At 44.1% G+C, this 121,896-nt stretch overlaps 2 protein-coding genes across 5 annotated transcripts in view; both read left to right on the top strand.

Moving 5' to 3' along the window:
* The first annotated feature begins 406 nt into the window (after window positions 1-406).
* fnip1 (folliculin interacting protein 1) lies at window positions 407-60,617 on the top strand. 4 transcript variants are annotated; one of them, XM_080749902.1, is made up of 19 exons: window positions 407-615; window positions 21,248-21,380; window positions 26,501-26,653; window positions 28,613-28,713; window positions 29,653-29,727; window positions 30,330-30,421; window positions 31,400-31,483; window positions 34,930-35,001; window positions 37,449-37,584; window positions 39,950-40,151; window positions 41,219-41,304; window positions 47,594-47,740; window positions 50,445-50,614; window positions 53,628-53,829; window positions 54,572-56,149; window positions 56,362-56,527; window positions 57,289-57,489; window positions 57,748-57,863; window positions 58,113-60,617. In XM_080749902.1, the coding sequence occupies exons 1-19, from the start codon at window positions 527-529 to the stop codon at window positions 58,189-58,191; spliced, it is 3,882 nt and encodes a 1,293-aa protein (XP_080606028.1). In that variant the 5' UTR covers window positions 407-526; the 3' UTR covers window positions 58,192-60,617. The 4 variants fall into 4 exon arrangements, with proteins under 4 accessions (XP_080606028.1, XP_080606029.1, XP_080606031.1 ...); XM_080749903.1 differs by lacking the exon at window positions 31,400-31,483; XM_080749904.1 differs by lacking the exon at window positions 407-615 and having other exon boundaries at window positions 21,319-21,380; window positions 26,512-26,653.
* Window positions 60,618-65,142: 4,525 nt separating this feature from the next.
* rapgef6 (Rap guanine nucleotide exchange factor (GEF) 6) overlaps window positions 65,143-121,896 on the top strand; it is a 236,609-nt gene continuing 179,855 nt past the window's right edge. Inside the window, 3 exon segments of the mRNA XM_080748853.1 lie at window positions 65,143-65,306; window positions 112,764-112,834; window positions 117,556-117,612. Coding sequence (XP_080604979.1) covers window positions 65,226-65,306; window positions 112,764-112,834; window positions 117,556-117,612 — 209 coding nt within the window. The 5' untranslated portion in view covers window positions 65,143-65,225.

The raw sequence follows: 121,896 nt of genomic DNA, 5'->3' as shown, positions 1-121,896 counted from the left end.
TTTTTTTTTAACTCATATAAATTAAATCGGGAAAATCAATATTATGTTCTAATATATCCACCCAGAATGTTATAATTCTCAAACAAAAACATCAACAACAGCCAATCCACTGACCACGTGGTTCCCCGGGCCAAAAATACCACCCAATCGGTTATTTAGCTGGAGCAGCAGCGGCCGAGGGACCAATCATAAAACAGCAGCGGCCGACGGACCAATCCCAAAACAGCAGTGGGCTTGGTTTCCAAGGGGACGGGCCAATCATAAAACAGCAGTGGGCTTGGTTTCCAAGGGGACGGGCCAATCATAAAACAGCAGTGGGCTTGGTTTCCAGGCAGCTTTGCATATGGTGGTTGGTGGACGTACGGTGTGTGACTAATGCTGTCATATGACTGCACGGTGACACCAATGGAGACAGTTACAAGGAACAACGTTTAGCTCCTTCTTTCTGGGATTATTTCGGTTGAGAAGAAGACGACAGAGGTGACTTTTCTGTACCGGATTTGTCCCGGTTTGGTACAGAGAAAAGATGCCTCCGACTCTTTTTCAGAAACTTTTCAATAAAAGAAACGCCTTCTCGCCGCCGCCGAGATGTAGCAGAGAGGACCCTGCGTTCAGGTACGTGTGTGTGTGTGTGTGTGTGTGTGTGTGCAACAATATGCAGTGGTGTAAAGTACATTACTCAAGTACTGTATTTAAGTGCAATTGTATGGTATATTTGTACTTCTATTCCTCTACATCTCGGATCCTAATATTGTACTTTTACTACACTACAATTATTTGAAAATTGAAGGTTATTTTGTAGATTTTGATTATCACTACATAATACTATATTATTACATTGCAGTATTGATATGTGAGAAGAGAATACTTTTTCCACCACCACTGTCTGGTACAACACTGTGTGTGCGTGTGCGTGTATGTGTATGTATGTGTGCGTGCTATCTCTGCTGCTCATCATGGCTGCTGCTGATGGCAGTTTATCTTTCCACAGTCTTTTCATATTTTTCCATATTTCTCACATTATCAGTGCTGCTGCGCTGCTGCGGGACAGAGAAATAATGTCCGTTTGTTTTGGGGTTTGGCTGGAGTTGTTTATTAGCATGCTAATGTGGCTAGCAGACACTGCTAGCAATTGCTGCACAGTCAGTCAGTGCACACGCCGTCCCTTTGTGGAACTCCCAGCCTGCCTCGTGACCCCCTTTAGAGAATATTGATACTGTTATATTGATATGTTATATTTATTAGAATAATACGGTATTTTACGGCAATATATAGTATACTGTATATTATATATTGTACTGTAAAATATGATGTATGTAATCATTAATAATATTTACAGTAATACACTGCTTAGCTCGTAAACAAAGAGGATGATCATCGCGCATGCTAACGTTACTCCTGGGGTTGCAGTAAACGTAGTGTTATTATTATATTATTAGGTCTATGTATTATATATAGCATGATATTGATAAGTTGTTGCAAAAAGTACACCAGTCAGTGTGTCTGATGTCTGCATGCATGCATACAGTGTAGTTCTGCACTGACACTGTCTGGGGGACAGTATGTGCTCTCTCTCTCTCTCTCTGTGTGTGTGTGTGTGTGTGTGTGTGTGTGTGTGTGTGTGTGTGTGTGTGTGTGGGGTACACATACACACATGACTATGACTGTGTCACTCCTGTAGTCTGAGGCATAATAATGATATTATAACCCTGAGAGTGTACAAACGAACCAAATCAGGGATCAATCAATGCTGCTGGCCCATTTGGTCCCATTAGATTTGTACGCTCTCTGAGTTTATAAATGGATCAATAAACACAGGACTTTACTGTGCAACGAGTCCGACCAGACCAATATTGGGACCATACACAGGCACAGAGGTCCTGTTCTGTTTGATAAGCACCATTTTCAGCTTGTGAAGAAGTGGTGCAAATGAATAGCTGCTGCCACTGGTCATGGATAAACAAGTGTAATTCCTGCACTGGTTTATTTATTTTCAAGGATGGAGATATGGCAGATACCCAGTACACAAGTTGTGTTGGCATGGCATCCTCATCCAGATTTTAGAAACCAGCCTGCTGGCTGTGTTTTTACTTAGCTCAGTAAAGTATGTCTTGTTCTTTTGCATGGCATGGAACAACCATTAAGTGGAACCTGTTGACCTTACCCTGCTCTGAGATGATAGTGTGGATATATTTACCGGCTCTGTCCTTTGGGTTATAGTGTAGGTTCCACACACACTGTGCCAGAGTCACGATCCGAGAGACATGAACTGTGTGTGCGTGGTTGGTTGGTTCACTGACCTGAGTGCGGAGTCAGACAGGCAGGTGGCAGGTTTCTGTTAGCCTATAACTGTGGTCTGTTCGCTTCATGTCTGATACAAGGCGTCTGTTCATTAGGCTCTCCTCCTCACAGATCACCCTGAAGGGAAGGGGGAAATTAAGGTGGGGTGAGGACAGACATCACAGAATCCTGATTTAGAAGGACTTGCAGGACGAGAATGAAGGAAGAGAGGAGAGCAGCACATCAAACATCAAAATCCTTAATTGAATGGCTTGGAATGCAGGAGGGCATGGGGGAGAGAAGGAGGACGTTTAGGTGTGTGGGTGTGTGTGTGGGGGGGGGGGGGGATAGGGAATGGAAGAAAAAGATCAAAGTAAGAAATGGCTACATTATTCTGAACCATATCGTTTGAAGAGGTTTTGTGTGGAGGTGAAGCCGTATCCTAAGAACTACTAACTTGTTGTTTGACAGCTGGTCTCTGTCAGGTGAAAAGAAGCGGCCTTGACGTCAGAGGAGGAGACATGGTTGTCTGTGCTCTACCTAGGACCAACTAGACTGCACTCTGTCGAGGTGCCAACTTGTGCTTTGTGCACTCACTTTCCGAAGAAAACAACTCACTTTCCGAAGAAAACAACCAGCAGAACGCGTAAGTAGGGTGATGAGGGCTGTATGTGGGTGGTAAAGTTGGCACTCTGTCGAGGTTCCAACTTGCACCTTGTTATTTATATCAGGTCGCACTTGTTGGGGTGACGTCACAGAGAACACTGTTCCCGCATTGGCTGAAGGCCCTGCATTTGTACTGTCAGCCGGAAAAACAGACAGCCGGATACAGACAGCACTGAACAGTGAACACAGTACTTCCACGCGTTGCTGGCGCAAGTAACTATGGGAGTTAGCTTTGGCAAGGTACTGGAATATTCAGGGAATCAGGAGTTGGAATAAGAAAAAATCAAACCTCGGTTCGAAGTGGAGCTGTGTGTGTGTGTGTGTGTGTGTGTGTGTGTGTGTGTGTGTGTGTGTGTGTGTGTGTGTGTGTGTGTGTGTGTGTGTGTGTGTGTGTGTGTGTGTGTGTGTGTGTGTGTGTGTGTGTGTGTGTGTGTGTGTGTGTGTGTGTGTGTGTGTGTGTGTGTGTGCGCACAACAGCGCCCCTCCTTTAACTTGTGTGGCCACTCAAGGTATTGCCAGGCTACAGACATACCCAGCCAGCCAGCCAGCCACAGACATACCTGTCTATTGGGAGCGCTTTCACCGCTCCAAAAAACTAACTTGCACCAATTCCAAATTAAATATGCAGAATCCTTGGCATCGCATGTATCATAAAGGTCAATCTTTTTGGTGTTGCACAACCCTGTTGCCCTGCAGAACTCGGCCCACCATCCCACTGACATCACTGCACTGTCCCTGTCAGAATACCACTGACATCACTGCACTGTCCCTGTCAGAATACCACTGACAGCGCTGCACTGTCCCTGTCAGAATACCACTGACAGCGCTGCACTGTCCCTGTCAGAATACCACTGACATCACTGCACTGTCCCTGTCAGAATACCACTGACATCACTGCACTGTCCCTGTCAGAATACCACTGACAGCGCTGCACTGTCCCTGTCAGAATACCACTGACATCACTGCACTGTCCCTGTCAGAATACCACTGACATCACTGCACTGTCCCTGTCAGAATACCACTGACATCGCTGCACTGTCCCTGTTAGAAGGAATACCACTGACATCGCTGCACTGTCCCTGTCAGAATACCACTGACATCGCTGCACTGTCCCTGTCAGAATACCACTGACATCGCTGCACTGTCCCTGTCAGAATACCACTGACAGCGCTGCACTGTCCCTGTCAGAATACCACTGACAGCGCTGCACTGTCCCTGTCAGAATACCACTGACAGCGCTGTACTGTGACTGTCAGAATACCACTGACAGCGCTGCACTGTCCCTGTGACTGTCAGAATATCACTGACAGCGCTGTACTGTCCCTGTCAGAATACCACTGACAGTGCTGCACTGTCCCTGTCAGACAGCGCTGTACTGTCCCTGTCTAGCCTCGCGTAGCCAGGCTTACTCATCTGCGAAGAGAAAAGCCTGGTGACAATAGAAGGCAGAAGACGTTCTGGGAGGTGGGGCTGAATTTTCCCGGAAGCTGTATTTTTTTCACAGTGCGGTGTTCCTGCAAACGTATTCCCTGCACGAAAAAATCTGGTCTACGTCTCCTGCTCCGTCGGTTGCGCTCGCAATAAACAATATACAAACAAAAACATTGATTCAAGCAATGTTACACAATATTAAGAGCTACAATCTATTTTAGTTTTTCCGCTGGGGAATGTAAACAGATCCGCATCGCATGACGTAACGTCTGTTAAACGCAGCACTTCCGCTAGAAATCGTGGAACACACCGGAAGGCATATTGTCTACAGGGTGGTCCCTGTCAGAATACCACTGACAGCGCTGTACTGTCCCTGTCAGAATACCACTGACAGCGCTGCACTGTCCCCGTGACTGACAGAATACCACTGACAGCGCTGCACTGTCCCTGTGACTGTCAGAATATCACTGACAGTGCTGTACTGTCCCTGTCAGAATACCACTGACGGCGCTGCACTGTCCCTGTCAGAATACCACTGACAGCGCTGTACTGTCCCTGTCAGAATACCACTGACAGCGCTGCACTGTCCCTGTCAGAATACCACTGACAGCGCTGCACTGTCCCTGTCAGAATACCACTGACAGCGCTGCACTGTCCCTGTCAGAATACCACTGACAGCGCTGTACTGTCCCTGTCAGAATACCACTGACAGCGCTGCACTGTCCCTGTGATGTCAGAATACCACTGACAGCGCTGCACTGTCCCTGTGACTGTCAGAATACCACTGACAGCGCTGCACTGTCCCTGTGACTGTCAGAATACCACTGACAGCGCTGCACTGTTCCTGTGACTGTCAGAATACCACTGACAGCGCTGCACTGTCCCTGTGACTGTCAGAATACCACTGACAGCGCTGCACTGTTCCTGTGACTGTCAGAATACCACTGACAGCGCTGCACTGTTCCTGTGACTGTCAGAATACCACTGACAGCGCTGCACTGTTCCTGTGACTGTCAGAATACCACTGACAGCGCTGCACTGTCCCTGTCAGAATACCACGGAGGGCAGCAGGCTGGCTGACCCTGTGAGGAAAGCCTAAAGAGCCTCTCCTATTTCCCTGGCTGCAGCGCGTGACCAGGGGAGCGGCATACTGTACATATCGCTGAGAGCTTCCGGCTCACTGCCAGCCAGGACCCAGGCACCGGCCTGAGCCCCAGCCAAAGGCTTTGTCTCTCCTCGGGCCGCGCCGCCGCCAGGCCCGCCACCCCGGTGGTCCCTGACATGCCCGGCCCGCATGCCGGACCGGCCCACTCCATATACAGCTTAATATACTTGACGAGTAATTGCCACAAAAATAATTGCGATTAACTTGCGATTTAATCTTGTTTTTGGCATTGAACATTGGAACATTTTATTCAAATTTACATTTCTGTTTGGCTTTTTTAAGGGTTCGTAAACAAAAAGTGGACTGGCATAGTGGGAATAACTGCAGTTCTGGAACAGTGACAGCCTGCTAGTAAAGCAAAGGTCATATTACATTATATTAAGTAATCGTCTGGAGGTGATTACTAAATGTATTAATTGTGTTTAAATTATTGAACGCAATAATACGTTATTAACAGGAGGTGATGATTCTAAGCGCTTGGCCAAAATGAATCCCCAATCCCTTCAACTTTCATTTTTCATGGTGGTGTTAGTTCTTCAGTGATCATGGCTCATGAGGCTCTTTGACAGTGGTCTTTTATTGATTATATCATTTTGTGGAGATTTAATGAAGGCGTGTGTGCAAGCCTGCTTTTCACAGGGCGTCCAGAGCTCTGTTGACAGTGGCTGTCATCAAGTTCCTTTCATGGCTATTTCAAGTGGCCACCTGTAGGCTTCTTAGAACTGCAGGGTCATGGTAAAGATAAACTGTAGTTAGTTTTGTGTCTTCTTAGAACTGCACGGTCATGGTAAAGATATACTTTAGTTAGTGTTGTGTCAAAGGATGACATGTGTGTATGAGAGATTATAGGATGTACAATACTGTGGGCCCTATTATGATCCAGGTCTTATGCCTTATGTCTTAACTTCTTTACCTTTTTTTCACTATTTTGAAAAACATTTTTAAATACTTCAAATGCTGATCTACATCTGCACGTTGTGAACTTGCAGATCAGCTATTTGAAATATGTAAAAATGTTTTTAATTTTTTTTTTAAATAAGTTAAGGCATAAGGCATAAGACCTGGATCATAATAGGGCCCTGTATGTTTTAACTGAGTCAGACCCAAAGCAGATGTCTAGTGTCTGACTCTTAAGTCTATTTATTGTATTTTATCTATATTCTTATCTCTACGCGTACCTGTACCTATCCTGTGTTTTGACGCTTACTGTGTTGCTACGACACCTGGATTTCCCCACGCAGAGTCGGGGAATCAATAAAGATCTAACTGATCTCATTTTAAAGAGACAGACACACTGTACACAGTACACACACACACACACACACACACACACACACACACACACACACACACACACACACACACACACACACACACAGCAGCCCCCCTCTGTCATATTTACAGTAGATCGGCAACATAATGATATTATTTTTTTAAAGTCCACTTTTAATAATTATGAACAGCAAAATGTCAGCGACAACATGCACAGCAGCAGCAATCAAAGAGCTATGTATTGGATGTTATCCTTGCTGGTAAGTGGTAATTAACACCAGGGTAATTTAGCTAGCACCGTCATGCACTATCTCCAGATAAACCTTGAGCAGCTCTCCTTTGATTGTATGCCATGCCCAGCGTGTTATGAAAAGTGAAAACCTCTCGCTGGGTTCTGTAGTTATTCAACATCTGGTCGGTCGGGTACACCATACGTTTGATTGATTGGAGATTTCATTAGAAGTTTGCATAGAAAAAGGTACAGTTTCATGATGGTACAGTTCACTGGTACAAGGTCTACTAAAAGGAGATCCTAGAAAAGCACTTGGCTTATTTACACAGGAAACCATTGAAGTATTGTGGGAACATTAAAATCAGTTCTTCCGTTTTTGTGCACAAACTGTCATCAGGTATTAGCTGATGATAGTTATTATGGAGGGTACTAATGTTGAACCTTTCCAAGTTGCTTTGTTTGACGTATTGTACTGTGGTGCACTGCATTGTAGTTGCATGATTCTTAGTTGGTAGTACTTTTGTAGACTTCCGACAACTCAAAGCACTTTACAAAGTGCCTCACATTCACCCCTCACACATGCTCACAGGTGGCGCAGGGCCACAGTACACCTGACCAGCACCAATCATGGAGTTGAATCCACTGCAATGCATCCGGTTTGGCCGATACGAACAACAATTGGCTTTGTTCAGGGAGAAAATCCAGACGGGGACGGTGATCGACGGTGATCTTTGTTGGTGCGCTAGCTACAACTACAGCTGGACAGGGTCAGGGAGGGTGATCTTTGTCGGTCAAAGCGACAGCTACAGACTGTAGCGGCACCTGTCAGTGGGGTGTTGAACGGGACGAGTAGGGAGTGAGGGCTCCTCACCGGGAGGTTAGCTGGTGGGGTACAGGTACAGTGGCAGCACAGAAATATGTGGTGAGGTGAGGGAGGGTTGGTTTATTGGTTAGCAAGCATGTTGACTAAATTGGGAGCAACAACAGATAATTATAATGACAAAAATAATTGGGTGCACTGGTGTAGGCTGCCTTGCAAGGCACTAGCCTGCTTGTCCGTTCGGTGTCTTGCGCCAGGACACTTTGGCACAAAGCCAGGAGGAGGAGCCAGGGATTAACCAAGAACCTTCCGGTTCCCAGCTGCCAAGATGCATCAATTTTCTTTTGGGAGCATATTTATGTTGAGAGCCGAGCAACTGCCTACAAGCTACAGGCCCGCAGTGTCATTGAGTGTGCCTCACTCTTACTTGACAATATTGACAATATTCAGAGGAAGGCCCTCAATAGTGCAGCCTTTATGACACATGCTTACAGACCTAAAGTGATAATTTCCTCTGCTAGGATCCTGAAATCAAACACCTCATTGCATCTCCCATGTCACCCGTTTAGTCTTGTTTCAGCCTCTAAACATGCTGCCATGTGGGTGGGTGGGTGGGTGGGGTAGGGGGGGATTGATGGGGATTGAGGAGATAAAGACACAGAAGACTAGAACATGGGGTCAGATGCTTAGATTTGACCCTTGAATCAGTTTCTTTGTTCGGTCGGTCGGAAGTGAAGTTGACTTACAAAATCCTCTTTTCTTTTTTGCTTCCCACTTTTATAATGCCAAATTCTTGAACTTAAAAGTTCGCAACAAAACGTAACGCTTCCTATAACGGCTGAATTGGAAGTGAACTGAGGCCAACTGTGGTTTTCACATTCCAGCTCACACACACACGGCTCATTCACACTCACAGCACATCTCTACATTCAGGATTCTTCGTCATGCATATCATCACCGACTAGCCTACTTTCCACCTCGCCTTTCCTCTCATGTGATTCTGATTCAGAGGGACTTGTGACACATGTATTGTCGCTGAGCACGCACACACACACACACACACACACACACACACACACACACAAACACAAACAAACAGAACTTATGACTCAACAGCAGTTGGTTTGTTCTATAGCCCTGGGCTGGGCGTTATATCAATATCATGATTAGACTACTGCACAAGTGTACATGGTCTCTGGGATTTTGTTTGATTGTAGTATGCATTCATTAATTGTTTTAAAGGCTGTTTTTATTTAACTCTAGCTGTTCTATTATTTGCCTGTTACCAACTTAGTTATTATATAGGCATTACCGACGAGTATTTATCATAATATCAAGGTAATTATTCATTTGGGCTGGTAAGGCATAGAGGATTTCAAAAACGACTCTTCAGAGACACCATCAAGACGGTGGCTATATCATTACTGGGCTGCAAACCTGCAAATGATCAAAAAATGGTGCCGCTCCCCTGACATAAATTGGTGTAATATGGAAGCCTATTCCTGCACTACATCCTCTCTTCCTGCACTACTTTTTGCCCCTTTACCAACACGCTACTCTCAATATACCGATAACCTTTTAAAAACTCTTTAAAAATCTGGAACCAATTCAGACAACATTTCGATTTGAAATCTCCCTCGGTTCTCACCCCTATCTGTAAGAATCACTTGTTTCTAGTTTCTACCCTCCACCCCCGATTCAACCTACACCATAAGGAAAGAGAAGGGCCTAGTCTCCCTTAGCAACTTATACACTAATGGACTGTTTAGATCACTGGGAGACACTGATCTGCATTTGATTTACAAAATGTTAGCTTTTTCAGACTTCAACTACGCAATTTTGCAAACACTCACTTCGCTTCCTTCCCTATAGCTTACCTGCAAAAACTAAATTATATTAGAATCTACCCATTTATAGTTCTCTTATCTCTTCTAAAATATCCACACTCTCCGAGCTGAGACATACATGGGAGAGGGAACTCGGGACAGAGCTAGATGAGGACTGGTCGAGCGAAGCGCTAACTAGGAGGATAAACTCATCTTGTGCATGCGCCTGTATGTGCTTCATCCAATTTAAAGTGGTCCACACACACAGGACACATTACACTAAGGCCAAATTGGGTAGAACGTTCCCAGACACTAACGACTCCTGTAACAGGTGTCGTCGCTCGCCTGCAGCAGACCATACACATACTTTCTAGGGTACTCTTGCCCAAAACCTGCTTCTTTTTGGAAACATTTCTTTGATACTCTTTCTGTAGTTTTTGGCTTTTCGGTGCCTCTGTGTCCCCTAGTCGCTATTTTCGGTGTGTCTCCTGAGGTGGGCAGACTCGGTAGATGCGATCTCCTCTCTCATAGTGAGATGTCGCATTTTGCTTCATTGGAAAAGCCCTAGCCCCCCCGGCCACGACATCCTGGTTAAAAGACCTGTCATCCTTCATCTACCTAGAAAAGTTCCACATTAGAAAAATCTAATGTGGAAGAGGCTGTTTAAACAACTTTTTTTAGAACTCATTCCCACTGGGCCATATAAACAGATATTCATAATCTGTTTATCTGGCCCAGTGGGAATGGGCCTTAAACAGGAATAAAAAAATCCCAAATATTGTACATTCAGGAGTAGACAATCTACGGCCAGTAATGTGGTAAAACAGAACGTTCGTCCTGGATGTAAGAGGCACGAGACACAGTCGGTGATTGCACACCGACAGACTGGAAGGCCTGAGGCTGTACTGTCTGTCATCCTCCTCCACTCACAGTCATGTGAGGTTTGGAATGCAGAAGTTGTCCTCTTACCTGTAATCACGGCAATGCGGTGGACAGTCAGTCACAGATGCAGTCAGGTGCTCTCTCAGCCTATGTGGGCAAGCCTGTTTTTTTCCCCTTCCCTTGTTTACTATAATTAGTCATAGTAAAGCTATTGTTAGCTAGAGGAGTATAAAGGTTATGTGAGTGGGTCTAATATTGCATAATTAATGGATGATGGGAGTCATAGGGCATTAAATGTTTTTGAATTGATTAAATGTTTTTGAAAGCACGCAAGTAGGGTGATCGGTGCTGTTTGTATGTGGAACCATTTAGCCAATGAGGGAGCAGCTTTGGCAAAATTAGCCAATGAGGGAGCAGGGCCTTTGAATTCAACCTGTCTGTATGTGGCACCAATTAGCCAATGAATGAGCAGGGCGTTTAGCCAATGAGGGAGCAGCGTTTTCTGTGAAGTCACCAGCAACCAACAAGTGTGACCTGATATAAGGTCGCACTTGCTGTCTGTATGTATGTGACTGACTCTGCTCTCTCATTGGCTAATTTTTGCCACATACAGACCGCACCAATCACCTACTTGTGCACCAGCAGAGCGCACAAGTAGGCCATATTTGGCAATGAGTGCACAGACTTAAGTTGGCACCTCGACAGAGCGCAGTCTAGTTTACATTGTATTCATTCACAACATTGGCTGAGAGGATTCTCAAACTCGGTGATGCCGGCACTACTGGAAGTTTTCTAGTAACCGTGTCCTGTGTGTGCCGTGCCATCTGTCCTTGTATCCATGTGAATCGAGGTGTGGTTGAGTGGCAGGTGTTTTCTTTCACCCGGCAGAAAAGTGTGATCCAGCCACGCTCGACAGGCCTTACCAGGGAGTGTCAGTGTTCCCAGTGTGAGTGGGGTCTCGTTTTCTGCCCGTGTAGCATTATTGTCTCTTATCCACAACTTTCCAACGTCCCATCGTGCATTGCGCAGAAGGTGTGCGGCAGTTCCGGCGTCATAGCCGAGTGCGATCCTACAAGCTCACAACGGTTGCATCTGCGACGTGCGCTTGTATGTCAGCTGTTCTCCGGATGTGTGCCACACATAATGCTACAGTAAATTCTCGCGTAAACGGGTGGATAAGGTGTTTTTACCTTTCAAAAGCAGGCAATCCTTTGAGACTGCAATGTTTGATAGTATATTTCTAACTATTAATTTACCTAACGTCTGTCTATCTGACCGTCTGTCTGCATGCTGACATCATAGTAAACAGTGTCGCCCTTGCCACCATGGTAACAGTGCCCAACTGACATCAACAAAGCCCTACTGACATCACTGACTGACATCACAGTTTACAGTTTACATCACTACAGTGCCCAAATTTGGAGATGACATCACAGACTGGCCTGGACACGGAACACCATATATCGGCATAAAAGAGTGCCAGCCAGACAGATGAATACAACGGTTATTGCACAACTGGACATCGATGGTGACTATTCTGCCCAACGGGGCAGAATTGGGTTCTCCAACATTACTTCTGAGACTCCTATATTTAATCCCTCATCGCACACACCTGGGCACAGGACTAGTATATTACATAGACAGGAAATGGGGAGGGAGACGGGGAGTCACACGTCGTCACGATCGGTACTCGAACCTGCGACAGCTGCCCCAGACTGGGCACGTTCTCTTCTTTTTAACAGGAGATCCTTGGTGTCCAGCAGACGTTTTTTTCGTCTTTGAAAAAAAAGGTACTCGATGGTCGTCATGGTTTTAGTCTACAAAAGTAACACTGACTAGAGTTTAGCTGAAATAATTATTAATCAGATTATGTAATAATTGTTACATGGCTAGTGATGAGGCATTGGGTGAGTGCTTGGTTTGTAGGGGATGGAAGTGCACGGGATATGATAGCATTTATCTGTGGTTGCCGTGGTGTGCAGTCAGCGGGCAGCGCAGATTGCGTGGAGACGTCTTTCCATCCCTTCAATAAAAAAGAATAAAAACACTCACCTGTCCTGGCTTTATTTAGATTGTTGTGACTACTGTATCCTGGAGGCTGCGTGTGAAATGAGCTTGTAACATATCTCTCACCCCGTCCCGTCGCTCTCCACTGCACGCGCTCTGTTGTGGCTAAGAAAATACAAAATAAACAATGCTATGGTGTGACTGGAAGCCCAGTAACTGAAACACACTTAATGCAGATGCACACACGGACATGCACGCACGCACACTGTCGCACACTGTACACTTGGCACATGTGTTGCACTGGCAGTTCACTGATGCGACTATCATTAAGAAGGAACTACATTGATGTTGTTCCTGATGTGAGTCTAAAGCCCCTTTTCCACTACAAGGCGGAACCAGAACTTTCCAGAACCTGAACCTATTTTTTTTGGTTCTGGTTTTGTTTCCATAGCACACAGGCCGGTTTCAGACAAGGTTCTGCCTGGGAACCTGCTCTTGATGTAGTAGTAGTACTAAGCTTGAGTTCTGGGAACCTACGTATGGGCGGGGCCAGCAGTGCTGCTGCTCTTTTTTTGGGACCTTCCTGCTTGGATCTGGTTATATGGAAGCGTAAGCTGAACTTCACAGGTTCTTGAAAGTTCTTAGTTCTGGAAAGTTCTGGTTCTGGTTCTGGTTCGACCCTGTAGTGGAGAAGGGGCTTATCTGACTTGTGACTCATGACGTCTATTACAGCACCTTAATCAATTAACCACAGATGGGTAAACTATCATTTCAGTACATGCTGGCGGCTATTTGCGGCACCATAGTTTATTGCAGTGCATCAAAGGAGGGGGAAAAAAAAAATCTCATTTTCACATTGGTTACTAGTTTTGGCAATATACAGAAGATGTTTTTTTTTTTTTTTTCAAGTTATCAACTGATGAGTCAGACTGATGCAGTGCTGCTCAGAATTGTAGATTGTACAATAGAAATGATCAATAGAAACTACGGTGTTTTCCAAAGAGGGGAAGAATTTATGAAAAGGAAAAGAAAGACCTTCTGTTAATAGTCGAACAGTAACAAATTAATAGAGGTAGAAGACTGGTACTAGCAGCCAGGACACGGGGTCTGCTATCGACCGTAATTTAAATTCTGTGCACGTCGTGGCGTCCAACCTGTCTTGGAAGTGGCCTCCTGCCCCGTTTGAGTCTGAGCTGTCTGTTGTCCCAGGAGGAGCAGAGGGAGACCAGCCCTGGTCAGCCTCTCACGCTGACACACACACACACACACACACACACACACACACACACACACACACACACACACACACACACACACACACACACACAGCAGTGCTCCAACCGATCACCTGACAGTCTCATGTTGTTGTGTGAATTTAGTTCACCGCTATTCTTAGCCCCTGCTTTGGCAGAGAGAAAGACAGGAGAGAGAGGGAGAGAGAGAGAGAGAGAGAGAGAGGGAGAGAGAGAGGGCGAGGGACAGAGAAGCCCGGGGAAAGACTGGCAGAAGCACACAATGATGCCCAGGTAGGAGCCGGTAATATTTAACCACGGTGTGTGTGTGTGCATATGTGTATGTGTGTGTGCGCGTGTGCTTACAAGTGGGCATGACGGACGGTGCTTGCTTAAAGGGGGATTGATGGTGCTACTTAGAGGCGGGTATTAGGGCTGACGTTGGCTTTGTCATTTAATTTAGGCTAACTTTGTGTTTTCACAATTCTGGACCAAACTAGCGATAAGGCTAAAGTGTGTGTTTGTCTGTGAGGACGGGTTTGAATGGAGCACGTTGGTGGTTTTTCTGCACAAGGTGATGCTGGCTGTAGTCACACATTGATCAAGTCTTTAGTGTTAAGTTATGTAATATGGATTAGAGCGTACGTGTGGATTAGAAGGCTTGTTACGCAGGGCACTTTCAGTTTTTTCATTAGACAACCTTGTCTATGTCTCTATTTAGCTAACAATTTAACTGTTCGACAAAGACGAAAGAAGCGGTTTAGACCAAAACAAAGGCATGTTTTAACAAGATTTCCTATAGTGAAAGAGCCTTTTGTTAAAGGACAAGGTGAACATAATTAATACCTCAATTTGTTAGCATCCTCCTCGTTCTTGTATGTAATGAAGTCACTGCTACTCTGGCTTTCCGTCTATTAGGCGTTCTCTTCAAGGAAACGTGTGTGCGGTTCTTTAGAGGTACATTGGGAGTGGTTTCGCAGTACACAGTGGAGGTCAAAGCAGTACAAGTAACAGTCATGAAGTCATGTGCTGCTTTTATGAATGACTCTCCCCTCGACACTGTGGCGGTCCACATGACACTTCCTCCTCTTCTCCTCTTCTCGCCAACGTTCTTCTTTCAGTGTGTCTTTCTATATCAGCTCCAGGTTTTAGTTCTCTTTATATTTTGTCAACTCGTTTTCAACTCGGATGTTGTTTCTTTTTCTTTTCTTTTTTTTTCCTAGTTTTGTTACTCTTTCGTTTATCTGCCATTTTTGGACCCATCCCTGATATTTGGACATTTTGTCTTTCATTTAGATTTTTAATTAATTATTGTCTCCGAGACATAATTTCTTCCCTGTCCGTCCGTGTGTCTGTCTGTGAGCAGCTAATCTCCGGCACATACATACGTTGTTCGATGGCGTGAAACTTTGCATGCACACTCTCTGAAGGCCAAGGAAGAACCTCTGCCCCAATGTTTTTCCACATCTGCCTGTTATAGCGCCACCAGGAGGCCGATGTTTCCAAAACACATTACTCCTACAGATTTTGTCGAAACATCACAGCAATCTCTGTACACATTATCTATTGTCATGTGATCAAGACGGATCAGTCAGATTTTTTTATATTCCATCCTGATTGGCTAAGATTGGCTTCCAAAGTTTGCAGGAGTGGCCTGCATTTTGTTTTGAACAAAACAAAATACCTCAAATCATGGATTCCAAACATTGTGTGGGCTGGGAAGAACAGCCAAAAGTTGGTCTCCCACGGGGCAGACCCAGGTTCGATTCCAGTGTAAGACACGAAAAGTACAGATTGCAGCTTCCATTTTAACTTTTTGTTGCTGTTTCTCGATGGGGTTTCTCTCTGTCATCTCCTCTTTCCCTCCTCTTTCTCTCCTCTCCTCTCTCTTCTTCTCATGTAACGTTAATTGTCGGTCTGTGTTACAAAGTCCCATAACTGCTCCACTCTTATCTGACCTGTGGAGCAGCACCATGACTTCACAGTCTGTCTCGAGCATTTCATCCGTACTGTACCCACTCAAAACCTGTCGGTGTTTTCATAGAATAGACTAGGGAAGGGGAACCCTACATTAGGGCAACATTGTGGTACAGCTACAGTATATTATGATATGTGATTACTATTGTCTGAGATTTTGGATATCATACCATCGTGATATACCCACTTCATTATTATATAAACATGACTGAAGATTATTTATCAAAAATCTCATTGTTTAAATATCTGTGAAAGAACTCATCCCAGGAATATCATCACAATATTGATATCAAGGTATTTGGATAATATTATGATTCGATTTAATCTGTACCGCCAGGTGCCTAGGCCTCACCTAAATGACAGACTTCATTCACACTTCAGATCAACTTTATTATCCCATATAGTGGAACATTGGTGATCCAGACATAAAAACTCCATAAAATCCACAGTAAAACAATACACCACTATGCTAGATTAGACTAGTCTAGACATCAGCATAGACAGATGAGACGTATTGAGATAAACATTGAGTAAAACAATAAAATCAAATAAACTTTAGTTAACAGCACAGAATATACCTTACTTACAGTACTTCTTTGTCATCCAACGAATAGCAAAACTAGACAATATACAAAGTCACAACGACGCCACATCACAACAGAACACATTGTGAGGTTGTACGTCAACCTTTTTCATAATTTATTGAAAGGTTTTGCCTATAATCATATACCCAAAATACGACGTCGGTTTTAACGTGATAATCAAGTTAGGCTCTAGGATTGTTTCCTGCTGGTAAGAAAAACTACAGTGATGGATTTGAGTTGAGTGGAACTGGGATGGGACGATACGCAATATTATCGTTTATCATGATAAAAAACACTCATGATAATCGTATCGTGGAGATTTAATTTATCGTGATATTGTCCTCCGTCATGCATTGGGATCAATTCACCTTTTATTTGCCGGGCTGCATATCTGGTACACTTAAACCCTTGATACATTTTTTTTTTCACTCTCAAATGTCTTTGGCAAAAAATAGCCGATCTACAAGCTCACAACACGTCGCGATGCGACGCGTTGTGAGTTGTAGATCTGCTATTTTTTGGCAGATGTTCCGCCCCAAGCGAATGGATTTTGATTATCGTGATAATATCGTAAATTTGTTTTGTCACAATAATCGTGATATGACATTTTCATATTGTCCCAACACTAGAGTAGAACCTCATGATGAGTTTGTGTCCTGGTGTGAAACTATTTTATCAATCCGCCCAACACTGAACAGTAGCCGTTAGAGGCAGCCAGAGCGGTTGTAAATTCCTCACGTAATTGTTTCTATGGCGTTGATACCAGGTCATGCTGAAACACTTGAGAAAGGTCTTCTCGATACATAAGTCAAGTGGTATGCAGGGCTCTGGTCCGTTCTGTACAATGTAATTTGATCTCATTACTGAGTACTGTATGTGGGCCAGTGCATTACATCATGCAGTGCATTCAGTGATGGAGGTCAGTAATATGGGCTGGGTCCCCTACTGGGATCGGTGCCCGGAGGGGGGACAGTTTCCCCCTTCTTTAGTGGACACACGTACGCATTAAAACCTCCCCCAGTTTCAGTTCAAACTTAAGTGGCACCAGGGAATATTCCTGACATTTGCATTGGCAGATTGAATCCTCCTGAGAGACGAGCTGGTCTTTCAAGACCCAGCCTGCAGCCTATAGGCTCTGTCTGTGTTAAACAAACGCTCTTTGTGTTCTAGCAACAAACAAAAAAAATCACTGCCTGCCCCAAAGCCAAAGTCACTGATGCCTGGCCTAGGCTAGGTCCATTAGGACCTATGGGGAGCTGTCTAAACATGTGAGTAGGCTGTACGTTTGACTATTGTCTGGAAGAGGCATTCCTTGCTAAGGTTCTAAAATACCAACTTCTCAAAAATGAGATTGAACAACTTGGGTACAACTGTAAGACTAGTCGCAAGGGGTTTGCAGACGGCAGGAATTCCCAAGCCAAAAGCCAAAGCATTGGTAAAATTATTCTCAATATCCGTGATAATAGGCAGCCGCCACATATGGAGGAGACGCTGCTTCTTGTATCCAATCCATAGACTAAGACTAGACATACAGTATCAAAGACATTCTGAACTTGATGAGTGCATCTACCAGTATTTTGTGTTCAAGATGTTTTCTTGTCAAATGTGAACATAAATAAATTATTAAGTGTGTGTGTGTGTGTGTGTGTGTGTGTGTGTGTGTGTGTGTGTGTGTGTGTGTGTGTGTGTGTGTGTGTGTGTGTGTGTGTGTGTGTGTGTGTGTGTGTGTGTGTGTGTGTGTTTAAAAAGATGTTTATATTCTTCAGTCACTGCCTTGTAAGAGTGGGCGATATGGCCAAACATCACGGTATTGCTAACGGTTTATATTACAATCTAATATTTGTCTCTGAGAAATTCGGACTGAAGAGATATCCTGCCACTCGAGTGAAATGTGCTGCTGTACTGTCCATTCTATTTTCTTATGATTTTGTGTCTGCATGTGAATGATGTTGATTGAACCTCTGGGTTTTCAATCATAATAGGACACAGAGGTTGTAGTTTATAGCTTCTAGGAATGTGTTTGGTAAATGCTAGGTCACATAGTACTGTACATGCTTACACAAGCATGCCATCACACATACTGGTGTTCCCTGCACTGTTAAGCTTAAGTAACGCATAAAACTCAAATGCTGTCTGTATGTGTGTGTGTGTGTGTGTGTGTGTGAGCGAGAGTGCAGTATACTTAGCTGTTCTCGTCGCATGCCAGGCCCCTAACCCTTTGCCTATAAACACTGGCCTTATGTGAGGCTCCTGCGCCCTCCCTCCCCCCAATAAATTGCTATATTTAGGGGTTCATTCAGTGTCCATCTGCATGGCCCGTCTGCCCCCCAGACTAGAGAGAAATCCTCTGTCGGTCGTCCCCACTCCCCAGTGTCTTTTTCTAAGCTTCTAATAACTCAAGCAGGGAGTCTTGTTTTCCCCAAATGCATGGCAGTGTGCCAGAGCCCTGCGAAAGAAGTGGTTCCACGGCAGCAGCAGGTATTTATTTAGCTAATCCTTGTCGTTTGATGCCCCTTTTTCCTAGAAGACGTTCCGTGATTAATATGTGACATTGTGACAACGCCCTGCGGTAACTCCCTCCTGCCAATCAGAAGTGAGCTGGCACAGAATAGGTTGCTCAGAAAATGACCCATGCAGGTAGAGCTAAGGACTGCTATTAGAACAAAAAAACAAAAAAACAAATTACCGATCTATCTCCATCTACTTACTTAGGTTTACTTTTAGCCGAACTCTGTTTACAAGTCGAAAGGTCCTGGACATTGTGATCTGTCCTGCTGTCTAGTGTCTAATGACTGCATTTGGCACTCTAGCTAGCAATCTGGTGGATAAAACGGTCCAAAGAGAAGTTTAGTGGCTGGTTGGCGGTTGCTTGCCATCTGAACACACTCAACACAGTGCAGAGCTTCTCCCATGCTATTGACCAATTTTTACCAATGCTATTGATCTCACCTAACATCTCATCGCTGTCAGGTGGAAACCTTCGCCTTTTTGTTATTATTTCATAAATTATTTAAAATAGTGAAAATATCTACAAGCACAGCACACAATGCGAGGCGTTGTGTGCTTGTAGATCTGCTATTTTCACTACTTTTCACTACTTTATAACACCCGCATTACAGGGCTTATCACTTTCAACCTGATGGCTATATGTTGGGTATGTCATTATAGGCAATAATCTTACAATATTATTACAATATATTCTTCTTTTAAGTAGTGAAAATAGCAGATCTACAAGCTCACACAAGAGCTTGTACATCAGCTATTTTTGCTACCTTTTCTCCTAACACCGTCATACAACAGTCATACAACGTAGTTGAAAAATATGGGTAAATACAAGGTTTCTGCCCGACAGCAACCATATAATACTTTTCATTTGATAGTCATTCTGCAGCACTAGGGCTGTAAACACTCAACAGTCCCTTTCTGTGTCCCCCAACTAGTCATTTTGTGTCTTGTTGTTTTAATTGTTCCACACGGCTAGTTCTGCCTTTGCTAGTAATAGCCACCCGTCACAGTGGTGGTGAGTGGGCAGTGCACTGATCCTGGGTGCCTCCCCAGTGGCTGTGGTATGAGCAAGAGGAACGCCAGCCACGACACGACTGTTGGCACTGCCATGCTTACCGCTGCTGCGAGCTTATTACAAGCTTATTACAACCGTACCCCTCACACCCTTATGCTTATGTTCCTGTGTGTCCCTCATTCCATTTAGACACCCACAACGTTGGCACTGACGCTACAACACAATACCGAGGGCTTTTAATAGCGCTATCCTATGTCTCACTGGTGTATTGCACTAATATAAACAACAATAACACCTGAAATCGAATAGTACTACAAGTCAGGTCAAAAAACAAAGCAAGATTTCGTCTGTATTGGAGAAACAACTGGATGTTAGTTTAGGGATGGGACGATATGAAAGTTTCATGTCATGATTATTGTGACAAAAGAAATTGCGATTTACGATATTATTGCAATAATCAAAATCCATTATCCTGGGGCGGAACATTTGCCAAAAAATAACAGATCTACAAGCTCACAACGTGTCAACACGTTTTGAGCTTGTAGTTCAGCTATTTTTTTATTATTTTTTATAAGTAACTTTTACCAATTATAGAGGGTTTAAGTGGTACCGGATATGCAGCTCGGCAAATAAAAGGTGTATTGATCACAGTGCATGACGGAGAACGATATCACGATAAATTAAATCTCCACGATACAATTATCATGAGTGTTTTTTTTTTCACGATAAACGATAATATCGCTTATCGTCCCATCCCTATGTCAGTTGTCTTGTCCATTGTCCAATGGTTGTGGTTGTTTATTGTTGAGTGTAAAAGTTACAGGTTGGATTGTTCTGTGCTTTGTGCACTTCTTAAAAATACTCGAATAACTGGAAGTGGTATGTTGCATTCCTGTTTGGTGTTTTGTTACTGGAATCATATTTTCTGCAACTAGTATCGACTACTAGCGAGTGAAGTATGCAGAAATGCAGCGATTTGGAGAATATTCTAGTAGTGGCTTTAATGTATCCTTACTGCAGGTGTAAAGGGCTGTAACTGTTGATTATTTATCGACTACTTTTTCAATTTTGCCAGAAAAACGTTTTTTCTTTGCGGATTTTGGATTTCCAAAAAGCAACGAAAAAAACGCAGCAGTGTGCAACCAGCTTAACGTTTCTTTCTGCTCCTTTCTTTCCCCTTTGTTTCTACCTCTCTGTCGGTGTCTTGAGTTGACTTCTCACAACTTTTGCACAAATGTACTAATGTCATCTCTCTCTGTCTCTCTCTCTCTCTCTCTCTCTCTCTCTCTCTCCATCACCTTTCCACCGGACCTCCATCTCTCTCTGGTCCATCCCTCCATCCACCTTGTGTAGCTGGCCTACGCCCCAGCTGGATGCCAGTCAGATCCGCTTGATCGTATACCAAGACTGCGAGCGACGGGGCCGGAATGTCCTCTTCGACTCCAACGCCAACAAAAAGAGGGGCGCCGAGGAAACCCCCATAACGGTGAGTCGTGTTATCCTCTTCTCAATGTTCGTGACCCCCCGCCTGGTTTATTAGATGGCAGCAGAGAGCGACAAGCCAAGCCAAGTTCACTGGCTCAGTGTGGCTGCAGTCTTTGCTGAGTGCACTGTAGAGAGGGGTTTCAACTCCCGGCTCGCCCAACGTACGTACCTGTCGAAGTGTCCCTGAGCAAGACGCTTAACCCCTAACACAGGGGTTTTCAACAGGGAGTCCGGGACCCCTAGGGAGTCCTCAGAGTTTCTAGAGGGGGTCCTTCAAATCTTTTTGTGATAGAAACCTTTTTTCTCCTTTTTTATATTAACCACTTGAACCCTAACGTCCATATTCGGAGAACTTTAGCCAAAAATAGCAGATCTACAAGCTCACAACACCTCACAGCGCCTCGCAGCTTGTAGATCGGCTATTTTTGGCAAAGACGTTTGGTGTGGAGGGGGAAAAGAGCAGAATAAGTACAGAGTGAAAGTTTATTAAGTATTGACGGTTCAAGCGGTTAAATACAGTATCTGAAAACACAAATTGACATGAATCCAAAATACACTGATGATTGTGCTGTCAAACGATGAAACTATATGGAATCTGTGAAAAGGTCGTGGGGGTCCCTACTTCATCTCTCTCTCAACTAAGGGGTCCCTGGCCTGAAAACGTTGAAGACCCCTGCCCTAACAGCTCCTTCCCCTGCACTCTTGGTAGCCATCTGACAAAATAAATGTCCCCTCCCCCCGGATACCAGGAAACCCTCTGTTATGCAGTTGTTCTGCACTGCAACACACATAGAACGCATTAATTGATACAAGCACTGTACTGTATGTAATATAGAAAAACTCGAACATGGAACGCGATTTGGAAAGATGTAGGGGGAGCGAAGAGGAGAGGAAACGATCAAATGTGATAGAAGATCACGAGGCTGCGGGTTCGAGTGCATGGGTTCAAGTGTTCACACTGTTCCCATGTGGGTCTCGAGATCCACATGATTCATTATTATTTTATTTTTTTTCCTTTTCTGTTGCATCACCTATTTTTTTTCTCCTTTCTTTTCTTTTTTGCTTGAGTGTATGTACTGTAGGTGAGTGAGGACCCTGACCGGTTTGTTCTGGAGCTCTTATCTCCAATAATAATAGCATCAGCTGACAGCACATGTGGAAGCAGCATTCTTTCACCCTCACATGACGAGCATGTCATTCTCTGTGTGTGTGTGTGTGTCTGACTCTTTATTGGTAGATCATGTCTCCTGATGCATGGTTTTAAAACGCTTCAGGTGGACCATAATGGAAACTGTAAAGGTGCAATTCTGCGAAATTGCAAGTGTGGTTGCACTGACGCAAGTCGTGAGGAATCCACTGAGAAATTAATTCCGTCTTACCATTTATATTATATATTGTGATGTCATGTGAAGCATGTCAACAGTGTGAAGCGTGAAAAGGCTTCTCTTTTCTGTTGTGCAAAGGTTAATACTTTGCTGGCAATACAATAGTGTTTTGCCTATAACAACCACTCTAATTAGCCCTCAAGCTTTTCTGTGTTCATCCTTTTGATGGATCTATCTATCTACAAATAATATGTTCATGTACAGTAACAGTAAAAAAGTCAATTGATCCCAGTATACTGTGCAGCAATAGCCAATCTGCAAGTGTTGCGGCATGATGTGAGCTTGGAGATCTAGCCTGGCTTGGCCAGACTATATACTAAATGCATCTGACTAACTGCAGTATATACATCCCCTCCTTGTTTTAACATGGGTGGATTGTCTAGCTGAGCTAGGCTATTGGAGATCTGCTTATTGGCACGTGACACTGGGCCGCAACTAAGTATTTAAATCAGGCTTAATACACTGTGTTGTCCGAACCGTTGTCAATCCTGCAGCTTCCTGCCAGTTCATCTCTCTCTCTCTCTGACACACTCTGTACATCTCTGCTAATGTGCTGTCTCTGCTCTGCCTGTTCTCTCTTTACCTCTCACTGTCTGTCTGTCTGTCTGTCTGTCTGTCTGTCTGTCTGTCTGTCTGTCTGTCTGTCTGTCTGTCTGTCTGTCTGTCTGTCTGTCTGTCTGTCTGTCTGTCTGTCTGTCTGTCTGTCTGTCTGTCTGTCTGTCTGTCTGTCTGTCTGTCTGTCTGTCTGTCTGTCTGTCTGTCTGTCTGTCTGTCTGTCTCTTTCTTTCTCTCACTCCTCTCTCTTTGTCCATGAATTGAATACCAAGGACTTACAACGTAAAAAAGTCTGTAAGGACTTATTTGGGATGTTCCTTTTACGCAGGGTGTTTAACTGTACTTAAGTACATTTCTATTGTATTGACTAGACTTGTACTGTTCTCCGTTTTTGTCTAATAACATTTTCAATCAATCAATCTTTCTCTCTCCTCTTACTGTCTCTGTCATTAATCAGCCTGTCTCTGACTATATTCTCTCTCTCTCTCTCTCTCTCTCTCTCTCTCTCTCTCTCTCTCTCTCTCTCTCTCTCTCTCTCTCTCTCTCTCTCTCTCTCTCTCTGCTTTTGCCCTCATTGCCATGCCACAACTTCTTCTGGTGTCCATCTTTTCATCTTCACCCCCTCCCCCCGCACACTCTCTCTCTCCCTCCCTCTCTCTCACACATACACAAACGCACACATGCACTCACTCACGTCCGCACAGGGTGGAAAATAGAAGCTGTGTTTCTGTTAAAACCTTAGTGCTCATAAACATGTAGATTTATCTTCCGCATTAGACCCAGGGGCCACATATAGAAATGCAATATGAGGGGCTTTGCAGCGTGTGTGTGTGTGTGTGTGTGTGTGTGTGTGTGTGTGTGTGTGTGTGTGTGTGTGTGTGTGTGTGTGTGTGTGTGTGTGTGTGTGTGTGTGTGTGTGTGTGTGTGTGTGTGTGTGTGTGTGTGTGTGTGTGTGTGTGTGTGTGTGTGTGTGTGTGTGTGTGTGTGTGTGACTGTGTGTATGGGTCATTGCCAGTGCATTCAGCACATTCTGCATGGTTTAGGGCTTAGCCAGCTACTGTGACTTCTATCACATGACGGCTCTCTTTCTCTCTCTTCCCCCCCTCCCCTCTAACCCGGAGAGATTTTGTTTCGCCTTTTGAGAGCGAACGAGCAAGCAGGGAGGCAGTGGGAGAGAGAGAGAGAGAGAGAGAGGCGAAAAGTAGCCAAAGAAGAGAAGCGCTGCAATAAAAGAATAGAGCGATGAATGAGAAAAAGAGATGGTGAGGACAAGAGGGGAGGAACAGAGAGATGGAGGGTTCGGTGGTGAAAAGAGAGAGGGAAGTTGGAGTAGCGGAGGGAGGGAGGGAGTGATTGCAGTGCTGTGCTGTTAGCTCACGAGTTCCAGGGGAAGTCATATGACTGACAGTCACATGCTCCTGCCCTTTTGTATATACGACACTGTAGCAGGCTTTGGCCGCAGTGCAGTGGATACACACACACACACACACACACACACACACACACACACACACACACACACACACACACACACACACATTCTCTCACTGTCTCTCCATCTTTCTGTCTCCCCTCCACCCTTCTCGACCCTCACACACACACACACACACACACACACACACACACACACACACACACACACTGACAGTTGTTTGATGTGGGCCATTACCAAAAGCCCAGCTAAGCTCGCCAAACGCACATCCCCCTCCCCACCCCACCCCTCCCCTCTCCTCTCCAAATGCATTCCATTTCAATCTGGTGCCAAGTTAAGAAAGCACATGACACATGGGCTTGATTGAGAGTTCACTGCTCTTAGTTGGCTGTTTACCGACGTGCCTCTGGGCTGGGTTCTATTTGCTCTGGCAAAAAAACTAAAAAAGGTTCTCAAAAGGCAGGTCAGACTGGAGACGATAACAATGTCACATTCGCTCCTATTTCATAACAGTAGAATATTATTGTGTGTGAGAGTGGCGATACGGCTGCTGGTCTCCAGGATTGTCTTGACTTTGTATCTCGATGAAATGCCAGAATGTTATGTCACACCTAAGGTAAAAAACAGAAGGGCATAGGTCTGCACCCTGTTTATAAATATAGTCACAGTGTGTGTTGCTGCCATGTCCTGTTCATTTGAACTTGCAAGTTGGAATTTTAAAGTGAAATTTGGGGGTTGCCAGTGTGCATATATAGTACATTCTGTATATATACAGTACATGGTTGCACTGGCGCGAGTCGCAAGGAATCCACTGGTGGGAACGGAATTCCATCTTACCATTTATATTAGATATTGTGAAGTGAAGCATGACCAATCCTGTCTGATTGGACATGCTATTGTCCAATCAGAAAAGGGACAGAAACGTTCCATTGAATTCAATGGACCTTGGGGGTTTTGGAGTTGTAGAAAAGGTTACAGAAAACATCTGTTGAACTCAATGGACTTTTGGGATTACATAAAAGTTAAATGGAAACTGGTTTACTGTGGGTGACAGAAAAAGGTTAACAGAAAACAGGTTTACTTTAGGTAAAGCTCACACAAGCTCACACAAGCTTGTGAGCTTGTAGATTGGCTATTTCTGGCAAAGAGATTTGATAGAGAGTGTATCAAGTACTGTATCAAGTACGTATATTATAAGTACGTTTTACCAATAGAGGGTTTAAGTGGTACTGAATATGCAGCTCTGCAAATAAAAGGTGAATTGATCCCAGTGCATGAAAGAGGACGATTTCAGGATAAGTTACCTTAATTGCTGGGCTATAAGCCGCACCTGAATATAAGCCGCACCAGCTACATTTAGAACAAAAAACTAATTTTTACATATATAAGCCGCACCTGACTAGGTGACAGGTGTCCTTCCTGCTTCCCGCTAGAGCGCCCCTGGTGGCTGTTAGCTGTACAAATCTATATATAAATCCTTGTTAAAGACCATTGTAAAACTAGCTAACTGGCCGTTTGCTGTAAAAATCTTTATATAAGCCGCACCGTTGTATAAGCCGCAGGGTTCAAAACATGGGAAAAAAGCCGTGGCTTATAGTCCGGCAATTACGGTAAATCTCCACAATATGATTATCGTGTTTTTTATCACGATAAATGATAATATCGCTTATCGTCCCATCCCTAGACATAACCTTGTTGAGTAGCAGTGGTTTAACGTGCCTCTCTGTGTGTTTCATGGCTGCTGTTCAGAGGATGTGCAGCGAGGGCCAGGTGAAGATGTTTGGGAAGTGCTGCCAGCTGCGTCCTACAGGGGGCAGTAGCAGCTCCCTGGACAGTTTCTCCTCCTCCTCCTGCACCTCCGAGTCGCGGGAAAGCAATAAGGAGCCGGGCCTCCGCTTCCAGGTACTGCTATGAATGTTGTGGAATGAATGCCCTGCCGACAGGCATGTAAAACCCTCCTTCTAAACCGCTCTGAAACGGGGGTCTTCAACGTTTTCAGGCCAAGGACCCCTTAGTTGAGAGAGAGATGGAGCAGGGACCCCCACAATGTGTTCATAGTTTCATTGTTTGACAGCACGATCAACAGTGTATTTTGGATTCATGTTAAGGTGTGTTGGCAGATATTTAACTACTTGAACGGTCAATACTTAATAAACTTGACCTTTCACTGTACTTAGTCTGCTCTTTTCCCCCTCCAAAGCTCTTTGCTGAAAATAGCTGCGAGGCGTTGTGAGCTTGTAGATCGGCAATTTTTGGTAAGTTCTCAGAATATGAATGCTAGGGTTCAAGTGGTTAATATAAGAAAGGGGAAAAAAACAAGTTCCTATCACACAATGATTTGGAGGACCCCCTGTAGTAACTCTGGGGACCCCCTAGGGGTCCCGGACCCCCTGTTGAAGACCCCTGCTCTAAAAGAGCACTTACAGGTGTCTACAAATTGTAACAGCCCCCCCCCCCCAACTGTTTAGTGTACATATCATATCGTACATATTGTTTGTCTTTAAAAGTCTGGATGAATTGAATACACAGGACCTTAATGGAAACGAGCCCTGAAGGCTTACCTTGGTTATACTTTTAGCATTCTTTTGTTTAAATCTGTTATTCAATAGTAATAATATAACAACGCATGGATTAATGTTTTAAGTCACTACGGCTGATTTCTGTCATTTCGATTCCATAGAAGTCACAATGTCTTCTATGAATGCATGTTGCGCAACAAAAGTAGATGCTTATTTTAATATGAATAGAGAAGTGGTCAAATTAGCAATTTCTGAAGAAGCTGAAGCATCTATGACGTGTCGAGGTGCTCCTTTCTCACATTTTCTCAAATGGCACATTAGGACATAATGAGATTTTATTTTATTTTAATTTAATGCTAAGGTAACCCCCACTGACTGTATATATGTGCGGGGAGCCACACGTACCTGATATATGCATTAAACACAAAGGGCTCTATTATGATCCAGGTCTTATGCCTTATGCCTTAACTTCTTTGCCTTTTTTTTACTATTTTGAAAAACATTTTTAAATACTTCAAATGCTGATCTACATCTGCACGTTGTGAACTTGCAGGTCATCTATTTGAAATAATAAAAAAAAATATGTCTATATAGTAAAAAAAGGCAAAGAAGTTAAGGCATAAGGCATAAGACCTGGATCATAATAGAGCCCACAGTGTCATGCATGCACACAATGCACATGTACTGTGGAGTCAGACCAATGTGTGTTGGGCGTTTACAAGCTCACAACATTGTGAGCTTGTAGACCGTCAATTTTTGAACATTTTGGAATAAGACTTTGTTCAGTTTTCTTATGGTGCTGAGTAACAACAGGTTGTCTCAAAACACGTTACATACTGTATAGAGCAGTAAACCCAATTGTCCTCTCACTCAAAGCAAGCGTTTGTTTTACCTCATTGGACTTGCTTTTAAGTCAAATGTGAAATAGATTTTTTTTAATCAAATATGAAAGTTTTAAAATTGATTAGAAAATGTTGCTTTTTTGGGGTTGCAAAATATCAGTCAAAAATATTGGTTAGCTGTGGTAGGATTCGGAATTAGGATCAGACCAAATGGGCCGATCGTCTGTACTACAGGGATCTGAGGGCGAGAGACAGAATGTCTCTGTTGCAGGTCTATGGGTGCGTAGCTTTGTTCTGACGTGCATTACTCTGACGTTGTGTTTGTCCAACTCTCCCCATTACTAACACTATCTCTAACTTTAAGCCTAACCGCATACATAGCCACATAGCCAGAGTAATTCGACGTCGGACTGACATATTCCTCCCCAGGTCTATTGACCTTCACAGTTCACACGGCAGGCAGTTTCTCTCTGACATCAACGTGAACGTGTTTGTTCCAGGGTTCGAGGTGCTCGTCAGACGTGGCCATGCTGGGGGAGATGATGTTTGGATCAGTGGCAATGAGTTACAAAGGCTCCACTCTGAAGATCCACCAAATTAGGTAAGAGTGTGTAGAGGGAATACTTCACTGGCACTCTCACTGATCCATTGGTTTTGCAGAAGGCCGACAAGCTGTTAACCCCAGCGTCCCTATTAAATAGAGAGAGAGAGATTAGAGAATTTTACAGAAATGTTTCAAGATCTTTTTCAAACCTTTTTCAAAAATGGCAGATCTACAAGCTCAAAATGTCAATCATGAGCTTGTGGATCAGCTGTTTTTGAACACCCAAATATTAAAATAGGGTTTAACCCATTCAATCCAGGAAAGCATCAGTGTTATTTTAGATTTTGGCTAGCAACATCATATGTTTTTCAGAAGAAAGAAAAGGGGTCCTGGGACCCCCAGTTGTCCTTGAGTACCCACCAAAGTGTGTTAAAATAGCAACACAATGATTCTAACCACCTTATCCATTTATACATTCAAAAATAGCAGATTTACAAGTTTGCAGAACACTTCAGAAATATCTTGAAAGTGTTCAACCAAATACATATCATTTTGGTGGTCCTTGGCACGTAAAAGGTTTGATGACTACTGATTTAGTATCGGCCTCAGGTCTAAAGGCTCATTCCCACCAAGATAAAGAGAAAAAATATCGTTCTCAACTGAAGTGAATGGTTGTGTACCCACTCCCATCCACTTCAATTGAGAAAGGTATTTTTTATCTTTATCTTGTCCGGTGGGAATGATAGGGTTTTAAGTGCATGCCGGTTCGTGGTGTCAAACTACTGCGTTGCACCGGGGCGAGGAGTTCAAGTGAGGTGATGAACCACGGAGATGAAATTAAAGATAGGATAAGAGTGGAGGAGAAGACGGTGTCAGCTCTCAAACATGCGTACTACATGCACGTATCATGCTGCACGCACACACACACACACACGCACACGCACAGATGCCATGCTGATCTTTGCCCTGTCTGTGTGTGTTCTATCCTCCTATCAGGTCTCCACCTCAGCTGATGCTGAGTAAGGTCTTTACAGCCAGGACTGGAGGTAGTGTCTACGGCAGCCTCAACACGTAAGCAGAGCTCCAGAAACGCGCGCGCGCACGCACACACACACACACACACACACACACACACACACACACACACACACACACACACACACACACACACACACACACACACACACACACACACACACACACACACACACACACACACACACACACACACACACACACACACACACACACACACACACACACACTGCTCCAGCAGAGCACAGTGGCTTGTCTTTATAACTGTGTCCGGGTCATGACCCATAAGTGGGTCACAGCAGGGGGGCAGGAGGGCCAAAATATTTAGGCTTGACACACATTTCTTTTTTTTTTAATAATGTATAAGATTTCACAGTTGGGTTCACGGTCTGAAAAGGGTTGAACTCGTTGCTCTGGTACACACACACACACACACACACACACACACACACACACACACACACACACACACACACCTCTCTTTTGTTTCTCTCACTCTCTCTCTTTTTACTTCCTACTGATTTGCACTCTCTCCGGTCTTTATGGAAGTCTCTGTCTACCTCTTAATAACATCCCATGTATTTTGCCCCCCCCCCCCTCTCTCTCTGTCTCTCTCTCTCTCTGTGTCTCTCTGGCAGGTTACAGGACAGCCTAGAGTTCATTGGACAGGATCCCAACACCCTTCGTCCCGATCAGAACACCGGGGGCAACGGTCTCCTTGGGAACATAGGTAACCACAACAACAATACAGCAATGCATCCGCGTTTTCCTTTAGAATCGTACCAGTGCTCCATTTCATTCCCCTTTAGTTTAGAATGCAGTTCGAACCTCGGCGAGATTGCGACCGTTGTTAGTTCCCTAGCTCCCTTTCTCTGCATCTTAACCTTTTCATGTGAAACCGGCTTGAAAGAATCTGCCAGCAGCTCTGCCTTGCAATCCTCGTCCATTGAATCTCACAAAAAGGTATAGGAACCTGACCGGTTACACATCTCCATTCAGAAACATTGCCATTCAGAAGATTGACTCCCATTATTCTAAATGGAGGTGTCGCCTAAACCTAACCTAAACCCAACCCTAACCTCAGTGGGGGTATTTCTGAATGGGGGTGTGTCTAAGTGGGGGTGTTTCTGAATGGAGGTCTGCCCGCAACCTGACCACCGGTCATGAGAGGGCCGACAGGCTGTATGTTAACCTGCGCCATCACCCGCTGTTCTCCGCCTGGAACTCCTTTTGACTGGGTGCACAGCACATAACGGGTGGAGATAAGCAAATGTCACGTGAAGACGAGTTGAGTTGTCTTCGGACAACCGAAGCAATGAAAGTATAGAAAGTAGATACTAACATTAACCCTACGAGCTGCTGGCAGATTTAAACCCCCCCTCCCCCCCTTTTGCTCAGCTGTCATCCTCACTGAGAAGACAATGGTTTAGTCACTCAAATCAAAAAGGGTAAAAGCTCTCTTCTGTTACTTGTTTGTCTTTCTGTGAGCGATTCCAGCCATAAGTGTCTTGTCTGTCTCTGTGACTGACCAATTTTGCTCAGTGCAACTTGGGTACGTGTTGACGGTTTAAAGTGCCCCCAGTAACTCGGGTGCTGGCACCCCCTTTGCTTCACTAACCATGGTTCATGTCTTTTATTTTTGTTTGTTTCTTCCATCTCCCTCTCTCCATTCCTTTCCCCCGTGTTTTTTTTTTTTTGTGCTGCGCAGGATTCTCCCAGCTCTGCAGCCCTCGACGGGCCTTCTCTGAACAGGGCCCTCTGCGTCTCATCAAGAGTGCCTCTTTCTTTTCAGGTTGGCTCAAAAAAAAAAACTGGCCTTGACTTGTGTGCGTGCATGCCATGCGCGCATGGAAGTTTTAGCTCTGGTAGTAAGTAACGGTGGTAGTAATGGCTGTGTAGACCATGACTATACATCCAGCTGCATGCATGTTTTTGGCCGTAGTGGTATTTAGTACTAGTGGTGGTGTGTGTAATAGCTGTGGTTTGTGACTTCACTGCATGTCTGCACCCTGGGTCAATCGTAGTCGTTGCATGTGTGCAGCCTGGGTCAAGTAGTCTCAGTATTTCACTCGGCTCTGGTCTGCAAGTATAGCATGAACACGGGCACAGGACACGTGTGGACCTTGTCACTGGTATTGGTTGCTTGCTTACTTTATGTTGCTCACTTGCACCTTTTCTCTGTTCTTCACTGACTTGCTAACAACTCGTCATAACCCCACAATGCCAGGACAACGTTTTGAGGCAACATTATCAACATTAGCACCATGTTTCTTGTAATTCAACAAGGTGTTTTGGTGGACACTTGTCATTTGTAGAATAATTGGCCCCAGTTGGAAGATGTTTGCTAACCCACCTAACACATCTTAAACCAGGGTTCCCCAATAGACGTAGCCATTTGCGGCCCGGGGGGCTACTGTCAGGCCCCCACCAGCCCCAGTAATAATGGTGGTATAAGAGCAGCAACAACACTAGTATATCGTCGTTGTCAAGTGGAAACCTTGTATCTCCAATTGTGTACGTTCTTTCGCAAAGTAAAGTCCTGCTTCATCATTCAAGGCCGTCTCACAAAAGTAGTGAAAACAGCAGATCTACAAGCACACAACGCCTCGCGGTGCGAGGTGTTGTGTGCTTGTAGATCGGCTGTTTTCACTAGTTTAAATCATTTTTAAAATGATAGATGCAAAACGAACGGTTTTGGACATACAAGATTTTCACCCGACAACGACGATATCTGAACTGTCACTGTAGTAGCGGGAACGCCACCGTCGCCTCCTGCAATGCTGTGGCCCTCGGCTTGGTACCCTAGACATGATTCGGCCCTTGAGGAAAACTAATTGGGGAACCTTGTCTTAAACACTTTCTTTCAACCTGGCAAAATGTCATTATAGGTAGACATTTTCAAAATTGATCACAAATAGCCAAGATAACACATCTGTAAGCTCATAATATGACATAGATCTTGATTTTGTCGTACAACAAAATATATATTATGCATCAAGTGGTTGGTTTCCGCAAAAGGTTGTCATTGCATCATCGCCCAACCAATACAGACATTATTTTCATAATATAGACGCATTATTTTGTTCATTTAAAATATTGTGTGGTATTATTTGTTCAACCTGTCGTGGTGCATTCCAGTGGTGTTGAGGACATTTTCTGCAAGTCAAGCTGTTCCTCAAAATCATACTGTATGCACAATTGCACAACACTAAATACAGTACAGCACGCACTCTGTGTTCAAATGGCTTAGCCGTGCTCTTGTTGTACAATGGTAAGTTGATCAGAGGGCTTATTTGCCAAAAATATGCTTTTAATATATCTCGTCTATTTATTTGTTCGCGACCCCTTTACCCTCATCTGAGTGTTGATGCGTAGGGGCACCTGACAACGCACAAACAGACCCACTGATATCAATATATCACTGTCTGCGGTACGAGGTTAAGTCTTAAGCCTGCGGCAGCTGGTATAAAGCCTGCAAGCATGAGGCAACACAATGACAAGACATTACAACATGCTGTCAGGTTGCATCAAACAGCCGCCAGGACAAGTTGTTAGCTTCCTGTTTTTGTTTTTGTTTGAACCACTTTCAACATGGTGTCACTAACTTTTCTTTGTATTATATATTCAAAAAAAAAGATCTAGAAGCTCACAATGTGTCACATTGTGACAAGCTTGTTGGAATCTTTTCTAAACTAGGCTTAAATGGTTAATGTAATCTAACCACAGTTAGGGTGCTACCTTTCTAGCTGCTTTTGAAAAGCACAAACACACACTTTCCCATACATTACACTCTCTACACGCTCTATCTAGAGAGGTGGGTGGGCCTGTTCTTGGCTCTGGAAAACCATATGCAATGGAAACGGCCCTGTGTGTGCCCACACAATGGCTGGCCCGAGAGGATTCTCACTTTCATTTCATCCCCGGGTTAAATATAGCGGTTCCCAAATCCTGCCACTACTACATGGAGTTGTAGTTTGATAAAACATTACACTGTAATGTTGCATCGAACAGCCGGCAGGACAGATTGTTATGCTTTTGTCCTGGGGACCCTTCCTGTTTTCGTTATTTGTTTTAAGTTATGTTTTTGGGTGGTGGGCAGGCGGCGCTTGTATAGATTTGTTTTTCAAAAACATAATTGTCTACCATGCAATCAGTTAAGCCAAGGCTCCACTGCAGCTTTGGGGTGTCGCGTCAGCGTCAACGCAGGGAATTTTCCCCTTTTAATTAATGAAGGGTTCTCCATTGCCGACGTTGCGCTGCGTTCGGTGCCGGCGTCGGACGCCCAATTTGCCCCGGTTCATTTTTTGACGCCGTCCGACGCCGGCACGACGCCGTCTTTCTAGTCGAGCCCTGGCGTTAGGAACCATTTGGGCTGATAAGAAAAACAAATGCCGTGGCACATGCCAAATGCCACTTTTGGAGCTCGCCCTCTCTCAAAATACATTTCTAGTGATCAGGCCATCATCTGACATGAAGACAACAGAGCATAAGGTACAATACAGTATAAAGTAAAAACAATCAATGTGATGTCGTTATCGTTGTGTAGAAGAGGGCAGCGATGGGCGGCATTAGATGTTTTTAGGTAGAGACAACCGGCACACAATCACATCTATCACACCTACTGCATGGTGGTCCTTCCTTCATCCCTCGTCCTGTCTGTCATCACACCTGCCACTACGGCACTCACGAATAGTGATTTTTAGTATTCGAATTATTCGACCTCAAAGTATTCGAATAGTCGAATATTCGACAGGACTGTCCAAACTGTCAAATATTAAGCAAGCAAGAGGCGAACATTGTGAAAATAGCATGCTCACAGCATGCTCACAACGCCTCGCGTTGCGAGGCGTTGTGAGCATGTAGATCTGCTATTTTCACAATATTTACCTGTGGAACCGAGCCACATTAAATGTAATACCTACAATTCCAAGTGCTTGTCAGGATGGGGGTCCCCAGTTCAAATATGTTTATTCAAATATGTTTATTTTGGGTGTCACAACCTAAAAAGGTTTGAGAACCCCTGGTATAGAGCATCAACAAATTCATCCACCAGGGGCATTGACATAAAAAGCAAAAAAAAAAAGCGAATATTCGACTTCGGTGAACAATGTCGAATAGTGACTTTGATATTCGAATATTCGAATATTTGGTGAATGCCCTACCTGCCACCCCTCTTTTGTTTCCTCAAATCACCTAGTCTTTTCTTTTGTCCCACCTGCTGTGTGTCCGTCCCTCCAGGTCACAGTAACCCTATGGACATGCCGGGCCGAGGGCTGTACGATGAGCGGGACAGTGGCATCGCTAGGTCAGGTGAGTTAAGGAGACTTAAGGAGGTCCTTTAGGCCTGGATTGGCCACACACACATACACATACATGCACAAACACACAAGCATATCAGCTAAAACCCAATACATTAATTTGATGGTCTGATACCGATATTGCAATTTTGGTGTTGATAATCGTGCATCCCTAATTATTTGTCCCTCTCGTATAGTGTTGCGATCAACCGTGTTATGCCAAGAAATGCTATGAGAGCTTTAGATTGAGGTGGAGGTCTTATACACATTTTCCACACGCAGCTCAATGTGTCCTTGGTTCAAACAAAGCCAATTAAGTTGCCTCACATATTTTAAGCCCCCCCCCCCCACTCTCTCAAGTTAATTGCGTTCCACATAAATAATGCAAGTAATTGGTTTAGATGGAAATACTTCCAGGGTCAGCACGGTCGACCCCTTGTGTCTGTCCAGCTTAACTTCCTGTTCAAGGGCGGCGTTGAGTTGTTACACAAGCCCCCTTTTGTTTTTTCTCCCCATGCGTGGCACTGAGCCAAGACTTTCCTACTTCAGACTGAAATGCACACACACGCACACACACACACGCACACACACACACAAGCACACACACGCAGACAGACAATTTTCCATACATTACACTCTGTACCCTCTCTGGTCTATCATGAGAGGAGGGCGGGGGTCCTTTTAGCTCTGGAAAACCCTATGCAATGGAAACTGCCCTCAGTGCCCTGTGCCCTCCCCCGTACGTACGCCATGGCTGGCGCGAGAGGAATCTCACTTTCTCGTCCCCGGGTCACATACATGTTGCACATGCCGTTAAATATAGCAGTTCCCAAATCCTGCCACTACTACATGGAAGTTCTAATTTGAGCCTCCTCTCCTCCTCCTCCTCTGCTCAGTCCACTACTCTACTGCAGTTGTATAGGCCTGTGATTACATAATCGTCTGATCCAGGGGTAGGCAACCTTGATTATCAAAAGAGACAAGAATTAATTATAAAACCTGTCTGGAGCCACAAAATACGTTTGCTTATTTGTGCTTTTTCTGGAAAAGTCTTTCAATTTTACTTTTGTTTTATTGTTTGCTAATTTCTCAAAGCAGGTCAACTATACCAGTAAAGCCAGCAGCGTTGGTGGTGAAAGCAAACAATTATATTGTATTAGGCATTAATACATTCTTTCTATTAACTGGTGTATAGGCGACACTTTTTTCCTTTACATGCTAATCGCAATTATTTGAGATAATCGCAGTTATTTTGCATTATCGTCATAATCGTTTCCATGTTGACAAAAGTTCATAACTATGACAGCCCTACAGTTGCACTGTAGTACTACTATTCTATCTAACACACACACACACACACACACACACACACACACACACACACACACACACACACACACACACCCACACACCTCAGATACAAAAAACACTTAAAGGTTTGTGGTCAGGGATGGTCTACAACGTGTGTGTGTGTGTGTGTGTGTGTGTGTGTGTGTGTGTGTGTGTGTGTGTGTGTGTGTGTGTGTGTGTGTGTGTGTGTGTGTGTGTGTGTGTGTGTGTGTGTGTGTGTGTGTGTGTGTGTGTGTGTGTGTGTGTGTGTGTGTGTGTGTGTGTGTGTGTGTGTGTGTGTGTGTGTGTGTGTGTGTACAGATCTAGATTGGCAGTAATGTTCTGTGTGGTGTTGAGCTGTAGCAGTAGAGCTGTAGTCTTCAACGACAGCAGCATGTGACCGTTAGCTAGATAGCTGATATTGGATCCCATATTAAAGCCTGTGCCAATAGAGCCTGTGAGTTGAGAGAGAGGGGTGTGTGTGTGTGTGTGTGTGTTGTAGGGATGGGACAATATGAAAATATCATGTCACGATTATTGTGTCCAGAATAATAGCGATTTACGATATTATCGCGATAATCAAAATATCCCTAAAATCCATTATTCTGGGGCAGAACATTGCCAAAAATAGCAGATCTACAAGCTCACAATGATTCGCAATGCGTTGTGAGCTTGAGTAGATCGGCAAGAGATTTGGTAGAAAGTGAAATAAAAGACAACGTTATTTACAGGTCCGTTTTACCAATTATACAGGGAAGACAATTGCACAATAAATTAAATCTCCACGATACGATTATAATATACGATAATAACTATTATCGTCCCATCCCTAGTGTAGACATAAATAAATTGTTAAAACTGTGTGTATGGGATGAAGTCCCATGTTTCCTCCTGTTCTGCAGTCGCTGGATGAGTTGGTGTGTGTGTGTGTGTGTGTGTGTGTGTACGCTGGATACCATTCTCAGTGAGTAACCCTCCACACCTGCTGTCTGACGCACTCTTGTTCTTCTCTCTCCCCTGTCACCCCCCCCCCCCCCCCTCTTCCCTTCTCCTCTCTCCCCTCCTTTGTCCCTCTGTCTTTCCCCCTCATCCCTATCTCCCGCACTGCATCTCTCCATGTCATCTCTGCAGCCTCTCTGAGCAGCTTGCTGATCACTCCATTCCCGTCTCCTGGTTCCTCGCTGACCAGCAGCTGTGCCTCCAGCTACCAGCGCCGCTGGCTTCGAAGTCAGACCACCAGCCTGGAGAACGGGGTCTTCCCCCGATGGTGAGACACGTACTACACACACACACACACACACTGTCATTCTTCCCTTTCAGTCATGTTACCGTCCCCTCTTGTCATCCCCTCCCCTGTGCAGGGCCTCTCTCTCTCTCTCTCTCTCTCTCTCTCTCTCTCTGCCAGGCCCCTTTTCAAAGTTTATCCTCCCGAGGACTTCCTCGGATTCCGAAAGGCAGCTGGGCATGTGACACACACCGGTGCTATGTCTAAATCCACGGTGCTTTAAGAGCAGACAGGATGCATGTGTCTGGTAAACGCAGCTAGCAGCCATCAGCCTCAGAATAGACCCGTCAGTCTCCCTGACAATGGCTTGCAGCTCTCTAACTTCCAGCCTCACCCATTATGATCTCTGCTTCACCATACTATACTATATGAGCCAATAGGTCCTAAATGCAGCTGTGCAGGAGGCAGTATGGCTTAATAACGATACTGCACTATTGTTTTTCAACTGTGGAATCTTTCAACCTGCCATGCCTATTTTGGTTCATGTTATTACAGGCATTGAGCAAAAAATAAATAAAGAATAGCAGATCTATAATGGCTTAACCGTTTTAGTGCCAGCCCCTAGAGGGCGCCAAAGAATGCCAGGGTTTGTCCCATAGGCGAGCGTATTAGCATCCGGGGACTCACGTTGCAGTGACGCGCGTGCTCACGTTCGTGCACGTCATGGAAAGGTCCCGGATGAAAATGGCTACAGAATAGCTATTAGCATTTTGTCATTTAAAAGATCATTTTTAGGCGATTTCGCCGTAAATAAACCTCGCGCCACATCCCTAAAAACACAATCCAGAGATATGGGCCTCCAAAGATGTGGTTTTTCATTGGATTCGGCGGCGATTCGCGGCAACGTTCGCGGCTAACGGCCGGCCGGGGGGCTCCCGGATTTCGATCACTGGCTTGAAAATTTAGGCCCAGGCTTCAGAAGGCCTCGGATCATTTTATTCATTTCATTAAAAAAGCGCCGAACATGTTCGGGATAGGCACACTGGACTACGTTCCGGAAGCGGCGCTGAACATTCAGTGAACATTGGGGGGCTCAAAAATGTATTTTAAACCATTTTTAATGGAATATATCGTCGGACCATGTAAAATGGCTAGCTGGCTAGCGTAGGACGAGCCAGGACCACCCACGACTCTACAAGCAGCTCAGGGTAAGTCAATTAATAAAAAAAAAAATTGTATTGGATTGAAATAAAGCCGAACATGTTCGGGATAGGCACAGAATGAGTTAAGTGGTTAATCCTCTGGCGTCTGGCATTTTCAGAACCTGATGCAGGACAGGATGTGGTGTGGAGTACAGCAATTCAGGAGAACCCGAATTGGTGTTGGCTAGTCCAGTGGTTAATGAGAAAGAAGTAGTCGCCAGCACTCAAGGAATATCCTTTTTGCATGATTTTATTTACCTCAATGGATGGACAGTATACGGACGCGTTTCAGCCCTTAGGCCTTCCTCAGCGTTGCCAACCATTGAGAACCAGTGGTTCTCAATCTTTTCTGGCTGTGACCCCCCAAAACTAATATTAACCCTTTTTGTGCCTATCCCGAACAAGTTCGGCTTTATTTCAATCCAATACAATATTTTATTTGCTATTTTACTTAGCAAATAAATATAATATTTTACTTAGTAAGTAAAATAATAAATATTTTACTTACTATACTGTCGGCGGCGCAACGTATTCCGGGGTGCCTATCCCGAAGTAGTCCGGGATATTTAATAAAATGAATTATTTAATCGGAGGCCTCAACGAAGCCCCGGTCTAAACGTCCATCCATGGTCCGGGCCAACACTCGGCCATACACGGGCCGTAGTCGCGCTAACGGCTGCATCGCACCGCCCACTCCAATAATAAATCACATCTTTAGACAGGATTTTCTCCGGATTGTGTTCCCAGACCCAAAGAGAAAGTTTTATTGCGACTGAAATAGCTTTAGATCGGGCTTCTAAAGGGGTTAGCATTTTGGCTACGTGTCAGCTAGCTTCCTCCTCTCGTCCCACATAGCATTGGCTGGAGTGAAATCCCAAGGCACTTGGGACAGTGTCGACGGAAGCTAGAGCGACTCTAGCGGCCACTTGTGGCCCGGGGCACTGTATGAGTTAACATATTTGAATTGGGTAGTGGTGACCCCCAACCTGACAAGCACTTGGAATTGTAGGAGTTGAGACTTTTCTTTACTCGATTCCACTGATAAATACTGTGAAAATAGCCTGCTCGACCCCAGGATAATGGATTTTGATTATGGCGATAATATTGTAAATCACAATTTCTTTTGTCACAATAATCATGATAGGACATTTTCATATCATCCCATCCCTAACCCCCCCCCCCCCCCCCCCCCCCACCCTTCCCAGGTCTGTGGAGGAGAGCTTCAACATGTCAGACGAGAGCGGGGGTCCCAGTCTGGGCGTCGCCCGCAAGAAGAAGATCGCCATCGGGGTGATCTTCCTGCTCTCCCCCGACCCCGAGGAGAACAGCCGCTTCCAGGAGTTCTTCTTCTCACACTTCCCTCTCTTCGAGAGCCACATGAACAAGCTCAAGAGCGCCATCGAACAGGTGCGTGTCTGTGTGTGTGTGTGGGGGGGTGGGGGGGGGGGGGTGTTGAAGGGTGTGCTGTCTACATACTGTATACACACTGTGGAGCATGCATGCAACAACGTGGATCTAGCTCCTGCATGCTAATTAATTTTCTATGTAGCATTTAAGAGCTAAATGCCTCTGCCTCTTGTGTCGAATAATGATTGCAATGTGTTGAGCGAGCACCTGTGTGTGTGTGTGTGTGTGTGTGTGTGTGTGTGTGTGTGTGTGTGTGTGTGTGTGTGTGTGTGTGTGTGTGTGTGTGTGTGTGTGTGTGTGTGTGTGTGTGTGTGTGTGTGTGTGTGTGTGTGTGTGTGTGTGTGTGTGTGTGTGTGTGTGTGTGTGTGTGTGTGTGTGTGTGTGAGTGACACCAGAACCAGAACCTTTTATTAAAGAAACTTTTAAAAGCATGTTAAAAACAAACTTCCATTCATTTCCATCAGCAGCACCTTGTTCTGCCTCTTTCCTCATTGCTCCTTTCTGGGGTCATCTTCACGGTACTGGGGCGGCCATACTTAGCTTAGGGGGCAAAGAGGCCATCTGGTGAATCAGAAGGCCGCTCAGCATCATACAGTACATGTTGATGTGTCCGTGAGCAAGACACCTGACCCCTAACGACTCCCCCGAGAGTGTTCATCATAAGCACCTGAACAGCCATCAGCTGGGTAAAGCTGAAACTGAATTTCCCCTGTGGGAATCATTAAAAGCTCCTTTCTATTATCGCCTGGGACGGACGCCTCCGTCTCTGATGTCCACTTAGCGGTTGAGAAGACGTATGCCGCTGCTGTCGGTAACGAGAGGAGCCGCTGTCAGACAGATTGAGTGGTCAATGACCATACCTTGTATTCCTGTGGTTCTGTTTACTGGTGTCTGGCAGTGGCTGCCCGGGGCCTTCTCTGGACCACTGCCCGGTGCCCTCCCACTCCTCCTCCGCACATTCCTGGCCCCGTCCACTCTCCCTCAGGCATGTGTTTGTATGTGTGCACTGCAGCCTCAGTGGTGGGGTTTTCTAAAAATATTTGCTGCGTGTGTGTGTCATTCCCAAGGCCATGAAGATGAGCCGGCGGTCAGCTGATGCCAGCCAGAGGGCCTTGGCTTACAGCCGCATGGTGGACGGACTCAACGAGTTCAGGTAGGCCACGCTCCACTCCTGCACGCACGCACGTACACACACACACACGTATACACACACACACACACACACACACACACACACACACACACACACACACACACACACACACACACACACACACACACACACATACAAACACTCTCTCACACTCAATCAGTTTTAAAATGTGTTTAAAATGTAGCAGCTCTGTTTATACAGTATGTGCAGTATCTCTCTAATGAAACTTTTCATACTGTTTTCCCGCGAGGCTAAACAAACAAACTTCTATTATACACACAAAAACATAATTTGGCTTTTGTCCAAAGCCAGGCCACTGCCAGCTATTTGTGAACTGAAAGAAGATCGCTGCCATTCATTGGGATGAGCGGCTGCCAAACTGTCACTCATTCACTCACTGTCAGTTGTTAAAATGCTACTCTTCATGCAGTCACTATGTGCACTATGAGGTACAACACTATCATTCTCTCATTGCGGGCTCACCGAATCCCGATTTCAACCCTGCGTGCTGACACACTAAATCCAGGTGCTATATTTATGTCCTATGTACCTTCTATATAAATCTGATTGGAAACTTGCGTGGCAAGCAAGCAGTCACAAGGGCAGGGGGTTCATTTTCCCGGGTGCCAGTCATCGCCGTCGAGGAGTTTTGATTTATTTACGATGGCTCATAATTTCTTTTCCTGGAGCGAATGATACTGCAATGTCAAGGGAAAAAAAATGGCTGTTTGTCAGTGTTGGGTAACCTTACTTTAAAAAGTAACTTGTTACGTTACAGGATTACCGCCTTTAAAAAGTGTTCCGTTACCTGCAGTAATGCTTTCGAGGTCGACGTGACCGGACGCCGTCAGGCCAATATATTTCCCACACGCATGCGCAGGAACGGCACAGAGTTATAGGCTATACGAGTGATGACGTGCCATAACCTATCTAATCAAATGGCTGTTACTTGCATAACAAGTTTACCAGGTTTATCAGTGAGTGGTGGCCTTGCGCATCCCCCAGATTCACAAGCCCAATAAATGACCGTCCCCCTTGAAAAGAAAACACCAAAGCACCACTGGTTACCTGTAACATAAGTTGTTCGATAATTTTTGCGTTACCGACAATTAAAACCCAGTGCAGCCCACCCGGAGTGTTGTGGGCTAATTTACATTGATGTTGATCTCCTCTCCAATAAATCCAAAAATAGTATGTTGGTGGTGATAATTCAATCTTACGCCTTATTTATGCTTAGTTGCTCGCCGGACGTGTTTTGCACTGAAAATGGCCGATCCACAAACTCACAACGCATCGCTCTATGGCGCGTTGTGAGCTGGTAGATCGTCTATTTTCGAGCAAGACATGATATGTGTAACCATTAACCGAGTATAAATCAGGCTTTTATCATCGTCGTAAAGTCAGGCTAAAAAAAAAACGGCAGTGGAGGTTACCACTATGGGTCAGGGTTTCTCTGCCCCATCCCGTGGGAGGTGAGGGGGATATGGTAGAAGGACGCTCAGAGAGGGCAGGGACACGAGGTGACACGAGGGTTCTGTAATTCTGCTCCCAGTGACTGAGGTGTCACAGTAGTCAATGATTGATGAGAGACACACGCACACGCATATACGCTCTTTGTCACTGGCATATGACATATTAATCCTCTGACCTTCCTTACAAATTCACATAGTGTTGGTTATAATCCGAAACCTAATCAAGGTTACTAATGACATGTAGAGTTCCCTTAAGGACTGAGGAAAAAATCCAATTCGGTATTTCTAGTGAGGAAGGTAGGTTAAAGAAAACACCGTAGCATTTAGAATTACAAATAAACAAATGTTGTAAAAAGAAATATAAGGGGGGGGAAAAAATGACATTTTCCTGACATGTGTATGTCAACTGTAAGATGACGGAGCATCAGAACCATGTGATGCCACCATGGGGCACCAAATTGGTGGCTGTGGAGGTCTACCCCACACACTGCATGTGGTATTATTGGATGTCTTCTTCAGATGACAACACAGTTTAATTGTCACTCAAATGAGATGTGAGAACATAATGTCCACTGCAGAGGGCAAATACTTCCATCCAGTTCTCAGGAGGATACATCGAGTGAGGGAACACAGCCCTGAAATATATCCTAGGAGTCCCTGGTTTAACCCATTAACTCATTGAGTGCCAATCCCGAACTAGTTCGGCTTTATTATCGCATCCCACAGTGCCGATCCCGAACTAGTTCGGCTTTTTAATAAAAAATCAAAAAAAAAATTTTTTTTTTTGTCCTCTGCTTACAGAGGACGATATTTGCCGATATTTGCTGATATTTACCATCCACTCCAATGCAATCCAGGATCTTTAGAGCTCATTTTCTCTGTTTTTTCTCCCATGCATTAGGTGTGCAAGGTTTAATCATGGCTAAGTTGACGAAAATCTAAATCTAAAATGCTTGGTAGCCAATAGCTAACTTCAAGCTAACTTCATCCTCTTCCTGTACATGCTCAAAGGAAAGTGTTCTGGCAAGTCATGGCTCCAGGGCTTGGGCATGCATTACCAGCATATCTCCATTATTCTCTGGTCACTGGGCGCCCTCTAGTGGTGATAGGCTGGCATTAAATGAGTTAAGACCTGAGACTGATTCTACAAATGCCTTCTAAATCGGTAGTTCCCAAACCTTTTTGTGCCGAGGACCCCCAAATCGAGGGAGCCTGTCGACGCTGGTGAATGTTAACCTCTATGCCTAAACCTAACCCTAAGCCTAACCTCAGTAACCGTGACGTGGGTGAATAGCTAACCTGCCGACTCACTTAGTCGAAATGATGGGACGTAGGAATAGCGAGATATCCCCCGAATTGATTTGCATTTGGCCGTGGACCCACCCATCTGAAAATCTTTTGTCCCAGGGAGGGACCCCCAGAAGAGAAGATGTATGTGTTGGAAAAAAAATCTAAATGATGTGACGCACTGTGAGCTTGTAGATCTGCTATTTTTGAACAGCCAACGCTAAAATCTAAAATGACACGGAGGCTTTCCTGGTTTCAAGAGGAATGGAGTGTGGTCGAGGGGTCTTTCCATGTGTGAGGTGCAAGGTTGGCTCAAGTTTCGTGCACACATCTTTGTGTGAGTTGTTATGCAAGTGAACGCATGCGACACGTGAAAGGTGCATGCATGTGTGCATGCACTGTGCAAATATGCGTGTGGCCGCCGTCTGCCATGCTGCTTGTGACAGGGCCCTCGCCACACGCGCTGGCCGGGCTGCTCCCCATCTAAGGTACTCACTCCCATTGCGGCAGTCAGTCATATGCTCACTGGCAACCGGCCACAGCAACCCTAGCTTCTGGAGTGGCAACCCTATCTGCCTCAGACACTGGCTGTTAGCACCAGAATAGTAAATAATATGCGGATGCCAGCATGAGCAACGTTATTGCCCGGGACAAACAAAATATCTTTTTAAATCACACCTTGAGAGCTATGGCTAAATATATGCATTGCCAGCCCTGCAGCTTTTTTGCCATCAGACCCCCTTTGAGATCATGGAATATTACTTAGGGGACACAGGGCACAACGGCTGCTGACGCTTTTATGACGTAGATCGGGGGCGGGGCGGCACAAATACCCACGCAGTCGGGCACCGATAGGTTCCGTTGGCACAGGCACGCGTACATAAAACCAAAGTTCAAAGCCTGTAATGAGGTCAGAAATGCATGAATGAGCCGAGCAGAGTGGGGGGGTTAAGACTGCTCATCGAGCCAAACGCGTCACGGCCATCGCAACGTCATGTGCCAGGCTCCTTAAAGTTCACCTGAACAGCTGGGGTACCGTGTAACATTAGACCTCCCTCCCAAGCTGGCTCAGCCTCGGGCGTCTGTCCATCTGGGTGTTTTTAATAGTCTCGTACACACCAAACATTTCTCACAACAGGGGTGAAGTGGGGCGTATTACAGTCAGGGCCAACTCAACTTAAATGGCATTGGATAGGGGGGATGGGCATTAGGTTATTCGATACGCCTCAGATAAACTCTTTCTTGCTCTGACGACGCAACGAGATGTTCAGACAATCACGCGCATCGAGAGAGGTGTGTGGGGGGGATAGATTGAATTTGAGTGACAAGTGACAATTCGCTGCTTTACTTGGCTATGCCCCCGCAGCAGAAGACGGGCATGGTGCGCTACTGCTAGAAACTGTTTACTGTGCTCACCTTCCTAGGGCAAGGGTTGGGGGTGGGTCATATTTCGGGGAGGCTGGGAGGCTCCACAACAAGTTGCTCCTACAGTAGGTGGAAGGTCTCTTACGCAAGTGGTTGACACCTGCATGCTTCCCCAGCACCGGAGCCCCCAGCAGCACTTGTTCTGTCAGTAGGGGGTTGTCTCAGGTCAGCCAGGTTGACAGTTAAGCCTGGATCAGAGTCTACGGTGGAGAGCTATCCACCGCAAATTTGAGGTGGAAAGCTTTCCACCTCAAGTCAGAAAATAAGTGCAGGCCATCATAGTACGCCGCGGTGGAGTCCTATTCACCGTGACTGACTAGTCTAGATTGACCAATCAGTGAACGGGGTGTAGAGCCTGTCTGTCTGATAGTAAAAACAGAGAGATGTGTTGGGACTCGCGGTGGAAAGCTCTCCACCGCGAGGAATGATGTAACGTTGTAGTTTCATGACTCAAAAAGACTCGAAAAGACTACACCGCGGTGGATAGCCTTCCACCGCGGACCCGACTATGATCCGGGCTTTAGGTGTCAAATGAACAGCGGTTGTACTACCTGCCTGGTTAGTGGTTGCCTGGATGCACCGGCATTCAGCTTGGGAAGCGACGCAGCCTTTTAGTGCCGGGCAGTCATCTGGGTAAAGGGCTGTAGTGTACACACACCCGCTTGACACACCCTGAGGAAGACTTTGACTATCTTGGGAGTCATTTTAATCTGTATTTGCATTTGTATTTGTATTTGAGACTGTAGAGAGACAGGAAAGCTAGGGCAGAGAGAGAGAGAGAGAGGGAGAGACATGCGAGACATGACAGGAGTTGGATTCAAACACAGGTCCTGGCAGTGCACTAACTGTCTGAGCCACCAGGCACCTCATGTTTGTTTTTTCTGATGTTTCTACTCATGTTATTGGGTCAGAGGATCTTGTTGAGGACGTCGACTGCAACATAACTTTTTAAGCACCATGGAGCCAGCGTCAGTGGAGCGGGGGCCAGTAACACTTCAGAAAGTAGAGATTCTGGAAGTCAACTTCACGCATCAAACTTCATTGTGCGAAACTTGGGACCTTTAAATAGTGTGAAACTTGGACTTGACAGTCCACACAGTAGCCGCAGTGGCCGGCTGACCCCCGCAGGCTGTAGCTTGCACTCTGGGCTGCCAGCTGTGGCAGCCATGGCGGGGGCCACGGCGTTCCTCAGTCTGCTCACGGTGCATATTTCAGCTCTGATTTATCTATTTATGTATTTATTACGCCCTGATTCCCAGCATTCCTGGAGCTGCAGAGATTCTCCCTCTGCCTTGTGTGTGTGTGTGTGTGTGTGTGTGTGTGTGTGTGTGTGTGTGTGTGTGTGTGTGTGTGTGTGTGTGTGTGTGTGTGTGTGTGTGTGTGTGTGTGTGTGTGTGTGTGTGTGTGTGTGTGTGTGTGTGTGTGTGTGTGTGTGTGTGTGTGTGTGTGTGTGTGTGTGTGTGTGTCAAAGGTTGGCCTTCTGCCGAGACATGCCCCCCACACACACACACAGACACACACAAGTGTACACACACACGCCACCACACTGGAAACTCCAGTCATCCTCAATAGACAAACGACACCAGATGACACACGCACACACAGAGCCATGCAGACATGCACACACACACATACGTACACACGTACAGGAATACTGTACATATTTACGTGTCGCGGATGCATGTGTGCACGCACTGTAGTCTGTTAGGAACACACACACAAATGTGCGTGTAGTCGTGTACATACTCTCTTGCTCTCCCTTTCTCACGCACGCACACACACACACACACACACACACACACACACACACACACACACACACACACACACAGGGTCTCCCTATGCCACAGTGCAGACAGCAAAACCCTGTGAGCTGAGATCTCTTTTGTTCGCCCCCAGAGACAATAACATATCTGTTCTGTCTCTCTCTCACTTTGCTGCGTCTATGCACCCGTCTCTGTTCTTTTCTTTTTCTCTTTCTTTCACTCCTTGCCTCCTCTCGTTGCTTTTCTCAATTTAATCTCTCCCTCTCTCTCTCCTCCTCCACTCTGTCGCTCCCCTCCCCTCCCCTCACTCTCATCCATCCATCCATCCCTCCCTTGCAGGACGACCATCTGTGACCTGTACACCATGCCCCGGGTGTCTGAACCCGTCTGGCTGACTATGATGTCTGGAGCCCCGGAGAAGAACCAGCTGTGTGGCCACTTCATGCGGGAGCTCTCCCTGCTGATGGAGCAGGCCTCCAAGAACCAGTTGAGTGACACAGGGACACAAAACGATATTTCTTTTTCAGGCTACAGTATATGAAAACAGCTGCCGCACAAGCTCACGGCACGTTGCATTGCGACGTATCGTGAGCTTGAAGATCGCTGTTTTCATCCATGGCCTAATACATATCAATTTGGGGGTTGTCGAAATGTTTGAGAACCACAGCTCAAAACTACCCTTAACTCGGATAAATTAGACATGTTTTGGGTGCTGTATATGTCTTTATGCTCCAACACCTACGGCACATACGCCATGCTATACACATTGCCTGGCCTTAGGCTGACATACATTGGTAGGTTCATAGTTTAATTCTCTACTGTATGTCTGTTGACAGAGAGAGAGAGAGAGAGAGCAAGGAAAGAGACCGCATGCACTGTTTTTGAGCACCACTAATAAAACGCCTTGTTCGCTCATGAACACAAACAGCAAGGGGAGAGACAGACACACACTTGTCCCTCTCTCTCTCACACACACACACACACACACACACACACACACACACACACACACACACACACACACACACACACACACACACAATACACAGTTCCATACACACAGTCGCTGCATGGTCTCTCATAACCCCATAGTAGCTTTTCTTGCATTATAGAGAGTTGCAAGTGTGAAGAATCTCTGGCAAATGTCTGGACGGTCATTGTTGACATTATAAAGGCGAGCCAAAGCACTGTGGATTGTACATAAAGTGAATTGGTAGAAAGGTCTTTCATAGAACCCCACCAGAACCGTCATCCACTTCAACTGTGTAGCTGCAACTATCGATTACTTGAATAAAAAATATATCGATGAGTAAATATATACTAATGAATTCATATACTTGAACATTTTTGAATAGATTTTTTTTTTATAGGTAGACCACCATTTCATACTCATACCGCTGCTCGGCGGTGTGCGCAAAAACATAGCCGAATAAATTGCCGATCTACAAGCTTGTGATGCGATGCGTTGGGAGATTGTAGTTCTGCCAACTTCAATATTTTGTAGATCTGCTATCTTATATCGTATTTTAAAAAGAGAAAGAATTGATATTGTTTATATTTTATTAAACCAATTAGTTCAATTAACTATTGCACCCCATACACCAGCCTTTAGCTGTATACTGTACTATAGACATGGCTCCTTCCAGTTTGAGAGACAGAACTATATGGAGACTGTTTCATTTGACTTCTCTGGAAAAACGTCACATTCCAGTTGAAGTCAGTCAGCAGCTCATGACCGCTGGATATGATGACTACCACTGTTTGATCAAGGAAATCACAAACTGTGAATCATGAGACAGGAAGGGAAGCAGACACTTGCGGTCACGGCTGAGAGGCGACTCACACTGTGTGTGTGTGTGTGTGTGTGTGTGTGTGTGTGTGTGTGTGTGTGTGTGTGTGTGTGTGTGTGTGTGTGTGTGTGTGTGTGTGTGTGTGTGTGTGTGTGTGTGTGTGTGTGTGTGTGTGTGTGTGTGTGTGTGTGTGTGTGTGCGACTGTACGCTTGCACGCCACACTCACTATATGTTGCAAGAAAGCATCTGACACGATATGTGTAGTAAATGTAGTCATCTGATCAAGTATGAGTAAAAAAGTAAGTAATAGATGAGCAATAGATTGGACTGAAGATGAAACAACTTAAGCCCTGTTTTAATCTTCTTGTATTGAGTGAAAACAACAGCTCCACAAGCTCACAACACATCACAAAGATCCACAGTGCAACACATTGTGGGCTTGTAGGTGCGCTATTTTTATTTTAGCTACTGTATATTAGATTTGTCTTTTTATGTTAAAACAATAAGAATAAATTACTAATAATACAACATTTGTAGATAATGACATGCCCAAAATGCCAGGTAGAAATGTGTTTGGAAAGAGTGGTTAGAAAGTGTTTAGAAAGACTGTAAGTCTATATTATGTAATCTTTGCTCAGACCATTATCACCTGTGAAGCTTGAAAATCAAGAAGGGTTTAGTTGTCGCTCACTCATACAGGTACAACCAGCGACATTTTGGTGGGATGTCCTGCAGAGACTGTGCCAATACAACTTCATAATAACACAATCTAAGGTCTCTAAGTGTGCCGTCTCATAGGCCAGTGGTTCTCAACCTGTGGGTCAAATTATTTTGGGGGGTCCCAGATGATTAACTTGATGTGTAACATTGTTTTCTCACTCAACAGTAAACAAACCAACATAAAGTTTAAGTGTGTAGAGGGTATCTGCACATTCCTAAAGTGACAATTTAAGGACATTAAATACCTTTTTAGTACCTCTGGTCAAACATTGGTCAAATTGTCATATATTAGAGGCCGAAATTGTGAAAATAGCCGATCTACATGCTCACAACGCCTCGCAGGAATAAATCAAGTCAAACTAAATGTAATGCCAACTCCTACAATTCCAAGTGCTTGTGCAAGGTGGGGGGTCCCCAGTTAAAATATGATTATTTTGGGGGTCGCGGCCTGAAAAGGTTGAGAACCACTGTCATAGGCGACAGACTCCGGCCGCACAGTGTTGGTACTTGTTGGACGATCCTCATGTGCCCCACCTGCATCTTCTCCAGGACGACACCTGACAAATTGTCAGCCAGTTGACCTCACAGCTAGCTTACATTCAGCTGTGGTTATTGTGTCGCATTGTCTCCCGTAGCGCTCCCTTCTAACCGACTGCCCGCCCTTCTTATCGTCCCGCAGGTTCCTTCCGGCGTTACTGACAGCCATCCTGACCAATCACCTGGCCTGGGTGCCCACCGTCATGCCCAACGGGCAGCCGCCCATCAAGATCTTCCTGGAGAAGCACTCCTCGCAGAGTGTTGACCTGCTGGCCAAGACACACCCCTATAACCCGCTGTGGGCACAGCTAGGTAACACACACACACACACACACACACACACACACACACACACACACACACACACACACACACACACACACACACACACACACACACACACACTCACTTACTGTATAATGAGAGGTATAGAGAATCTCTGTGTTTATTAATTGACAAAATGTGTACTTTTTGTGCTCTGTTCCACCCAAGATAGATTTTATCAGCATTGAGCATATAGATCATTGGTTCCCAAAATGTTCAGATCGAGATCAAAAAGAGAGTTTAGACGTTTGCCCGGTAACTAAACTAGTGAAAATAGCAGATCTACAAGCAACCAACGCGTTGCTTCGCGTCACGCTGCAAGCTTACACTTCAGCTCGCAACTTCAAAATAATATATATATTTTTTTAATTTATGGACTTTCTTACATTTGCCTGTTTGTTTGTTTTCAAATGTTTGAAAGTATTTTAAAATGTTTTAATAGAAGGGAAAAAAATGAGTCGTGACCCATAAAAATGTTCCCACGAACCCACAAATGGGTCCTGACCCGCTGTTTGGGAAACAGTGATATAGATAATATATCCATTAAAAAATATATATTTTAGAGGGGAAATCAAGCTGCTTTGAGACAGACACTATACCGGATACGTTACTTAGCTCAACGTTTATTGGCGTCGGAAACATTGCGTTGGCAAAGACTGAAGCATGCTGTGTAACACCTGCTAATTTGAAAATAGATTAAGCGTGTAAATGTATGAATAGGTGTTGATTTATAGATGGGATAGCGACTGATGATGTGTGCCATAAATATCTGACTTTGACAATGGCCAACATTACTCACTGAAATCTCAATGGAAGCCTCTTTCGGACAGTGAGCCGACATTGCCACCTAGTGACCAGTTCAGAAACTGTAGAACTAGAATGAACAATCATCAGTGAATAAAAGCTCAGAATTGTTGCTGGTAATTTAACCATTTACACCCTCTATACTTAGTGAACCAGTAAGACTCCCTAATCGGGAGATAAGCGACCGTTGGTCGCTTATCTCCACAAATATCACAACCTCCACCTCTCACGTCATACGGGTAGCCATAGTTACACCTGGAATGTTGAATCTCCATATATGGAGATAACCTACGCATCACACAAAGTCTGACCTCACCAGCCCATACTTGGGCATGGACGACTTATATCTCCATATACGGAGATGGCCATATATGGAGATACGATGACATCACAGAGTCCACAGCTGATGATGTGGCGTGATGTCATACAATACACAAACAAGCCCTATATAAAGGGCAATTCTCACCAGGGAAGAGAGCATTGCCTGGAATGTTGAATCTCCATATATGGAGATAACCTACGCATCACACAAAGTCTGACCTCACCAGCCCATACTTGGGCATGGACGACTTATATCTCCATATACGGAGATGGCCATATATGGAGATACGATGACATCACAGAGTCCACAGCTGATGATGTGGCGTGATGTCATACAATAAACAAACAAGCCCTATATACTGATGCGATACGATGACATCACAGAGTCCACAGCTGATGATGTGGCGTGATGTCATACAATAAACAAACAAGCCCTATATACTGATGCGGAGATATGAGCAGGGCAAAGGTGTGACGTGTGACCGACCGACCGACCGACCGACCGACCGACGGACGGACGGCCGGTGGAGGTTTTCATAGTAAACTGCTCCCTGACGGTCGCAACTAATACTTGCCCGGGCTCGGCTCTGTACTTAGTTTGTACTTAGTCCGCTCTTTTCTTCTTTCTTTTTTTTTACCTCTACACCAAATCGGTTTTCCCGAAAATAGCCGTCTACAAGTTAACAATGTGTTGCGGCCCATTGTGAGCTTGTGGCAAATGCATCCAGAATCGGGATGCTAGGGTTCAAGTGGTTAATTGCGACCGTAAGGTCGCAGTTTAGTATCAAAACCTCCACCGGCCGTCCGTCACGTCCGTCACGTCACACGTCACACGTCACACCTTTGCCCTGCTCATATCTGGGCTCGTTTGTGTATTGTATGACATCACGCCACATCATCGGCTGAGGACTGTGTGATGTCATCATATCACCATATATGGAGACATAAGTTGCTCATGCCCAAATATGGGCTGGTGAGGTCAGACTTAGTGTGATGCGTAGGTTATCTCCATATATGGAGATTCAACTTCAATGAGTAACCATGGCAAATCACACCGTACACAAATGACCCTTATATAAGACCGGCATTATCTACCGACAGCTGCTATAAGCCAACCCTGGCGATAAGGTCTGAGTCGAAGAAATGCTTCTTTCCTGGCAGGAATTGCCCCTTTATACTGTAGGGCTCGTTTGTGTATTGTATGACATCACGCCACATCATCGGCTGAGGACTGTGTGATGTCATCATATCTCCATATATGGAGACATAAGTTGCTCATGCCCAAATATGGGCTGGTGAGGTCAGACTTAGTGTGATGCGTAGGTTATCTCCATATATGGAGATTCAACTTCAATGAGTAACCATGGCAAATCACACCGTACACAAATGACCCTTATATAAGACCGGCATTATCTACCGACAGCTGCTATAAGCCAACCCTGGCGATAAGGTCTGAGTCAAAGAAATGCTTCTTTCCTGGCAAGAATTGCCCCTTTATACTGTAGGGCTCGTTTGTGTATTGTATGACATCACGCCACATCATCGGCTGAGGACTGTGTGATGTCATCATTTCTCCATATATGGATACATAAGTTGCTCATGCCCAAATATGGGCTGGTGAGGTCAGACTTAGTGTGATGCGTAGGTTATCTCCATATATGGAGATTCAACTTCAATGAGTAACCATGGCAAACTGTCAACTGCCCGTATGTCTTGATAATTGGTAAAACAAACTTTTGGCCTATTTGTGGAGATAAGCGACCAACGGTCGCTTATCTCCCGATTAGGGAGTCTTACTGGTAGAAATATCTTTCTACTGTGTGTGTGCGTGTGCGTGCGTGTGTGTGTGTGTGTGTGTGTGTGTGCGTGCATCAAGGCGATCTCTACGGGGCCATCGGCTCCCCGGTGCGTCTGTCCAGGACGGTGGTGGTGGGCCGCAGACAGGAGCTGGTCCAGAGGCTGCTGTACGTCCTCACCTACTTCATCCGCTGCTCGGAGCTCGTGGAGACGCACATGCTGGACAGCGCCGACGACGAGGCCATCGTCATGCCCGGCACCCTCATCACCACCTCCCTCAGGCAAGGCTTTGTCTTCTCAGGCAACTGTCGCAGACACATTTTTATGGGTCCCTTAAGTCTTTTTTTTGGGTTTCCTACATTTTTAATTATTATCATTTCAAAGCATTTTCAAAAAACATTCCCAAAAAGCTAAAATTTTCATGAATAAAAAAAAGGATGCAATGATTTTTCTAAGTAATTTCATTGATATAAAAGAAAAATCCATAAATTAGAAAACAAATGTTTAAGAAGTAGTGAAAAATCCACAAGCTCTCACAGCGTGGCACGAAGTGACGCGTTGTGAGCTTGTAGATCTGCTGTTTTCACTAGTTTGGGTCCCGGGCAACCGTCTAATTTCTGTTTTGGGTCACAAGCTAAAAAGTTTGGGAACCACTCCTGTAGGTCTCTCACTGAGAGCGTCTTTTAACATCGTCTCGTGGTATGGGAACATCTCAGTTAGAGATAGTAACAAGCTCACACAGTAAGTTAATCGGACAAGTAAGATCATTGGAAACAAACAATTGCAACTTACTGCAGTGAATGTTTTAAATAAGAACATTTTTAAATAACTCTTCCATCCAATCCCAGCCCTTGATCACCACTGCTGCATTATGGGATGCATTTTGTATAGTTTTTAATGCATTTGTGTATTCTATGTATGTTTTTATTGTTGTATACTGACTGACTGCCTGTGTGCCAAAGACAAATGTCCATGTTATGTTAAATTTGATGGGCAATAAAGATTTCTTTACCTTTATCTCAGGAGGGGCGAGGTGGAGGAGTCTGACTACGTCCTGGTGACCGTCCACAAGCCCACCGGTGACTACCTGTCCCAGGGGGTCCAGCAGGGACAGGCAGGGGGGTCCGAGGCCGAGGACAGCAGCTACCGCTCGGACAACAGCCTCCAGAGCAGCACCTACACGGACGCGGGGACGGAGTCTGGCGCCGGGGACACGCCCAAAGAGGAAGATGAGGACGAGGAGGAGGACAAGGAGGACAGCAGCCAGAGCCAGGGGTCCAGGAGCAGCGTCCTCCAGACTGGCTGCGCTGACGGCCATGGCGTCCAGGCCGAGGAGGACCAGCGCGCTGTGACTATCGCGTGTGCCCAAGAGCCGGTGGAGCCCGGCACGCTCAACAAGGAGTCGGGCAGCCCGCCTTGTGCAGAGGCCCGCCTTGAGAATGTGCTGCACGTCGGTTCGGCCTCCCCCAGGGAGCGGGTCTGTGCGCTCGTCGCGGCAACCCAGAGTGACCCGGAGCTCCCGGAGCCGTCTTCTTCTGTCCTTGCCGGACAGGAGGGTAAGGACGGCGAGGTCAAGACCTGGGGGCAAGAGGTCGGCGACGCAGCGTTGCGGACCCAGCCCATCAACATGCCGGGTCCCCGCTCCTTGGGGACAACCCCGGAGAAGAAGCCGCCAGATAAGCCGGTACCGGGGACGGTGGCGGGGAACCCTATGAGCGGCCCGATGGCACTGCTCCCAGAGGAAGAGGAGCCGACCACAAAAGTCACCTTCCTCATCGGAGACTCCATGTCTCCGGAATCGGACACTGAGAGCAGGAGGAGGAGGGTGGAGGATGATTTCAGGAAGCACAAGAAACAGCAACAACAGCTGCTAGCGCAGCAACAGATGCAGCAACAAGCGCAACACTGTCAGCAGCAGCAGAGGGGAACCGATTCAACGACCAGTGGCGTTGCAACGCCGACGGACCAAAGCAAGCAGCAGCAGACCAAGGCGCTACCGGCTCTGCAGCGAATCTCCAGCAAGATGCCCCACCAGCAGTGGAGCCCGCAGTGCATGGACTACAGCGAGGAGTTCGACGAGTACTACAGCCCGGAGAACCCAGTGGAAACCAGGACTATAGACGACGTTGCCAGACAGCGTCCCGAAGCCAGCGCCACGGACAAGACCCACAAGGAGCTGCTGGACCCCTCGGGAGCAACTCTCCCTGCGGGTCCCGGCAGCTTAACGGGTCCTGGTTCTCCCCGACAGGGACTACATGGGGGGTTGGATTCAGGCGTGGGTTTGGAAAGTAGAGAGATGGGGCTTAAAAAGGGTGAGTCTACTGCGACGGAGGTCTCGGGCGGGGGCAGGTCCGGCGTGGGCGATGCAGAGGCTGACCGTTGCCGGAGTTTTTCCACGGAGCGTGAGAAGGTGTTTGTCTTGTCCGGCGCCATCATTCCCCAGGAGGGCAACGGCAACGATAACAAAGGGGACCAAAAGAAGACGGGGCCCATCAACGACTGGGAGATCCCACGCAACGTGAGCTCAGACAGCGCTCTGGGGGACAGTGAGAGTGAGGAGACGGAAGACTGGCAGGAGGAAGTACGCATTCCCTTCCCTGGGTAAGAAAGACGCACGCATCAATACAAGACACCCACTAATGCAGTCAAGAACATGCACACTCACTCTCGCACAGTATTTCACTCACGCGCTTTCTCTGTCACACATCCTTTCTCACAGACGTGTGCACTCTCCTCTTTTTCTTTCAGTGCTCAAGCAGACACTTCTGACAACCAAACTCACCGAAAGTATCGTTCTATTTTTCCGTCAACAGGGCAAAGCTGGTGGAGCACTACTCCAAGCCAAGCATTGCCAACTTTGGCAGGTCACTGTTCGGAGGGTACTGCCCCACCTACGTGCCAGACTTTGTCTTGCAGGGCTTGCCCAGCGACGAGAAGCTACGTCAGGGACTCATGGCTGAATTATCCCATGCTGTACAGGTAAAATCTGTTGATTTTTTATTCGTTTTACAGAATCACTGTAAGTCACTGAAGCGTGATTATGGATCCCACTGGGAAAGATGGATGGAAACGGCATAGAGCGCTCGTTTTCAGTTATTGTCCACGACATTGCAAGCGGCGCGAAGGCCAGCGGACCTTGGTCCTGCTCTTCGCGCCCGAGCGCCGCAGGCGCGAGTGCCCGCGAAGAGCGGGCCAGGGCCGGCCGCGCGAGTTACGAAGCCGTGGTGAATGCAATCGTTATATTTATTACGGCCTGGGCAAGCGCACGATAAACGCCATGATAATTGGGTTTTGGTGAACCTCGCGCGGTCCAAGTGACTACAACGGAGCGCTCCCTACGTCCGGTTCAGCCAATCACAAGCTTCAAAAATGAGTCCGGGCGTGGTTATCCATCTTTCCCAGTGGGATCCATAATCACGCGTCACTGAACAATGTAGACTTTGACAGAAATGTGTGTGTGTGTGTGTGTGTGTGTGTGTGTGTGTGTGTGTGTGTGTGTGTGTGTGTGTGTGTGTGTGTGTGTGTGTGTGTGTGTGTGTGTGTGTGTGTGTGTGTGTGTGTGTGTGTGTGTGTGTGTGTGTGTGTGTGTGTGTGTGTGTGTGTGTGTGTGTGTGTGTGTGTTTTTACAATTGCAGAGTATGCTCCATCGCTTTTAGTTTATTTGACAGAAACCTTGTCCTTGACCGCTGGCAGTGGTGATTACACTTGATGAACTGACTCTGCTATGTTTCTGTCCACAGCATCCGGTACTGGATGAGCCCATAGCGGAGGCTGTCTGCATTATAGCAGACACAGACAAGTGGACGGTGCAGGTGGCCAGCAGTCAGAGACGAGCCACAGACATCACCAAGCTGGGGAAGGAGGTGCTGGTCTCCAACCTGGTCTCCTGTCTGCTGCACTCCACTCACCAGCTCTACAAACTCAACCTTTCACCCAACTTTGTAAGTGACATTCTCTCTCGCTATTGTATCTCACTCACTCACTCACTCACTCACCCACCAATTTTGCACATTTAAAGCAGGATTCCTTTGGGCAGTGCTCGTTATTTGCAAACTCACTTGTCGGTTTACAAAAACATAAAAACAGAAAAGAGATCAAAATCAGCATCAGATTTTTCTAAACTGCACTGATATGTTTCCTACCTCTCCTCAGTGCATTGCTTCTACTTTGGTTTCTAACCAAGTGTCTCTCTTGTTTAGTGTATAATGCACCTTGAGGACAGACTTCAGGAGATCTACTTTAAAAGTAGGATGCTGGCGGAGTATTTGAAGGGACAGACCAGAGTCCATGTCAAAGAACTTGGCATGGTCCTAGGGTAGGTTACCATCTATGTTTATCACTGTTTTGTCAATCCATAACCGTGCCTTGTGTAGAGATTCAAAAAAGAAAGACACAATAATTGGAATGTAATAGTACAGTGCAAAATAATTGTCATTAACTATAGATTTTGAGATTATTATCCTTATCCTCTTTACTTATATAAACAATATACTTGCAAATCAGCATACTTCTTCTGTGCTTACTCATTGATCATGTCCTAATCCTGGTTCTTTTATTATTCCAGGATTGAATCTAGCGACCTCCCCTTGTTGGCAGCAGTGGCAAGCACTCACTCGCCCTATGTTGCTCAGATCCTGCTTTAGACTGCTACAGCACCAAGGCCCAAAGTGGGAACGCATTCAGGCACATTGGTGCAACTTTGACCCTCAAATGGCCGTCCATGTTCCATGCTGGCACCACAGCAGCATCCTGCTCTGCTCTGTATACCGATGCTGTTTGAGGCTACACAGAGAGCCTGGGAAGATCACAGATCCTTGGACCGGGACCACAGCCAGAACCTCTTCTCACCAGAGACCGCTGTTGGGATGTCTGCTTGATGCCACTGACTCTGGTGCAGTACCGTATGTTGTACCACTAGGGGGAGGCAGAGTCACAGAGACCACCATCACAAAACTGAAACGAGGCTTTTGCTAATGACATAAGCGTACCTTACTTGACATTCACGTTGTTTTTGAATGTTTCTTTTAACGACAAGACTTTTGTTTTTCACATAAAAGCCAAAGACTTAATGTTATCCCTGTTGAGAATGAAAAATCCAGATATCTGAAACAATGGATCTGATTTCTACAGTTTCTTTTCCAGTACAATCTTATTACCCAGCCATAGGAAGCAAAGGATGGGAATGGGATGGACTTTGACATTTACTTCATAGTAAATATCATTGTGAACATTATCAATCTCACTTTATGCCAATTATTTTCATTTATCTTCATGTATTTGTTTACAAGTGAACTTTCCCTGACATATTATAATGGGAGGTTTCTCTTTGTTAAATTACATTGCACGCCTCCATGAATCCTGACTTTTTAAAAGCCTAATTTCAGGCCACGTGAGGGTAATCAATGCACACACACAGTGATTCTCTTTTTCTTTTTTTTTTGTCAACAAACTGGTTTTGAAATGGCTCAAGGTGGCTTTGACATTCTTTTCATACTGTAGGTGCAGCACTACCTCAGATCTCACTGTGGGTAACGGATATTACATGCATTATGGTTGCCCTATAGTAAAAACCCGAGGTACACTTTTTATGCTATTCTAATCAGAGGAATGCCAGAGCAAACTGTGTGTGGACACTATGCTGTGCTATTAATGAATAAAAGGGAGGGCACTATTATTATTATTATTCCTGAAAATGACGGAGGGCGGTGGGTGGCTGCATATTTTTTGCTTGAGAATATAACTAAGAAGGGCCCATTTCTACTGTGGAAGAACGTAAAACAACCATTATCTACGTATATTTTCAAACCAAAATGCTGAAATATTTTCACACTTTTATAGCTTTGCCACCTTCATGTGATGTTTACGGCCTTCACGCTCACTTGGGAGACGCACGTTGGAAACTACAAGGTGGACATATAGAGGGCAAAATATATACAGTATATATATCAGTATACACTATTTTCAGACATCTTCTCAGACATGATTGATATGCTCATTTTAAACACCAGTACCACGAAACACAAAAACCCTAGTACTACATTAACTTTATTTTATTTTTCTGTTTATAAAATCAACCGTGACACGTGTGTGTGTGTGTGTGTGTGTGTACGTGTGTGCGTGTGTGCGCGTGTGTGTGCGTGCGTGCGTGCACGCGCGCAGGAGGTGTTTGAAGTTATGCCATATAACCAGGGTGCGATTTGCCGGGGGGTCTTTTACCTTTGCAGTAAAATACAGCCCTGCACATGGTGCAATTTTAACCATATTAACCCTAGCATCCCTCTTTCTTTCTTTCTTTTTTTGGCTCTTCATCATAAGGCAAAGAAAGTATTTGGAGCTTAAGTGGTTAAGTATGACATTAGCTTGGTTACACAAGATTTGAGCCGCAGGTTGCAGGTGGTGAACAGCATTGTCGTACCAGGCCGTTTTGGTGTTGTCTACCGTGGCGTGACAAATCCCTCCACCGTGCCCAAATCGCTACATTATGCTGCAAGATTAGAACGTGTCTTTTTACCTCCCTGTTGTCCCCCCCTTCTCCCTCAACATCACAGAGCTGAAGAATGGGCATTCGATGTACGGTTTATGCTAAACTGAATGCTGTCCATTGCTTGTAGTGCAATTATCCACTGGGTATCCCCCCCCTTTCCCCCTTTTCTTCTTTTTTACACGAACCTAAATCGCACCCTGAATATAGCAGTCTTAATGGACGTGTGGCATGAATGCATCCGAGGCTCCAGGAGGTTTTATTTTGCTGGTTAAAATGATGTTTATGTACTTCTTATTGTATGGATGATGCCATGTGCTATTATTACAGCCTCCATTTTGTACAACCCCATGATTACATTGGGAAGATATGAGTTTCTGTTGACTTTCTCCCCCCCCCCCCCCCCCTCCTGTTTTTGTTATATGTATAAATTATTTAGTATGGCTATGGTGTGTGTAATGGCTCATGTAAAATTGTACATATTCAGTTTATTTCCATTTTATTTGTACAGAATGTCTTTAAGAATGGTTTCTTATTGAATTATCTTTTCCCAATTTTATGGGAATGTTGTGCAATAAAGATGCCGATGTTAGGAACTTCAGCATTTTCTTCTTCATTTTATTTTAGATAACCTTTATTTAACCTGTTTTCTTCTTTTTTTTTTTGAAATTTTGAGTGGACAATTATTTTTTACCCCCTTTTTCTTCTTCCAATTTATTAGTTATGCCAATTGATTCAGAGAACACAGTCCCAGTCTGATGGAAATACTAATGTTTTAACCGTCCAGACTAGGGACCCACATGGCCCAATTCTTTTTTCTTTTCAAAGATTTGTTTTGGGGCTTTTTTGCCTTTATTGATATGGGGCTTTTAAGCCGTGACATCATTTTGTAGTCAGACCTCCTAGCAGATTTATTGTCAATATCTGTCCCTCGCTATTTCAACAGATCCGAGACAAAAATAACAACTAAAGTATAATTCTACCACTTTCCTTTCACCAACAAAGAGAAGAAAAAATAGTAAATAGTAAAAATAGTAAAAAGATTCACGGGCGCTGGGGCATTTGGCCCCAAAAGTTCTCCTCTGGCTACAAAATGATGTCAGACTTAACAGCCCCCTAGGATAGACTAACAGGAAATGGGGAGTGACACACAGCAAAGGTCGTCGGGAACAGGATTCGAACCCACGGCATGCTGTCAGGCATCAGAGCCTATTTTAGATGTGGTATGTGCCTGGACTGCTAGGCCAGTGGGCACCCCCACATGCAGGAGTGGCGATTCTTGGTGATTTTTATGCAGATGACACAGTACTCCACAGAAGGAAATTAGTTTCTAGAAAAAGTGCTATTTTAAAATAATGGAAAACATAGGAACATATTTGGGAAAAGTTGTTGGATTACTGTATGCTCCTCCCGCATTGTTTTGTTACATTAGAGTCCTCCTGGACAAAAATAAAAAAGGGTGCCCAGGTGGCAGAGTGGTAAAAAGTCCCTGAATGTTGTGGGTTCTAATCCACCATGGTGCAAGCGGCTTTGTCTGGCGTGCGTCTATGCAAACACATTGTCCTGTGTTTGGGAGAGGGAAGCCAGGTGGGGAGGTTGATATTGGTCATTGCATTGTACTCCTACAGGCCGGGGCACCACCTGCCAGCGGGGAGTGTTGGGAGGGAGGAGTCCTCCTGGTGAGGGCTCCTCACTGACAGTTGAGTCAGTAGGATAGATGGAATAGTTCCCAGCACTCCTTGGGGTGTTTGTCACATTATGTACTGTGTGTGTGTGTGTGTGTGTGTGTGTATATATATATATATATATATATATATATATATATATATATACACGCACGCGCGCACACACACTTTACAGCGCTCAGGGAGCAATTGGGCAACACAGAAATGTGTACTGTGTGTGTGTGTGTGTATATATATATATATATATATATATATATATACACGCACGCGCGCACACACACTTTACGGCGCTCAGGGAGCAATTGGGCAACACAGAAATGTGTGTGGGGAGAGAGTAGTTTCTCAATCAAGAAACTGATAGATTAAAAGAAAGAAAATTAAACTTGAATGGGTCAATAAAAAGAAAGACATGGTGCTGTTTATGTTTATATCCAGAGAATTGATACAATTAGTGACCACTTTAATTGCTGCAGTAGGGGTGCGTCATGATTCCTTAAACCTAATATCCCAACTTCCCAAGACAGATAAAATTCATTTTTTACCAAATAGGTTCTTAATAGATTTGGCTTAAACCTAATAATGGGCAGACTCATATTATTTAAATGTAGAAATCACTTGATAATATGGTTACACTAATGTCTCTATGTTTGTCTTATAGTTTTCTGCTATAAGGGAGAATCTACAAAGGTGAAAACTTGTTTGTTTTTTCTTTATTTGAGATCAAATGGTCAAAGATAAAAGATTTAATAGACTGTTTTACAAACTTGATGACAGCAATCAGTATACAGTGATTTTAATAATTGACAGCATTTCTGATGCCAGTTGGCCCTCTAAATTGACGTTATTTTGGAAGCATGCATGTAATAGCCAAACAGTCCTTCCTCTAATCTAAGTAATTATCCTATTCTAATTATAAGGAAGCAGTTCCAGGCTTTGTTCCCTGACATAACGATTATATTCTGTTTTTCAGCTTTGTGGTATAGGCCTAATCTAAGTTCCCAGAAGCTATCGTTTAGAAAAGACGGCTGAGCTTTGGGGGGTAAAGCAAGCTATAGGGATGATTTCACCAATGCTATAAAAGTCACGAGTTCATAATAGGATCATGTTGATGATCCGATATTGGCCCATTATGAGTAATTTCCGCCCTAGTGGGGATGCATTACCTTTTTATCTGCAGCCTCCTCCACGTGGAGTGAGAGTTACGCAACAGGGTGTCACTGTCAAACCAACCCATACAGTCTGCATTGCCCCCCCCCCATATATAGGCAATGACTTTGATTCTCTTTACATAATAGGATTTTAAATTCCACTTCAATAGTTGCTGGCCAACTGTTACAAAAAAAATCACACCTAGTGTGCAAACATCCCTCTAGCCCAGACCTGGGCAATGTGCGGCCCGGGGGCCGTATGTGGACCTTTGGTTCACTCTGACCGGCCCTTGTAGGGTTAATGGCAAATTACAAAATAAACACATTTTCTCATTTCCTCATGCATTGACTAAAGCTGCATTTCTTTTATTTTGGAAGTGTTTTCTTCACATACATATGGACGCAATGCGTACATCAGGGTGTGTGTGATCATTGGATGTTGTCTCAATAACAAGCAGGTGGTCACAAGTCAAGATGAACATGCCAAAAAGGCTAAAAAAATAAAAAATGAATTGGACTGTCGGAGGTAAAGCCGTGTGTTTAGTTTTCGGGGAGCACTGCCTTTTGGCCCGGCTCTCCATATTTTCTGTTGTTCATGTGGCCCCGTGGAAAACATAATTGCCCACCCCTGCTCTAGCCAGTTACAGCACCTCCTGCGAAGCTTGGTCAATGGGACCCAAACCTTGTGTAGCCAGGCTTACTCATTTGCGAAGAGAAAAGCCTGGGCACGATATGAGGCAGAGAGTGTTCTATGAGGTGGGGCTTCGGCCTTGTGAATTTTCCCGGAAGTTGTCTCTGAAAAAAAGATCCGTTCTACGTCTCCCGCTCCGTCGGTTGTGCTCCCAATAAACATTATCCAAACAAAGCATGTACTCGGACAAAGTTATTAAGAGCAAGATAAGAGCTAGTAGAGCTACAGTACAATACATTTTTGTTTATTTTCGCTGGTGGATGTAAACAGACCCGCACCGCATGACGTAACTTTCCTTAAACGCAGCACTTCCGCCACAACTTCCTGAACAACGCACAGCTCAGGTCGCGCCCAGGGTGATGGGACCCTGGGCGTACAACAAACTTTGAGCTGTTTGTGCGAAGATGTTGGCCACATCTAGGCCAGATGTAGGCCATGCTTCAGTTCACTTAAACCACAGACAACAAACTTTGAGACGTTTTTGCTAAGATGTAGGCCATATCTAGACCACGCTTATTCAGTTTGCTTATGCCCCGAACAACAAACTTTGAGCCGTATAGTGTGTGCCAACGGTGATGCAATTGTAGTCCTTAGCGGCCATATTTTGGGTCAAAACACAGGTGTTTCAATTGTTTGATTGCATAGAACTAATGCTCTACTCCAATCAGAACACCTGTGTAAGGCTGTGTTGACCCAAGAAATGGCCGCTCTTAGAACTACATTTGGCACACCCTATATGTGCCAAGATGTAGGCCACATCTAGGCCAGATGCACGCTTCAGTTTTCTTTAATGCCCCAGACATTTTTTACACGACATTTTACACGTTTTTCCCACCGGTTTTTCACCGGACAAAGCCAGATGTTGGAGCTACTGTATAGCTCCTGTTCCAGGAGCTCCGCTCAAAAAGCGAATAAACAAACACAACATGGATACTTGAATCCCCGTCTCTCCCCCCATTTCCTGTCAGTCTACTGTCCTATCAATAAAGGCATAAAAGCCCCAAAACAAATCTTAAAAAATAAATAAATAAATAACACAAATCAATATATAATTATTTAATTGTAATAATGATTTCATATACTATATGTATTTAATTATGTGTTTAATTCTATTTGTTCTTATTCTATTATTTCTTATTCTTATCAGGTCTCACGACTGTCAAAAGTGTCAAAATAAATGCTTCTACCCTGTTGAGGAGGCAGGAAAGGAGGCGTGAAAGGAGGCGTGAGGAGGAGTCTAGGGAACGAGGGAGGGAGGATCACTGAGCTGCGGCCAGCAGACAGATGTCGTCAACTCTCTGGGAGGGATCTAAAAAAAAAAAAAAAAAAAAATCCCAACTCCTGGATCAAGAAGCTACCGAACCGAAGTGGAGATTATTTCGTGCCACCAAACATGTACCCTAGGTTTCATGACAGTTTCCACTTTATCGTGACAAACGCTCTCATTTGTGGTTCATTGTGTGCAGTAACTGTGTGAACTAAAAAGCTCCACACAGTCCGCGGTGTGTAAGGTCGGTTCTGGTGGAGTGTCGGGATGTGAGTGTCAAACGGGATCAGATTGAGGGAGGAGGACACAAAAAGAAGTGAAAGTGAGTTTTTTTTCTCACTCAAGTGGATTTATCGATTTTTTTTTTTGGCCGGAGGATTTAAATCTTTTGCGAGCTACGGAGTTATGATGAAAATGACCGGAGGAGCGATGGAAAGTTCTTTCAAACAAGCTCTGAAGAAACCTCCCTCCCTGCGGAGCGCAGAGGTAAACCTTTAGCATGTGTTGCTAATGCTGCTGTGCTAACTTATCTGCAAACTGTGGTTGGTTGTTGCCATTCAAATACAAAAGCTTTGCTTCGGATATTTATCTGCGTAGGACTTTAAGTTATAGTATGTCTGTTGCTAGTATTATACTGCAGTGGTTCTCTTAAACCTTTTCATGTCGAGGAGGACCCCCACATTGACACTTATTATTAGCCCGCGGACCCCCCATTCAAAAACATACGCCAGGGACCCCCAAAAGAGAAGATCTTTACACTCTACCAGTGATTCTCAACCACACAAGGACCCCCGCAGTTTGACATATAATGGCATTTCTATCTCTGAGACCCCAATTTATATGGTAAAATCAATGTTAATTTGACTCTGAGAGTGTAAAAAACTTTTGTACACATTTGAACACTCCCTTACAGACCCATAAGGGTCCATTTGGTTTCAAACTATCTTTTAGCTGGGGACCCCCTGGAACTCCCTCAAGGACCCCTGGGGGTCTCCGGACCCCACTTTGAGAACCACTGGTGTAGGAGTTTATAAGTTATAGTCTGGCTGTTTGTACTCTACTGTCTGTCTGAGCCCACCTCTGTCATGATAATGCACACAAATAAGTTGTTAAAAGTGTTTGGATCAGTTGTAATTCTAGTTCAATTCAAGCACCACAAGTCTTCATAAGGGTTCTTTCTGGGTTACAATACAAGCAGTACTAGACGTCCTCCTGGCATGATGTAATAGTACTAGAGGTCCTGATAGGATATACAACTAGTAGTACTGTCCTGGTGGGATATAAAGCAAAGCAGCAGTACTAGAGGCCCTGACAGAATGGAAAACCAGCACCAGTCCTTGAGGTCCTGGTAGAATAGAAAACAATCAATTCTAGAGTTCCATCCCTTTTCTCCCTTTCCATTTATATCAAGTACAAAACATACAATGACACTCTGGGTTTCACTGCATTCAAAAATGAATTATAAGTTTAAAAAGTACCGAGCCCTAGGTTATTTTAAATGCATGACGTTATTTCTAAGCTGGGAAACGTTTTTTTTTTCTCCCTTCAAAACCTACACTGAATGAAACCATGTTGAGGTTTAGTGTGTGTCACTGTTGCTTTCTCATCCCACTATGCACCATCTTCCGCCTCCTCCTGCTTGCTGCCTCCTCCCAACTGAAGCTGTGGACTCACAGCTGGCTTGTCACTGCTTTGGCCAATGCTATCCTAGACCCCAAAATAGCACACAGCACCATACTCCCATGTTCAGCTGCTGGTAATAGTTTTGGAGATGCAAGCACTTTTCAAAGCACAACCGGCTTCCCTAAACCACTAGCTTGCAGTCAGCTTGGCAGATTTTTAAGAGGTCCTTTTTGATGGTCAGTGCTCCTCTGTTTGTTTTTGTGTGTGTGTGTGTGTGTGTGTGTGTGTGTGTGTGTGTGTGTGTGTGTGTGTGTGTGTGTGTGTGTGTGTGTGTGTGTGTGTGTGTGTGTGTGTGCATGGTAAGTAAGTAGAAAGCCTCTCATACCTTTTTCAGAGAGCGCTTTTGTACGCTGCCAAACAACCCATAACAACCGTGGTCATAGGAGTCGGGCAGTTCAGTGATTTTTGTGAGTAACTGGCTGATGTTGTAGCCCTCCTCAGCCCGCAGCCACAAGAAGACACACGAGAGGGAAAACCGGTGCAAAATGCCTGAATTCACTCTACCACTTTGAATGCAAGAAGAGTGAATTCATTCATCACGATCCTTCTGCATGCAGCGCAAGGAGTCGTGTTGTAGTAGCAACAGTCAACTATTACACCGCCATGGACAAATGCCAGTTTGATAGCCCTCATAGAAAAAGTTTGTCCATTGCAGTCAGTGTGGAACAGCTAGTGTTGGGATTAACATAAATAGATACTCGAATTTATTGTTGCAGCCATAATATTTTTAGTGTTTTCAATTCAATGCTGAGTCCTATCCTATCCTACATACTGGTAAATCCCCCTGTATTTGTACTACAGTAGAGGGAGAAAGGAGTGAGAGGGAACTGTAGAGGGAATGAAAAACAGCAGTGAAACGAAAGCTAAGCCCCCGCCACTCTCAAAGCCTATATTTCCTATTTTCTTGGATATATCTTGTCAGAGTGATCGTATCATGATATATGCAGTATGCCAATACCCAGCCCCAATTAAGTACATTTGCTTCATCTTCTGTATTCTATTGAAATTGTTGGTCAAATTGAGGTCCAGGAGCTGATTTGTCCCAGCCAGCAGGGAGTTGGCTGACCAGTCCCTGCGTTATTGTTATAATAGGTGGGGAAAACAAGACTTTCTCTGGTCATTTGATAGTGCACAGAGTAATGTGTATGAGGAGAGGGTGATGGAAGACTTCAGTCAGAGAGAGGGAGAGGTGTGCTGTGGGTTGGTATACCTTCCACAGATGTTTGGTACAGAGTGCAAAGTGTATCTCTCTCTCTCTCTTAAGGTCCGTCGGCCAGGCCCAAGTCCTTGGCTTTCCATCTATCCCCTCTCATCTACCTTTCAAGTAGTGCCATGCAGATGTCCCACGTCGTAATTGTTATTTGGGCACTAAAACTCTGGTGTGATTTATGGCAGCTTTGCCTGTGCCCAGCCACATTGGACATTTATGGGAATTCCACCCATCACGGAGCCAACCATTTCCCTGCTGGGAGAGAAAAGGAGAGGGAAAGAGAGATGCAGAGAAAGACACAGGGCAGAAGACTGACTGACAGGGACAGAGATGAACAGTGAACACCATCAGACGGAGACATTGGTAACTCCTCAAGATCTTATCGTTGGATTATATTAATCTGTCTGGTTCATAAACCAATATATTAGCAGCTGCATTGCCATTGGACAGAACAGCAGACTGCAGTACAGGTGTTGGGATCACCACAGAGAATGTGTCCAGGCGGCTGTGTTGTATCTTAGCAACAGTCTCTAAGGACGGCGGTTTTGCCACTGACACAACTGCTGAAGTAAAAACAAAAATCAAACCTCGGTTCGAAGTGGAGCGGTGAATTTGAGCAGCTGTACCCTATTTGAGTGAGTGAGTGAAATGCCTAAACTGTAAACTGGGCCTGTGAGTGAGTGGTGAGTGTGCCTGGCCTGCACAAAACAGCGCCCCTCCTTTAACTAGTGTGTTGTGTGTGGCCACTCAAGGTATTGCCAGGCTACGGACACGGCCAGCCAGCCAGCCAGCCAGCCAGCCAGCCAGCCACCCAGCCACCCAGCCACCCACATACCCACGGACATACCTGTCTATTGGGAGCGCTTTCACCGCTCCAAAAAAGCTCTGAAGAGTCCTCCATGTATATTTTTGATTACTGCCATAGCTGTGGCATCTTGATTTATATTTTTGATTACTGCCATAGCTGTGGCATCTTGATGGAAGAGTTTAGCAGATTTGAGAATTTAGGAAAAAAAAACTACTAAGAAAGAGTAAGAGCCTTAATGTCTGTTGGCCATAGAGGTACGTAGTAGTGGCACGTGAGTATTCTTTTGGCGCCAGCACCGTGTTCAACTGTGGGGATGTGCATATTAGGCGTGGGGCGGTATCGACATTTTGTTACCGCGATTACCGTCTTCCCATTTACCGCCGGTATTGCGGTAATTACAGCACCCCCGTATCTATTAATTAAGGTTCGGCGATAAGCCAAAATATTGCAATCGTCTTCCCAAAAGTCGCCTCTACACAGCCTGACTGCCCGAGTTATACTTCCCCGTACAGCACAGCAGGTTTGGCTTTGAAAGGAGCAGATCTACAAGCTCGCAACACGTCGCATCCGCGACGCGTTCTGAGCTTTTAGATCTGCACTGTCGGGTTACCATAGTAACGGTAGCTACTTGGGCTTTTAAGACACAGACTGCTGTGTGTGAACAAACCAGAAGAGAGACGGAGACGGGTAATCAGATCGTGTACAGTGATTAACTCACGTCTGAAATTGCAGCGATTGAGTGCTGATATATACAGGTTTTAGTGACAAGACTTGACAGAAAAGGTTATAAAATCGGCGACGGGGCACAACGGGCGAGTCGGCGCGACGCGCTGGGAAAAGTAAAAGATAGTTTCATTTTCGGTTTTAGTCCACGCGCTCCGCCTGTAATCCGTATGAATAAAAAACAAAATGCCACAAGGTACTACTGCCACAACACAAGGTATGTATTAACATACTTGTGTTGTGTGGATTACAGTCAGAGAAAGTTTACGCTTCTCCGTGCTCCCTACTACGAGGCTGCTGCTGTGTAGACTGTGTCTCCGAGTCGAGTGACGTATGTGGCTTCCAAACCATAGACGTTCCAAACCTGTGGTACGCGGCCCAGAGCAGAGCGGCATGGAGCGCATGCGGTCCTCGCCTCTCCCCCGTTTTAAAACTCGCTTGTTTTCAATAAAAAAATATTTTATTTTTATTTTGACCGCGGTAAGGACCCTGACACCGCGGTAGGCCTCGGTATACCGCGGTACGGCGGTTACCGCCCCCAACCCTAGTGCATATCCTAGCTTTTTTCATATTGGGGAAAAAAAAGGCCATGGGTTGACCAAAATGAGAAGGGTTCATCCTCCATACAGTGTGAATGCACTCAGCAGGTCTCATGATAATCTAGATTTTGAGATACTTTGCACCTGAAGGTTTTTGCCCTTAGGGTGGTGTGTTGCTGGAGGAAACTGGTTATAAGGTTGACAAAATCAGTAGGGTTCATCCTCCAGGGAACATGAAGATGCACAGTGAATTTTATGGCAATCAAATCCAGCCAGTAGTTTTTGAGATATCTTGTTGGGACTCACAGACGGTGAAGTGTTGGTCAGTTTTACATTGGCATTGTGGAAATGTAGTTTTTGTAATGCAGTGTTGAAAAGGTTAATAAAAGTAGCCAGCCTCTGAATGTGAAATTGATACCTTTGGTTGGAGGCATTTCACTCATGTATTGACTGGTTGAGGAAGAACATGTAGGTCACAGTGGGCTGTGGGGAAAATAAATGCCAAAGTGTGTGTGTGTGTGTGTGTGTGTGTGTGTGTGTGTGTGTGTGTGTGTGTGTGTGTGTGTGTGTGTGTGTGTGTGTGTGTGTGTGTGTGTGTGTGTGTGTGTGTGTGTGTGTGTGTGTGTGTGTGTGTGTGTGTGTGTGTGTGTGTGTGTGTTGTGTGTGGTAGGAATATTTCTAGTCCATGAAACTAAGTAGGAGTCTGTGTGTGGTCGGAAATTCTGAATATATATTCCAGTAATGTTGGAGGAGAGTAGACCTGTCTTTTTGGTGCACTGCATGTGTTTCTTTCTGTGAGTGCTGAAGGAATATATCAAATACATCAGACGATGTTCTTAGAGTGACAGCAAATACCGGGCCACTTCCTTATCTCTGGCAAATGTCGCTTCACTTTGGTCTTAACTTTTGTTGCTCTTGCATTGCTTCGAGCTGTCTGGTGTTCTGTTGACAGGACGTGTCACACACCTTTCCATTCATTGCATTTTAAATGCTGCACAAAAACAAACATACCAGTACTAGTAGACCTGAGTACTCGGGAGTGGGCGGGTCCACTGCCAGGCAGTAATTACTACTTGCTTTGTGATATGCAAATGCCATTCGTTCTCATTTTGGTTTTCGCTAAAGCAAAAAGGAAATATGTGTGACGTGTGCACTGCACGCACCATAAACCTAGTAGTCAGCCTAGTTGAAAACCAGTTTAGCAGATGATTTGTTTTGTTGTAAGCGTGGATGCTTTACTCAGCAGGTTTGGGTCCAAGTTGATTCTCCTACAGTACATAAAGAAGATTAACCCTGGCATGCCTATTTTGGGCATGTCATTATTGGTGAAATATTTTTTTTAAAAGGATACTGAAAATAGCCATGCTTGTAGATCAGCTTGTAGATTGCATTTTCACCATGCAACACCATTGTACGATGAGGTATAAAATGTGGTAAAATATGTGTCAGTGCTGGTATCCATGTGTATCAATATTTGACTACATTGGTGGAAGCCTGGCAAATCACTTTATTTTTTCAAGATATGTTTGGGGGCTTTTTTGGCCTTTATTTATAGATTCACAGTAGAGACAGACGGGAAACAGGGCGAGAGAATGGGAGAGACATGCATCAAAGATCGTCGAGAACGGGACTCGAACCCACAATGCGCTGTCAGGCTACCCAGGCCGGCAGGTCTCCGTCTAAAGTGTCTGATAGAGTTAGCAATCTCACCAGCCAAGGCTTCCATTTCCCTTCATTTGGCTGGTGTAAATTTACCACCCTGGTTGAGAACCTGCGGGTGAAACTGTTAATGACAAACTCCCATGGTTGCACTTCCTGTCAGTGTCAGGATTCTAACAGACGAAGAGATACCCACACAAGATGAAAATTACGAGAGCGAGAGATGGTGAGGCAGAGAAAGCGAGAGAGACAGAGAGAGAGAGAGAGTGTGTGTGTGTGTGTGAGAGAGAGACCTTCCTGACACAAAGCTCTGAAAATAGCCTAGGTAACGGGAAGGGAATGGGAAAGGTAAGACCCGACTTCTGAGAAAGAGATGGGAGAAGGCAGAGCGAGAGATGTACAGTATAGCCTAAAGAAAGAAGGAACTGCTGTTCTTACAGGAGAGTCTGCGAATGAGACAGTTAATGAAAGAGAGTCGTGTAAAGGAGATGGGAGGGGCCAGAGTTCTTTGGATATAGTGACAGTGTTGGCTGTCACATTTTAGAGAAAGTGAGGGAGCTTGAAAGGGCAGTACATTCTTGTGAAATAGAGGGAAACGGAGGAAGGCCAGATCTGCTTTTGAGAGAGAATAGACGAGAGAGTGTGACAGAACCGTGGAGACTGGGGTTCAGTTTCTCCACGGCGCTCCAGTGAACACAAATATACTGTATGTAGGGCTGTCACAATTACAAATTTAAAATTAGTTGACGATTAATTGTCGTACAAATAATTGCGATTAATGATTTAATTGTTTTTGGCCTTGAACATTGGAACATGTGAATACAATTCAAATTTCTGTTTGGTTTTTAGGCTTCATAATCCGAAATAGCACAGGGCAGATATGACATTTAACTTAAATATACAAAGAAATTACTGACACATTTAATCATTTTATACTTTCAAAGAAATGTACAAAATAGCGGAAATAGCTGATCTACAAGCTTACAACACGTCATGAAGTTATGTGTTGTAAGCTTGTTGATCAGCTATTTCTGCAATTTTTTGGGGGGAGAAAATATTTCAACGTGAAAACAATTATGGCGATGCAAAATAATTGCGATTAGACGATTACAGTATGTAGTGATGGACAGCCATAATGGTATGCACTGATTTCATACAGATGCATAATCAATCTGTACCCTAAAAACATATTTACAACCTTTTTATAGAGGCTATCTTGCACAGACATGAATACAGGTGTGCCGCCGTGAGATGTCGACATGTCTTTTGGTATGCCAAGTTGGGCACACAACAAGTTTGAAACTCACTGGTCTACACCAAGGGTCTTCAACAGGGGGTCTGGGACCCCTAGGGGGTCCTCAGAGTTACTACAAGGGGTCCTTCAAATCTTTGTGTTTGTATATTAACCACTTGAACCCTAATGTCCATATTCTGAGAACTTTAGCCAAAAATAGCAGATCTACAAGCTCTCGATCTACAAGCTTGTAGATCTGCTATTTTTGGGAAAGAGGTTTGGTGTAGAGGGGGAAAAGAGCAGACTAAGTACAGAGTGAAATGTCAAGTTAAGTATTGACGGTTCAAGTGGTTCAATATCTGAAAACACACATTTTGAGACATGAAACCAAAATACACTGATGATCGTGCTGGAATCCATGAAAAGGTTGTGGGGGTCCCTGCTTCATCTCTCTCTCAACTAAGGAGTCCTTGGCCTGAAATCGTTGAAGACCCCTGGTCTACACCCTCCCAACACCAACAGGTAGTGGTTGGCGTCGACAAGGACCATGTATGATATGACGAATAATATGAAAGAGCAAACAAAAACAGTGTGTGTGTGTGTGTGTGTGTCTCTCAGAGTGAGTGAGTCACAGGGTGAATAAACACAGCCTTCCTCTGACCCGGTGCTGCTCAAAGCTCTCCTTGTGGAGCTAATAAAGCTCTAAGGTCCACATCAGCCCAAGGTTTAAGATCCTCTGGACCAGGAGTAGGGATGGGACGATATGAACATTTCATATCACGATTATTGTGACAAAATAAATCACGATTTTCGATATTATCGCGATAATCAAAATTCATTATCCTGGGGCGGAACATGATTTGCCAAAAAAATAGCAGATCTACAAGCTCACAACACATTGCGTTGTAGCGCGCTGTGAGCTTGTAGATCGGCTATTTTTTGGCTAAGACATTTGATAGAGAGTGAGAAAAAGACTGTATCAAGTAGGTATATTATAAGTACCTTTTATCAATACATAGAGGGTTTAAATGGTACCGGATATGCAGCTCGGCAAATAAAAGGTGAACTTATCCCAGTGCAAGACGGAGTACGATATCGCGATAACTTAAATCTCCACGATACGATTATTGTGTTTTTATCACGATAAACGATAATAGCGCTTAACGTCCCATCCCTAACCAGGAGGGAGGGTGGAGACTGAGGCAGACGCTGAAGTCTGGGACTACGGTTAACCAGCAGCAGGTCTATGCTCTGCGGTTGTGGCTTCAAGAACTGCTGCAACTTTCCCCTCTTTCCTCTCTCCCCCCCCCCCCCGATTCTCGTCAGCCTGGAAACTGTGGAAAGGCATGAGAAGCAGGCTTCAGATGTTCTATAATCTATATGAATGAGTCGAATTATTTTAGACCATGCGGCACTGAAAACCCTGTGTAAACGTTTTTCATACCGTATTGTTTTGCGAGTGTCGTCGCAGTTTGATTGATTGAGAACTTTATTAGAAGTTTGCATAGGAAAAGGTACAGCTTCATGACAGTACAGTTCACTGGTACAAGGTCAACTAAAAGGATACATAAAAAAAAAGAAGCCAATGGCTTGTTCCAATTGAGATCTTTTTTTTAACTCATATAACATTGAATTACAGACAGAACAAAATACCCTGCAGGAGATAGACAAACTGTCGTAAAACACAATGCATTTTTATTTTATTTTTTTACAATAGAAAGGTCACTTTTACCAGTTTCGAGTAGCAGCCGCCTCTAAGTGGCTTTTCAGTGCCGTTTTAAAGGAAAGAAGGCATTTACACTCCTTTAAGGCCTTCGGAAGGCGTTCCACATTTTAGCTGCATAGCAGGAGAACACATTTAACCTTTTCTTTTTGCCAAATCTGGGTTGGACAGTACGTGATCTGTGGAGCTGTTTGTGTCTCTGGTGTTGTAGTTGTAGAGCATTAACACTCTCCACTGAGTTGCATCAATTCAATTCTTTTTCCATCCATCCATCCATCCGTCTATCTTTGTCCGCTTTTCTGGATCCGGCTCATGGAGGTAGAAGTTCCAGCACAGAATCCAATGTTATCTCTAACTATAATACATGCTCCTCTTTACCTGCATGGTGAGCGAGTGCAGCGGTCTACCGTAGCTACTTGTCTGTTGGGCACACAAATGATAATCCGTTTAGGATTAGATAATCCATTTTGAAAACTGTGTTTATGCACTTACACCACTGTCCAATCTGTTTATTTGAGACATTTAATTATACGAGGTCGTCTGTGAGACAGCACCACTTGTAAAGGCAGGTTTCTATCAGGCTTGTTGTTGTGATGTCCCCCAAGCTGCAATAACAGTGGCTTTGTCCCGGTCGGGGATTGTTTGAATGTAAACATGTCAGCTTTTCCTATGGGTACCGCTGCTCCCATGGAGCCTAGGGGGTGGGTGTGAGCGAGAGACGGACTGTGACTGCGACCTGTGCATACTGGTGTTATGTATGTATACGCGACATCAGCATGTGTTTTGTGTTTTTGTGCCCACAGACGCATGCAGTACATACGTACGTGCATCACTTTGTGTTTGTTGGTGAGGTGAGGACCATAGTGTTCTAGAGCAGCAGCCAGGGGTGTCACAAGGGGGGGGGAGTGGGATGGAGTTATTAGGGCCCAAGGTGGAGGGGCCTGGAATTATTTTATACTTTCGCTATTGAAAAATAGCAGATATGGCACCGAGTGCCGCGCTGCGAGCTTTTAGATCTGCATTTTTTTTAAAGTCATGAAAATGTGTGCAAATCTTTGAATATGTATTTTTTTAAGTAAACATTTGTAACTAAAATTTTGCTTCTGGGCCCTGGGGGGTCCCTGGAACTAAATATTTTGAGATGGAGTCCGTGGCCAAATACATATCATTTTGGGGGTCCTTAACATGAAAAAGTTTGAGCACCACTGACATAGAAAAATATAGCTTTAAAAAAATAAAACTTTTCATGATTTTTCAAAAATAGCAGATCCACAAGCTCACAGCACGGCACAGGGTGCCACACTGTGAGCTTGTATATCTGCTATTTTTCAATAGTTAAAGTACCCAGGGCACAGAATTTGGTGCGACACCCTTGGCAGAAGCATTCCATGCAGGGTGACTGGCAACAGAGGGCCGGATAGACCCGGCTCAGGACAGCTAGCAATATCAGTGAAACATTAGAAAAGAAATTTTGAGCATGGCATGCATTGTGGTTATGTAGCTATGCAAAAAGCCTCACCTACTGTACCTGTTTTCTGGCCTCATGCCTTTCTATGGGCTCTCTCTCTCCCGCTCTAACACCCCCACCCCCCCTCTTCTCTCTCTCTCTCTCTCTCTCTCTCTCTCTCTCTCTCTCTCTCTCTCTCGATCTCTCTCCCCATTCTCCCTCCCTCCCAGACCCTGAAAAATTCGTACTACTTGAAATACTTAACTTACACAGACAGTATGACTTTAATATAACTTGAATGGTACTGCTTCAACGATACTGCTTCAACGATTCTTTTCTTTCTGTTTACGTTTCTTCCCATGTTGTAGGGCAGAAGTAGGCCATCATGCCGGGCAGGCTGCATAAAACCTGTCGCCACAGTGCTCTTATTAAAGTGTTTTTTACCGCCTTGCAAAACTGCCCTGGAATGTCTGTCTCAGTGCAGAAAAGGAAGGCAATATAAGCACATGGCTACGTTTGTGTGTGTGTGTTGTGTGTGTGCGACGCTGTGTGTGCGTGTGCATATTTAGGTGAGTGCATTTGGAACCATGTGGCTGGATGCATATTTGTTTGTGTGACTGTTTGTGTCCGATCATTCTATGGTCATTGGCTGTATGCAGAATTATTGTGTTTTGACTGTCCAGAAGATTTGTTTTCTACCCATTTTTCCAAACGTACTGGGTTTTCCTCAGATGCAAAGCTACCGTAGTTTACTGCTGGTCTGTCTGTAGGCAGGGTGGATAGAGGGCACATATAGGTATGTGAGGTTTCCACAAGTCTGTAGGCCTCTTGAGTTGAGACTTATGCTGAAGTCAACAACACTGAACTATGTCAGGTACACACAGTCAGCAAGTTTGGTTTGGATTGTGAGACATTGTTTGTAAGTCGGAACTCGGAACACTAGGCCAGCGGTCAGAAAATTGCAGAAAAAGCAAGTTTGGATAAACAAGACTTCACCAGACAGACATTCTGCCTGCAAGAGCTCTGATTGAAGTCGGTTTAAGTGGTTTACAGTCAAGTCACACAAGGTGAACCAGGCAACAGAAAGACCAGACATAATGGACTCTGTAAACAAGATCCCCTCTAGACTCTGTAAACAAGATCCCCTCTGAAAAATCTGAGATGGGGAGTTGAAGAGAGAACTGATTGCATTTCTGTGAGAGGGTTTGAGCTTCATTCCAGTGAGTGGTGGCATTCCATCCTGTAGCCTAGCGTTGCAGGTACACTACAAAGCCTGAGTGAGAATTATTTTTAAAATTGTTGCGGTTTCTTTGTCTCGTAGGGGAAGAGAAAATGTCAAGAGCAGTCCAAGAGATTTGGTGTAGAGCAGGGGTGGGCAACTTTGATGATGGAAAGGGCCACTATATTTTCACATTCACTCCAGAGGGCCACAATGCATATACAGTCAAAAGCTATTTTTGAATTGGAATCTGGAATAATTTTTAGCTATTTTTTTATTGGAATCCTGAAAAATAACAATTTTATTTAATTTCAAATGCATTTATATGTTCTTATGTTAACTTTGTGAGCTTAAATACAAATATATTGGACATAAAGACTTGTGCTTATGTCATAAAGCTACTAATATAGACTGAAGTAATTAAAGCGAGTCATGTTTGCATGGTTGGAAATGGAATTGTAACAGCTGAAATCAATACTATCAGTATTCCAATATTAACCTGGGAGTGAAGGTGGGGGCTGCACGTGGCCCCCTGGCCGCCAGTTGCACATTTATGGTGTAGAGGGAAAGGAGGAACACCCCAGGCAACAAAGTATATAGCTGGCCTGGCTTTTTGTGTGCCAGGCCAGCCAAGAATCCCAAATGCCAAATTGTAGGACACTATTAAGTGCAGGACATATGCGTCTAACTGTTCAACAGTTAGACGCAAATAGAAACTCAGTGGCAACATAAAATACTTTTATATTAAACATGTACCATCCAATAAACAGATGAACACACTGACAAAACAGACCCAATATTCATGCTTAGACAATTATATTGAAAACATTCAAAGCAGTCAACACTGCTTTGAAACAAGTTCAGTTCAACACCCTGGGGTTCAATGCTGTCTGTAAATTCTGCCATCAATCTTATCTATATAAGGGAAACTAATTTACTCACATAGTATTAGTACCACATCCATCAGATTGTCATAGTCGAGTAGTCAGCGTTCAGAAAAGTAAGCAATCAGCGCAGTTGTGAAATTAACCTACAAAGGTCCTTCCATGGCTACTGAACAATCCTTCCAAGGTAAATCCAACTGTCCCTTTTTTCCAATTAAAGTTCATAATTTGTCCATTTGCTTCTCACACAGAATGCCAAGTTTTAAGGGTAAAGACTAAACAGGAGAGAGAGAAACATGGAAAACAATGTCAGATCACAAGGCCCATACAATGAGTAGTAGTAGTAGTGAGTGGTTTTGGACACAACCTCAGTGACTGACTCAGCTAAATCTGCGTTTTATAGGGCTGGACCCATTTGCGGTTCAACCAAAAGATATGTTTGTGTGCATATTTATGATGGAAGGCCCTTGAATAGTGTGCCTGTGTGTGTGTGTGTGTGTGTGTGTGTGTGTGTAAACTGTTTGAGTTATGTAAAGCATACTGATACAATCTGGAACTATTTTGTAGGAAGGAACAGGCCCTAAATGTTACCGATTCGATCAATCCAAACCAGGCCAGCTTCCTGAATGTCTGTGTCAATACCAGGCCTCATTTTCATATCAGTCCATCGGCTCACACTTTGGCAGTCGTGTTTGCTAGCTTTGTTTGTCTGTTTTTTATTGTGGCCTGAATGGGAAGTCAGTAGCGCTGATTCAAATCCTTTGTGTTGTGTGGCTGCAACAGGTGACTGTTTAGGCTTGCTGCATTTAGTGTTTGCCAGTGGCTACGTGTAGTCCTTAGCGGCCATTTCTTGGGTCAAAACACAGGTGTTTCAATTGTTTGATTGCATAGAACTAATGCTATAGTCTAATCAGAACACCTGAGTAAGGCTGTGTTTACCCAAGAAATGTCCGCTCTTAGAACTACATTTGGCACACCCTATAGCTAACATTACATAACCTTTGTTTTGGTCTAGTTCCTCGCCTGCTTATTGACTCTGTTTACTCAAACATTTATACTGATGATAAGACCTAGTTACTGCTAATGCTATTGCACAATTGTCAATCATAAAAAAGTACAATATGAATGTGAGATCTTTGCTCCCTTGTAGACTTCACAAATAGATAAGGGTTTAGTTAGCTTGATTGACTTAATTAGAAATCTTCCCATTGTTGCCTCCGATATTAGGGATGTTCCTAGCGACTAATTTCACTGACGTGTACACGACCGTTTTGTAATCGAATACACGATTAATCTAAAATTAATTGTTATTTTTTTTTTTATTGTAATTTCACACAGAAAATAGCCAAAACTGAGCACTTCGATCTATTAGGGCAAACCTCGTTTGAAAAAAGTATCAAGAGTATATAAAAGCCTTTTAAAATGTTATATAATATTGAAATCTTGCTCAAATTTATCAATTACCTCATTGCGTGAATCTGGGTCAGTAATAATTAGCGCATCAGTCTCAGCTGGGTCGCTAGACAGCTGATGTCTGTCTGACTGGAGTCGCTATAGTAATGAGCAACAGCTTTGTTCAAAGTTAGCTACATAATGGTATTCCATACTCAGCCAATGTATGATTAAGCATTCTCCTTGGCTTGTTCTCACCTCAAAATATGGATTAATTCATGGACCGGATCACAGATGCAGCGTGCAGGCGAGTGATTCACATCCAGTATGTTTAAGATACACGTCGCTTAATTGCCATTAATTTACTTGCGCAGCGGACAGCCTGCCTGGTGTGTGGCTGCGTGTCAGCGCGACCACTGCAGCGCAACAGTCAGTCACTCAGACTGTGACACAGACAGGCATGCTCCGCAAATCAACCAAGGGATTGCTTAATTTGCTTGTTAAAAAGTAACATTTTATTAAGACAAGACAGTAATATGGGCGCAGAGTTTAAATGTTTAATAAAGTTAATATCTCAATAATTAAAAATATATTTAATAGAATAATCGAATTGTATTTTCAAAACGAATAGTGGTTTTCAAACCGTGTACACGGATAACCGTGTACACGCGCACATCCCTATCCGATATATAGAAATGTAATACAGTATCATCTTGGAACAATAACGGCCAACACATTAACCGTTGTTATGTCTAGGAGATCCAAGAGGCTTTCAACCAATTGAAACGCAACACAAGTCCATAAAATGTAATGCAATCAGAATCGTTAGTTCCATGGGGAATATGAGAGTACAGATTCCCAGGGTGGGAACTTACCGATAGCTAGCCTAAATGGGAGTATGCAGGAAGATGGAAGCTTTGAGGATGTTATCTGGTTTTAATTGTATGACTCTTCTTTTACTATATTATTATCTACAGTACACACACACACACACACACACACACACACACACACACACACACACACACACACACACACACACACACACACACACACACACGCTGTTGATTCCAACCGCCCACACACTTTCCTTCATTCCTCTGTGACTATTTTCTGACACTGACGGTCAAAACACAGTGACACATCACTTAGACAGAATTACCTCTATCAGACTGAAGTATTTGTTAAGTGTAAACGGGCCACATGCTTGTTCCTACTTCCTAGCAGCACGGTGTGTATTGGCCACACGTTTCCCTGTATGAGATCTGTTCCAAGCTGGTCCTCCTTGTTCTGAAAGGTCATAGTAGAGTAGAAGCTGGACTGCAACACACAGCCTGAAATTCTTGTTTATGGGCTCAGCTAGGAATCAAAGTCATCGATTTAATAATGTCTTCTCTACAAAAACTGTGTACAACCCCCCCCCCCCCCCCCAAAAAAAAAATTTGATTATATATACGTATATGCGATAATATATTCGATTATTTGAAAAAGTCAATAATCGATAGTTGCATGACTAGTCATGTTCTTCGTCAATCAATCACTGGTCAATCAATGTGTCTGTCACTGGGTTCAATCAGTCGTAACTCATAAGTGTGTCGCGCCGTCGTCTCACTCATTCACTTGCCTGCTTGCTTGCTGATTGGGTCAACTGCTCTGCTGACATGTTTGACAGGAATGCATTGCCGTGCAGTCGTGCACACCTCCGGAATGCTGGGTATGTCAGTCAGAGCTGGTTTTCCCTGAAGCTCCCGCCCCTCTGACTTATTACTCGCATGTCACTTACAGTATGGATGGAGGGAATTCAAATTTGAATGAACATGTTTTTGTTGGGGCGCTGATGGCCCAGTGGTTAAGGCGCATACCTCATACAGTACATGCATACCACATGATGCAGCCTAGCAGTGAGATGCGGGTTTGATTCCAGAGCCCGACAGGCCTTTTTCCTTTTTACCTTTTTATATTCATACTCGTATTTGGAATATCTGACATGTTTTCCTTGTATCTGTCCATCTCTATTTTTCCTCTTTCTTGAAAACCTCAAATTGTGGAGCTTGTATGACAAATAATTTGTTTTACACTCGTAAACCTGTGATGTGACAAAGCTGAAGTCAGGGCGAGCTGTACAGATCCTCCATTGAACATGTAGACAGTGTTTTAACCACCATCTCCATCTCACTTGTAGATGTTTTCTTTTTGCCAAACGTTCACCTACGTGTAATAATGTATAATATGACATGACATACACACATCCTCCCAACCCCTAGAAATATGTGGGGGACAATACTTAGTCTTGTTCACTTTCCAGTTTCCCACCAATATATTTCTTTCCCCTTGCGCTTTGTAGCCAGTAGATTTCATGATTGCCTCACTCCACAGCCCAAACCTTGAAGCGTCGGCCATTGAGAGCAGTTCTCTCGAAACGTTCCAAAAAACAATGGGTGGCCGAGTGGTCAATAAAAGAGGTGTTTTGTAAGAGCTGGTGTGTGGGCTGTAGGGCTGTCTTCGACACAGGATTTATGGAGTCGATTCGAGTCGCGGGGGTTAATCCGACGCGTCGACGAATCGTTTTATAGTCTACTTTGTGTAAAAAAAAAAGAAAAAAAGTGTTGCTTTAAACCACGTCAACATAATAGAATAATACATTAAGAGATGAATTGAATACACAGTGTTTTCGGTGATATCGGTGCGCGAGCACAAATGTTATCTGCATAGCAGTGTACAACCATAGAGTTATAACACACCGTTAAAACAAATAAAACATCTCCGCTGTTTCAACTCTGCCCCGTCTCTCTGCAGCGTGCAGTAGAGATGAGACATTCGCGAACGATTCCGCTCTCTTGAACGGCTCTTTTAAATGAACGATGGGATCCAGTCCGCAGTCGCGGGACACAGAGCACTGACAGAGTAATGAGTCAGTGTCGAGAACGGATTCATTTCAGAAAAGGATCATAAACAGGTGGAGGCACAGCTCCCGCTTGAGCCAGGAGTGTGTGGACATGTCATGGACGCAAACACAGCGAAACACAATCATTCATCATGGATTACAACACTGGAACAATTCAGAAGCACTTTAATTAGAAAATGTAACTTGTAGCCTACACTTGTGTATGTTAATTTGACTTTAGAAGATTGTTTACTACTTCGTGGACGCGCGTTTGTGCTGTGGCAGGTTATTTAATATGGGATTTTGACAGCGTGCTTCCTCCTCTTAACGGAACACTGTCCCGGCTCTGAATGTTTTAACGAAGCGGCGGTCTGAACCGTTCTGGCCGTTCCGTCTCACTTTCAACCCGACGCTGGTGCGAGACAATAAATAACTGTTCGCCAATTGCTACTTCTCATTGGAAGTACATGACACCACACCAGTCCAGCAGTGCACCGCAGTAGCCTACTGGCAGTAGTAGGCTAACTGGTGATATAAAAAAATATATATTTTCGCTTCGACTCAAACAATTGGCGTCGATTCCCGGGGCTTAAAACGACGCGTCGATTTTTAGAAGACACCCCTAGTGGGCTGAGGGTATTATGTGTGTGTACAGACCTGTTATACAGTCAGTGGTACAGACTAGCTTTTGTGCAAGAGAGAGAGACAGACAGACAGACAGACAGACAGACAGACAGACAGACAGACAGGCAGGCGGGCGGGCGGGCGGACGGACGGACGGACGGACGGGTCAGAAGTTGAAACATAGCCTAAAGAGAGATTTGTATTTAATGACAGACTCTGCATGCCATTTTGGGTGACAGAGAACATTGTGAATGTAGATGCTTAGAGCTGGGCTGTACGGCAGTCATGGGAATTGCTATTTGGGTTTTGTCCTATACGGGCAAGATGACGTCATCCTTGAACTTAACATTTTCATACTGACATGGATGTTGTCGGAGAAAATAAGAAAACAACAACTTGATAGATGGGTGTTTAGAGGGAATGTCCCTATTGTCAAACAGTTTCGAATCCTCAGAACATTGTCTGCCATTTCAATAAAAGAGGATCACCTTGTTGCAAAAATAATTTATTACAGAATAATAAAACAAGAACGCATTTTGGCGATTAGATTAATATTATACATATAAGACCAGCTTCTAATAGGGAGAGCCCCCCAACCTCCTTAACTCTTGACGAAGGAGACGAGGTGGAGTTGGGGATGGAGGTGGGCATGCTGAAAAGAGAATGACAAAGTTCAGAGGGTGGTGATATCTAAAGGCAGAGTCCAATCTCCTGATTGGCTGACTGCAGATTGGCTAGAAGTGCACATGCTTTAAGCTGTGAATGACAACTTAGATCTTTATATAACATCTAAATATTAATTTAGCGAATGTCTGTCTGTCCGCCCTTCCGTCTGACCATCTGCATGCTTGATACTACACAGTTTCGCCGCCATGGTAAAGTCTGTCTGCATGCTGACATCATGTCATACTCTGACATCATAGTACTGACATCACAGACTGGCCTGACACAGAACACCATGTATGGGCATAAAGATCTGCCCAACGGGCACTCCAACATGGAACACCATAATATGGGCATAAAGATCGTTATAGTTAAACTTCTAACTTGCTGTTATATCGCGCTATTTCATGAAGCTCCCATTCCACAGTACAGTACACAGCGCACATTCTACAACAGACTTTTTGTCACAAACGTAGGTTGGTGTGTCACAGCCTTCAGTGTCCTAATATAATATGAGGCCCTGTTGAGTCTGTTTCAACCACATGACTCCAGGACTTTGTTCCACAACCAGTGTTTTGAAACTTTGGCAATGTAAACGTATGTTTTCTCATCTATCTATAAATGCGAGAAGTCTCTGCGTGTCTGTCTGTGTGTCTGTAATCCGCGTATCTCGAGAACCGTTCGTCCCACCGGCTTCAGATTCGGCACGCGCGTTCCCCGCCGCAGCACGGAGTGCAGTGCCGGGTCTCGACCCGACCCGACGCGCGGTTTTCCCGAACCGGCGCGAAACGTTCGGAATCTCCTTATGCGGGGTTGATTGTTGACATCAGGCTGTTCCGGAGGAAATCGGCGAAAGCTCTGACTCATTGTGACATCACTTCATAAAAGGCTCTGACATCACGTACGCCACATGAGTCAACAAAAAATCTCTGTGAGTGTGTATGTATGTATGTAATCCGCGTATCTCGAGAACCGTTCGTCCCACGGGCACGCGCGTTCTCCATATATGGGCATAAAATGAATGCCCCCATATATGGGCATAAAATGGATTGCAGACAGACAGATACAGATATCTCCATATATGGACATAAATGGACAGAGGCAAACAGATGGTCAAAGATCTCCATATATGGGCATAAAATGGACGCAGACAGACAGATACAGATATCTCCATATATGGGCATAAATGGACACAGGCAAACAGATGTTCAAAACGGGTCCTATGACAACAGGTATAATGAGGTTTGCATTAAAGGGGGAACCGGCACTGTGTCTGCAACACAGTTGGAGGCACAGACAGATACTCCATATGTGGGCATAAAATGGACGCAGATAGACAGATATCTCCATATATGGGCATAAAATGGACCCAGAACTATAACTGCAGTGATCTCCATGTATGGACATAAAATGGACGCCGACAAACAGACAGACAGATATCTCCATATATGGGCATAAATGGACACAGGCAGACAGATGGTCAAAACGGGTCCTAAAGGGCGGGGCATTCATTCCCTATTTACATTGTTCCGAGTTGGCCAGGTCGCCGACTAGACGCTGGGCCGCCCCAGCTTCTAGTGTTAATAAAGCTCCTTTGAATTGAAAGGGGGTATACATACCGTATATACAGTATGATATTAAGGGAGTTCCAGTCTGCGTACTTCCTGCCCCTTAAGCCAATTGCCTCCAAGCAGAAGGCCAGGTGTCCCAACTTAAGCAATCCTTTTCATTCTTAAAGGACCTACACCATGAATTTTCACTTTTTCTATTTTAAATCCTTTTTTTGGGGTCCCACTGGCACCTTCTATCCTCACAAAGTCCTATTTCTGTACATTGTGTCTTTCTCTGGTTTTGGGAAGACAGAGATGAAAAGCTTTCCACGGGTTCTCAGAACAGTGCTGTTCTGAGAGTTGACGCATGTGACGTCACACGCGTTTCCCGTTTTTTTTTTCAGAGTAAAAAAAAAAATTTTTCAAAAAAAATTTTTTTTCAAAATTTTTTTTTTTCAGAAATATTTTTTTCCAAAACTTTTTTTTTTTAAAAACATTTTTTTTTTCTAATTTTTTTTTCAAAAAACTTTTTTTTTCAAAAACTTTTTTTCAAACTTTTTTTTTTTCAAAAACTTTTTTTTTCAAAACACTTTTTTTCAAATAACTTTTTTTTTCAAAAACTTTTTTTTTTTTTTAAACTTCTTTTTTTTTTTTAAACTTCTTTTTTTTCTGGAAAAACCCCACTAGATGTGCCCCTGAGCAAACAGAGGCCGTTTTGGTATTGCAGCTGGAGAGCCTCATTATAGTAGAGCTAGAACAAACAAAAAGAATGGTCAGAGTGTTTGTTGAGGGTTAAAACCTGTCTAAGACTCAATTTTGAGCATATATTTATACAAAAAATATAGTTTTAAAAGCATGGTGTAGGCCCTTTAAGGACCAGAATAGCATGACTTCAATAGGCTGATTCATTGGGATTTAAGAGGAGGATGAGGAGGGGGTTCATGTCTTCATTGACTGGATCCTCAGAGAGGAGAGCAGTCAAGCGGCTGTGATCGGAGCAGATGGTGACAGACGCAGATTGCTCAATACTCCATGTTCTGTCATTGTGGCATATTGGGGGGGGGGGCCTAACTGTTGGTAATACTGTGCTTGTAGTTGCCACCCTTCGCTCTTGCCCGGCGCCCCAACTTCGTCCCTTCCTGTTCAGCATGATGCCCCCACCCCCCCTCCAGGCCCGCACCGTCACTTGACCAAAAATGGGTGCTACTGCTCCCCACTCTGTTTTTCTCACTTGACTTGTGATGGTTTCCCAGTCCCACATGTACTGTAACATTTACACTGGTTGGGCCGGAGGGCGAACCGTTGACCTACTGATTCCCAGACCAGGCGTCTCTCCATCTGCTCAGGTATGACCAGCCTATTAGAGACTCCTGAAATTATATACATTTTTTTGCTCACATCATGCGGTAATGTGAGACCAGTCTAAATTCAATCACTGGTTCATTTTCCCAACAGTGTGTACTTGTGCGTACGAAATATAAGATAGAAGTGGTTAAAAGGAATCGGTTGCGTAAAGTTCCATTTCAGATCAAGTGAGTCATTGTGGGATCACACTTCATCTTCAAACCCCACCCTGTCACGTATTGGATGTTCTTTCAAGATCAAACAATTGATGAATCTCCCAGTGCCGTCGATTAATGCCCTACCTACTTCATCACACAAGAGTGAGTGTCGCACAAAAGTAATGAAAATAGCAGATCTACAAGCTCACCACCACGCATTGCATAACAACGCGTTGTGCTGTAGATCTGCTATTTTCACAATTTTTAAAGATTTTTAAAACAATATGGTTTTGGACATACAAGGTTCCCACCCGACAGCAACGATATGTCATTGTGTAAGTCTGCCATGGTGCAGAGGAGACAGGGAACCATTTCTCAAGAAATTACTTAACTCGAGCATACAAATGCATGACTAATAAATGCCAAATTCATATTTATCAGCTACTCTCCGAAGGCTTGTTTCACGAGCCAGAACATGAAGGAAAATGAAATGACACAGTAGGCGAACCCAGTACAAGTGCACAACAATGAGGCACACATTATGCAAAGAAAGACGTTTAACCATTCATCCGCACAAGCATTTGAATGGCTGGTCTTTGCAGTAGGAGGAGGCAAAGACTAGAGCAGCGTTTCTCTCTCTCTCGACTCTCTCTCTCCCTCTCTCCCTGGGTCTGGAATGAAAATGACTTATCAGACATTCTGACCGTGGGAGGTTCTTCTCTGCCTGTCAGAGCACCCACAGTGTTGCCAGGTATGCTTATTATAAGCTGACTTTGGGCTTGTTTTTCTCCAAAGTGTAGTTGCCTATTTGGGATGGCTTCCTATTGTTGTTTTTAAACCAGTGTTTCTCAAATATTTTCATGTCAAGGACCCCCCAAAATGAATACGTATTTTGTTTTGCAGCCCTCTTCATCTTAAAATATTTTGTGCCAGCCAGATAAATGGTAAATGGTGCATTTATATAGCGCTTTTATCCAAGGTGCTTTACAGAGATTGTGCATTACATTCACCCATTCACACACACATTCATACACCGGTGGCGGAGGAAACCATGCAAGGCACCAACCTGCTCACCGGGAGCAATTAGGGGTTCAGAGTCTTGCTCAAGGACCCTTCGACATTAACTCAGGTGGAGCCCGGAATCGAACTGGGAACCTGTGTGTGTGTGTGTGTGTGTGTGTGTGTGTGTGTGTGTGTGTGTGTGTGTGTGTGTGTGTGTGTGTGTGTGTGTGTGTGTGTGTGTGTGTGTGTGTGTGTGTGTGTGTGTGTGTGTGTGTGTGTGTGTGTGTGTGTGTGTGTGTGGCCTAGTTGCTTCTTTTGGGCTTGTTTCTCTCGCTGGAATCTGGCAACAGTGATTGTGGCCGTGGGAGGTGCTGGGAGCACCTAGCCTACATGTCTCCATCTGTCCTGTCCTGTTGTTCTGCACTTCTGTCTGGAAAGAGACAGACGGTTATATATCAGCCATTATTTGACTCTTTCTGAACTTCTTTGACGACATTAGTATTTTCAGTTATCATTTATTATCAAGTTATTACCAAATCTAGAATATTTTAAACCACTTTGAAAAGTTTTAAAACATGATTAGAAATGTTCTAAAAATAGCAGATCTTACAAGCTCACAATGCGTCCCGATGCGACGCAAGTGCAACACGTTGTGACCTTGTACAACAAATTGGATGTTTTGTTTTAAATATAAATTTAAAAAAAAGTTCAGTTTGTGACTTTATTTTATATTTACTTCTTCGCATCAAATAGCGGTGAAACATAGTCGGTGGTCTAGGAGGACTCTCCAAAATCTGAATTAGCATCAGACCCAAAAATCTGGCATTTGTCAGGCTCTACCTCCTGGCTTTGGAGAGTAGTGTACTGTAGTAGAACACAACAGTCTTGGTTTTGATGTCATTCAGAGACACAAACTTCAAGGTCTTATTCTGTTCTCCATTCTGGCTTAGTCTTTAGCCTTGAGGATCATTGGGTTTGAGATGTCTTAGTGGCTTTTCTTGATTGATTCTTGATGATTCATGTTGGGCCTTCATTTCTTTATTCAGATAGGATAATGAACAGGGACAGAGGAAAGCTAGGAGAAAGTAAGCAAAGAGCCTTGGCAGGGATTAAAACCTGCTGCTGGAAGGTTGTAGCCTTATTTATGTGGTAGTTGTGCCCGTCAGGTCGCAAGTTGCTATGAAAAGCTCCACCGGCTGTCCGTCTGTCTGTCTGTCTGTCTGTCACGTCACACTTTTGCCCCTACTCTATCTCTCTCTGGCACCGTTGGCCTATCGATGCCACACAACCTCCAGCCCTGATTTCTCACATGGCCCTCTTCTAGCGCCACCATCAGGCCGATTTTAGCAAAACCCATTTTTGGACACTGCTCCTACAGATGTTGCCCTAAAATCATGCAAAGCGATACACAGTATCTCCAAAGTCATGTTATCAACATGGATCTATTCTGTCCCATTTCCCATATTCCCTCCTGATTGGCTACGATTGCCTTCTAAAGTTTGTGTATGCGACTTGACGTTCGCTTATCTCCCAATTAGGGAGTCTTACTGGTGGTATATGCTCTTAACCAGGTGAGCCACCAGCCAGAGCGCCTCCACTCATTCTTTTTTTTCATGATCATATCATATGCCATTTGAGTAAAACAACTTTACTGCTTTTCCATTGGCAATTAGCTTTGGTCTTGTTCTCAACCGGGGTGGTCTTCATTTTTATGTGCCAGGTTTCTGGGACAGGAGACCGTATTTTCCAATTTGGCGGCAGCCAGAGAGAATTTGAGAACTCAGACTTGAATAAGGGACAGAAACATGCTGCTGGCCAGCCTCTTCAGTTTAATCGCCAGTTGGTGCATTCTGTTTCCAACGTTCACTGGATTTGACTCTGGGACTTGTCACCATCGATAAGAAGCTATTCTCTGACTGCAGCTTCTTCTTTCTTTTTTTTCCAGGTGCATGTGATTCTGTGTGATTACGTGTTGAATGCATTGCATTCCTCACCTCAGGTGATAAGTGATGTGCTTGTTTCCAGTCTTGAGATTGAACATGACGTACAGTGCCATACATACCCCTATGTGTGTATGTGTTGTGTTCTGGTGGTGACAACTAGAACAACTGTTCTGGGCCCCAAGCACCTGAGGGCATCAAACTGAATGTTAAGTCGTGGTGGGAACTCCTAGCTAAATAATATCCATAGTCCTTTGTGTTATGCTGGGAAACCCAATGCTCTGTATTATACATTACATCACAACACAGCATGGCTTATTGTAGCTGCTTACAAACGACCCTAAATCCCTTGTCATGACATGCATTCTATGACATTACAGCAGCTTTTAGGCCCTAGTCTGCAATGTATAGCCTTTTATGGCAAACCTTTAAAAAAAGATTAGATTATTGCTGTTTTATCTGACCAAGAATTATGTAACATGCATGCGTACCAGTTTTAGTCCTTTTAGCAGCGGTGAAATATCGCTGACGCTTGCTCCCAGAGAAACTGTGGGCTCCTCTTACACCTGGTGCTCAGGCTCTTCTCAGGCCAAAGAAGCATCTACACTCTCATTCTTTGGCTGGCAGTGACGGAAGCACTTTTAACCACACAGTGTAAACCATATGCTTTGTTGACCGAAGTCCCCCAGGGCTCTATAGGAGGGTAGTATGTAGTATTTCACTCAACACCAAATCTCTCTGCTGGAAATAGCCACTCACTTTGTGAGCTTAAGTATATCTGCTATTTTTTAGCTGTGCTTAACTGTTCCTTTTCCTATATCTGTCTTTGTCTGTTTGTCCCGTGTATGTCCGGACTGTCATTGGTCAATTGGTGTCTGTTTGTTTGGCCAGGGTCACATTGGACAAGCTTTTACTTAATGAAATTAACTTCTACTGTAAATAGCACCACTTCACACTGGGTGTGATTGTTTTAGCTGAATGTTTGTCCCAGAATGGGTTCAAGTGGGAAAGAGCTGGCCTTTGTCTGGTATCTCATGTGTTTTGGTATTGAAGAAAACGTGAAGAGCTTTAGAAGGAGCGTTCGATCCGTGGGTGTTTTCAGACGCCAGAGAGCGGGAGGCAACGCAGAGCTGCCTGTCCTGACAGATTGTTGAGAGAGACCTGCTATCTGTTCCTTGTCTTGGCTAGCTCCTCCAAGCTGACAGTCTGCCTCTGGCTACCGGGCCAAGTGAAAGTATGTAGGCCAAAAAGACATGTTTAAAATGTGGGCTATTCAGGTAGGAGGTTATGCAACACACACAAACACACACTTACACAACACACAATAAGTCACACATACATAATGACTCACACACCTAGCAGACCCTATTGTCCTAGTATACGGGTCACCATTACAACTGGCGGTGCTGTATTCTAGAGCAGTAGTTTTCATCCTTGTTCATATCAAGGTCCAATTTAGTGGTTATTTGAGCCACGGACCACCACTTGTTGAGATTTAGCCTCTCAGACCAAAAACGTATCGTTGGAGATAATACGATTTTCCACAATTCTATGCATTGATGTGGTACCATAGGAGAGATAAACAGGCAAACGTTTATCAAAATAACAATTATTTTACATTCCCTAATTGTGTAGACTTTGTAAATTAAGTAATGCAGATAACATTCATTTAACTCTTGAGGGTGCAAAAAGATACACTCTCATTTGGGTCCATTTGGTTACCAACTACATCATTTAGCTGGGGACCACCTGGAACCCCCGGACCACTGGTTGAAAAACACTGTTCTAGAGCAGTGGTTTTCACAAATGTTGTGCTCGAGGCACACCTGTATTCATAGTGAAAAACTGTTCTAGGGCCTTCCTGTTCACGTCTGTGCGTGTGTGTTCACATTATATGAATGTCTAAAGCAGGGGTCTTCAACGTTTTCAGGCCAAAGGCTCTTTGCCGAAAATAGCCGATCTACAAGCTCACAACGCCTCGCAGTGCTCATTACAATCATTTGACACGCTACTTTGTAGATTTTGATTATTATTACAAAATGTACATTAACCACTTCAGCCCTATATTTAAACATTGGCCATTTGAAAAGTTATTTTCGAAAGTTTTGTATACATTTGAAACCTGTCAACCTGTAAATTGAATGATGCCAATACTTTTGTACTTTAACTCAAGAACTTTGAATTCTGGACTTACGTATAACAGAGTATGTCTACATTGCATTATTGATACTTTTACTTAAGTAAAGAAAAGTAGTACTTTGACCACCACTGGTCTAAAGTTAGTGGCCCACCCTCATAGAGTTCTCCTGTGTGTGGAGCTGGTCTGCCAGAGGCTGCTCAGTCCTGGCACTTCTGTCTGAAACATCTGCTTCTCTCCAGAAGACATGAAGGTCCTTGGCTGTGTCCACGCCACCACTGGACCCACAGGCCAGGAGGAAGAGGTAGAGAGAGGAACGTGCCCAACCAAGGCCAGATTTTTGGATGTGATGCCTAGACCAGTGTTTCTCAAACTTTCACATTTCAAGGTCTCCCCTTAAATGAAATGAACTCAAATAAACCCTAACGGGTTCATTTGTTTCCATTGGTTGGAAGGAAGGAACCCACTTTGAGAACCACTGTCCTAGATGCCGACTACCAAAGTTTTGAATGATACTTTGTGTAAAGAAAAAAGCTAAACCCATAAATTTGAAAAATGTACTAAAGAGAAAAATTTGATAATTCAAAAATAGCCGATCTTCTATTTTGGTTTGCATTATAATGACATGCCGAAAATAGGGACTCCAGGTTGAAGTAAAATCAGGACACATCGGCTGCATAATTGACCATACTAATGTAAAAAAAACAATATCCAATACATCGGCCAAACTGATATATCGGTCTGGCTCTTGAAACGTATAGAAAACTGCAACTGCAGCTCGAAAATGTCCAATTATCTTTAATGAATAAATTACGATGGGCTGTGGAGGGAATGGAACAGCTGTGCCCATCAGAGTGAGCTGAGCAAACAGACAGAATGCTGGCGCCACTTAAAAGGATGTTACGTATAGGCCTTTAGACTGTGTTCATCAATGGTTTGTTAATGTTATATAGGCCTTAAGACTGTTCATCAATGGTTTGTTGGGGCATAAATTCATCATCAGTGAAAAAAGCAGCTCAACCTTAGTCACTGTTACAGCAGTCTCAAATGGGTTCACACAGGCCCACACCTGACAAAGAAAAAACAACACCCCCTCAATCGGACAAGGAAAGCTCCCAAGAAAACAACCCTTGATGAGAAAAGAAAAGGAGATTAATAAAAGAGATTTATTAAAAAGTTTTTATTTTTTTAAATAATTGCATACATTGATTAGTTCTATTAACTATTGCATCCCTAAACTGAGCATACATTGTGATACAGGGAACATAACACTTGCACTTCATATCAAAAGAGAAACCTGGCTGATAATAAAAAAAAGTGCTACAAAAGAAACAACTCAAAACAATGACGACAACTAACAAAAGAGAAGCTCAAGGGAGAGACCAGAATGGATTCTTTGTTGTGAGTCTGATGTGATTTCTCAGATGCTTGCTCCATACTCTGCTTATTATGCAGTGCCCCTTCTCCATTCTGTCTGAGAGTTCGTTCCAAAAGTTATAAATCGCCAAACTTCCTATGCCTACTGCACTGGTCTCTGTGAATTACTGAAGCTAAGATTACATAATAGTCCAGATTTTCCATTGGCTGTGTGTGTGTGTGTGTGTGTGTGTGTGTGTGTGTGTGTGTGTGTGTGTGTGTGTGTGTGTGTGTGTGTGTGTGTGTGTGTGTGTGTGTGTGTGTGTGTGTGTGTGTGTGTGTGCGCGTGTGCGTGTGCGTGTGTGCGCGCATGAGTTTGGTCTGGCAATAGGCTGGTGGAGAGATGGCAGCTGCTCTGATGCATTCTGGGCCAGTTCTGTTCCTCGTGTGCGTCTAGAGGGAGGATGGAAGAAGCAGACTTTGCTGCCTGTCTGTTGCAGGAGTCTTGGGCTTTGTTGTTCAGACTGCAGGGCAGGCAAATCTGTCCACACTGTTACTTGCAAGCGATGTTTCTGATTTGAGTATTCAGACGTCGCCGAGCTATCTACGTTGCTGTAGTGGGGAGTGACTTAACTATAGGTATGAGTTGGATCCAGACTGAGAAATCAGATTTGAATGGCATTTCAAGGGGGATAGAGATCCAAACCCACACTTCTCGAAAGACAAGAGTCATGTTATCTACATACATTTCATGTGTGTGTGTGTGTGTGTGTGTGTGTGTGTGTGTGTGTGTGTGTGTGTGTGTGTGTGTGTGTGTGTGTGTGTGTGTGTGTGTGTGTGTGTGTGTGTGTGTCTGTGTGTGTGTGTGTGTGGCTGTGTGGCTGTGTGGCTGTGTGCGTGCGAGCTCATTTGTCCGTATTTGCACCATGCAATCGGCTGCTGATAAATTCCAGTTTTGTGTCAAATTGATACTGCATGGGCACTTCGCAGCATGATGGTCAAGTTGCACCCAATGCTAACTCAGTAAACATTAGCAAGTAGTGACATGCTTAACTTTGCAAAATAAGGAGGATATATTCTATAATCCTGCGTGCAGCATAGCCTACTCAATACCTTCACCTTCATGCTTTCTCTACGAGTGAAATTAACCAATGGCAGTAACATCGTGTCACCAGGCTTTCCAGAGGTACAGTACATGTCGGTTGAAGGCACTTTTACGTCCATGCAACAGTTTGTTGTGGTTGTGTAGCATTAGCTTAGCATGGTCCACTAGAGGTGTCTGTGCCTTGCTGAGCATCCTAATTAAGAAGAGACATAAATCCTCATAAATGTCAGCAACAGCTGCTCATGCACTCTCCCCTGGCCGTGATGGTGTCTCGCCTAAAGCATAGCTGATATTCAAGCTCACAACAGCTTCATCTGTAGGCTTGTAAATCGGGCATACTTTATGCCCCATCATACAGTGTGTTGAGGAGTCCAAAACAGCAGCTTAGTCTGTACTACCAAGCAATCAGTCACAGCTTTTGACCCATTGTGAGGACAGTAGGCTTACTGTATACTATGGACAGCATCTTCAAATAGATCTATTTTGAATAGCCAATGATTTGTTGTTAAAAATGGAAAAGTGCAGTATTTTATATGTACTCTGTATCAGGAAGTAGGCCTTCACAAAATGAAGTACTTAATAATGAAGTACTTAATAATATAGTATAATTATATACTCTGAAGTATATCCATTTGAATGACCACTTGTGGGTCCCGGGATCCATTACATTGAAAAACTAGCAACATCACTGTACTTAAGTAATTTGGTCTGTCATTATTTTATACATAAAAATACAAATGGCATCGGAGCAACCATACTGTCTAATTATAGACGGCACCGGCAGGTCAGACTAATAATTACAAAAAAAAATCTGGATAGGCCAGAAATTGAAATTGGGCTTCCCGTCTGAACATAGTCATGGTACAGGCATTTGCTTTTGTACAAAGTTGCCAAATGATAGCATGTTGTGCAATTGACACAATCCCTTCGGGGCCACCTGGCACCTCTGCTTCTACTTTTTGGTTACTTTTACTTTCATGGTGAGCAAAACATGGACTTTCTGCTTTTTTTCTGCCCTCCAACCACTAGCCAGTAGCTACTTCCACCTCAAGTCTGTTTGAGCCTTTCATTTTCCCAGTGATTATTGGATAAACGTAGGTATCAAAATCACCTGCTTCCTAATTTATCTTGACTGTTTGCTGATTCACTCACCAGTAGGAAGAGGTGAAAAGGAAGGAGGACATTAAGGAGACATTTTTTTAATCATTGCGAATGTGTTATTTGAAGATTTTCACCTATATTGACAAGCTCAAAAAAGGCACGCAAGGTTGAAAGAGCATGGCTAAGGTTATAAAATATGAATTCTGAGTCTTGTTGTTGTGACTCTGTGTTGGCTCATCCTTCACCCCTCCCTCCTTGTCATCTCGCTCTTTCCATAATAATATCCCACTGCACCACACTGTATAATCCTCTGTGTGAAGTTAACTCTGAGAGTGTACAAAATACATGTCACCAAATGGACCCGTAAGGCCCTGAGGATTTTAATGTGCAGTCAGTGCACCACGACAGCATCAACTCTTTATTCATAAAGCAGGTACCCTGACCGTCCTGGAGTTTCACTTCATGTCACATTCTTCTTTTTGGCTTAATAGACATTGGCTAATATTGTAGTTCCCATATGATTTGGCAGAAATATCAACCTAAAAAGTGTTTAATTGTTTAAGGGATCAAAAGTCGGGAGAAGGGATTTACAAGCCTGTGAAACCTTAGTCCCGATACTAGCCGTGATAAAGGTCTTAGATCACGATGGAGTGAATTAAGGCAGAGCTCCCATGTTGTAGGATATGATCCTGTCTGGAATTATAATACCACAGGATCATAGCTGTGACTGTGACCTCTCGACCCCATGGAGGAAATGGCTCTGTAATGGCTCTGTACGGCCCTGGATGTTCAGCTTTGAGTTGGGAGGTTTTAAAGGAGATTGTGTGGTGATAATTGTTAAAGCGTCCATCAAGGCCACACATCTTGTGACTAGAGGAGGGTTAAAAATGAATACAGCCATGAAATATCCCCTTTCTGTACTCTTAACTACTGTCATCTGTGTAAAGCTTTCTGAGGCCAGAGGCTTTCCGCATGGTTTATACTTGGTTGTGCTCTGGTGTCTCGCACAGAAAATAGCGCATCTACAAGCTCATAATGCGTCGTGTTGCAATGCATTATGGGCCTGCCCTGTAGATCGTCTATTTTCGGTACGAGACACAATGCGCAACAAAGTAAAAATCCGACCTTGCTCTCTGACTCTCAGCTGTAAGCTGTCTAAAAGTTTCACAGCAGCTCATAAAGAATCCTCTGTGTGACTGTGACATGTGTTTGGATTTTAGTTGATTGGTCTAATATTGCTTTGCGTGGAATTTTTTTAAATGCAGTTCTTGCATACGACAGCGTGTAGCCATCAACTGTTAATACTGACAAACTTGTTTGCAGCTCTATGACACTGTATCCAACAGCCACTCATGGTTTATCTCAATTTAGTTTTTTTAAATATTATTTAAAGAAAGACAGGGTAGGTGGGAGAAGGAGGGGAGAAGATACGCATGCAAAGGCCCTCGCGTCGGGATCGAACCCGGGCCATTTGCGGGAAGGACTGTAGCCTTATTTATGTGGCGTTTAGGAATTAGATTAGGTTTAGGCATAGTTTACTGAGGTTACGTTTAGGAATACCTGGTGGCGCCCGCTCCCGACGTCGCCAGGACTTGACCCGGGGCGATCGCGTTTTCTGGCGAGTGTTCTTGTATTCCTCTTGAGTGCTGCAATCTACTGAAACTGGTGTTATATAAGAATATGCCACAGTGGATCGATCACTGGATCCTATATATTGTAAACAATAAGAAACGGAAGCTTTCATTGTAAAGGGAGGTTTCACCGTTGGAAACAAAGCCTCACTTCATTTCTTTCATAAAGGTTCTTGTCTAGTTCTCGGTTCCGGTTTCACCCACTCAAGGCTGAATGGCCACAGTGTGTGTAGTGTGTGAGCTTTAAAATATTTGGAATCGGTGCAGTTCCAACTATATGCTGGCTGTATGTGACCTGGCTCCTGGCCCTGTTATGCTATAGCTCGGGCACAATGTTGACTCGGAGTGTTTGGGAGTCAGTAGTCTATGTAAATGTTAAAGAGTGGCCCAGCAGGCAGGATGTTAGGCTAGCTGTTTGTTCTGCCTGCTGAATGGCCGCTGTGTTGTGTAGTGTCTGCCTACAATGTCCTGTCTGTCTCCCTGACAGACTGAACTCCCATACTGTACATTCTAGTGGAGGCGGGCCGGGGGTTTGTGGCCGAGAGGGGCGTTTGAACTCTGGACAAAAAGGCTAGATTTTCACCACTCAGTCAGATGGAAAAACCTCATATCTCCCAGAAGGTCGGCTTCACAGGAAAATAAGAGAAGCCTTTCACAAAACGTCAACAAACGATCGTGAAATGTACACACAGCACATGGAGGACCATAATAATAAATGGGTGGTGGGGGAAAATAAAATTGGGAGCTGTGAGGATTTGAGAAGACACAGAGGTGATTGACGAGTGCGGGCGTGGTGGACCCTGAAAGCATGAATTCCCTATTAATGAATAGGGGACGGGCACTAGGGCAGAAATGTGGTGGGAGGGGGTGACACCAGGCTCTCTTTTGCAACAACTACCGTTCTGTATGAGTAATGTGTGTGCGTGCGTGTGTGTGTGAGTGTGTGTGTGTGTGTGTGCTGCCACAACTTGTTTATGTATGAGTAATGGCACGCTTTTGCGGGGGCGGCGTGCGAACATGGAAAAGCATGGGAAAGCCGCCCGCCGCCATCACAATGGAGCCTCAGAGCGTTGCAGTTGTGTCTTCCACGTGGGTCAGAGCTAATACTACGTTGTTTGTCAGAAGAGATGAACCACTGGCTCAGATGTTACACACTGAAATCCTCAGACAGTTACCGTATCTATTTGGAACCATCAAATGGAACCAAACAAAGGGGCCATTCGTTGTGCATTTGATTCAATTTGTGCACTCAGATTTAAAGGTTCTGCTTCTAAGTGATTTTGTTATTGTTATTAAAGCTCTATATAGCAATATAAGTAGGGATGGGTATCGTCTGCGATACTTTTAATGGTATCGATAGCATGACGTCGATACTATCGAGTATCGGTTCACGTAAAAACGAACGATACCTCGTTTCGATGCTCTTGAACGCACCCCTGGCCGGTCACATCTGTAACAGTTGGGCTACTGAGAGTTTAATGACTGCTTTAGTAGGCTACACTCGTTACTGTGGAAAATAGCCGACAATAGCCTATAATCCTACTAATAAAGGAGCAAACTCACGCTCTAACGCTCTAACGCTCACGCTCTAACGCTCTAACGCTCACGCTTATCTACGTTTATCTATTCACTCGCTTCAGCAACTGATCCCAAAGTTCACATGGTATTGGCCATTAGCATTTAGATTATACCAACACTGACGGAGCCCGAATTTCATTTCTCCCAAATTAAAGCAGTTTAAATTAGCGTTTTCTTAACCACTTCTGTTGAACTCTGCTGTCTGTTGCCAGGGTTACGGTCCGTTCCTCCAGGCCATGGGATCTGTAGCCCCACACACACACACCCCTTTCTCTCACAGTTAGGAATGTTTCTCTCTCTCTCTCTCTCTCTCTCTCTCTCTCTCTCACACACTTTCACCGGGTGCGTTTGACATATTTTGGAGCACATATCTTCGAACGGGTAAGGTCTAGTGTTTATTATTATGATGATTATCCAACGTCTTTACTCTCTGCTCTTGACATAAAAATGGCTGAATAACTGGTTAATAACCTATTTTGGTGTGTAAAATAGCCCATAGAAAAAGGCAAATAATAATTATAATAATAATAAATAAAAAGTATCGAAAAGGGTATCGTATCGATTCCCAGGTATCGAAAAAGGTATCGTATCGATTCAAAGGTGAACGATACCCATCCCTAAATATAAGTATAGTATTGCTATATGTGTCCGCCCGTCCTGTCCAACTCAGTGATAACTCATAACAGAACATTATGTTTTCAGCTGGCACATCAATTTTGAAATGGATGCATGCACTGATTAAGTCCATTGTTTTGGAATTCTGCTCTTTCTCTTGTCTTTTTGTTCATTCTCTACTTTCTCTGCTGTTATTGTCCATGTTAAACAAAGACATTTTCTCACACAAAGACACTTTGGGCAGCAGCGGTAGGCTCTGTTGCCTTGCAGCAAGTAGGTCCCGGGTTCGAAACCTCGGTAGGGCTAGCCTTTCTGTGTGTAGTTTCGATGTCCTCCTGTTAAAACCTAAAGGATCCCAACCCTAATCAAAAGACATGCATGTTATTGTTAGGTACTAGTAATACTTATGTTACATTTGGAGTTGCTGCCTATTGCTCCTTACGATGGGCCAAACGCAGAGGACAAATCTCTCCAAGGAAACGTTGCAGTCAAAATCAAATCATTTCAAAGATCATTGCAGACACTGATTTGACTCTGAGCTTTCACTCTGGTTCAGACCTTCATTATTGTCCGTTTTTGGACATGTTTCTCATGTACATAAAATCCTGTAAGTGAACTTGGTTTGTGAGTGAGCCTCATGTTGACCAGGAGAGGGCAGCAGCACTTTACTGTAGCTACCTGAGAGAAAGAGAGAGAGAGACACACACACACACACACACACACACACACACACACACACACACACACACACACACACACACAGTCACACACACACAGTCACACACACACACACACACACACACACACACACACACACACACACACACACACACACACACACACACACCACCACCACCTCATATTTCTATGAACACATTAATCCTTTTTTACCCTTCCTTGATCACCACATTTCTCAATTTGATGTGATTTCTTTCTTCTTAAGTGAGAATGGGTGGTTGCCTGGTTGGCACCTTTTACTGTTGGGCATTTATATATTGAGAGGGGTGGAAAACTAGTTAGGAGAGAATGTTTTAACATTTGGTATTTATGTTTTACTTCGATAGGACAGTAGACAGTGAGAGAGAGAGGGGAAAGGCAGGAGAGAGAGAGGGGGTCGATGACGTGCAGCAGAGTGACTTGAAAATTGGATAGGATTCAAACCCAGGTTGCCGGGAGGACTAATAGCATAGGTTTATTCATGTAGTAGGCGCTCTTACTCTTACCAGGTCAGCCCCTGAAGAGACGTTATCTGATCCTTACTTTCATTTACCTGGTGCATTATGTGACCTGACCCTGAACATACCCTGCTGTTTACTGAATTGATACAAACATGGAAAGATACTAGCATACTGCCTTCCTGACAGACACATAACGGATGGATGGATGGATGGATGACATCATACAGTGGCGCAGAAAATCATGGTTACGTTGTATTGTTGATTTCGTCGACTAAAACTTTGACGAAAAAGTTCGTCAACTACCAGATCTAAATCAACTGTAGATTTAGTCAAATAAAATCGTATCTTCGTTGACTACAGGATCTAAAAACTAAAACATTTCAGATGACTAAAATATGGCTTGAACTAAATTGAATTTTATTCAAAAGACTATGTCAAACAAAATCTAAATCTGGTGTCAAAATCAACACTGGTACTATTACGTTGTTTTGTTTTGGTGCCATCAAGTGAGCTTTGACACTGTGCTGTTGGCAAAGAGATCAGGTGGTGTGATGATGAGTTAATGACTCCTCCCCATATCACAGACGGGGTCATCGGGGCACGGTATGACCCTCCTGGGAGGCCAGGCTAAAGGGCAAAGGTCATAAAGGAGAGCTGTTTTTTGTCCTGTCCCAATTGACAGGGGATGTGGGGTGGTGGTGGTGGGGGCACAACAATGCAAGGCACAGAGACACGGTTTAATGACTCATAAAGAAGACAATAGCTGTGATGGTCGGATTGGTCGCAGATGTGATTTTAGACGTAAGTAATAACATAATGCAGGACACAAGCCATAGACATTGGGGACATTGACAACCAAACAAAAATAAATACATTCCTGATTAACACTTAAGGATCATTCCCACCGGCAGCGATAACGATGACGATAGCCATAAAATATCACAGCGATAATTATGCCTTCACATTTATGTCCGATAAAGTTATCGGACATCAACGTGAAGAGGCGTCAATTAACAACAGCCGCTCGCTCAGTGCGCATCGCGAGCTGTTTGTCAGAGACCCAGTTCCATATCACTGTGATCTTAACCACATCGTTGTTGATCCTAACGATGTAGTTGTCGGCTATCGTTGTCTTTATCGGTGTTGGGTGGATGCTGCCGATCCACTTCAATTGAAAACCCACTTTTTTAAATCGTTATCGTCATCGTTATCGCTGCCGGTGGAAATGAGCCTTTAGACCTACAGTACATGACTGCAGACAAAGTACATGGGCAATCATTAATCCATGTTTCTTTGTAGGACATTGCATACCATGCATTCAGAGTTCAGACACTAGATAAGACACAGACCGACACGACAGACATAAGATGCATAGCTTCTTATTGGAGGTTGTATCAGGTTTCTGAGATGTGTGTGTGTGTGTGTGTGTGTGTGTGTGTGTGTGTGTGTGTGTGTGTGTGTGTGTGTGTGTGTGTGTGTGTGTGTGTGTGTGTGTGTGTGTGTGTGTGTGTGTGTGTGTGTGTGTGTGTGTGTGTGTGTGTGTGTTTATCACTATTTTTTATATGAAACGTTATTACTTGGCTTGAGAGAAGAAAATACAATTTCAAGCTGTAGGGGACTGTCTTAGTATTTTGTTTCAAAATGTAGCCAAGGTTCCCTCCAGTTCACAGCTAACGTGCACAAAAAGAGGGTGTCAATCTCTCCTTATGCCTTTCGCCTTCTCAACTTTATTATTACCATAAACCTTGATATTTTACAAGTCACTTGACACTGGAGACGGACGAGAAATATAACATAGACGTATAAAATAGCTAAAATCCTCCCACAGGCTATTAAATTGAACAATATAGATTTGGTTCAACAAGTTTACATTTCCAGCATACTTTCTTTCATTTTCCCCCCCAAGATTTATATTTGGCATTCTATGCTTTATTCCAAATACAGTGAGAGACAGGGAAGGTTGGAGAGGGAGGGTGGATGAAGTGCAGTAATGAGCGTCTGGTTGGATTAGAACCAGGGTCAGCTGTACTAATTGATTGATTGATTGATTTTATTTGATAAATTCATGACAGTACAGAATTATCCGGACAGCACAACAAGTCGGGAGACTTAATTCCATTGCGATTCAAAACAACAAATCATATGGTAACTAACTAATATCATGTTATTCTAAAATCGCTATTCTAAAACATTCGATAAAGTCAACTGTAGCCTTGTGGAACGCGATCATACTCGGTGATCCACCGGGGGTGCCCAAGCTGGCCTACTTTCTAAGTACAGTGAAGCAGCAACGAGCACGGCTTCAGTTCAAGTCCACAGGCTGCATGGTTGGAGTGGCATTGAAGGCAGGCGCGTGCGGCACGGTGAGGTGATTAGGTTACCATCCTCTCTCCCCAGGATATGGCTGATCGGGGGCGGCGGGGCGGGGAGCTCGCCTCGGACATCCTGCCTGTCTGTTGGTCTGTCTGGGCCTATTGATGATCTGTTTTACACCGATCAATATCTCAAAGGGAGACAGTTGTGCGTTGAAGTGGTACGAGTAAGAGGGCTTGTGTGTGTGTGTGTGTGTGTGTGTGTGTGTGTGTGTGTGTGTGTGTGTGTGTGTGTGTGTGTATGTGTGTGTGTGTGTGTGTGTGTGTGTGTGTGTGTGTGTGTGTGTGTGTGTGTGTGTGTGTGTGTGTGTGTGTGTGTGTGTGTGTGTGTGTGTGTGTGTGTGTAGGTTGTGTTTTATAAAGAATTTGTGCCACCATGGTACAGTGCATTTGTGAATGTTGTCTATGTCTTGTCAGTGGCTCTCAGGGTCCAGCTAAATTAGTTAATACTGGGCACGGTGGCGCAGTCAGTAGAGCTGTCGCCTAACCGCTAGACGGTCCTGGTTTCGATTCCCGCCGGGGGAGTGGGGGACGCTGTCCGCGTCATCAGCCCCACACCCTAGGTGGGGTTGACGAAAGGGCCTTTCTGTATGGAGTTTGCATGTTCTCCCTGTGTCCCCTAGGGTAGGTACCCTCAAAAGAAAATGTAGTAATCCTGGTCTCTATAATGCCTCCCCCTGGCCAGCTGTCATTCTTTTCAAATGACGGACCCGAACCCGAATGAACCTGTGAAATTTCACAGATTCCCGAGTGGACCCGACATTGTTATTTAAACTGTACCCGTGAGGTTCGTTCCATGATCCGATTTGTCCGATATATTACAGACCCAACCTTTTTATTTTATGGACCCGACATTCCTAAAACGCAGTTCTAACAGGCTAGCTATGTAGCAGGGTACTTTTGAGATGCCACCAGTCTAGGTGCTACGTAGGTATAACAGACATGCACGCACACCGAGAATTCCAGTAGCGTACACTAGGCAGTAGTTTGTTTGATAAAGGAAGGAAAAGGCAGGGTTCTGTCCTGACGTGAGCCTTGACACAAGCTACTCACCCCAGGGTCTTGGGTCCTGACACACACACACACACACACACACACACACACACACACACACACACACACACACACACACACACACACAGAGTAGTGCTTGCAGCAGCAGTTTGCTGTGCTCACTAACCCAGTTAGCTGTGGTCTAAAGTCAATACGTTTTCTACTTCCTCTGTACAGCGCAGCAGGCCTGCGTTCCCATGCCTCCCCAGCCATAACCCACACTCCTCGCTTCACTTCATGCCTCTCTGCTTCAGGCTCTGTAAATGAGGTTATGACCTCCGCTGGACGGCCCACGCTCCCGTCCGTCAGCATCTCAGTTGGTGTTCATCATGCCCCGACTCAAAGTTGTCCCAACGATAAGCATCGGTTCCGGTCACTTTAAACTTTAAAGTGACCGGAACCGATGCTTATCAATGGCTAACTACCGGGCAGGTCTACCTATGTATTGTGGGGCGGAACACGCAGATCCTGTCCCCGCGAGCGGCGCGAGCACCACGTGATCGTCTTCCGAACTCACTATGTCCCTCTGGTCCGTCGCATCATTTCACCAAGACCAAATGGTTTTCTGCTTTGTTTCCTCAAGTGAGTTTGTTAGTAATAATCTAGGGTTGTGCTGGTAAATGTTTTTTGCTCCTTAGCTGAGTAATTAATAGTGCTAACATCCAAGATTCAATATTTAGTTTAATACAGCAGTCTAGCCTAGCACAATTGATAGGACAGTAGACTGACAGGAAATGGGGGGAGAGATGGGGAGTGGCAAAGGTCGCCAGGCAAAGGTGGTCCGGATCGGGAATATGTGGCAATTCCTATAAGTGGATTGTGCCTGGACCAGTAGGCCAGCGGGAGCCCCGGAAAGACTTGCATTTCAAACATTATACATTGCTGTCAGACTGCTTTCACTTTTGATCACTAAATCACTAGATCACTAATGGCATGCGTCATGGATTTTCTGCAACGCTCCAAGTCTACATGCTGTGTCTTGTTATTTCACGTGCAAGGCATACAACACAGCGTGGTTGCATTGAACACAGTGGTAGATCGTGGACGCTGTAAAATGACAAATCGGATTAAGTTATGGTCATGCCATTAATCAAACCTCCTCCCCTGTTGTTTGATTGAAAAATGCAAAACAGTTTTGTTTAGAGTAGCCTATGAGGACGAATGCTTTAGAACCAGAGAACGAGGTAGACACAGAAACAAGGGGGTCCACAGAGACAGAGACGCATAACTAAATAATTATTTTATTATATTATTAGGGTCTGTGTTCATCGGGAGAAAGTGCGTAAGTATTTAAATGTCGAGATTAGAATAGAGTAGGGATACAAATGATCAATTAATTCATTAATTGATAGTTGATAACCTTATCGATCAATGAACCGATTAATTGATAAGCTGTGTTTTTTAGGACCAAATGGAAAATTGTTGTCCGAAACCAAAAATGAGTGCAGAAACATAATTGCCTTGATGTATATAATATTAACGAGCGCCAACGAGCTTCAGTTGGACACAGACACGCACACACCTCCCCTCTACAGTGCTCTATGGAGTCTGTCTCATTTCACTCCAAATGCCCTTGAATATGATAGAATATGATTAAGGATTACTGTGATTATGTTAAGATCACATTTGATATCATATACACCATACCAGTAACTTTCACTTGGCCAAAACAAAACAAAAAACGATTAACAGCAATTAATCGATTTTAGATTAATTGTTAACTTCTCTAGAATAGAGACATAAATACAATGTTTGATAGATGATTTTACTCTTCTAGCCTCATTGTCCCCACGTACCCCTGCACACATGCACACACACACACACACACACACACACACACACACACACACACACACACACACACACACACACACACACACACACACACACACACGCACACACACACGCACAAGTGTTCAACCTGCCGTACCTTTTGAGAGCTGGACATCATATGCACTAGCAGAACATTGTATACACCCTGATATTATTATTATTGGCATCATCCATTGAACTGAAGAGGCCACACAGCTAGCGATATCAATCGTCATACACCTCTGGGGAAATATAAATTGGAAAACCAACCAACCAACCAAAGGTCATGAAACCAACCTTACCAAAATGACCTATATGGAGTGGGCATCAGAATACCCTAAGGTAGGCAATATGTCTTCACTTGGATCTCTGGGAGAATACAAAGGGACTACAGTGAGACATACAGTATTGGACATTTCTTATATTCAGCTAAAACGTATCTGTATCCACAGAATAGGTTGTCATCATAGTTTCACTTAAGTCAAAGCAATGAATGTTTGATCTGGAAAAATATGCATTACATTCTTACATGTCCACTTTGCCCAGGAATCTATTACTACAGTAATACCTGAGCCTAGCTCATACCCTCCCAACTGTAGCCTTTAGCAGCTGTTTTGCTACTTTCTTATCTATTTCTGTTACATAATGCTAATCCTTCCTTCCTTTAGCTTCTTGCTAGCTCTGTGAGCCACTTGGTTCCCACACATTCTGTGTTCAGGGCTTCCGTCTGTTGTGTTTTAAAAGGCCTGATGATAGACACGGCAACAGCTCCCCTCACTCTCTCTCTCTCACCTCTCTCTCTCTCACCTCTCTCTATACTTTCCCCCACAATGCTCTCTCACTCTCTCTCTCTCTCTCTCTCTCTCTCTCTCTCTCTCTCTCTCTCTCTTTCTCTCTCTGTCTCTCTCTCTCTCTCTCTCTCTCTCTCTCTCTCTCTCTCTCTCTCTCTCTCTCTCTCTGTCTGTCTCTCTCCTCCCCCCCTCCCCCACCCACATCAGTCTTGTTCATATGAGCCTGCCATCTGTAAACAACATATCAGGTCAGTGTGGCTCTGTTCCATTAGGGACTCCATGGTGTTGATCTGTGCATCCGCTGCCTCACAATAGACCGTTTGTCAGCCTTCTGATTGGTCCCTGAGACTCCCTGACTGGCCAACCAGAAAAAAACATTCACTTTTTGCTATCGGGGGTGGAGTTTGTGCAGTGGAGAATATTGAATGTGGCTTTCAACAACTGTCCGCAGTGCGCGACACGGAGATCGGCCGGTACGGTGATAGCGACGGCAAGCGTCAAGCGATCTCGCTCATCATAACGAATAAGCTTCAACAAACTAGTTCACATGTACCTTATCAATGGTCTAAGAGTCACGATTGGGTACATATAATTTAAATGGGCAGAATTACGAAAAGCCAGCCTATTATGTGAGGAGAAACATTCTCTCTGTCCTCTTCCTAGTACCCAAGATGCAATGCGCTTCTCTTTCTATCTCTGATCCAGAGGATTAAACTAATTAAAACATTTATTTTTCGGGGGAAAACTACTGTTTTGCTATGTAATTACTGTACCTTTTTCTTCCCTTTTTATTAATATCACGTAGATGTGTTTTTTGTGGTACTTTATATAGCTGTAATGAGGCTATGAAGGGAAAAAAAATCCCATCCACTACCACTATAAAAGAATCTGCAAAGAGGATTCTGTCCCACTGGGATTAAACAAATTAAAACATATATTTTCGGGTAAATCCCCTGTTTTGCAATGTAACTACTGTACCTTTGTCTTCCCTTTTTATTAATATCACCTAGGTGTTTTTCCTTTGGTACTTTATATAGCTGTAATGAGGCTATGAAGGGGAAAAAAAATCCCATCCACTTCCACTATAAAAACAATCTGCCCAGGGTTAATGTCCCATCATAGTAACAGGGCAGAATGGGGCGGGATTTGCAAAAGGGTTTATTCCTGTCTGGGTTTAACAACACACACACACACACACACGCACACACGCTAGGGATGTCAGAAATGGACCTTTATCAAAATCGATTATTCTATAGCAATAATCGATTATTAATCGAAAATCGATTATTAATTATTATCGTTTTTCTTTCTTCTGTTTTTCGTTTTTTTAACTGGATTTCAATGCACATTTACATATGTACAACATGGCTCTTCAGGTAATTGGTAGCCTAACTACTACTCTTCATCTTTCTTTTTAGTGTGTCAGTGTACTGTAAGTTCACCTAATCTCTCAAGAACAGATTCTGTGATGCTTACAATACAGAGGGCGCTAAATTCCCTTTTCTTTGATGATGGCTACCAAACAATCAAGCCTGAATCAATCACACCTGTGTCTGAGACGGGGGAGGGGAGTGTGTAGCAGGCAGCTGCCACTCTGCTGTGCTCCTTCACTCTACACAGTTTACAGTTGGTGCTGGTGTGAATAATAAATCAATGGACATTTACTATTATCATTAATACTATTATTAGCCTATATTTTCGTTGAAACTAACTAACTAAGCCAAAAAAATAGTATAAAAAAAAAAAAACGAAAAAAAATATTGATATTTTTTTCGATTTTCGATTATGAAATATTAAAATCGATTATTGATTAATCGATCGATTATTCGAAAATCGATTATTCGGTGACATCCCTAACACACGCACACATGCACACCTGCTGCCTGTTAACTCTCCCAACGCTTTGAACGTTCACGTTCGCCCGATTTCGCAAGACCTCTCCGCCAATACGGCGCTCGTTCGGTTCGTTCGTCTGATGACTGTAAGCTGATGAGGGGTCGCGCGGCCGTCTACTGTAAACACATTTTCCGCGGTGATGGTGTAAAAAATCCATTATGCGTTAGATCAACGGAGAACAATTCACTTCCTTGTTGATTTCCTCTGGCTGTAAGGCTCTGTGGCCAGTGACTGGTCTTCTTCTTCTTCAACACATAACAGGCAAATTCACATTCATTCTCGCATGACGCCGCCCTCTGCTGCCTGGCAGACCAAAGTGCACTATTGCACAACCCAAAAAAATAAATAAAAAATAAATAAATGTCTGTCTGTCTATCTACTATAACGTTGCAAAGGTAAGCCGCTTTTTGATGGCACCAGACCCAATAAATAAATAAATAATCTGGCAGTAGGAGAGTTAAGAACACACACACATACATTGCCTACTGCCTGTTAACAGCCCACAAACACACATACACGCCTACTGCTTGCTTTTTAAGAACACATGCATGCATTGCACACATCCATGTACTGTACACGCTTGCTGCTTGTTATCAGTCGCATGCACACCGGCATGCTTACTGCCTGTTAACAATACATATGTACTGTACGTATACATACTGTACTGTATACACACGCATGCTTACTGCCTGTTAACAATACAAACATACATACACATCGCATGCTTACCGCCTGTAACAATACATTCACACGTGCACAAATGCGTTCTCACTGCTTACTGGCATGCTTACTGCCTGTTGAAAATACATGCACACTACACACACTCTCTCTCTCACACACACACACACACACACACACACACACACACACACACACACATACACACACACACACACACACACACACACACACACACACACACACACACACACACACACTTACTGCCTGTTAACAATGGGGCTGTTAAGTCTGACATCATTTTGTAGGCAGAGGAGAACTTTTGCCCCCCAAAAAAGCGAATCTTTTTTCTATTTTTACTATTTACTAATTTTCTTCTCTTTGTTGTTGAAAGGAAAGTGGTAGAATTATACTTTAGTCGTTATTTTTGTCTCGGATCTGTTGAAATAGCGAGGGACAGATATTGACAATAAATCTGCTTGGAGGTCTGACTACAAAATGATGTCACGGCTTAAAAGCCCCATACATGCACACATGCCCTTAGCATCTATTCTGAGCATGTCATAATTGTCTCACAATGCTTCGCAACATGACACGTGATTGTGGATTGGCTATTTTCTGTGAAAAGATTTGGTGTCTGTCTGTTAAGGGGGAAAAAGGAAGGGGACCATGTGCAGACCCTTGGGGGACCCCGGTCAGTGAAGTACAGTATATAGGGTTAACAACAAGCATGCACAAATACATGCCTAGTCCTGTCTGCGTTCTGGCAGTCATGAGAGTGCAACTTCTTTGTTTTGTCACCCAATTTATTGCCTCACAAACATACTGTAGCTCTACACTTTGTGAACTATAAATATTCCCCTCTCTCTCTCATGAAGGAGCGCAGTGATTGGATTAGAACAGCCAACAGTGTGATTTCCACAGGGAGTGAAGTCATGGGGTCCCTCTGAGCCCTCAGCAAATCAACACCTGCCTTGGCCACCACCAACTGTGTGTGTGTGTGTGTGTGTGTGTGTGTGTGTGTGTGTGTGTGTGTGTGTGTGTGTGTGTGTGTGTGTGTGTGTGTGTGTGTGTGTGTGTGTGTGTGTGTGTGTGTGTGTGTGTGTGTGTGTGTGTGTGTGTGTGTGTGTGTGTGTGTGTGCATTTGTGCGTGAGTATATTTTATGGTAAATAATAAATATACGGTAACCGTGCTTTATGAGGTCGGTATTATTCCCACTGCAATTTGATGTTTTTAAATTGTATGTGAGCTGTTGCATCTCCTGCCCTCGTGAGAAGGTTGAATTTCCCATTAATGAATGAGTCACTGTTCATGCTCTCTATCAAGCTATTGCAACCCACCCTGCTCTCACCCACTGATTATAATTGTCTGAATGGCGTACTGTACTGTATGCGGTACTGTGGAGTTTGAATCGTAGAGAATTGCCTACAAGCTCCAAGCGGTTTTGTGCATGCTTGCACTTTTGTGTGGGACTGTGTGTGTATGTACAGTAACTACGAACACATGCGTATAATCTTTCCATATGTGCACATGTAGTAACCATGTGTGTGTATAAGCACTGGGGCGTGTAGCAGTCCACCTGTTGAAGTTGGTTTGCGTGGGCTTAGTAGCCCCTGTGTTAGGCAGAGACCTTCATGTGTCTACATGAAGCGGTTCTGTTAAGCCTGCAGCATAAATACAAATGAAGCCAAACTTTTTTTTTAGGCTTGGGCATGGCTTCCCGGAATGAACAAAGACTGGCAAGGTTGAGACCGTTTTTATACTCGTTTTATACTCTGCTCTGGCTTCTGAGTGTTAGACCCGCCCACTGTATATGTAGGCCCGTGGTTTTCAACCTTTTTATAGCAAGGTTCTTATCGTTGGATAAGATTTTGTCCACAATTCCATGCTGTATTGATGTGATAGGAGATATAACAGGCTAACGTTGATCAAAATAACAATTATTCTGCTTTCTGTAATTGTGTAGACTTCTTGTAAATTAAGTAAAGCAGATGTTTAACAATAATTTCACTGAATGTAGTGTACCCACACAGGTCCATTTGATTTAATTTTACACTCACAAGAGTCGAAGATCTATAAGGGTCCGTTTGGTTACCAACTCTCCATCATTTAGCTGGGGAACACCGTGAACCCCCTCAAGGACCACTGGTGGTCCCTGGACCACCGGACGGTTGAGAGACACTGCTGGAATGGGGACTTTATCACAGATCTCCACTGTTTGTTTACATCAACCTTTTGCTTGACGTGCTGTAACATTATTTGCTTTGTTACGCTTCTTTGACATAATTGGCTTTGACGCTTTGAGATTTTGCTGTTTCTGGCGACAGACACAGTGCTGTGTGTGTGTGTGTGTGTGTGTGTGTGTGTGTGTGTGTGTGTGTGTGTGTGTGTGTGTGTGTGTGTGTGTGTGTGTGTGTGTGTGTGTGTGTGTGTGTGTGTGTGTGTGTGTGTGTGTGTCTGACTGACTGTGTGTGTGCGCTATCACTCTCCAGTCTCCATGCAGTAATTATTTGCCATCTGGTATTGTTTGTAGTTGCTCAGAGTGGGATTATAGAGGTTTGCACCTCTTTAACCTCCTTGAGCAACAATATGAATGAGTGTCTTACCAATCACACACAGTGTTTGCATAGCGGATATGTTAGTTAGAAAACCTTGGAGGTGCAATAACTGCCGAACCAAACGTTGGAACGGCACTGCCGAAGAAGTTATTTCTTTTTTTATTTTCTTTCTACAGTAACACAATTTTGTTCTTTTTGACCTTCCGAAACCGAAAGAAAGTTCTATAGTTTATTTGGAGTATGCTGCAGCCTGTAGTCTTCTAAGCCCCCACACACTGTATGAAGCTGTTCGATAAATTTGACCCTAACCCTAACCCCCCATGTGTCTACATGTTCTGTACACATGCATTCTGCCACCTATCAGCCTGTTCATGTCTTGGCAGCTGGCCGTTGAATTGACGGGACACTATTTTAAGTGTACAGTTGTCCACTGTGTGTGTGTGTGTGTGTGTGTGTGTGTGTGTGTGTGTGTGTGTGTGTGTGTGTGTGTGTGTGTGTGTGTGTGTGTGTGTGTGTGTGTGTGTGTGTGTGTGTGTGTGTGTGTGTGTGTGTGTGTGTGTGTGTGTGTGTGGTGTTTGTCCACTTAGGCATACAGTGTGGCATGCTGGCCTCTCTGGATTGAAGGTGTCAATTTGATAGGGAATGTTCAGCAAGCTGCCTTGGTTCAAATGCCATGCGAAGTGTGATTCATATGCTGTTTAAACACACCATGGCATACACACACACAGCTGCATTAATCTTTATGAATTTGTATTATTCAATACTGTTGACGTTCCAGGAATTCCTTAGAAGCTTAACTATGTGTTATGTGACCTCAACTGTTTTGCCTCATGTATAAAAGCTACCCTGCTGTTTGTTTTTCCGCTAATCCTTTGTGCCACCAATTACATGTATGGGATTGATATTCAGTGTGTGCATGTGCATGCGTGTGCACTTTTATCTCTTTTGCATGTGGGTGTGTGTGCGCTGCTGCGCTCCTGTGAATTTAAGCACGTAGATCTACTGATCATTTATCATCGTTAAGTTATTAGTGAATCAATGCCAATTAAACATCATGCATTCCCTTTCCTACTGGCACACACCTGCAACAACACCCTGCAACCACTTTCAACCTGCCATCTCTATTGGACATTTTCAAGAATGTTTTCAAGACTTTAATTTCAGAAAAAACATAAATATATGATGATAAGACACTGAAAATAACAGATCTACAAGCTCACTATTCATTGCACTGTTACGTCCCCATCTAGGGGGAAAACGAGGATGCAACATGACAAATGATGGGAGGGAAATCCATTTGTATTTACCACGTCAAATATTGACATAAATTAAAGACACTTTTAACAGTTTAAATGAGGGCTTAAGAGCTTAATGTGCTGTTGTTCTCTCCTGCAGGACCTCCACACAATCTACTGTCACCTCTACCACATGGACGTCCTGTCTCACCTCCGGGAACACCAGCTAAGGTCACTATATCTCATTTCACTTCTCAGCTCCGCACTCTTTTGATGGGGAACTTCACAGAAATGCAGTTTTTGTTGTTACTCTGCAAAAGTATATAATTTCCCTATACCACTACTTCCACAAGCCGTATTAATCCAGGGACTTTCCCATGAATGTTTAGTTTTTCAGAGGAAATATATATATGTATATATATTTTTTCTTTTCTTGGAGGAATTCAAGCTTTCAGAGGGTACTTTACAGACTTAAAGGTGGAATCGTTTAGCCCAAAGTTCTGTGAATTGCTTACTCTGATTGTCTGGTATATTCTCATGTCCTCGTAGCAGATCCACTCTTCCCACACTGGGGAATCCTGAGCACTTAAAACTTAAACTTTGTCATGTCACCGAGTGTAAAAGTGGACCCGTAACTCTCAGAGTTAAAATCACTGTCAGATTTTTGCAAAGGTAGAGATAGTCCAAGAGATCACTTCATGCAGTAGTACATCTGCATTGCACGTTTCCCCCCCAAATCAATCCAGGTCTTCTCTGAACCCTGGTGCACCTATACTCTGATGGCTGACAGAGTCACATTAACTCATACCCTGCCAAAAAAGATGTTCCTATAATAAAAACGTCTTTAAAACGTCTTTTTCACTATGGACCTCCCTGCCAACGTCTTTTAAAAAAAAAAAAAAAAAAAAATTGATTGGACCTCCAACAGTGTACCCAGGGGGCAAAGGAAGGTGTGCTGCATTTGCCCCGACATAAAAGGTTGTCCACCAGAAATATTATCTATGACCCAGTAGGATCACAACCTATATGGACAACCCGGTCAATTTGTACGGCAAAGTTCCAATATGGCCGCCTCAATATTAGCCCCTATTAGTTTTAACTCATTCTGTGCCAATGACTGCTTATGACGTTTTTTTCCAATAGCCCTGTGTGCCAATGACGGCTTATGACGGTTTTTGTGTTTTTTACATAGAAAAAAAAATAAAAAAAAAAAATCATTTTTTTTTCTTTTTTTCTAAAGATGTCAAAATGACCTGAGATCAGAGAGATGCTTTTCTCTGTTTGTGTGTTCGCTCCCTCGTTTAGCTGATTGAGAAAATGTGTGTTCATGTGTGTCCATTCTAGTGGATGGACACTTTTTTTCATTCAAACAGCTCTATCTCTGGAACCATTTGTCCGATTGCCAAAATTCTTTTTGCCACTGAATCACAACAACTGTGTCTGTTTCTGTGGGGAAAAAAATTATAAAAAAAAAATCTTTTTTTTTCATTGCATAGTAAAGAAAAACATACAAAATCTCGGCACAGCTACCTTGGAGCCATTTTGGCATCTGGCACAGAATGAGTTAATGGGGGGTGAATAGGGACATTTTTTAAACTGAGGGATATTTCCACGAAACTTCACAGGTTGATCAATGGTATACATATGAACATTTTTTGTATTGCATGTTTCCATGAAATCCAATATGGCCGCCACAATATGGCCGCCATAATGTAAGGACCCAGAAAATAGGTTTTGCCTCTAACTTCTGAACCAGATGAGCTAGAAACGCAAACTTGGTGTCTATTTCATGGTGTCTGACCATGGGAGACTCAATGGAATAGCTAATTTTATTATTGGGTGTGTCTGGACCTTTATTGTGCATATTTGCAAGATGGTGGACTCCCAAAATAGAGCTTTAACATAATTTCTACCATGATTGTTGACTGCTTTTGCAAATACAAGCAATATAAATCCATTTGCTAAGATTTATGGCACAGAAGGGACTTATACCTGTATTATTCTTGAGTTTGCATGTTGTCAAAATGGCTGTAAACGAGATATTATATTTCCTGTCCGATTCTACTGTATGTAGTTGTAGCAATGACTTCAGATAAAATCAGAGACCAAAACAATGTATTTTAGAAATTATTTTTTTATTAAAAAAATTAATAAAAAAAGAGAGAGATTATCTCAATGAAATGAATGCAACTGCCTTTTTGGGTCTTTCACACATAGACATGCACATGCTTTCCAACAACTTCAGCTTCAGGGAAATTATAATGAACACATGATTAAAACAGGCTGCATTATAATGCAAATAATTGCTAGTCACTATCACTGTCGTGTGTACCTATCCTGCTGCATCTTGTCTCCAGTCCTTGGCAACGACACCCCAAGTAGCATGCAATTCCCTTCTTCGCACACAAACAGTTTTTCTGGCAGCCTTTGATACAGCTACATGATATTGCTTTGTCCATTGATATAGGCCAGGCTGGCTCTGTAGATGGACAGGGGACTGCCTTCCCATGGCGGCAGCATGATATAGGCATCTATATCATGCTGCCACCCACCTCCTAGACCTTCCAGAGCTGTGGGTGAGAACAGAGCAGGATGCATATCTTCCTATCCATCACATGGTCTCAGCCCTTGGACTCGCACAGTGTCGTGCCCTGCCCTTTATTCACAGCCTGAGTGGCAGAGATACCACCAGCTATCCCTTTTTCACTGGAAAGAAGGCATGGTTCAAGACCAGCATGGGTCTAGATCTCCCTGCACTTCAGGAGTTTGGTGAAAATTCCTCTTATTCCCTCTCAGAGGATGTCAAGAATCAGGCTAGAGACCTCACAATAGCTGTATATGCATCAAAAGCTGACCATTCGGAGGACTTTGACCTGGCAAAGCTGAGAGTGTACAAGTTCCTAAATAACCGATCAACCCTGTTGAAGCTGCTCTTGCAGCCATAATAGATAAAACTGCACACATCGCGAAGCCAGACATCCCTTGCTTCACTGAATATGGATGGTCTCTCAGTGATGGGAAGGCAGTCCCCTGTCCATCTACAGAGCCAGCCTGGCCTATATCAATGGACAAGGCAATATCATGTAGCTGTATCAAAGGCTGCCAGAAAAACTGTTCATGTGCCATCCATCCATCCATCCATCTTCAACCGCTTATCCGGAATCGGGTCGCGGGGGTAACGGTTCCAACTGAGACTTCCAGATTTCCTTATCCTGCGTAACTTCCTCCACTCCCTCTGGGAGTATACCGAGGCGTTCCCAGGCCAGTCTGGAGATATAATCCTTCCATCTGGTCTTAGGTCTGCCACGGGGTCTCCTCCCAGTGGGACGTGCATCGAGGACCTTCTTAGGAAGGCGCTCGGGGGGCATCCGTACTAGATGCCCGAACCACCTAAGCTGACTCCTTTCCAAGTGAAGGAGCAGCGGTTCTACTCCAAGTCTCTCTCGGGTGATTGAACTTCATGTGCGAAGAAGGGAATTGCATGCTACTTGGGGTGTCGTTGCCAAGGACTGGAGACAAGATGCAGCAGGATAGGTACACATGACAGTGATAGTGACTAGCAATTATTTGCATTATAATGCAGCCTGTTTTAATCATGTGTTCATTATAATTTCCCTGAAGCTGAAGTTGTTGGAAAGCATGTGCATGTCTATGTGTGAAAGACCCAAAAAGGCAGTTGCATTCATTTCATTGAGATAATCTCTCTCTTTTTTTATTAATTTATTAAATAAAAAATTTATTTCTAAGATACATTGTTTTGGTCTCTGATTTTATCTGAAGTCATTGCTACAACTACATACAGTAGAATCGGACAGGAAATATAATATCTCGTTTACAGCCATTTTGACAACATGCAAACTCAAGAATAATACAGTCCCTTCTGTGCCATAAATCTTAGCAAATGGATTCATATTGCTTGTATTTGCAAAAGCAGTCAACAATCATGGTAGAAATTATGTTAAAGCTCTATTTTGGGAATCCACCATCTTGCAAATATGCACAATAAAGGTCCAGACACACCCAATAATAAAATTAGCTATTCCATTGAGTCTCCCATGGTCAGACACCATGAAATAGACACCAAGTTTGCGTTTCTAGCTCATCTGGTTCAGAAGTTAGAGGCAAAACCTATTTTCTGGGTCCTTACATTATGGCGGCCATATTGTGGCGGCCATATTGGATTTCATGGAAACTTGCAATACAAAAAATGTTCATATGTATACCATTGATCAACCTGTGAAGTTTCGTGGAAATATCCCTCAGTTTAAAATTTTTCCCTATTCACCCCCCATTAAAACTAATAGGGGCTAATATTGAGGCGGCCATATTGGAACTTTGCCGTACAAATTGACCGGGTTGTCCATATAGGTTGTGATCCTACTGGGTCATAGATAATATTTCTGGTGGACAACCTTTTATGTCGGGGCAAATGCAGGTTTCCTAAAAAAAGGCTGGTTTGCCCCCTGGGTAGTGTACTAGGCATGATCGCGATCGCGAAATTGCATTTTTAACCCCCATACCAACCCCATCTTTCAAACATGGCAGCCATGTTTGTTTACATTTGAAGAAAACATAAGGGCTCCTTTCTCCTGAATGCCTGAACGGATTTCCAAGCGGATTTTTTTGTTTGAAAGCTGTGAAAAGCATGCACATGCATAGTGCATGATCTGTGCACGAATGTGTGCACCAGCGTGCACACTATTTTTTTAACCCTTTGTTGGCGAACCGGCAATATAAGAGGACATCCCACTTTAAATATGGCACCGACTGAGTTAACAGTGGCAGTCAGCGATGGGAATGAGTCTGTATGCGGGTGTGAGAACTAGCCGTGTTCTCACCAGCATCACAGTGTGTGTGTGAGATGATGCACCAGAGACTTCTTGTGATGTGCGAACATGTGATTCCCTTCTCTCTCTTTGACTGACTTTTCATCGCCGCCTCTTCTCTCTCAGGTCCATGTGTACGTCGGCGAGGTACGAGAGACATGAGGCTAACCACATCCTGTTCTAGTGAGTACATGCTCGCTCTCTCTCTCTCATGTCCTGTTCTAGTGAGTACGTGCTCTCTCTATCACACTGTTAACCCATTCAATCCAGGAAAGCATCTTTGTCACACATATATATATATATATATATATATATCATCACCGTCATTTTAACCACTTTTATACCGTTATTTAGAAATGGCTATTAAATATAATTTTTTAATCGTGAAAAGGTGTGTAAAACCTTGAATATATACATACTGCAATATATCTTTTAAATTCTAGGGATGTCCGATATTGACTTTTTTACAGATAAACGATAATATCCAACTCTTAATTTCCGATACCGATATTAACTGATACCGATATCGATATATATGCTAATATAATATCTAGCAGTGATTCTCAACCATTTGAATTTCAAGGACTCCCAGTTTGAAAAGCATTAGGCTACTGACGCCCATTTAATGGCATTTATACTGTATATTGCTGGGGCCCCAAATCATATTTAGAGTGTACAAATGGAATGGGTCCATTTGGTTCCATGTGTACACTAAGAGTTCCTAACTACAGTATCTAACATTTAGCTGGGGACCCCCTGGAACGCCCTCAAGGATCCCTGAGGTCCCCAAACCCACTTTGAGAACCACTGTAACACTGTGTGTGAGTGCTTGTTGGCTGCTTGATGAGCCATCAGCGCAGCAGGCAGTGGAGGGTCCGTTCAGGCATTCTTGAGAAAATAGCCATTATGTTTTACATGTTATGTAAGCAAAGATGGCTGCCCTGTATGAAAGATGGGGTTGTATGGGGGTGGAACATGCAAAATCGCGATTGAAATCATGTTTACTAGATTTAATGGGGTCCAAAAATAATTTTTCAAAAAAATATATATATATATAAAAGTCGATTAAAGTCACTTGGCAGGGAAGTCCATAGTGAGATAGTTGATCTGAAAGTCGTTTTGCACTAAGTGAGTTAATGTGAATGTTGACAATGCTAATGAGAAATGTTTCCTGTTCACTGAATTGCTGGTGTGGAATACATTCAAATTCAAGTTATAAAAAGGCTTTGTGGTGCTTCAGAGTAGTGAGTTTGAGCACACTGACTGGGTTGGGCTCCAAAAGTGTCTCTGCACAGAGCTGTGGACATCTTTAATAGAGGAATATTATGGTATTTATTAAACCACCTCCTGACATTATGGTCACGGCAGTCGTCATGGTCCAGTGTGAAACCAGATGGGAACAAACCACACTGTTCTCTTTTTCACCCTCGCATTTCTCAAATTCTGAACCATTTTTAAAAACAGATTATCATTGAAGGCCACTGATGATATGTAACTGTACTGATGACTTTATCGACTTCTCTGCTGATCTGTCTGTCTGTCAGAATAGATAGCTGGATCTGTGCAGTGGATAGATGGGATCGATGGCTGTATTCATGCTGCCTCACAACGCTTATACTACTAGTAAGACGCCTCAGGGCGACAGGCGACCTCGCTCTTTGGCCATCTGGCCAGTGATGTATATCGGACCAGTTACCCATATATGGAGACCCCTGGTACCCATATATGGAGATCCATGTACTGTATATGGTACATCCCTTTTATGCCCATACATGGAGATCCCTGTCTGAACCAGCCACACAGATATGGGCTGTCTTCCTCCATATATGGGCATTCCCATATGAAGTCCTGTTAGATATGGGCTTAATATTGATGACATCAGGGATCTCCATATATGGGCATAAAAGGGTTAGAGTGGTTCCCATGACATCACAACATACCATCCCTTTTATGCCCATACATGGAGATCCCTATCTGAACCAGCCACACAGATATGGGCCATGTCTTGGCCATCTGGCCAGTGATGTAATCGATGACATCAGGGATCTTCATATATGGGCATAAAGGGGATTCTGGGGAATACCCATATATGGACTTTTACATCGGGTGATGTCACCTGTGATGTCACAGTGATGTGTCAGGGGAACCACAGTGTCAGGCGTGACCTACAGACAGACAGACGCACAGGATGTGCCGGTTTTCATAGTAAACTAGGTCGCAAGTACAAGTAAAATCCCTGAAAAACAAAAAGATTGCGGACAAAGAGCTACAGGTCAGAAAGAGGAAAGAGAGAGAGGCAGGAAACGAGTCGTATAAATGAAGAGGGGGAAACAGGTGAGAGGTGGTGATGCTGAACCGGCGAGGAGGGAATGGGAGATAGACGAGGAGAGGAGAGACGGTGGCTGTCGAGGAGATCAGAGACGAGAGGATGAGATGTTGATGGAAGACTGGAGGCGAGAGAAACGAGGGCGAGATGAGCAGGATGGATGGAAGAGAAAGGACGGGCGAGGGGGAGAGGGAGAGGGAGGGAGGGAGATAGGGGAGGACAGAGACAGATGAACGGACGGGAGGGGAGGGGGGGGGGGGGGCACCACAGCCTGTTGATTTATGACCATGCTCACTGGAATCACAGTAGACACTCGGCACTTTAATTCAATTCTAATAAACACCTTCAACTTTCTGTTCTTTTATTACCACATCAACATGATTGATTGGAATTTGTTTACGAATTTGTCTTGGTGAGCTCATGTAAACAAAACTAGGGAAAACAAAAGACTAAAACCACGCATTAAACCAGTGGTTCTCAACCTTTTCTGGCCGCGACCCCCAAAATAATCATATTTAACTTAAATCCTCTATACAGTACTTGATAAAACGGACCTGCAAAGAGTGCATTTGGTACACTCTTATTTCACTCTACACAAACCCATTTGCCCCAGAATAGGGTGCTGGGGATTCAAGTGCTTAACAAAAGTGGCATTTTAAGTGTTAAGAATATTTTGATTATCGCGATAATATCGTTAATCTCAAATTATTTTTATCACAATAATCGTGACATGTAATTTTCATATCGTCCCATCCCTACTGTATATTATGCCCCCTAATTATCGGGTCGCCCCGAGAAGGAAGGAATGTAAAAAGGTTCTTAGTCAGGTGAGTGGGGTCCTTTAGCATTGTAATGCCCTCTTTTTGGTATCTAGCCAATTCTGCTACACTCCCACATTATGAACAAACAAACACATATTCTACCCAGTTTGAACCCTTACTGGTCATACAGTACATAGCCATGCAATCACACTCCCACCCACCTGTTGGAATTAAAGCTTTTTTGTTGTTCTATACACACACACACACACACACACACGCGCACACACACACACACACACACACACACACACACACACACACACACACACACACACAGATGCGTGCGCACATGCACGCTGTTCCCGCAGACACCCACACTACCTAAATAGCACATGAAAGCAATCGGGGTCTCTTGTGACATTGAAGTGTGATCTAATCACATCACATCTGCTGATAATAATGTAGCAGAATGTCGCTTGTGCGTCCGAGCCAGCCTCAGCATCCATAATAGAGACTGACACAGTCCATCTAAAGAACAGACATGTTGAACTACGCAGGGCTGCAAATGCACATTGCTTAAAATGTGCACATGTACTCGTCCGCGCATGCAGCTATTATATATTGTGCAAATATGTTGTTGCTGCCGGGCCAGAAACCTTGTATCTCCATAGTTCAACTTCTTATATTTACAGTTATTTAGCTACCTAGACCATCGTCTGACTGTGTCGAGCTAAAATAGCTCGTCTTCAAGCTCACAACGTAGATCTGCTATTTTCACTATTTTATATCCAAAAAAACTTGTGACAGTGGAAGTGTGTCTCGGCTCTCTGGATCCACTGGAACACAGGTGATTCATCCCAGTTCCTGAAAAGTAACGCTTTTGTAAGCAAAGCCTTCCACCCTGACGGTGACAATTTACCGAGTCCCGGTCTGCAAGAACCTGTTAAATTTAGATTTTTTTACCTCTGTGTTGGAATGTAATTCCTCTGCCCACTCTCACAGGGCATGTTTTCAGTCAATTGAACCGATAGCAGATCTCTGAGAGAGAGAGAGAGAGAGAGAGAGAGAGAGAGAGAGAGAGAGAGAGAGAGAGAGAGAGAGAGAGAGAGAGAGAGAGAGAGAGAGAGAGAGAGAGAGAGAGAGAGAGAGAGAGAGAGAGAGAGAGAGAGAGAGAGAGAGAGAGAGAGAGAGAGAGAGAGTACACGGTTCTGCTTGAAATATATTCTGGGCCAGCAGGGATGTGTGTGGAATCAGAGTGATGAACTGCTTCACTGTTGCTGGCTGCATACTGATACACCCCCCCCCCACTAACTGCTTAACGGTTACACAATATTGTGTATCATTATTTTATGCTTTAACTATTGAAAAACAGCAGATATA

The sequence above is a fragment of the Nannobrachium achirus genome (genome assembly GCF_963921795.1).
Source record: "Nannobrachium achirus genome assembly, chromosome: 19".
NCBI classification, from domain to species: Eukaryota; Metazoa; Chordata; class Actinopteri; order Myctophiformes; family Myctophidae; genus Nannobrachium; species Nannobrachium achirus.
Note: the sequence above shows the minus strand (reverse complement) of the source record. Positions and strands in the feature narration are given on the sequence as shown.

Excerpts from the sequence above, each read along its gene's own strand:
- fnip1 (XM_080749902.1), top strand. The coding sequence starts at position 527 with ATGCCTCCGACTCTTTTTCAGAAACTTTTCAATAAAAGAAACGCCTTC. Across the intron at positions 616-21,247 it reads AGAGAGGACCCTGCGTTCAG|CTGGCCTACGCCCCAGCTGG; the intron begins GTACGTGTGTGT and ends CACCTTGTGTAG. Across the intron at positions 26,654-28,612 it reads AGCCGGGCCTCCGCTTCCAG|GGTTCGAGGTGCTCGTCAGA; the intron begins GTACTGCTATGA and ends TGTTTGTTCCAG.